The sequence below is a fragment of the Argopecten irradians genome, chromosome 8 (assembly GCF_041381155.1).
Source record: "Argopecten irradians isolate NY chromosome 8, Ai_NY, whole genome shotgun sequence".
NCBI lineage: Eukaryota > Metazoa > Mollusca > Bivalvia > Pectinida > Pectinidae > Argopecten > Argopecten irradians.
The window spans coordinates 10,494,084-10,638,262 of NC_091141.1; the positions used below are offsets into that span (position 1 = coordinate 10,494,084).

Sequence of the window (144,179 nt, forward strand, 5' to 3'; positions counted from 1 at the left end):
TGTGTCAAGTATATGTTTAAAGTTGTATGGTCTATCACTTTCGCTCTTTTTGTCGTAATGAAAACTGTTTAAGTGTTATACATATTTTTCGCCGTCTTTCTGAGTTTAAAACTTTCTAAATTTACCACTTTTTATAAAGTTACAGCACTGGAAGTATTTTTAATTATAAATGTAAAAAATCTTTTTAACGTGTACACGTGAAAAATAGGCTCGAAAGATGCCGAATCATTCCGAACTCTTCCGAACATCGTTGCGACAATCTCGAAGTAACACGAGAGTTGTAAAACCAAGAGAAAATGTCAACAATTTTTTCATAAACAAAACATGTGGTCGACCTCAGCAAACTGGATTTACAAAGAAATTAATTTTCGCTCATTACAACATTTGATACACACAATATTGAATTACGTCAATGCGTGAATTGGATGGTTCAAATACTCGCTCTGTGGACATATATATATACATGTACCAGCACGATTTGCTCATATTAGCCAGAAGGAAAACGTAAACAAACACATGTGCGCTTACGCTAGTTACCTTGATCACCACGTGCAGGACGTGTGGACGTCAGTCACGTGATACGATTCGGAATTCCGACAAAACCCGAAGGTACTGAACATGGCGGTGATTGAAGGCGTTTTATTCAAAACCAGGAATATATGGTTCCTAGATTTTGGCTCTCTTATAGTCAGACATATGGTTTTGGGGAGCTTAATCATTAAGTTACATGTCCTTGTTCAAATATCAAATATTAAAGCAACATATCGTTACAATGAAAATTACCAGAAATACAACTTTAATGAGATAGCGAATATATAATTGTATTTCAATCTTTTCATCATAAATTTTATTGATTAAGATGTCTGGTAGAGTCTGGTTTACCTTACAGTTTGGACGACAGTCATGATTGATAAAGCTAGCTGGACCAAGCCACAGCTGAGCACAGTTTTTACGACAAGAATACATGACACTAAAGTCATTGACGCCAGGTCGTAGAAACTGTTCTTCTTCTTCTTTAGTCAGCTCAGCAATACAGCCAACCAACATTGGGATCTTATCGTTCTTCTGCCTGTCAACACAGACCCACAAACTCAGGTCAAAAGGATTTTTAGCAAATGAAATAAACACTTATGTGATAATTCTGAATAAATGATTCTGTACTTCCATCTATTCTTTTTACAAGGCATATTTTTTGATAACGCAAAATATGTTCGGAGATTGATGAGCTCTTCAAGACTACAACCCAGAGCCATGCAATACATACCACTGTCGTATGGCACAGATCTTGGCCCCAACTTGGTCCTCCATCGTATATCTGTAACAGGGTAGCACCTCAAAACCTGACCCTCGGTGGAACATATGCAGGTAACGGAACACCTGTATCAAATGATCATAAATATGTCATGTAACTAAAGAGCAAGATAACAGATTCCAACTATATCAAAATGACAGCTACTCAAAATGATGATTTTTTTTCCCTTTTCAATTTTTAAAAATAAATTTTATTAAGTTTTTCATGGAATTATTGCTATGTATCTTAACCAACTATCTGACTTAAGAATACAACAGAGCTTCAGATGATTTTGCATAAGCATGGGTCATCGGGCCCACCCAAGCCAAAAAGAGGGGGCCATTTTTCGAAACCATGGGCCAGCTTTTTAGTGATTGTTTCCTCATGTTACTTTATATGTTAATGAATAAATAAACAAAAATTTGACTTTTTTTTTTATTCTTTATGTTTTAGAAGAGAAAATGACCCTTCCTTTTTTACATCTCCACACGTACAGCTTTTCAAAATCAAACTCAGTTACTATCTTAGCTCACATCCACTCACACACAAGCATCAACCTCTCATAGGTCTCTGCTGAAATGCTTGCTTTTTTTTTTTATTTGTAATGTAATTTTTGATGCTGAAATGAAAGATCTTTCACAATCTGCTGTATCTGTGTTGCACTAGCAAGAGCAGATAATTTGAAAAGGTTTGGAAATGTATCCATATTTTAATTTCGCATTTGCAGTTTGTTGTTTTATTTTCTGTAAAACTATTCAATTAACCCATAATTTATATCTTTTTTAATAACTTTTATTGTATACAGAACGTAAACATCATTAGATAGACCCCCAGGGCTCCCAGCCTTCAGAATTGATCTGATAAGACTTGCCATGTGCTGACTCCGGTTTTCATGATTTTACGGAATGGGCATAAACTTGCGAACTGCAGTTACTGTCATTTTAGCTAATATATGCATGGCGCCGAAATTAAACAGAAGCTCTGATACAATTGGCTATCTTTCTTAATGATCTATTTTTTTTTTAAAACATTAAAATTTGACATAAAATATATGTTGATATAATTTTTCAATCCTGTAATAAATTTTAAAGTTTTAAAAGCAAAGGTGATCAGAAAGCCAGTGTTACAAACATCTAATAAATCTAATAATTCAGTGATGCAGTACTTTGTCTACTTACATGTTGTTTGAAGACATTTTGTTGATGTTTTGTTTTGTTTTGTAGAAAACTTCGTACAATATCCCCAACACTTAGCTCCCTGTATGCCCGCTCTAAGTTCTGGTGATGCTTAAAACGCTCTATCACTGCTTTCAACTCCTCTTGGATTTTCCCTTTGAATGGACGGTATCTACAGATATGAAAAAAAATAATATGTAAATGAAAACAAAAGGCCCAGAGGGCCTGTATCGCTCACCTGGTTTGTTATGCCAAGTATGTTCTGAATACAGGTTCATTGTTTCTCCTTATATATAATTATCTGATAATTTTTCAACAAATTATGACATTTGACTTTTTAATACATGTACTTATTATGTATTTCATTATTCAATTTCAAAAATCATCAACTAATTTCAGTAGCTGGGATTCAGGGACAGAATATCTGTAGCAGGAAAGATGATTATAACGTTTGAAACAAACCTGGTATTCATCTTGTGAGTAGTAAGGCCCAGAAATGGATCCAGGGTCATGGCTGAGGCCAAGTCATCATTGTCACAGAGCTCCCTGGCCGTCATCCCCGTGGAGGGTACTCCCCTCCCACCGGTTTCCACTACCATCTCAGTCTACAACATAAAGTTAATGTATATTAATCATTGTTTTTTGAAAAATGTAAACAAAAGATAAGCTTGAACTATTTCATTTCAAACAGTCATATAGTATCAAATCACAATAAAGAGTAAATACATATATAATATGTATAACCAACGTCATAATAATTATATTATAATGACAGGGGCAAATGACTCTGTAATATGCTAATAGAGAATATATATACTCAGAGATTTAGATATTACATGATCTAATATTCTTAAATATATCATTGGATCTTTCTAATTCATATCAAATTACAATTAATTTAAATTATTAAAACATGAAACTTAGCCAGGTTTTATAAATTGAAATGACTGATTGGTGGGGCTTAACATCCTTGTTCCGGTTATAACCGAGCCTAGTACACTTGTAAATTGAAAGGCAATAAAAACCATGTTTCACTGCAGTTTCATGTCGTCAAGTTTTTCTCTGACATGGAAATAATGCATTTTTTTTATCAATACACATGGACAAGTGAGTTTAGATTTAGGAAATGTGGGCTTTCCTAAAGAGTTTTTAGGTTTTCTTTAATAGAGCGCCGAAGGCCCATTCGCGAAGCAATCTCTTGTGATAAAGGGGTCTCGCTAACGTTATTCTATATAAATCATTCAATATATATAGAGTTGGAAAACTTTCTCGTAAACCGGAAACTGGAAGTCAACACAAGATCCAGCGTTGCGCAAGACAGTAGCCAAAGTCACACTCTCGTGTTATTACAAAATCACAATCTCGCGTGATTACAAACAAGTTATACTTGGAAAACTTCAAAATGATAACATTAGTGAAAGATAAACCTCCCAATTTATTCTTGTTCGAATCTAACAATTACATTTTGTCCTGAATCTTAACTTAAAAGCCGTTTCATGTGAGCAGTTGCTACGGAATTTTCTGCCTGGCAACGGAGAATGACGCTGAGATATATTTTGTAGCCGCAGTCACATATTTTGCAGAAAGTGAAAGTAGAAGAATCCTTTGTCAATATTGTTTTTCTTGTTATAAACTCATTGCCAGTAATTCAGCAAAGCTATGATTCTAATAATTAATAATTCTATAAATGGTTTCTAGTAGTAAAGTTAGTCAGCGTACACAATAAGTAATAAAAAAAACACATGTCAACATAGATAAGACTGATGGGTCAGAGGAGATTACTCTTTCGTTGAAAATCATTTATTTACCTGGGCCGTTAGTTACACAGTTAAAAAAAAAACAACCAACCAAAGAATGGAATAACTGCTGCCCTCTCAGATAGACTTTGCCTAAAATTATATTAAAAGTCTATGATGATACAACTCAAGATCTAGGCCTAATGGATTTTGTAAATAAATATATACGAAGGGGGATAACTCTAACATAAATTTGTAAAATTGGTTGTCTTCACATTTTAAACTTGCTTCCATTAAACAATGTGGCTATGTCATAACTCGTTCTACACGCCACTTCATTGTAGAATGTTTCAAACATTAATGTTTGAAAGTTCAGTGTAGTGCACCATTGTCATAGGTACAAGTCAAAACTACTTGAGTAAATGAGTACAACAGCCAATCAAAGAACACTTCCAGGTTCAAATTTAGTCTGCAAAAAAAATTCGGGTTGAAATACTTAAAACTACCAAATGTTCGTGAAATTTTCTGAAAATAAGAAATAATTCACACTTTATTAACATACAAAGTTTCACAAAATTTCATGCACATGAAAATATGAACATTTCTTTTGTCGATCATCTGTTTGGGGTCAATACGCTCAGATATTTCAAATATAGGCCAAACCTAGGCTAATATCGAATGAAAACAAAGTGTGTTTAGGGAAAAATGCACCGACAAGCATGAATATTTTTCACATTTTTGTAAATATTAATATTCAGTTTTTCTGATTTTGACTCAATTCACAAGCGTACTTCGTTGTATATTGTGTAATCTTGATTCTAAACAGCCAGAATTACCTGATTCTTTTCAGATACCGATCCGTCCTCATCGATAAAAGGAACTGAGTGAAAAGGCACACAAAATATTTCACACAAAAAATAGTTCCTAACATAAACTATGTCATTGTTCTTAATAACACTCATCAGCTTCTTTATAACTACCAATTCATTGATAACAACATTATTTTTACAATTAAATAAAGAGAGATATATAATTTGCATGCAGTGAATGCATTATTTTTGTTTTGATGCGTAGTAATAATTTCTCGGTGGACTGGTAAAAAGTCTAGGAACTCTCCTCGAAGAAAGGAAGGAAACTTAGCAACAAGTTGGAGGGAAGTTTGAAGCGTGGAATAGCTGTAGATAATCTACTGATTGGTGGGGCTTAACGTCCTTGTTCCGGTTATAACCGAGCCTAGGACACTTGTAAATTGAAAGGCAATAAAAACCATGTTTCACTGCAGTTTCATGTCGTCAAGTTTTTCTCTGACATGGAAATAATGCATTTTTTTTTATCAATACACATGGACAAGTGAGTTTAGATTTAGGAAATGTGGGCTTTCCTAAAGAGTTTTTAGGTTTTCTTTAATAGAGCGCCGAAGGCCCATTCGCGAAGCAACTCTTGTGATAAAGGGGTCTCGCTAACGTTATTCTATATAAATCATTCAATATATATAGCGTTGGAAAACTTTCTCGTAAACCGGAAACTGGAAGTCAACACAAGATCCAGCGTTGCGCAAGACAGTAGCCAAAATCACACTCTCGTGTTATGACAAAATCACAATCTCGCGTGATTACAAACAAGTTATACTTGGAAAACTTCAAAATGATAACATTAGTGAAAGATAAACCTCCCAATTTATTCTTGTTCGAATCTAACAATTACATTTTGTCCTGAATCTTAACTTAAAAGCCGTTTCATGTGAGCAGTTGCTACGGAATTTTCTGCCTGGCAACGGAGAATGACGCTGAGATATATTTTGTAGCCGCAGTCACATATTTTGCAGAAAGTGAAAGTAGAAGAATCCTTTGTCAATATTGTTTTTCTTGTTATAAACTCATTGCCAGTAATTCAGCAAAGCTATGATTCTAATAATTAATAATTCTATAAATGGTTTCTAGTGGTAAAGTTAGTCAGCGTACACAATAAGTAATAAAAAAAACACATGTCAACATAGATAAGACTGATGGGTCAGAGGAGATTACTCTTTCGTTGAAAATCATTTATTTACCTGGGCCGTGGCATATTTTTATTTAGTTACACAAAAAAAACAACCAACCAAAGAATGGATTAACTGCTGCCCTCTCAGATAGACTTTGCCTAAAATTATATTAAAAGTCTATGATGATACAACTCAAGATCTAGGCCTAATGGATTTTGTAAATAAATATATACGAAGGGGGATAACTCTAACATAAATTTGTAAAATTGGTTGTTTTCACATTTTAAACTTGCTTCCATTAAACAATGTGGCTATGTCATAACTCGTTCTACACGCCACTTCATTGTAGAATGTTTCAAACATTAATGTTTGAAAGTTCAGTGTAGTGCACCATTGTCATAGGTACAAGTCAAAACTACTTGAGTAAAATGAGTACAACAGCCAATCAAAGAACACTTCCAGGTTCAAATTTAGTCTGCAAAAAAAATTCGGGTTGAAATACTTAAAACTGCCAAATGTTCGTGAAATTTTCTGAAAATAAGAAATAATTCACACTTTATTAACATACAAAGTTTCACAAAATTTCATGCACATGAAAATATGAACATTTCTTTTGTCGATCATCTGTTTGGGGTCAATACGCTCAGATATTTCAAATATAGGCCAAACCTAGGCTAATATCGAATGAAAACAAAGTGTGTTTAGGTAAAAATGCACCGACAGGCATGAATATTTTTCACATTTTTGTAAATATAAATATTCAGTTTTTCTGATTTTGACTCAATTCACAAGCGTACTTCGTTGTATATTGTGTAATCTTGATTCTAAACAGCCAGAATTACCTGATTCTTTTCAGATACCGATCCGTCCTCATCGATAAAAGGAACTGAGTGAAAAGGCACACAAAATATTTCACACACAAAATAGTTCCTAACATAAACTATGTCATTGTTCTTAATACTCATCAGCTTCTTTATAACTACCAATTCATTGATAACAACATTATTTTTACAATTAAATAAAGAGAGATATATAATTTGCATGCAGTGAATGCATAATTTTTGTTTTGATGCGTAGTAATAATTTCTCGGTGGACTGGTAAAAAGTCTAGGAACTCTCCTCGAAGAAAGGAAGGAAACTTAGCAACAAGTTGGAGGGAAGTTTGAAGCGTGGAATAGCTGTAGATAATCTCCTGCCGACAACTGAGTAATTAGTCACTAATTAACAATGCCTGCCATGATTGTCTTTGAATTTCTTAACCGTATTTCACCAATTAATAGTCATTTTATCATTTAATAAAACAATTTTTGTCAAATGTACGTGATTAATTTCACAGAGAGGCATGGGTAACTTGTCACGAGTGCTCTCCGACAACTCACGTAAACTGCTTATCGGGTTCTACAGTTATAAAACATATGGCAACGGTGAATTCAATTGAGTTAGTTCCCGTATTTTTTAAATAACAACTAACGTCTAATCTTGTCTTTTACAACTGGAATATTACATCAGAAACATTAGATGTATACGTATATGTTTCTGACTACATGAATTAAAAAATCTTAAAATGTAATTTTTAGCTTTTAATTATTAATTAGCCTATCTTTGACAGGAAATATGAATATAAAGAAATCGGGACTATAAATAATAAAAGTCCAGGATCGGATGGATAAACTTCAGAGTTTTTCAAATGTTTTTGGTGTAAATTGGGGCTTTTCGTTGTTCATTCTATTAATTATGGGTACTTAAATTGTCAACTTTCAATTACACAACGGCAGGGCATTATGACCTGTATTCCAAAGTCAAACAAATCAAATTACTATATTAAAAACCGGCGTCCAATTTCTTTAATAAACATTGTATATAAAATAGCTTCAGGGACAACAGCTACAGGATTAAAAATATTTTGGGTAAAATTTTAAATTCAGACCAGACAGGTTATATTTCTGGACGATATTTAGGAGAAGTTGTCTTATGATTAGAAGTATACTAATTAAATAAAGATGAGTGAATTGAAATATACAATCTACTATTTAAATCTCTGGTACAAAATGTATAATGTACGTATGGAGCATGGGAAAAAATATGGATAATGTTGAAAACTAATGATTTGGTTATAACCATTAAGTAAAGCATACATAGCACAACAATGATCTATTGGATGTGTAAGAAATTGTACCTATAGACACTGCATGTACGTGTGGATACAGAATTGTTGCATTATGCACATACTTCCAGTATATTCCTGATTATATAATGTTTCATCTATCTATTTTCTGTAATTTTCAGAACAATGCCTGGAAATGTAGAAATTAAGGCAAAATTACAAGATGTCAAAGGAGTACACAAAATTGCAGCTGAACTGAGCCATTCCTCCGGGGAAATTCTTGTCCAAGAAGATGTTTTCTTTTATTCACCAAATGGAAGGCTGAAGCTGAGGACAATTAAGGTAATAAGAATTACTTAAATGCCATTTTAGAAATATTTGTGCAAAAGGCAAATTGATTCCGTCTCATTTACATGTACCGCAATCTATGAAGAGATATTGAAATTTATTTGGACATTATTATATGGTTATTTTATAACTTTTAAAATTGAGACTTTATCTTGTTCCCATTTCCAATTAAGATAACTGAAATAATTTATGTCAGTATTTTATGTAATAATTCAATTCAAGGATGTGCGATCAGAGCTCATTTTTTATGACCGACCAGACAAACTTGGACCAAAGTTCAGTGACTACAGCAAAACAGATGTGACAAACCCTGAATCTCTTAAGGTATAGTATAAACCTTTAGGTATAGTAATATTCAAATTTAAGTGAATACAATTTACAAAACTTTGTCCCTTGATGACATCATACTGATACATATTTATAAATTTAAAGTTTTCTATATAAACATAAAAGTTGCCAAGTTGGTTAGCTGAATGGTAAGAATGATCATTTTGAATTATTATGAATAAAAGTTTATTTCAGTAAGTTATTAATGCAACCAAAGCTTATTTATTCATATTTTATGATTTTGAATATACTCTTACCAGGGTATAGAATAATTAACTTTATGTGTTACCATCTTCATTAGAATATAATTGAGTTATCTCCCTTCCACCCGGCATTTGTACAATATCCACTCAAAAAGAATGTGTGGGAAATATACTTTCATTTCATCATAGACAATGTATTCGGCACAATTTTTTTGTTCTTGAAAAGGAAATATGGTTTATTTGTAAAATTTCTTTCATTAGAAGGAGTTCACATTTAAGCTGATACCATACTTTCTTGTTATATATATAGTGCAATATAATACATGTAGTATTTATATAATATCAAAGAATTTTAGTCTGTAATTTGCAGCTTACCATTACAAATATAAATGTTGCTTTCTGATTTTATCTATAGGAAACATTACGTCAGGCCATGGGAATTAAAGGTATTGTGAAAAAAGTGCGTAAACTGTATATGGTCGGACAGACCAGAGTGCATGTGGACCAGGTGGAGGGGCTGGGAGATTTCATGGAGTTGGAGGTGAGACAATATTGTTATTCAAATATCAGTATATTCTTTTCATTTAAGTATTGAACTACATTCAGTTGTCAATTATGGGAGTATGAATGCAAAATGCCTGAAAAATGGGAGGAGCGCTTATTGGGTTGAATAATGTAATAAAATCAACATGGTTCTAGCTGTAAGTTCTGTGGTTGAAACTGTTGGGCAGACGATCAAGCAGCAACTTGTTCGTACCGACACTAAATTGGTGATGAGTGTCAACGAGGAGAGTGTATGCTGTGTCAGGGCAACCCTGGTTCTGGTGGTGGGTCATTACATTTCCGGTCCTGGTGCGCTGTACAAAGCCACATGCAAAATCTGTGCCAAGCACAACACAGTGTGGCTGAGTACATTGGTGAAACCGGCCGAAATGCCTATACCCGGTTCCAGGAACACAGGCGCCAAGTAGAGAGTGGTAATCTCTCTAATGCTCTGGCTAAGCACTTGCTCGAAGAACACCCAGGAGACGAAGGTGACATTAGAAACTTCAAGTGTGAAGTCCTCAAGACCTTCTCCAAGCCACTCGAACGACAAGTTTTCAGAGGCGTTCGCTATACACGGATCAGTTGCTGACAAGCTCCTCAATTCTAGGTCAGAATGGGAGCAACCTGCCGTAGAGAGATTGGTGGTCACTAGGGAACCACGACTGTGAACAGCAATATGTGATAGGGAATCTGATTAAAATACAGATCCTTATGACCACTCCGGTGATTAGAGGATCTGACAGCGTCCCATGGGGGGTCATGTCATGTTCAGGTGACCTTTTATACCACGTGTACTCACGACCACGTGTAGGTTCTGCACCTTGCTGCATCAAGTGTAAACAACATTTCGTCACAGTATACATATACGGTAAGCTATGTTGTTCTCTTGGGGCGTGATGACCTTAGGTGTGAAAGTTTTGGGGGCAGCAATTTGACTGGTCTTTATCAAGGATCACGTGGACGTGGCCCCTAGTGGGATTTTCTCTGATCCTTTTTATCAAACGTAATGATAATAGGAATCTGTGTTTTATTTTATTAGATTTGATGTAATAGGCACTATGTCTACAGAATAGTGTGAGGTACGAGTTGTCTCAAAACAATAACATACCCTTAGTCGATTGTCAAACTTTTCTTTCGATTGCCACCTCGAAAAGCTGGTATGTCTGACATTTCGACCGTGCATGTGATTGCATATAATATCCCCTTTTTGATACGTCAGTGTTATGTTTATGGCTACACGAGTCTATCTGATAAAGTATCTTGCGGTCATAACCATTGTTTAAACACTGGGGTTGATTTAGTGCACATAGCATGTTGGGTCGAAATAACCCGCCGTATACATCAAACGGGCCGAGACATTTCGTACCTGCACACAATAGATGTAAACAAACATGTAGACGAACACGTTGTGTTAGTGTTATTTCAGACTGAAGAAGGCCCTATAGTGGCTGAATATATATTCTATAGAAATGATTTTGATTTTACTTTGAATTTATTTTGGCCTTTAATTTCGTATTATTAATATACTAGCTTTATACCGTTTTTCCTCATTATAATATCTTACTTTTAAGTTGGTTATTTTTTTTTTCAATGAATGATTAGGCTGGAAAGATTAATATACCAGAAGACAGAGTTTTTGTTTTTGTTTTTGTTGTTTTCCTCGGTAGATGCTGTGTACAGTTGTTGTCTATGTGTAATGGAGGAAGGGGGCACTGAAGTAGTTTGAAAATTCACTATCATTATATGGCAAAAACAATCTTTGTTATTTCTTTTTGTTTAAGTCGCTAGTAGTCACAGAATGTACGCACATGTAAAAGTTAAACAGTAATCTATGATGAAGAATATTTGTTGAAGTGTGATCTTTTGTCAGATAATAAACTTCGCTAGGTTGTCTCCTGATGGTAGCATTACCCGACTGTACGTGTTGAAGGAGGTTATAAACATGTGCGGATGCTGCAACCTAGTAGCCTTGTGACCTGATCATTTGGAATGTTTAGGGCCATAAGCTCCTTGCTATGAACTGGATGCGGTCCTTTATATATCCACAAAGTTCATGGTTTAGAAGTAGTTAAGCCGCCTCTACTATTTTTGGGTGGTCACACTCATTCCTTATGGTCAGTAAAGCTGAAAATGTAAAGAAAAATAAAACCAATTCAATGGTCACATTTTAATGGGTATTCTTTAACAGTGTTTCAAAACACCTTAAACTATACACATTCCTCTGCATAGTGATTGCAACCTTTGATGTGCTGAAGTGGCTACAATTCTGAAAATATTGTGCTGCAATGAAATGATATTGACAGGAACCTTGATCTGAAAATGACCGGACCGAAATATATAGTGTTTGTTGTCATCGATCTTGAATGGATCAACGGTAGTGTATGTGGAGCAAAACTACAGAGGTCACTGTTACTAAAAAATATGCAAATGTTGCTTTCCAGATGATAATTATGACTTATAATTAAGAAGGGATGTATTGATTGTGATTATTTTATGAGGAAACATGAACAGCTTGGGATTTAATTTTGGGTCATTGGAAAAGGTTATAGATCAGTTTGTACTACTTTTGTATTCTAGATCATTGTTTTTCTCGAACCCTAAAACTACCATATGTAAATATGTACATTTTGACAGAAAGATGTCGGTCATCGGGATCAGATTAAACTGAAGTTATTTGTGTTAAAGAAGACAGATGAATGAAAAATAATTCATATATGTATGGTTTCTCTGATACTCAACAACCTCTTTGGCCAAAAGTAAAACACGAAATTTTTTAGAGTCTACAGGTGAATATTAAAAATATATATATATTATTCAACCATTGTCAAGGTATTGATACATGATGGAGAAGGTAAGTGTGCATGTATATCTGTTACAGGTGATGATGGAGGAAGGGCAGACAGCTGAGGAAGGACAGAAAATAGCAGAAGATCTGATGGAGAAACTCGGTATTAAACAGTCTGACCTGTTATCTGGTGCTTACATGGATATGATACTCAAGAAATCAGAGGCTGCTTGATGTGACTGAATGTTTTTACCTGGAGATATTGTTTTTACCTGGACATATTCTTTCACATTATTAAGTGTGTTTTGGTGATAAAAAGAATGAATCGCTGTATGCAGCAATGAGCATACACAGAAAAAGAGGCAAATTTATTAACTCTTTAGACTGGATGTCCTCATCCTGATTGAAACAACGTACATTGATGTTCTAGACATATGTTTAAACAGTATGGTCAAGACAATGCACAAGACAACTATCACACTTTGGTAAAGTTTCACACCTGTTATCCATATGTGGAGAGCTAGCTATATATATTGTTGGGACATCTTACCCATTTGGATATGTATTCTTCAGGCCCTTTACTTTTAAAATATCTTCCGAATTCCATATTATCTACTACGTAGGATGCCTCAGGCACACTATGGAATAATAGAATCTTACATGGGTCTGTGAAGTGGACAGGGATATCTCAACCCGAGTGAAAGATTTTGGCCGGTCAACCCGAGGCTTCATGTTTGATTCTTTTTCTCCCATACTTATTAGAAAAAAAATATGAGATTCCACTTGGTTTCCAGCTTTTTCATCGCGTCATTATCGCAGGAACGTCGTTATGCCTCAAAATTGATGACGTCATCTACAATGCGCGGCGCAGTTACGCCGCATGAATTGATGACGTCACGTCATTGTCAAGCGCGTGTGAGCTGTCTTACACCCCCCTGTGTAAGATAAAGTTATCTTTTCCCTACCAACCGCGGGATATCCCTGTGAAGTATGGGAGAAACAACGATCCTCTATTCTTAAATTAGCACATGATGACAATAATGAATCGACAGATTTAAAGTATGGTCTTTTAATCCTTACAGGTTATTTTGCTTCCTATTTAATTATGTCATGCAAATAATATGATAGGGTATAGATAAAGCATAGGAAGAGGGTATATAAATGACTTTAAAAGTGAACAGTCGGGCAAGGATGGCTAAAGTCGGTAAAAATGGTGTGAATGTATCCAGTATAATTTCTTATGAAATAGAAAAATAAAATCTCTCGCCAAAATCTGTCTCCGTACGAAGAAATTAATTTAAAGTATAGGAATCCTAAAATGTCCTCCCGACTGACTATGTCCGTGGTTACATTTCCACGCAGCCTCGCTTTCAACGCTTTCAACTTTCCTTTGCTTAAATGGTCAGAACTGGGAAACGTAAGCAGAACTTGGCCGTCGTATTAATATGTGAGAACTTTTGGAAGGCCAATGTACGCATTTAGACTGGTTTTTTTTGCCCGACTATTCACTTTATATAAGTGAGAACATTGATGAATTAGCGCAACATTTTAGCATAAAGCTAAAGATATTAGCTTTATAAAAGCTAATATGTTTACTTCTGTTATTACTGTATGTTTATTCAATCAATCAATAATATTTCATTTAAGTGGCACACGTTAATGTATACATTAAAACAATGGCATTCAACTAATATTAACAATTAGCTTTGTAAAGCTTCCGAGATATCACGATAAAAATGCTCGATGCTAAATACTCGTAATACATTGGCGAGAAAAGTATGGGACTTATCTTACCGACGATTTACACAATCCCAAATCTCGGAATGAATTCAAAATAGAAGACCAAGAGCTCGATTAGCAGATTTGGACAGTTCTTACATTGATCCATTAGCATACTCGTCCAGCTACAGGCCTAAATACTTATAACGGTCCGTGCGTTCGAGATATTGTCCATTTCATTGAGTGGATGGTACTGATATGTGTCTAAAATGAACCACTTTAGTCTTTTCAGTATTTATCGAGAGGCGTCAGTGGAACACATTTGTAAAGCGAATACACATGCTCTTGACAACTTCTCTTCTAAAACCGTCCTGTGCATACGATCATGTAGCATATATAGGATATCGTTTCTCAAGCCAAGTTGATAGACGGCGGTTAAATATATCACAAAAAATCTTGCATTGAACAGACAAAAGGGTACAGGTGAACTCATCGGGTCGATTCTGTTAAGTGTAATGGTAGGTATTATGGATCCTTGTTTCCATTTGTCAGGAACGACTTTTCTATTTTTGTGCGATTGATGGCGTCAAAGGCTTCTTGCCGTTGCATTGGCATATTAAGATTGGATATGTCATAATTTTGATTGAAAGATACTGTAATGTTTGCAACACGTTCTTTTCCTATCTCAAGGATCTCAACGTCCTTCTCTGATGGTCGACGTCGTTAGTCGCATAAAAACTCGTGCCGTCTGACCGTCATCGTTCGAGAACATGGCGTGTGGCGTTAATGATATCACTGGTGCTATCTTTGACTTGGAGCGGGATTTGTGGTGGCTTTTCGTTTGCGATCCCTATTTTACCCATGTACTTCCAGAATTCTATGAAATTAGGTTGTTCCACGTAACATATCTTGCCATTCGGTCGCTTGCAAATTGTTGAGCCTGGAACTGTCGCTTGACCTTACTGGGTAACTTATAGAATTCTTTTCGCTTTACACAATGTGATTGTTTCAGTTTACGTTTTACAACTTTGGCGGCTGATCCCCACATCTTAACCGTTTATTGTAGACAGATCTTGTAGAGATTTGAGTTAAGAAAAAAAGTGTTCTAAACAGTACTATTATTTTAGACAAGCTTATACCGCATTCGTTAGTTACTCCTACTGGTAGGCAAAAATGAAAACTTCATGAATCGTCTATATATCTGTATGTCGTAATCAGCCTTTGTATTTATCCATCTGATTGTAGACTAAAAGTTTGCAGCAGACAATGTGCTTGACTTTGTATCATTCTGATACACCTCGGGTTTTTTTTGTCAATAGTGCATAAACTGTAGTCATATATGGTCCTTGGTGACAGAAAAATGTCCTTTACTTCTCAGAACTTTTTCGATGTAAATCGCCTAAATAACAGACACCATTTGTAGATCTATACATACGTAAGTTTTCAGAGCGGCAAAAGTGGGTGGTTATAAATGAACAAAATATTAATACAATACAATACATTAATACATGTTGATTACTGACTTTATTGTGTAATTGTTGTCTATAAACCAATTAAAACTATGCATGTACGAGTTTGTATATGTACGTTATGTGTAACAATGGAGTGCTTCTTGATACCTCTTGGAAATATTCGAAAAATTTACAGACGTGTTCATGAAAATGATATTTAGTCATAAAGTGTTTGATTTTATGAAAAATACTTTTGTTGCATTGTTATATTTTCCATAATGCTTAATGAATCTTGAATATACTAAGATTTTGATGATATTTCAGTAATGTTTGTAATTTTGTTGACATTGTTGACAACAATACATTACAATTTATACATGTAGTTGTTATTTTAGCGTTTATGGATTGCAACATTTGCAAATCTTTCTGCATTCAGAAGATAATCTCAAACATACATGTACAGTCATATATTTCAAATATATGCAATAACACTGCTTATGTTTTATTTCCAATCATGTAAAGATAAATGTTTAAAAAAAGTTTTATACATCAATATTTTTTTATGATTTTGCCTTGTTACCATATGGTTGTTTTGTATTACGGAGAAATTAAATGAGAAGTCCCTCATTGCTTCCTTTTACAGATTGATTGCAAAACAATTGTTTCATTGTTGTGTGTTGGGTTGAAAACATATTGCTATTGAGAACTATGTGACTAACCTTTAGTAAGTTTATCTGGTACTAATCAATACCCAATGCCCAGTAGATATAAAGGAATTTGGAGATGTCTCCACGTGATTTATATTTGGTAGTACATGTATAGTTATCCAAAGGAATTCGTTGTCTTTGGCAGTCTTTCCAATACTGAATATGTTAGCACGTTTGGTCGTTGGTATAATAAATGTAAGCGTGTTAGTAGTACCTTTTACGCTGACTTGATACAAATTATAAATCTGCCAGTTATACGGATGCACAAATTCGTCCTTAAGCTTCCCTGTTGATGATTGTGTTTTGCTAAAAATTGATTACACCAAAATAAATAAGTTAACGTAATGTTAATGTGTATGCATGCCGAAAATTCGTGCCGATACGATCGACATTATGCTCATGGTTACAACATGAATTATGTTTGTTTTTAGCATAGTATGTTTTCTCTTCCAACCGGGGAAGGGGGGGGGGGGGTGTTATGTGTTAAGATCAGATGGAAGGTTGAGAAGGGTACACAAGTATCACTGACAAAACGGAAACTCTCAAATCGATTAAAACTACGGAAATGTAAGGTAAAATCTAGAGGCTCTGCAAACAGAAAGCGTTCCAGAATAGAACATTATAACCAGGGGCTTTGGAAGAGTAGCGTTCTATGCTTTTATCGAAGATATCAACTAGCTGTTAGGTCAATTCTAGGTAAAGGTCTGATGTGATGATTATTTTGTACTGTGTTTTTGAAAAATCGCCATTTAGGCCTTTTTAGGTGGACAGTACAAAATACCCAGCATGTGCCATATTTCTTCTTGAGTGGGGAAAAGAAGAGATCGTCATCCAGCTGTCTATATCCTCGTCCCTAGTCCATTTCGGTTACAAAATTACAAAGAGAAAGATGTTGTAAGATGCAAAGGAAAGCATAGTTCAAATACTTGAAAGCTTCGAATTCCATTAAACGTTCTATTAACATGTTGCTATTTGGTAGGTATCATAATATTATGTGTTTGACACTTGCCCAAAAGATATACAAGATGATACTGAATATATTTTGGAATGCTTACATGATCAGCCACTTTATCAATGGTTTCTTTCAAATCATGTTATATAACTATACACGGTTTTATGTAGACGTTGAAGGAAATGACCAGTTATTGAACATGATCATAATTTGCAGTATGGCCAGACAATGATAAAAAAAACAGATGTTGATGATTTTGATAAATATTCAAATATTGCATTATTTTATTAACCTTTTCACCAAGTTTATTTAGTTACGACGTTGGATAGTGTTATGTCAGCATCAAGTAACATTTTCTTATCAAATCTTCATGCATTATAGAATTATAATGATAAAAAACATGAGTTCCTATGGAAATACGCACCAAGCACATTCGTTCCCATTCCTGGTAAGGTAATTCGCAGAGCAACGCTTGTGAAGGTGTCTGCGGGTCATTTATGAGTGGATATTCCCCAAAATGTTTTGTACAAAGACAAAATAATGTATTTTCAATTTTTGATAATTAGGAAATGAGTTGGTGGTCCATTGTTTCTATCACTCTATTAACCTAAATCAGTAGGGTCCTTTTGTAGATAGTATGTGGGTTACACGATTCGGCTTGAACATTCTTACTAAAACATATACTAGTATGATAGGTAAAGTTAGTGGTATCATACAAAAAACATTGTGCAAAAATTTAAAAGAATGTATTTATTTGATGATTGGAATGATTGAGCTGATGTATGAAACTTTTTTTCGGGATAGTGAAGTACAAAGTTTGAGTCCGAAATACATATGTATATAATTTATGGTTTGTGCATTATGCATTACACACATGATGCAGTGTTTTGCACTTGACGAGCTGGAAAATGTATGTATCAGTATGCGATCAGTCGTGAAGTAGGTGGGTAATAAACTAAATGTTAATGTATTCACAGGGCTCCCTCATACTTCAAAGGCAATTATTCAAAGACATTTATAACCGCGTGTGTAATTACTTAAAATGCTAAAATATATAAGTGTTTTGGAGCACATCGTATCTTAAAGTGAACAGTCGGGCAAGGATGGCTAAAGTCGGTAAAAATGGTGTGAATGTATCCAGTATAATTTCTTATGAAATGGAAAAATAAAATCTCTCGTCAAAATCTGTCTGCGTACGAAGAAATTGATTTAAAGTTTGGGAATTCTAAAACGTCCTCCCGGCTCACTATGTCCGTGGTTACATTTCCACGCAGCCTCGCTTTCAATGCTTTCAACTTTTCTTTACTTTAATGGTCAGAACTGGGAAACTAAGCAGAACTTGACCGTCGTATTAATATGTGAGAACTTTTGGAAGGCCAATGAACGCATTTAGACTGGTTTTCTTTGCCCGACTATTCACTTTAAATAATAGACTAGTTGTATGCACAATTCTATTTATTTCAATTTTTTTTATTTCCATCTCTCCGACTTGGGTTAGATTTTTGTGTCTCCTGACATTAATGAAAAGGTTATATAAAACTATTCGTATTTATCAAATTTAGAAACAGTTTCAACGTTACTACATTTTAATGTTTGTGTATTGGTAATGTAATTTATATTATTCATTGATTGGCGGAAAAGCTATTATCAAAGTGAGACATTCTTCTAAATCTACATCAGATTTATTCATAGGAGATATTCACCAATATTCATATAACACCAATGATAGATTCCAAAGAGACCAGCCCAAGTGTGCTTAATACGATAGGCATGGCGTTAATGTCTTCACAAAGTTAATGCAATGTTTGTCTCGGTATCAATGGTATATTAAGAATATGAAAAATCATTATAACATGATATTATGACAGTTTTTAAGATAATACGGGTGTTCCGAGATCCAAAATCGATACGAGTTAAGAATTTAAGGTTAATTGTACTTTATCCACGTCGTTTTTGGGATATATACTAATATACCTAGTTAATGTGTCTGCATATGTAATTTATTATCATTCCACGAAATTGTACAGTGATGCAAATCGCGCTCAACGTATATAGAAGTTTTTAGATGACATCGAAGTGCTGCGATATAACTTTCATTAAATATAAAAAAGAGGTTTTTTTCAACTAATTTTCAAGGTTACAAATACGTCACATGAAAAAGATTTAAAATTTAATTGAGACTGATGCATGTTTTTAAAAGATAGTTAATCTTTCTTTAAATATAGATATTCTATTGATAATATAGTTGTATCTTTTTAGGGCATCATCTCGTTTAAGTGAAGTTAGGGCGATGCGAAAAAGGAAAGGTAAAAGCGTTTCAAGTGATAATTGCCTCTGTCAAAGTCTAATAACGAGTGGCTGTCATGTGGGTGAAAATCGTGTTTTATGGGAAATTATGACGTTTATAAAGGTATTAATGATGCTTGTTGCACTGAATATAGAATATTTTGACATCAATTTACACAGTGTATCCAACGAAAAGAATGCAAATCTTTGATTTTTCTGGGGATTTCAATTTCATTATGATCTATTGACATTAGATTACATATACAATGTATGTAATGAAGTTGGACATTAGGAAATAATATCAACATCTAGATGTTATTGTTATTATGGTGATAGTACCAATATATCATCATAAGTATACAACACGAATATACGCTGCCGACAAAGTATACAAGCATCCACAATGCAACACATTGCATACAGGATAGACCGTCACAATGACCTTGGCTGTTAATAGGACTTTAAACCATCCGACAACAATCTGACTGAAATGCAGATCTTTATTATCACTACGTTTGATAAGAAAATCTGACAACATCCCATTTAGGGTCATGTCCAGGTGACCTTTTGAAATGGTCCAATCAAATTGCTGCCTGCAAAATCTTGAAGGTGAATTTCAGGGGACGAAATTGTTAAAAAATGCCAGTTTTGTTTTCGTGTACGTAGTCATCTCGCCCAATGAACACAACAAAGCTAATTGTATATGTATGTTTGGGCGAAATGGCGTTGTTAATTGATGTGGCAATGTGCAGTTGCATTTGATCTGAAGTACAGGTGGTATAAAGGTCATCCGATCATGACCACTTACGGGATGTTGTCAGATCCTTTATTGAATAGATTGGTTGTAAAGATCTGTATTTCAATCAGATTGATCCAACAATCGACTGACCTACATAAACATCGTGAGTAATGAAACTAATCTTAACCAATTCTGAAAACCACATGTTGCACACAAAAAAATGTATATATATATATACTGATATACTTGGGTAATGTGTCTGCATATCTAATTTACTACCATTCCACGAAATGTCGTGATGGAAATCGCGCTCAATATAAATAGAGATGCGTATTAGATGAAATCTCAGTGCTGCGATAAATTGCATAAAGGTTTTGAAGGTTGCAAATATGTCACATGAATAATATTTAAATTTTGATTGAGACTGATGCATGTTTTTAAAAGATAGTAATCTTTCTTTAGAGATAGAGAAATGCATATCGGATTGCGCATTTTGAGAAATACATATTTTCAAGTCATCTGTATGTCAATACCGATATGTTTTGGTAGTGTTTCATTGAGATCTATGGAATCATAATGTAGATTTAACTTTCCTTTTTGGCACATTCGCGTGTTTTTCTATTTTGAATATAACTGTTTGCCAAAATCGTGATTGAATGTAAATAATCTGAGTGGATGGTCCCTTTACATCAAAGCTGATTTACCGTGCAGTGCAACATCAGCTCAAATTTGATTTTCTGAAAGCTTTTAGTATATTCAACCGAGTTATGGATATGGGACAGGTTCTACCCTTGACATATATGAATGCATTTTACTATACATTACATATGACTTGTCATTGGTTTATTTAGCATTTTTCAAATGTCTATTTGTCTATCACAATTTCATAGATTCATTACAAACTTTATATTTTCAGTCCTATTTCTTTTTGCGATGCAAATGATTGAATCAAAAAGTACATCGTGAAGCACATTCGTTTTGGAGTAGAATTCTGTAGTCTATTCGTGAAATTCTTTTAAGGGTTTTACTATACAAGTCGGGTGTGGAAGTAAAAAATGTATACATTACAGTTTTATCAGCCGAATGGTGGTTTTTGTTTTCATCTGTTTACGATTAGAGTGTATCCTGTATTTGTTCAATGAAAAAACAATATTTGCTACATAGTAGCTGTCGGTTATAATTGTATCTCTGTAGTTAATTCATGTGGTCAATTCAATGAATATAGATGTTTGGGAGGGCTTCGGAAGTGAAAAGGAAACATTTTTGGTCAGAAAAAGGAAAACGCGTTCAATAAAGTGATGTTTTCGTAGAATAATTGGTACATATGGCATAACTGTAAAATTAACATTAGTCTTGCTTTGTTCTTTTCTATTTAATGCTTTCGAAATTTCTTAAGTGTCTTTTTTATTTCAACTTTCTTTTGCCTTTAAGGTTCTAAAGTAATGCTTTTAACATTTGGCAAGTGTCTGTCAGAGAATGACAAATGTATATTTTGCTGCAATCGAAATTCTCTATAATTTTATTGTTGGCAAAAAACTCTTTAACATTTAGAAAGGAAAAACTTCAATTCATTCATTTTTCTGACAGCAGGTCACTATCAGCATTCTATCATGTTTCTACTCGGTGTCATCATACGTTTTATATATTCAAAGCTCGATGTCGTACCATGCCATCTGTGTTATTGAAAATACAATAAGCTATTATTTAATTGTTAAGTTTAATATGACGAAAATAGCGAATGGATTACTTCTTTCAGCATTATTCTCTAGCATAGAAGCACTTGATGTAAACTGATATGTGTTTGTAAATATAGAAATATTTCGAGATCATTTGAATAAATTATTTTGGCACACCCAGAGCGTACAACCATTATCGAGAAATTGGTCTTATATAGACTTTAGGTAACTTACCGATCCCGTGACTTCCTAAATCATGAGACATTTCTCGTAATTTAATTTCTCCTCAAAACCATTCAAGTAGAACCAACATCCTATTATTCAAACCGGATGACAATAATCATTTCACGGATGATTGAAGACTCGGGTTGAAACGGTGACAGATAAATCGAATTATTATTCGTTGGATCAGTGGATTATGTTTGGAAATCACTTAAATTGTACTTATGGGATTGGAAATTGAACTTTTACCGGATCAATATAAGGTTAGATTTTCTACAGTACACGTTGTTAGTCGGACAATGACACATGGGTTAGGAAGATGACCCATTCGCCCTCATTTCACGGTATGCTTGTGCACTCCTATTGCGCGTTCTCAAGGACCCTTCCCACGACATTCATGACCTATCAAATAAATGTGTTTTTTTTATCTATATATATCATCATTGTATTGTAAGCCATGAAAGTGAATTTCGTAATCATGCTTTAATATACGTTTACTGCTCCACAATCCATAGCTGATAACGTTTGACTTCTAAAATAAACCACACAACATTTGTTTGATTGCTGAATATTCTGTCTACGCATGCAACAGGATAATCTCCCTTGCCTGTAGGTATACATTATTGTGACGTCATTATTTTGTTAACGAAACTGAAAATAATGACGTAACGCTCGCAAACACATTATGTTTATATGATCAATACCTTCCCACAAGGGCAAATGACTATGGAATATTCAAATACAGAATAACTACAAGTGTGTATTTTTATCACAAAACATGCCGCGACACAGATACCATTCCACATTAAGACATTTAAAGATGTCATGCCACTAATCTAGAATCAATGTACATATAGCTTTGTAATACCCGGATTTATCACTGTCCATAACTCTCGCTGTGACGCGGGTACATTATCCTAACGAGGAAACCATCAGTTGTAACGAGTTATGCCTCTTTTATGGCCCCTCCTTTACATCAGAACGATTTCTATGATTTCTTTAAATACAAAAACCCACTGACTATCATTTTCTATATCATTCCTTGCTCTTATTTTCAGTTTGAATACTAACTGTTGTGTATGTGTGGATGAAAAGGAACGAAAAGTAAGATTTAAATAGTCTTTAAAAGTTTCCGCTGAATATAGTTGGAGTGTACACAAGTGGTTGTTTTCTAATAGATATCCAATGAGTTAACCACTAAATATACCGATACCTTCGTGTGCCCATTTTACGTCTGAAATGTGAATCACATAATTACACGATATCGTCCATTCTTGTTGATATGGTTTATTTTTGTGCAAAACAACTTTTTACTTTTCAATAATGTTTTGGTACTTCTATAAGTTTACGTCTGTAGATTGTACTGTTTGTATTATTGTTTTTGCTCTAAAAATGAAAAGTTAAAAGAATTTGATGAAGCTAAAAATCAAATAAGAATTTAAATTAGAATCCATATTCATTTTAGTGTGAGGACAAAATTGACCACACAAACTTTTTTTAACATAAGCAGTAGAAGAAGAAGATGCTATGAAACCCTTGTTCATCTTGGCATTGCTGCTGGTCATCTTCCTCTCTTCTTCAATTTAATTCAACACAGAAATTATCCGAAGCGAACAAAAGTTCACAGTAGTCACTGCCAAGCTGTGTGCTTATTATAAAGCATTTAACAAACATCTGTAGATTATATTTGTAACATTTGTGCTTCTGCTATTCGACGCAGATTATTGATGAGTGTTTGTTTTAAAAAGGACAGAAACAAAAAGCCTATGTGTGAATCGGAGTAAAATAAATATCATCGATCAATCTCAAATTCATTTCCATTCAGTAACACATTTATATATATAATGTATATTTTACTTTTATTTTGTTTACACTTTAAGTTTTCGTAGTTTTCTTGTATAAACGTGTATTTATGTACTTCCATTGTACTTGTGATCATAAGAATAACATGTTATGGGTTCTTATTAAAAGATGCATTTTTACATACTGTATTTACCTAGTTTGTAGCTCACAGGGAACCCTGCCAATGATTATGCTATATATTTGGCATTAAAGTTGAAAGGAGAAGGCGTAAAGTTCAGACAGACAGACGAATACCAACAGCTTTACTGTGAACAAATGGTCACAGGATCTCAGAGATTTGTGATGTAGTCGTAAACCCAAGCTCTAATCGGTCACCCAGTTCTATATTCTCCATATACACAATCGTTTTAGATATAAACCTAACCAAATCACAAACGTTAAGTGTGGATAGTCCACGTAGTGGAAGGTTATTGATTCCCTGACCCTGAGATATAGCTGTTCCTTCCGGTTTGGAATGATTTGTTCGATGTGTTTTATTGTACCTCTGTTTATACTGATATTCTGAGAAGAAAAACTAACGAAATTTATACAAATAAAACATATTTTAAACTCGGCCTATAATGGTCACCATAAGCCTTCGTACTTACTAGAATATCATTCTGTTGGTGTGAAATTCATTGAGAGTGCAAACAGTGTAAATGTTCTTGTGTAATCTGATAAAAATCAGATCTTCAATACGCTTAATAACATGTAAGCCATGATAAAGCGTATTGAAGATGTGATTTAAATCTGATTTGTTCTTTTAAAACTCCAGTCCTACACTTCCCATTACTAGTAAGATAATGTTTCATGGTTTTGGTAGCGCAACCTTCTCAAAAAAATGAATACATTTTGGTAGCATATTCCTGATCTCTAATGCCATCGATTTCAGAAAACAAAATGCGATAAATATAACTTCAGAATGAAATAAAATCGGCAAAATTATAATAGTGGCTATCTCGCATATTGTGTTCTTAAAGATGCACCACCGCTGACAAATGGTATTTTTTCACTATCAAAAACAGGAGCAGATGATTTAGTATTTTTCTTCAGTTACAAAAGTTACTTACTTTACACCATTACCACCATTGAAAACATTTAGCTTTTCATTTTACTTCGTAGTTAAAAATATTAAAAAAAATGATTAGTTGCATCCCGAAAAAATTCCGTGGCACTATATCCTATATGAAATGTACTACTGATTGCGCATGCACCAAAAGCAAAATAAATTAATTCATATTATTTTTGTGTTAATTAGACATATATATACACGATTAAACACCGATTATTGTTCAAAAGATGAATATCATTTTTGCTCTGTCGGCGGTGGAGCACCTTTAACATTGCTATTTCTTTACCAAATTATCTAATGTTATAAAAATGATACCGAATTCGTAAAATAATGTCCGTTTTTTTTCGTCTGCAAAATGTGTATCATATTTGAATATTTGCTTCCAAAGAATTTGCTGACATGACTAAATGAGACATGAAAGCACATTACATTTCAGTTTACGTAGATACTCGTTTGAGATTACATTGAAAGTCAAATCAGAGCTGATATACTTATTATGATAATTATATTCTCATGATTGCAATTCATTCATTCATTATTATAGCTTTGAATCATTTCGATCCAGTTGATTAAATAAATAAGATTAGGTACTTTTAATTATATGCTTCACTGCTTACCTTTCTTTTTCTTTTTAACATCTTAAATACATCTTTTCTACATCATCAAAGCAGTTTTTTTATATTCACAACCGTCTCTCTGCTATTATTTCACAATAAGATTATATAGTATATCTCTGGCAAAACTAAATAATCCTCAACTGTTTTAGGTGGCCTATAAAGAATCCTTGATGTCTGTGCTAGAACTTTGATTGTTGTTCTTTGTCGAATATTTTACTAAGTTGTTAAACTATTTTTCATATTTCGCTGTTGGAAGTTCGATTATCGGTTAAAAAGTTGGGAAATAAATATCTGTCGCATAAATGATAAATTATGAAGTCGTAAGATAATGAACTTAATAACGTTTAATATAGGCATTGTTTATGGAATTGTTTACTGAAATTTAACGGAATGTCAAAGAGTCGATAGTCGAGCGATTGTTCGGTATTATTTTTACACCTTCGTTAGTATCTGCCAAGTATTCTTTACATGGAGAAGATAGGAGTACCCGAGTAAAACTACTCGTCTCCATGCATGGCAACAATTTGCTAGTAACCTCCAACTCATGAATTGGAGGCGACAGGCTAGTTACATTATCAGAGTTACTCCCCTTTGTTTTACTCCGTCATTAATTTTTAATCCGTCATTTATGACAGGTAGATCAGAAGGACTAGGTGTAGAATACACTCAAACTGCTTGGCTACTGAGGCCCGGATATGACAATAGGATCTCCGGTATCTAATCTCATTGTCAGCATCCTACCGCACCCAACATTCATAGAATCAAACGTCTTAATGACGTGGCGGCGGTCTACTTAACGCCCTAACATTGGGACAGTTAATACACCAAAATGGCTTTTGGGCATAATATTTACCTGTGTATTGTTACTATGTGTTTAAATCAATGAGAAGAAACATCAAATTATGATAAGAATAATAAAGATCATCAATGTTTTATTGAATGTTAAAAGACGTGTCCTTTTGAAAGCAATTTTTTCGTCGAACGTTTTGATCAGATTATTATGAAAAACAATTTCGTGATAAAGTTTACACACAAGAACATTATATTGAGTAAATGTTAATTCGTCTAATTTTAACAATAAATAAATAATAGTAAAACAATTTAAGGAAAACTACAAACAATAGTGAATTATACAATTACATCCATTAAACCCATTATCAATAAAAATGACAAAAACGTCTGAAGTTTGGCTGCTGCATATAACAAGAATGTTTTATTTACTCACCTGTTCAATATTTGTAAGTATTCTTCGGGTTGGAAAGTATGGCTTTTGTAATGCTATTGTTATTGTGATTTCTTTTGTCTGATGAAGATGACAGGGTACACATCATACTGGTCATGTAAACGTCTCACATAAAACTCTCATAAGTTGTGTAACAATAACATTATAAGAACCTGTTCCATATTCTTTATTGATATAATAGATAAATTCACTTGAATAACCTTGCGCATGTTTGCAACTGAAAACAGCAATAGTAAGTTTTAAAATGGAGTTCATTATTCATTACACATTTAAGTTGATATTCAAAATAAAATTTACTTGTTCATTTCTGCCATGGAAATGATTGGAGGAAAACATTATATCAATTAAATGGAAACGAGTTCAATTTATAACTTCACTAAAACACCTGTTATGATTGGTAACTTTGTCATCTATAAGGTCTACAATAACAGTGTAGTACTACAAGAATCTCATCTAGACACATCAATAATAGTAAGATTTTTTACGTGCACTTTTTTTGTATTTTCCCATGAATCGAATGACTAACAATATAAAAACACATTCTTGTTTGTTTTTCACGAATAGGGAAGTTTAGGGCTAATTACCAACCAAGTCAAACTGCGACCAAAAGATGTTGCGGAGAATAAATTTTTCGTTGACTTGATCCCCTCCAGCAGCTACACATTTGTCAGTGACAGCCGTATGGTCTATGAGTATCGTGATGAATGTAAGCTGACTGAGCAGGCCAACCTGTTCTTACCTGGACTTAACTTGTATATTTACCTGCACTAGAGATAGGTATGATACAGTGCAAGTGTTGACGATTCTCACACACACGGGGATAACACCAGGCTCTGTATTACAATAGGAAACGTTCACATGTTAACATCAAATAAAATGTCAGCGTGGGCAGGAACATAACTTATCTAACTTTAGGAATAATATCTTGGTATTATTTAACGAAGTGTTTTAGGAAGAAAAAGAAATTTTCCGCCAGGAATATAAGATATTCTGAAGCTGAATCCGGAGTTGTCATAGTGCTGCTGAAACAATCCGGGATTATACAGATCAAGGTAAGATACTTCACACTTGTTTCATCATGTAAGGTGAGAAATTTTGTCTTCACATGTGCTAATTGATGGCTCGTGAGCTATAGACGTCACTAACTTGTATTCTAATTTTTAAACGAAATTAAAATGGTAATGCAATATGGAAATATACATGTCATTGCTCTTATTCATATAGTAGTAATTAAAACAATATTCCAATTATGTTCATAATTTGAATATAATGTAAGGACACTAAAGATAACGTTATATAGTGTTCACAAAGTAGTATATCATTAATTGTTTGTTTCTTGGTATTAGAATACGTATATTGTATGCTGCGGTGAACGTACTATTTTTAAGTCGTTAGAGATTAAAGAAAGTAACACTCCATAGATGAGAAAAAGGCCGAAATTGTTTATGCCTCTGTCATCCAAAATGGTTAATGTAATGGGAATCCTGGATCAGCGCTTGGAAAGGTTATATGTTTGAACGTGACGAACACAAACCCTACCGGTAAATGATTTTGATTTCTTCAATGCATAATACAATAAATAATAAGTATAATCAGTACAATGTTTTATCATTACATGAAACACACATGCAGAGTATGTCATATTGTCGGCAATAGATTATTTATGTGAGTTTTGTTGAGTTCATATTAGATAATATTGTATTTATCATCTGGATTCATATGGGTTTTAGCGATACTACTCTGACATATAAGAAAAATGAAATAAAATGATTTCTAGTGTATAACTATTAGATACAACTAGAATAAAATATATCAGTCTACCAGTAAGGGGTTGGATATTATTACCTTGACATCAAAACAAACTATGGGTCGCTCTAGTTGGAATTGATTGTCTTACACGCGGACCGAAACATCCACGGCAAAATGTAAAATGAATTAGTACATCAAGTCATTGCATTTTTTTTCGCAATGGTTCAAGTAATTTTTAAAATACAACTGTGATATATGGTTGGTACAGATTTAGCAGAAAAGTATAAAAGTCCTATTATTTAACCGTAATGCTTTAAACAGCACATGACATGTAATTTTTTTCTGGTGCAAGACAAAAAGTCTGTAAATTTTAATGAAGATATACATCACTGACTGTGTTATGCATCTACTATGTTGTCTGGCTTTGTGGTATCCGATTATTTTACGTTGAATTGTACAAATATTATATAGATATCCATTGGCTGGAAATTCATTGTGACGTCATGACAAAAACAATAAAATGACGTGACGTCAGGATTTCGAGGACGGAGGGACAAAATGGCGGCATCTGCTGGAGTTTTGCAATATAATTTGACGTGAGATTCTTGGAAATGTACATTGTTGTAGTTATGTTTGCCGTTTGTCAAAGTGTTTTTTTCCCATTTTCTCTCTTTTGTTCGGTTCATGATCATACAAGGAGTCTGTAAAAGAATATTTCTTAAATGTACAGTAACTTTTCTATCAATAATTTTAAATCGACATTAAAAGTCATTTCTGGGTAGGAAAAAGTGTGTTCCAATATATCACAAACGATTTTAGCGAAACGCTACACAAATAGCGACTAGTGTTGAACTACCACTAAAATGTTTTTCATAGAATTATTCAACGAATCTTGGATACAATGAAACGATGACCATCATCTAAATAAAATTTCGATTCAAATTAATACTTTTTTTTATTATTATCATGTAATTATATAACATATAGTCTGAAACACTATTTTTAATTTAGGAATACCATAGGATGGGCAATATTCCCAATCCCACTGTACCAGTTATGCAGTTTTATGGGTTAAATATTTTTGTTTTAGAGCTTAAAGACGATTTAATAATAATACGAACGTACTCCATACACTTTCAATAGACATACTGTGAACAGACTTTTATTGATCTTACGCGCCCCTGTGATAGCAAAATCAACATTTTTACGTAACATTTATCTTACGATCCCCTGTGACATAGAAGGATAAAAGAATGTATATGATCAAATGAAAATTGTTCTATTGCATTTAATTTATATAAATGTATTGTTAAATACTGTATCATTATAAGAAGAATCTACATATCGAAATTTAAGAGAGTAAATATCTTGGTCACATCTGTCGCTGAACATGTTCCGCGTATGTAGCGAGGTCACTGTAAAATATAGGGCGTGGCGTACTCTGGCTTTACTTATTTATGTTAACCAATTTACTTTCGCGCATGTAATACTTCGCATTGTTTGTTATTTTCTCCGATATACTATCGAATACACAAATGCGTGATTAAGACTCTTATTTATAATTGTGCGTTCATATGTTTGAAAGTTTTTAATTCATTTTTGAGATCTCCTACGGAAAACAATAAAAAAAACACCCCAGCATATTCGATGGTAACGAATGGAATCCCACTGCAAGATCATTTTTATGTTCTTGTTAGGAGGTTAACGAAAATATCTATTACCGATATATCATTTCTACTTATAGCCATGACTTTCCTGTTGTGTGGCCTTCAAGATTGGATTCAGTCCAAGAATGGAAAAACGGGTTATACCGTCGAATAAAAGCAATATGCTTAACGCTTTGCAGCCTTCAATGAATAACTAATCTTGGTACTTTTGAAATGCCATGGTTAATACAAAGTGTGATCATGACGTCCATGTTATATCATTTCACTAAGATGATAGTTCACAATTATCCAATGAAATACCCACATAACATCTGAATATTACATTGATCCTATGGGCATACTGATAGGACAGTGACTGTTCTCAAGATAGGAAAATGTGTGCAATGATGCTCTCACGGTCATTAACCTTACCACATCGCCTAACCACAATCAATCTGATTAAAGTTACATATAATTATTCTCACTCCGTTTGATTCGGACAACATCCCGTTAGGGGTCATGTTTTGATGACCTTTATACGCCCTGTACGTAGTTAATCTGTATTTTCTCCATCTGGCTAAATAAACTGAAAACGACATTTCGTCACAGAATTAATATACATATATTGTTATAGTATGATCTTAGGTCGAAATAACTACATAAAATTGTCTTGACAGCTCTACAAACCATTCCTATCTTGTCAGAAAGGAAGTGGCAGTTTGATAGGGTAATCCAAAGGTCTACAGAACGTGTCCTCTAATGCGATGTTTTCAGATCCTTTATAGAACGAAATAAGAATAAGAATCTGTACTTTAATCAGATTGAGTCAATATTGCCATGAAAAGAGTCAAAAAAGTATAACAATTGAAGCAAAGTCACTCACAAGTAAATAAACCGACCTACCAAATGCTATATCTGTGATATCAACCTGGTACTCCTCGCCAACGTAAACTAACCACATCAAAGTACGTGGGCGTGGTTTCTCACGTGATAAACATGCATTAATTGCACATCAGCTAGCGAGCAACACGCCCATTATTATAATCACGTATCATCTGGGTGGGAAAGATTATTAATTCCTCCTTCCAATTCAAATATATCTCAATTTTACTGTGGAAGTATCAGGTCAAACATTCCGGGTCCTATACTTTGGGATCAATAAGATACATGTAGATAGATGCTATGAACAATCGCAATTATGTAATAGTAACCAATGCAGAATAGGGGCCAGTTTGATCTTTTAACGTATACCCGGTAGATTTGCACTTGGTGCACGCGTCTGAATCAAGGAGTGATGTAATAAGTATATTGCCGGTTGAAGAAGATTGCACAAAAGACACATAAACTCAATCAAACCACCTCTTCTTCCTTCAAGGACTCGTCAATGAAGGTAAGGTAATCATACATACAGCTGTCCTGTTCGGCTAGGACTTGTCAGTGATGGTCACTATACAGCTGTCCTGTTCGGCTAGAACTTGTCAGTGTTGGTCACCATACAGCTGTCCTGTTCGGCTAGGACTTGTCAGTGATGGTCACCATACAGCTGTCCTGTTCGCCTAGAACTTGTCAGTGATGGTCACCATACAGCTGTCCTGTTCGGCTAGGACTTGTCAGTGATGGTCACCATACAGCTGTCCTGTTCGGCTAGGACTTGACAGTGATGGTCACCATACAGCTGTCCTGTTCGGCTAGGACTTGTCAGTGATGGTCACCATACAGCTGTCCTGTTCGGCTAGGACTTAACAGTGATGGTCACCATACAGCTGTCCTGTTCGGCTAGGACTTGTCAGTGATGGTCACCATACAGCTGTCCTGTTCGGCTAGAACTTGTCAGTGATGGTCACCATACAGCTGTCCTGTTCGGCTAGGACTTGTCAGTGATGGTCACCATACAGCTGTCCTGTTCGGCTAGGACTTGACAGTGATGGTCACCATACAGCTGTCCTGTTCGGCTAGGACTTGTCAGTGATGGTCACCATACAGCTGTCCTGTTCGGCTAGGACTTGACAGTGATGGTCACCATACAGCTGTCCTGTTCGGCTAGGACTTGACAGTGATGGTCACCTTACAGCTGTCCTGTTCGGCTAGGACTTGACAGTGATGGTCACCATACAGCTGTCCTGTTCGGCTAGGACTTGTCAGTGATGGTCACCATACAGCTGTCCTGTTCGGCTAGGACTTGTCAGTGATGGTCACCATACAGCTGTCCTGTTCGGCTAGGACTTGTAACAGTGATGGTCACCATACAGCTGTCCTGTTCGGCTAGGACTTGTCAGTGATGGTCACCATACAGCTGTCCTGTTCGGCTAGGACTTGTCAGTGATGGTCACCATACAGCTGTCCTGTTCGGCTAGGACTTGACAGTGATGGTCACCATACAGCTGTCCTGTTCGGCTAGGACTTGTCAGTGATGGTCACCATACAGCTGTCCTGTTCGGCTAGGACTTGTCAGTGATGGTCACCATACAGCTGTCCTGTTCGGCTAGGACTTGTCAGTGATGGTCACCATACAGCTGTCCTGTTCGGCTAGGACTTGTCAGTGATGGTCACCATACAGCTGTCCTGTTCGGCTAGGACTGTCAGTGATGGTCACCATACACTGTCCTGTTCGGCTAACTGTCAGTGATGGTCACCATACAGCTGTCCTGTTCGGCTAGGACTTGTCAGTGATGGTCACCATACAGCTGTCCTGTTCGGCTAGGACTTACAGTGATGGTCACCATACAGCTGTCCTGTTCGGCTAGGACTTACAGTGATGGTCACCATACAGCTGTCCTGTTCGGCTAGGACTGTCAGTGATGGTCACCATACAGCTGTCCTGTTCGGCTAGGACTTGTCAGTGATGGTCACCATACAGCTGTCCTGTTCGGCTAGGACTCAGTGATGGTCACCATACAGCTGTCCTGTTCGGCTAGGACTTGTCAGTGATGGTCACCATACAGCTGTCCTGTTCGGCTAGGACTTGTCAGTGATGGTCACCATACAGCTGTCCTGTTCGGCTAGACTTGTCAGTGATGGTCACCATACAGCTGTCCTGTTCGGCTAGGACTTGTCAGTGATGGTCACCATACAGCTGTCCTGTTCGGCTAGGACTTGACAGTGATGGTCACCATACAGCTGTCTTGTTCGGCTAGGACTTGTTAGTGATGGTCACCTTACAGCTGTCCTGTTCGGCTAGGACTTGACAGTGATGGTCACCATACAGCTGTCCTGTTCGGCTAGGACTTGTCAGTGATGGTCACCATACAGCTGTCCTGTTCGGCTAGGACTTGTCAGTGATGGTCACCATACAGCTGTCCTGTTCGGCTAGGACTTGTCAGTGATGGTCACCATACAGCTGTCCTGTTCGGCTAGGACTTGTCAGTGATGGTCACCATACAGCTGTCCTGTTCGGCTAGGACTTGTCAGTGATGGTCACCATACAGCTGTCCTGTTCGGCTAGGACTTGTCAGTGATGGTCACTATACAGCTGTCCTGTTCGGCTAGGACTTGACAGTGATGGTCACCATACAGCTGTCCTGTTCGGCTAGGACTTGTCAGTGATGGTCACCATACAGCTGTCCTGTTCGGCTAGGACTTGTTAGTGATGGTCACCATACAGCTGTCCTGTTCGGCTAGGACTTGTCAGTGATGGTCGCCATACAGCTGTCCTGTTCGGCTAGGACTTGTCAGTGATGGTCACTATACAGCTGTCCTGTTCGGCTAGGACTTGTCAGTGATGGTCACCAGAGAGCTGTCCTGTTCGGCTAGGACTTGTCAGTGATGGTCACTATACAGCTGTCCTGTTCGGCTAGGACTTGGTAGTGATGGTCACCAGACAGCTGCTTTGTTTTTCTAGGACTCGTCTCTGATGTAAGGGGTCTATAATCTGTTTCGTCCTCTGGCTCGTCTCTTATGTTAGAAATACCGCTTAAAACCGTGATTTCATTCTCGATCTCGTCAGTGATGTTAGGGACGCTATTTAGCTTTCTCATCATCTTGAACTCGGCTGCTATTTTATGGAAACCATGCATGCACCTGTTTTGTACTTCTAGGACTCTTTTCTGATGTTAGTGACGACATATAATTTTTTTTTGTTCCTTCTTCTTTTGTGTCAGAGAATTGAATGAAGTTGATTCTGGAAGGTTACATCAAATTAAATACTTTTTAAATATCATAAAAATAGGGTTCATGCATGTGAGTCGTATTAAAAGGCTAGCGCAGACCTAAACAGAACAGGTTTAGGTGTGACTCACACATGTTAGGATTACTACTGATGATAGTAAAGAGTTCCAGTCAGTGATAGATCTGATGATGATAAAGAGTTCCAGTGAGTGATAGTTCTGATGATGATAAAGAGTTCCAGTCAGTGATAGGTCTGATGATGATAAAGAGTTCCAGTCAGTGATAGTTCTGATGATGATAAAGAGTTCCAGTCAGTGATAGTTCTGATGATAGTAAAGAGTTCCAGTCAGTGATAGGTCTGATGATGATAAAGAGTTCCAGTCAGTGATAGTTCTGATGATGATAAAGAGTTCCAGTCAGTGATAGTTCTGATGATAGTAAAGAGTTCCAGTCAGTGATAGGTCTGATGATGATAAAGAGTTCCAGTGAGTGATAGTTCTGATGATGATAAAGAGTTCCAGTCAGTAATAGTTCTGATGATGATAAAGAGTTCCAGTCAGTGATAGTTCTGATGATGATAAAGAGTTCCAGTCAGTGATAGGTCTGATGATGATAAAGAGTTCCAGTCAGTAATAGTTCTGATGATGATAAAGAGTTCCAGTCAGTGATAGGTCTGATGATGATAAAGAGTTCCAGTCAGTGATAGTTCTGATGATGATAAAGAGTTCCAGTCAGTGATAGTTCTGATGATGATAAAGAGTTCCAGTCAGTGATAGTTCTGATGATGATAAAGAGTTCCAGTCAGTGATAGTTCTGATGATGATAAAGAGTTCCAGTCAGTGATAGTTCTGATGATGATAAAGAGTTCCAGTCAGTGATAGGTCTGATGATGATAAAGAGTTCCAGTCAGTGATAGTTCTGATGATGATAAAGAGTTCCAGTCAGTGATAGTTCTGATGATAGAAAAGAGTTCCAGTCAGTGATAGTTCTGATGATAGAAAAGAGTTCCAGTCAGTGATAGTTCTGATGATGATAAAGAGTTCCAGTCAGTGATAGTTCTGATGATGATAAAGAGTTCCAGTCAGTGATAGTTCTGATGATAGAAAAGAGTTCCAGTCAGTGATAGTTCTGATGATGATAAAGAGTTCCAGTCAGTGATAGTTCTGATGATGATAAAGAGTTCCAGTCAGTGATAGGTCTGATGATGATAAAGAGTTCCAGTCAGTGATAGTCTGATGATGATAAAGAGTTCCAGTCTGATAGTTCTGATGATGATAAAGAGTTCCAGTCAGTGATAGTTCTGATGATGATAAAGAGTTCCAGTCATGATAGTTCTGATGATGATAAAGAGTTCCAGTCAGTGATAGTTCTGATGATGAAAAGAGTTCCAGTCATGATAGTTCTGATGATGATAAGAGTTCCAGTCAGTGATAGTTCTGATGATAGTAAAGAGTTCCAGTGAGTGATAGTTCTGATGATGATAAAGAGTTCCAGTCAGTGATAGTTCTGATGATGATAAAGAGTTCCAGTCAGTGATAGGTCTGATGATGATAAAGAGTTCCAGTCAGTGATAGTTCTGATGATGATAAAGAGTTCCAGTCAGTGATAGTTCTGATGATGATAAAGAGTTCCAGTCAGTGATAGTTCTGATGATGATAAAGAGTTCCAGTCAATGATAGGTCTGATGATGATAAAGAGTTCCAGTCAGTGATAGTTCTGATGATGATAAAGAGTTCCAGTCAGTGATAGTTCTGATGATGATAAAGAGTTCCAGTCAGTGATAGTTCTGATGATGATAAAGAGTTCCAGTCAGTGATAGTTCTGATGATGATAAAGAGTTCCAGTCAGTGATAGTTCTGATGATGATAAAGAGTTCCAGTCAGTGATAGTTCTGATGATGATAAAGAGTTCCAGTCAGTGATAGTTCTGATGATGATAAAGAGTTCCAGTCAGTGATAGTTCTGATGATGATAAAGAGTTCCAGTCAGTGATAGTTCTGATGATGATAAAGAGTTCCAGTCAGTGATAGGTCTGATGATGATAAAGAGTTCCAGTCAGTGATAGTTCTGATGATGATAAAGAGTTCCAGTCAGTGATAGTTCTGATGATGATAAAGAGTTCCAGTCAGTGATAGTTCTGATGATGATAAAGAGTTCCAGTCAGTGATAGTTCTGATGATGATAAAGAGTTCCAGTCAGTGATAGTTCTGATGATGATAAAGAGTTCCAGTCAGTGATAGTTCTGATGATGATAAAGAGTTCCAGTCAGTGATAGTTCTGATGATGATAAAGAGTTCCAGTCAGTGATAGTTCTGATGATGATAAAGAGTTCCAGTCAGTGATAGTTCTGATGATGATAAAGAGTTCCAGTCAGTGATAGTTCTGATGATGATAAAGAGTTCCAGTCAGTGATAGTTCTGATGATGATAAAGAGTTCCAGTCAGTGATAGTTCTGATGATGATAAAGAGTTCCAGTCAGTGATAGTTCTGATGATGATAAAGAGTTCCAGTCAGTGATAGTTCTGATGATGATAAAGAGTTCCAGTCAGTGATAGTTCTGATGATGATAAAGAGTTCCAAGTTCCAGTCAGTGATAGTTCTGATGATAGTAAAGAGTTCCAGTCTGTGATAGTTCGGGGAAAGATTGATTTTTTATAAACAGTTTTGTTGGGTGTAGAGTTTGTGGTATTTGTGTGTTCCTGGAGTTTCAACTTCGTAGGTTTAATGTAATTAATAATCTTGTGCCACAGATGATTTTATTATAGTGTGGGATGTAACCAGTCTGGCTGTTGGTAGTCTGGGCTAGGGGCTCTAGTGATCTTATGTTTGTGACACGGCCAGGATCTCCTGGTATATGACCGTCCTTCTAGAACTCGCCAATGATGTTAGGGTCACAAGGTCTTTCTAGGAAATAGATGTTATTATACGACTAAAACCACAACTGCCAAGTCACTAACGGATTCCATAAACAGGGGTTCATCTAACCCGTTCTACAAAATGACTCGAAATCTCCATCTCAGTCGAATGATAAAAATAATTGTGGTGTAAACAATGACAATAAGACGTTATCGGTTAGAGTTATTTACGCTGATTCAAATAAAAAAACAATCATATAGTCAATAGGTTCCTTTGTCAATTTTGACAAATCTGTTAAAATGTTTACCCATTCACTACTTTTTTTAGAGTTGGAAGTCATATAAGCTTTTAGGCTAACATGAGATGGGGAATTCTTTTTGTCGAGTCTCGAGTTTAGATTCAACGTTTTCGAGTATCGAGTTAATTTTTCCGGATTTCGAGTAACATGGAACATGAGGTAGGGGGGGGGCTTTTTTTATTGGAGCGGTCATTTTGAGTTGTTCTGTGGTGGACATCCGTTGTAATATACGGTCCCTTTCTATCAGTATTGACTTTACACATCGTTTAAAAGGACCAAATAAATAAAATCATACATTAGGTCCCTTTGTCATTTTCGACAAATCTGTAAAAATGTTTTACCCCTTCACTACTTGTTTTAGAGTTTGAAGTCCTTAGAAGCTTTGTGTCTAACATGTGAAGAGGATGTGTACTTTTATTGGATCCGTCATTTCGAATGGTATTGTCCCTTTCTGGTAGGTATTGTCTGCACCTGGTAGACAGAAAGTAGGGGTACACAGTATAAGATATACAGTAGAACCTGTTTTGATTTAATGATCAACTAAATGACGATGTACGCTCTCATATGTGACATTCCTCCTTCATTTTAGAAGATAGACGTCCAACTGTTTCATAATTGATCCTTTTTTTCTTTATTGGAGGGTCGCAAATGGTTTTCCATGCAGAACCAAGTAAACAACTAGAAAAGTTGCAATTTGTGAAACGTGCGTTTTCTTGTGAGACGTAAATAAACCTAGATCTATACCGTTTTGGGGTCCATTACCGTGATGATAATCAAAATGCATTATGCATTAAAATCTGGATTTTGGAAGGGGCTGCTTGAACGATATGACTGATTAATTCCTCTTTAGTGGCTCTTCAAACTGATCCATATTCCCTGACAAGGCTTATCCCTGACAAGCCTACTTTTATTGATAACAATTTTACGACAAAATACTAGATCCGACTTATACATGTCGCATTAATCAGTGCGGGGGACAAATTATGCATGCTTTCCAAAATGATGAATTATTACATTTTTGTTTCGAATAGTGAAATTTCAGTAAGTCGTTATGCAAACATTCCCGGATTTCTCTATCTAAATACGTTTTGTATACTTATCTCACAAAAAAGACATATAGAGGTGTCTAATTTAGGATACTGTATGTTCCTATTGTGTGTACGGCACCTAGTACCAAACTGCCACGGGTAAGGCAGAGGTATTGAACTTTAATTGTTTATTGCATTTTAGACTGCACAGAACAATGCAAATTCACATATTGTTATGCAGCATCATGTTTGTATAAGGCGTCATGCAGTTCTTACCTTGTTATAATAAAGTACAAGTGTGTTTGTTTGGAAATAAGTTATAACATTTAGGTAAATAAATACAGGTTGATTTAAAGTGTAGATGTACTTTTAGGATAACCATACTAAACATAAACAATGCATGTAAAACATAAACAGCCATCCTGTACAGGTGAAATTTAAAGTTTAATTCACATCGTCATATGTTAAAATAAATGTGAGCGATTTTTTAATGTACATCAAACTTTACCTCGCGACATCTATACTGAACGTTTGAGTACATACAATTTGTACATTTAGTGATCGTCACATGAAATGCCTTTCTATTTCTATGTTTAATTAAGGATATAATCGGTTAAAACTCCGTGTAAATTGATTCTTTATTCTCTGCAAAGGTTATAATGGCATATCCGCTGTGTTATAACGGGGAGAAGCCTAGGTTATAAATGGCTAAAGGTAATTAACTTGTCTGGCAATGTGCACACTTGTATGCATATACATTTCCATACATGCAAATTCAAATGTTTATGTGGGTTCATACAGTATATACGCACATATTCCAAATGTGATTTATCAACTTTTACTTTTATAGGTATAAGTTAATGTACTATATGTTTCAAGAATATGTGTAATCGATCCTATCAAACTCAATTTTATCATTTTAGTTACAAAATAACTAAAGGAAATGCATTTTGTAATTTAATTAACTTTGTACTGTAATGAAAACAAACGAATTGCTATAATTTAGGTGAAAATGAAGACCCATTGTTGCCACAGGATTATATATCACCTGTTGTTCAAATATGATTTATGATTCGTGAAATTTTCATATCCTATTTGAAATTTGATACTTTGTAAATTCAGTGGAATTATAACCCACTTTATTGAAATATTGTACATTGTAGATTGTAATACTGCTTAATTTGAAATGAAATAAACTTGTTCACACATTATCCATTGGCTGTGTACTTGGAATCTGGATTTCAATTCGCCATGGGCTTCAAAGCACTTCTATTTGTAGCATGTTGATAATATTAATTTCGGAGTACACACATTGTGTAGTATATATTGGCCAATATTTCTTCTGTAGTATATAGTAGCCAGTAGTTCCGAGGTCCATCTGTGACCCTGCTATAAATCAGAGCAATCCATACATGTAGAGACAGTATAAGCTGGTGTAAGCTGGGAGTTGACATCTCATGGATGTAGACAAAACACATTTAGCTACTGCCCTGTATTCCTACGTGACAGTTGATCCGTAAACAAATATCCGTCTTCTGGCATCGCATACATTGTCTTAAAGATGATGCCGAGGAGAGAACATTCCTCCTGTACCATTAGGAGAGAGATATGTGTATTTATTGTTTATATAATCTCATAAATCAAAGAAACGTCCATTCTAGATAGCGTATAGCTAAAAGCAGTTGGTATATGTCAGCGTTGTTTGAATGAAAAATTATTATTTATTATCATTCTTAAATGGTATGTTATAAACAAAATACATTTTGAACCACGTATTCTCGATGGTTTTATATTGCCATACCCAAACAATCCTTGTTTCAGGGACATTATACATAATCCCTATAAACCTATATAGTCATGGTCATCTACAGTCAGTCAATAGTAAATCTAAAAAGAGTTGCATACTGTAGAAGGCCTCGTTCACCGCATTGTCTCCAGAACACATAACCTATAACAAGCTATTTATGTCTAAAAAGAGGTTAATATTACTTTACTAGATTCCAAGGACATGATTTTACAACATGATCTTTGTTTTTGCCGCTGTAGACATATAACTCATGTATACACATATATCTGTGAATGCATCATACATTTTTAAAGATGAAGAAGGTTGGAATTTCCTGAAAAACGTAATCATAACTGAATTTATTAAGTTTTCTTTCTTGAGTTTTTGAAAACACACGATACCTCATATCACAACAATTAAATGTTACAAGATCATGGCCCGAAGTAATCGAGCTATTATTGAAAAACGACCATACAGTTTCTCTCAGAAGGTGTAAAATTCTATTGATCTCAGCGTTTTTTCTAAGTGCTATTTCCGTCACTAAGCCTCGTCCCTCCCGACACCGTATCCCTGTGTCTCGATCCCCAATAGACCTCACACAGGTTTAATTTGATATTAAACTTTGATGAATGTAAGCAATAACATTAACATTTGAGTTTTGTTAACCACTAAAATGTCATATAGTTTGGCTAGTAGAAATGAACCATTTTGATCTCTTTCAGAGTCACTTCCCTCTTATAGGTCAGAATGAGGTGGATGGACACTGGGGTAGTTGTCAACCACTCAGCCACCGCTGCCCTAGTTATGGTAGTGTCCTATGGAGAGAGATGTAGGGTCATGCACGGAATTTAAGAATACTTTTAATTTGTAAGACATGTAACTTGGGATATTTTAGATGCGCGTCCACTCGGAAGGACCATACATTATCTCATCATTCGTTGTTTGTCACAATGAGACCGTTTATTTAGCTAGTAAACAATATTATATTTCTATGTTTATATAAATCTCAGCCTTGTGAAATATACCAAGGCAGTATGGGACTTGGTATATGATACATTTAAAGATGCTGCAACAGTGACAAATGGTATTTTATTTCAATTGGAAACGGGAGTAGACAAAGAAGTACTTTTCTTCAGTTACAACTTAAAAGTTTGAGCTTTTTATTAATTATTTAAAAAGTCCACGGCACTATGCCGTACATGGAATATGCGCATCCACCAAAAGCAATATTTATTTTCTATTACTTTTTATGTTAATTAGACATACAGATAACAATTACACCAATTATTGTTCAAATGATTAGTATCGCTCATGATCTGTCGACGATAGAGTTCGTACGCTGTAACTTAGACTGGCCAACATTTCTTTTTATAAAAATACATTATCAAGTGACAAGAGTACTTTGTAAATAATCCAATCTGAAAATGATAGATTGCGAACACGTTAAAACGTGCTAATATTTGCGCACTTTCAAAGAACTGCCTAAAGCGGTCAGTTTCTTAGTACAGCGCTGGTCTCACGTGCCTGTGGCCGGGTCACGTGCATTAAGATGAATCTATTTGATGTGGCTCCCTATTTAAACCATCACTGACAAGTTGCTTGTGTCGTGCCAAGAAACTCTTTTGCACTTAGGGCGTTCAGTTGTCTTAAAGGATCATGTAGTACATTGTAAACTGTATTCTGAAATGTGTGATGACAATGATTATAACAAAGCCTGCACTGTGAATATAGTATTATAATCTGCTATCCCACTTTCCTCCGTCCTTATAAATGATTTTTAGGTACAGAACGAAGCTTTGTTTTGATGATATGGTGATAAGCCCTATAATGAACCAACCAACCTCCTGCTTTTCCATGCGCCTTTCATAAGCCCGTATAATGAACCAACATATCCCATACAATCAACTGAGTGAATGAATATTCTCCCAACAATGTTCGATTGAAACATTTTTTCACTATTGATTTTAATATTTCATTGCATGAATTATTTTCTTTCCATTCACACAAGACCTAATCTTTACATTTTCGTTGCAGTCCCACTATGTAACCTTACCAAGCACAGTTGGCATTCATCTGTCTTTAAACTGCCATCCGCTTATAATGACGTCATTATCATCGATCACAAATGTTGTGCCAGCGATCTCCGTCTTTGACGATAATGAGTTATTTATTCATTATAGACGCAAAATTTCTTGGGATTTCATCATAAAATTGTTATCAAATGTAAATTACATAAGCATTGGACGCTAGCGCTTCATGGAATTTGCCTCTGTCCAGTTGGCATTTATTTGGTTATGAATGCCAAATGAAAGACGTTCAATGCTTAAATGTTGAATTTGCAATTTGAATGTCAAGTTGGCATTAGCATTGGCTATGAATGCCAACTGAAAGACGCTCAATGCATAAATGAAATAAAATATGAAAACAAGGGAGACAAATTCCCGCGACATTTTACTGTAACAGTGCAAGATTTTAAGAAGTAATAAAATACTTCAAATGTCATTGCGTCTTCCGGTCATATATACTCCCCATTCATTGTGTCCCGTCACAGATTGTTTACCTGTGTGTCTATTTACACCACGTGTGTCCCACAGATCCCACGTCCTCAGTTGTTACACTAGTTTTTTTTTTTTTTTTTTGTTATTCAAATCGATACCGATTTTAGCAGGTGTGTCTAAAGAAACATGAAGTGAAGATAAAACGGATTAACTTTAAAATCTGTTATTTATTACAATTTTACAATAAAGTGGTGTAACATCTGAGGTAGGGCAATCCATGGTGGTCTGTCTCAATCTGAATCACGAAACTTCGCTCTCGGCGTTCACCGACCGGACATACTACATTAAATGTTATCAACAGTATAAAGTGTAAACTGTATATTAAGCTTGTGAGACTTTTAAACAAAATATAGAAAGACGGATTTAACGAATGAGCAATATCAATGACGCGCAGATGTAATATATTGTTCTAGGGTTTAGATTATTGTGGAGCTTGTTAATCACAAGTATAGTCTTAGAATTCTAAAGGAGTCCATTTTGATCTTCAGCCTAGTACACATTATCGTTGTTTAATTCTTTCTATATTTTCTCCTGTGTCATTATCTGCGTCTCCGATTTTCTCAAACTGTACCTAGTACAAAATTGATTTTTTATGTACAAATACTCGTGTCTAACAGATATTTGATGAGCATTTTCTTTATTTGAAATTAATTGAAATTATTTGTTCGAGTGATAAAATTCCTAATTTAAATCATATAGTTGTATCTTACTGTAACTTGAAATTTGTGCAAGCGATAAACGGGATTTGGCGAAATTAATCTGATCTTAATAAATAATAATAATGGTTTGTATTTGTGCCATTAGGAATTATACATTTTTCTATTTAAAAAAAAAATCAGTATAAAACACGAAACCTTTCAAAGTGCGACCGCAGACTATATACAAATGTAGCATATACATTGTATATTCGGACGACATACATATACAAATGTAACTTCCAGGTGAAATTAGAAATAATGACTACCAAAGGAAGTGTAGAGGAAAACATTGACACATTACTTGATAATAATTTAACGATAAAACATGTATACAGTAATGTAACGAACAATAAGCAACTTCGTGGTACAAAAAAGTACCAAGATTAAGTCAAAATGCGCAAAATGTTGAACCTGCGTGAATTTTAACTTGAGGCATGTGAATGCAAACCCGTTTTTATCAATGAAACAAGTGCCTGTTTGACGTCATCGAAACATGACGTCACCGTGACGTCACACATGGTTACCAAAATGGCGATGCACTCAGTTTCCGGATATGCTTTTGATATGAAAATAATTAGTGACACATTTATGGCATTTGTTACAGAATGAACTCCACGGTAGAGCCAACGACAGTTAGTCATAGCAACGTCACAGATCATACAAGTCACCTCAAGAAGTACCATGTTGTTGAACATGAGTCCGCCATTATTTTCTTCATATTCAGCAGCTGTGCTTGCGGAGGTAGGACTTATGCTAATATAATGTTTTAATATGTTTTATCGTGATTTTTCTTCCAAATAGACCAATATTTAAAACACTTTCAGCATATTGAGCGATTTCTTGTATTGACCATATTTATACATGTATCATCAACACAACCGGTCAAATCAAGGAGGGGAGATAATATTTGATGGTCATGTGATTGTCTCCCCTTTAGTAACACCACTGATCTTACTCCTAATTTGCATATTACAGAGTTATCTGTTTGGTTTGATTAGTTTAACGTCCTATTAACAGCCAGAGTCATTTAAGGACGTGTCAGGTTTGTTGGTGGAGGAAAGCCGGAGTACCCGGAGAAAAACCACCGACCAGCGGTCAGTAGCTGACAACTGCCCCACATAGGATTCGAACTCGCGACCCAGAGGTGGAGGGCATGTGGTTATATGTTGGTACATCTTAAACAGTACCGACATATAACCAGAGTTATCTGAACTTGAGGGTAGGTATTGCTTGTGACGCCATGTGTTTGCGAGCATAACGTCATACGTTTCGGAGAAAACGACGTGAATTGCGCTCACTAAATAATGACGTAACAATCGATACCTACCTGCAAGGGAGCTAACTCTGTAATATGCAAAGACAGAATATGTAAAGAAGTCTTCATTCCTCTTTTTTTTTATTTTCCATTTTTCTTTGGTTTTTATTTTATATTTATAATATGCATCAATATGAATAAATCTTTATTATACTAATATTTGATTTATCAATTGCAAGTAGACCTAAGAAGGAGTGCTTCATGGATCATTGGTTATTTTAAATTAGATTAAACTACAGTGCATTGTTTATTTGTTTGATATATTGAGATTAATTTAGTAACAGTTTTATAGTTAAAACATATGTGTATTCTAAAAAATGTACATGAAGATTGTAAAGAATGTCATTATTAACTTTGGATGTCTCCCTTTACCCTCAGTGCTGGTGCGAAGAGTCATCCAGAGCCTCAACCTCAAAATGCCTTACACAGTGGTACTTCTGGTACTTGGAGTATTATTTGGACTCCTGTCTGGACAGAGTAATAGTATACACGAGTACGCCAGCGTAGTCAACATAGATCCTCATCTTTTACTCAACATATTTCTCCCTGTACTCATCTTTGAATCAGCCTTTGCAATGGAGGTGCACACTTTTTTGAAAACCTTTATTCAAGTTCTTTTACTAGCTATACCTGGCTTAGGTAAGTACATGTATTTAGTATCTATCAAGAATGAAAATTCCTTAATAATCAGTAAAAAATGGATAAAGAAATAAAAAATTTAAGCGATTAAAAAGAAGAATTGACGCTTGAATTAAAGATCCAATTTAGATATCACAAAATGTGAGACTCTTATCTAAAGAGATATTATGATTTGTAATGAAAAAAACCACTTTACCACCCCATCTGTATAGTAGGTACCTATTGTGATGTCTATGCTTGCGGAACATAAATGTCATTATTTTCTCTGAAAAATATGATATTACACTCCTAAATAGATGACTAACAATCAATAATTGATTGCATGGACAGATATTATTATAACTCTGTAATATGTTAATGGGGAATAATTTAGATAAGAAAATTACATAATTAAACTTTCTTTTTTATTTATTATCCGAAAACAATGCCTTTAATGATTAATGCTTTTGAAGTTTGGACATATATAATACATGTACATGTTTAAACTTAATATCTTACAGCCCTGGCATCACTCTTTACCTGTATCTTGGCTCGTTATCTCTTTACCTATAATTGGGATTGGAATACAGGGATGATGTTTGGGGCCATACTCAGTGCTACTGATCCTGTGGCAGTCGTGGCTTTACTTAGAGATTTAGGTATAAATAAAAATAGATAAACAAAAAAAATAAGCGAATAAATTAAATATGTTCATAAACAAACAAGAGATCCCAGAGGGATCTTGGTGGCCACCAAGAAAGACCTATGTCTGAAATTGGAAAAAGGCATCTTTTCTCTGCTTTTCAAACTTTTTTAAACATATTCTACATACAAAATTTGAGACAGATCACTTCAGTACTTTCTGAGAAATAGCGGTAACAAGAATTGTTAACGGATGGATGGAAGGACGGACAGATGAATGACCATGGACAAAAGGCAATTTGAATAGCTAATAAATAAATAAAACATAGTATTATCAAAATACATTTCTTTTAATTTTACTGGTATTTGCATTTCACAATTTTGCTTGGTTAATCTTCAATATGATATTTTGGTTGTTTTTTTTAAACAGATGGAAGCATTTGAAAAATATTATTGTGTATATATTGAAAATGTTCTTTTTCTTTTAACAGGAGCCTCCAGAAAACTTGCGATGGTGATTGAAGGGGAATCTTTGTTGAATGATGGAGCAGCCATTGTATTTTTCCAGATATTTTTGAAGCTTTCAGTTTCGGGGGCAGATATAGATGGTAATATTAATGATCAGTATAAATAGATATTACATAGCATTGATTTATCAACAGCACTGTATTTATAGAACAATATTGCACACAATTCTGTTTTATCTTTAAGCTTAAATAACACTTTGTAATAATATTTACATTGTAGTTCAACATCTTACCAAATACCTATGTTATGTAGATTTTTTTTGTATGTTATTTTCTCTTTTATTGCAATCTCATCATTAATGATATGTGACCATGAAGGCATGCATACAAATTACAATTATATAGCACCAGTTATTGGCTTTTACAATGCCCAATATATTTATTTTGCTTTATTTCCACACTTTACTAATGTCATTTTTATCAATACTGTCTCTTGTTCTTGTTCTTACATTTCTTGATTGGTCTAATTAAAATACATTTTCCTAAATATTGCCTCATTGCCTCCAATGCAATCTTGGTAAGGTGAGACAGAAAAAAAGACTGTCATTTTAATTTTAAGATAGGTTGGGTTAATAGCAAATTGAGATTTTTGTAGTAGCTATCCAGTTTGAACGCAGCAGAAATGATGGACCAACCATTGCATATTCATATAGAATTCAGGGACTGTACAATATAAGTTACACTGTAATGCTGTGCTAAACGTTATTCTGAATAGTCAGGAAACTTAATTACTATTAAATAATAGTGTAAGTTAATTCATAAGAATTATGATTTTTAATTAAGTTTTGATTAACATATTATCATTTAATTTATATATATTGAGATGAAATTCTTTATTATCATTTATGTCTTATTTCCACACAGTGTCAGTCGGTAAGGATATAAATTTAGAACAAAATCTTGTAGCACCTTACTAATTATCTCCCTTTAATACCTGAACCCAGAACCTTGATTTAAGTATTATTGACATCCTACAATAAGACAAAATGTTCTTTTTGGTCCCTTTTTCTTTCCACAAATAGGGAAATGTGAAGTGAGATGGAACATTAAGTAACAAATTGACCTTTTGTCTTATTTTCTTAAAGACTGTTTGTTTTTATTATTAAAGAAATGTCCATTTAGTATTTCATTCATCTCATCCCATTCTCATAAGTCATCTGCTTGACCATGTGATTTGCATCCTAGCTTTTATTCTATATGCCACAAACTTTATCTTTCCTTTGCTTATTGACACACATTCTTATAAAATCTTGCTGCCTTTCCTTCTGTACATAACCAATGTGGTAGATTATTTTGTGTAATTTATTTCCATTTGAAAAACTCATTACCTCATACCATTGGTACCCCTTAACCATAACCTTTAATGACTAAGTACTGACTTTGTCCCTCCTTATTTCTTTAACTTTGAATCAGTCTATTATTTATGTATAATTATGATACATGTACTGTGTATCATTTAAAATGTTACATTTTTAAACAAACTTATTTCTTCTGCAAATCAGTAACAAAAAAGATAATGTTTATTGTTTCAGTTTTATTTTAGATAAATCATTTTCTTTACTACTCTTTCTCATTCTTTCTTAAAATCTATCAACAATTCATTAATGAGTAATTTATGAAATCTGTTACTTATTTCATTTGGATTATTTATGAAATAGCTGGAAGATATTCATTGTACTTACAAAGTAGCTTTTGATCACATAATTTCATAATTTGAAAAAGAAAAAAAAGATGTGTTCCCTGTTTAAGATATTTATTAAAATATCTAATTGATTTTTTTGTTCTCTTTTCCTGTGAAAATCAAAAGTATTCTACATAGTTTTTTTTTATAAATTAAAAGTAATTTACATGATTTGATGATAACCTAAATTTTGCTATTTAAAAAAATAAAACAACTAAAAACATTTTTAGCAGGAATTCTCTGATACCACAACTTTTGATAATCATATTTACATGTATTGCTTTATATATTTCAGCTGGAGAAATCGTGTGGGAGTTTGTTCGTGTGGCAGTGGGTGGTCCTCTATGGGGATTCTTGATGGCTAAAATAACTTTGTATTGTTTGTCTCACATATTCAATGATGCTCTGACAGAAATCACCATCACACTGGCTTCTACATATATCACCTTCTACATGGGTAAGTGTAATGTTCTACATATATCACCTTCTACATGGGTAAGTGTAATGTTCTACCTATATCACCTTCTACATGGGTAAGTGTAATGTTCTACATATATCACCTTCTTCATGGGTAAGTGTAATGTTCTACCTATATCACCTTCTACATGGGTAAGTGTAATGTTCTACATATATCACCCTCTTCATGGGTAAGTGTAATGTTCTACCTATATCACCTTCTACATGGGTAAGTGTAATGTTCTACATATATCACCTTCTACATGGGTAAGTGTAATGTTCTACCTATATCACCTTCTACATGGGTAAGTGTAATGTTCTACATATATCACCTTCTACATGGGTAAGTGTAATGTTCTACATATATCACCTTCTACATGGGTAAGTGTAATGTTCTACATATATCCCCTTCTACATGGGTAAGTGTAATGTTCTACATATATCACCCTCTTCATGGTTAAGTGTAATGTTCTACATATATAACCCTCTTCATGGGTAAGTGTAATGTTCTACCTATATCACCTTCTACATGGGTAAGTGTAATGTTCTACCTATATCACCTTCTACATGGGTAAGTGTAATGTTCTCTTTATCACCTTCTACATGGGTAAGTGTAATGTTCTACATATATCACCTTCTACATGGGTAAGTGTAATGTTCTACCTATATCACCTTCTACATGGGTAAGTGTAATGTTCTACATATATCACCCTCTTCATGGGTAAGTGTAATGTTCTACCTATATCACCTTCTTTACATGGGTAAGTGTAATGTTTCTACATATATCACCTTCTACATGGGTAAGTGTAATGTTCTACATTTATCACCTTCTACATGGGTAAGTGTAATGTTCTACATATATCACCCTCTTCATGGGTAAGTGTAATGTTCTACATATATCACCCTCTTCATGGGTAAGTGTAATGTTCTACATATATCACCCTCTTCATGGGTAAGTGTAATGTTCTACCTATATCACCTTCTACATGGGTAAGTGTAATGTTCTACATATATCACCCTCTTTATGGGTAAGTGTAATGTTCTACATATATCACCTTCTACATGGGTAAGTGTAATGTTCTACATATATCACCTTCTTAATGTACATGGGTAAGTGTAATGTTCTGCATATATCATCTACATGGGTAAATGTAATGTTCATTGTGTAAGATGTATGGGACCACAGTGGCCGAGTCGTTAAGTGTCCCAACATATTACCTCAAGCCCTCCACCTCTAGGTTACAAGATTGAATCCTATGTGGAGCAGTTGCCAGAAACACTGCTGATAGGTGATTATTCTCCAAGTACTCAGGCTTTCCTCCACCAACAACTCTGGCACGCTTTTAAATGATCATAGCTGTTAATAGGATGTTTAAACTAATAAACCGAGTGTTTAAACTAATATGTTAATAACCCAGCATTTATAAGCCGATTCTTTATTGTAGCTAATGATTGGTGCATGTTGTTCAAATTCAGAAAAATGCTATTATGTTTTGTTATTTCTTAGCTAGCCTTCATTGAGTTGAAATGCAATCAAGAGTCATATATCTTTGTTTGTTTGTTTATTTATGTTTTGTTAATTATTTTACAGGATCTTATGAAAAAAAATACAATAATTTAACAGAAACATAGAATTTTGAATTAGTCAAGAAATGTTGATTTGTGTTATATATATTCATTAGAACTACAATTCCATAGGACGTACATATACATTATTATTCACTACTTATTAAAGGGGAGATAACTCATTTTCTGTAGTTATTATTTCTCCAGGTGAAGTATTTCTTGGAGTGTCTGGAGTACTTTCCGTCGTTGTACTGGGGGTTGCTATGAATGCTCAGAGAACCATGATTAGTCCAGAGGTGGAAAAATTCTTACACAGGTATTTGAAATAGCTTATCACAAATCAATAGAACTTTGATAAAAGAAATCCAAAGATTCATTGTGTAATATCATTACCAATTGTTTTAGATAAATGTTTGAACAGAAAGATTTAGTCATGTAGTATATAAAGAAAATTTCTCTTTGCACTTTTTTTATCAAAGATATATTCTGCGTACGGTTGATTTAAAGTTGTCCTTTTAATGAGATAAGACAGGCATTTGCTTACAGTAAAATGGACTGATCAGAAACTCAATTATAAAAGAAAATACAGATGAATGAGTTTTGGAGCATTTGATGGAATATTTGTTAAATTTTTCAATGTAAGATCTTATATACATTATGTACAGAGTTATCTGCCCTTTTGAGTAGGTATTAATTGTGACGTCATGTGTTTATGAGCATAATATCATACAATTTTAATTTCTCTCAAAAAATAATGATGTCATAATAGATACCTACCTGGAAGGGAGGTAACTCTATATTATGCATAGACAAAATAATAAAAAAATAATGTTGTTTTGTGTTGATTATTTTTAGGTTCTGGGAAACCATGGCTTATATAGCCAACACATTGATCTTTATAATTGTTGGCATGGTGATCTCAGAAACAGCCATTTTTGAGATTCATGGAAAAGACTGGTTCTTCATGTTTTCTCTCTACTTTGGAATATTTGTGATCAGGTCAGTTAATAACCTCAGATTCTCATGATGATGCATTGATTCAATTACAAAAAGAAACACCCAGCATTGAATGAATAGATCTAAATAAGTATACCAGGAATGGCAATAAATTATAGTACTGTGGTACACAAAAATGTTTCAATATGTTCTAAAATTCACGTCATAGTGAAAGATTTCAAAAGATTAAGAATTACATAAATTTTCTCCAATTTGTTCATTATTTTTAGAGGGTTAGTGATTGCCATCTTCAGTCCGATACTGCGACACACTGGGTACGGTATGTCATGGCAAGAGGGAATCATTATGACCTGGGGTGGCCTCCGAGGGGCCGTGGGACTAGCTCTGGCCTTACAAGTGGCTCACCACGATGAAATAGACCAGGAGAGTGTTAGTATCAGGGTAAGTTATAGGGAATCATTTTGACCTGGGATGGCCTAAGAGGGGCCGTTGGACTAGCTCTGGCCTTACATGTGGCTCACCAGATGAAATAGATCAGGAGAGTGTTAGTAACAGGGTAAGTTATAGAGGATCATTATGACCTGGGGAGGCTTCAGGGTTTAAGCAACAGAAAAAAGATAACAACAGATACAGATGAAATAGACACTGAGGTGTTGGGGTCAAGTTAATTAACAGAAATAGACAAGTTATACTAAGTTATACATTCAAGTTAATCTGACTTTTATTTCTTATTTTAATGCAAATTCTTCTCTACCATTTTCATAGTTTCAACAACATGAATATTAATAATCAATAACTAATTCCATAATTTTTACATGATGTTCATTAAATTTACAGGTTCTGATTCATGTTTCGGGAATAGTGTTTTTAACACTGCTGGTAAATGCCTCTACTACTGGCGCTCTTCTACAAATTCTGGGTAAGTAGTGATGAAAAAATTAACCTTTAAGCTTTCTATAGGTTTATTTGACAGCATTATAGCATTTCAAGATAGACTACTCTTAATCAATACATCTTAACATTATATCTATAAACTGGTGTATCACATATATATACAAGTATGTATTAAATATACAGAACTGGGATATGACTAAATAAGTATGTTTGGTGCTTTCATTCATGATTTACATGCAGCAATACCACAACAATGGTGTATATTATTCTTTTAGCAATTAAAAAGATTAAAAGATGGGAAGTATTAATTTGTCAGTTTTATTTTTAATATCATGATTTATTTCCTAATGAACAAATTACAATGAGTCTTAAAAAATCTTGATATCTTTTATTGATTTTACATGCAATATTACTATAGTTTGAAGTAATTTCTATAATTGTTTCAGGAATGAGTGATATTTCACCTGCTAAGAGAATGGCCATGGCAAATTCCCTCCGATACTTGCATGATATGAGGGAACGGACACTCAACATGCTCAAAACAGACCGGTATTTAGACATAAGATTGAATTATAGAATATTTCTCCTTCTTAGGCATGAGAGAGTAGAATCCTTGACCAGCTCTGGTATTTGATTTCAAATAGAGTTGTCAAACACAAGGCTGACAGCTGATGTATCTTGTCTTATTTGTACAATTGCATTCATGTCTCCTTGATCAATTTACTTGAACTCAAAGATGTCATTTAAAAAAAAACTCTTGCTCAGAGGGGTTCATGGTAGCCAATTGCTGGAAAATGTCCCATCATAGAGGGCAAAATAACCCTTGCTCAACACAGAAGAAAACTTTTAAATCAAAATTGAATTTAAATCAAAAATTGGTTTGTTTTTGGGAGTCAATTTATGCAGGAAATAAAAAATTTAATTAAAAAAATAAAGAAAAAAAAATATCCTGACAAAAAAGCATTGCCTGAAATGCTGATACTTATACAGCTTTAAACTAGTCATTGCTGTATGACAATTGTTATGGTTGACTTTTTGTTTGTTTTATTAGATTTCTGGCTGATGCTGACTGGGACACTGTAGAGAAATCTTGTGAGCTGGAGGATCCTTACAAGACTACAGAGGAGGAGGTGATTTAAATTGTTTATATTGGAGACTTATAAAAAGTTTCATGTGTCTGTCAAATAAATAGATAATCCTGGTCCAAAGGGAGATAATTTGGCTGCTGAGCATGAAGCTCGCTGAGTGCTGACCAATCAAAATATTGGATGAGGGTTATGATATCACTATCTATTTGAGCTATATATGATTATGGTTTTCCATTCTTGAAAGAAAAATTATGCAATTTGATGTTGAGAAGCATTGCATTGCCATTGCACCACCTCCATCATCACATGAACATTGCTATCAAACTTGATGACATTGTACTTTATGGTTACTTCCCATGTATTGATAACATCACATCTTACACACATCTGTGTAAGTTAGAGTCTGTAAAACTAGAGGATAACATTTAAAAGTATGAGAGGAATGAACTTATGACAGTAAAAAACTTCGTCTTTTTTTTGTTTCCATTAGGGAAATGGACGTGTACTCTTTCAGAATTTTTTTTATTGTAGACTGCAATTGATGCATTTTTTAAAAAGTTATTTTATTTACATTTATTCATCAACCTTATTGTGTTTTTGATCAGTACTTGTGTTATATTTAGGCCCTGGTGGATGAGTCACTAGACATGAGAGCAAACGCTGTGTGTCCCGACTGTGATTCACAACTACCTGCTACCTACACTCGTAAGGAGCTCCGCGATATGACCAACGAGGCTATACTGCGCATGCTTAAGGCAGAAAGAGTAAGAAATTTAACACTCTGTATAATGTTTCATGCATTCAATTTCAATTTCAATGAAAAGATAGTAGTCTAGTGCCACATTGACAATTTTCCTTTGAATTGCAAGTTAAAAATCTACATGGAGTCACTGCCTGATACTGGTTGAAGGTTCATGGTGATTCTTTGGATCCTCCCACTTTTTACCACTACACACCAAAACCTCCCGTGTCCCGACATGTTGGACATTTGAAATATAATACAAATTGACCATGGTTGTCCTTTATATTTGATATCCAGTAGACTTGATTTTGATATAATTATTTTACCTGTAGATGAGTTACTGGCGTCAGTTTGAACAAGGGATGCTGTCTCGGGAAGCTGTACGAAAACTCCAGGAGTGTACAGACATAGCTGCTGATAAGAAGGGGAAGTAAGTGTGTGGTTTAATTTGGTCACATATCTTATGAGTCAGTTTGGACAATATATATTTGTGTATGATGTTTTCCTGAAATGATGAGACAACAATCATATTTCACTTTATATGTGTATATTAATTGAGTAAAATTTAAAAAGGTTTGTATTTTTGCAATATATTGTTTACATCATATTTTTTACAACGCTGTGCAAATAATGTTTTCATCATCAAGAACTATTTAGGAACAAAACAAATTGATAGGAAAAGTGCTAAAATGAGGGAAAAAAAATTACAATTCATCGTTTATCAAATCTCTTACATTGTTATAATGCATCAAATTTAAAACTAAGTACAGAAAAGCTTTGTATTACAATGATTTTCACTGTATTGATATTTTGACCTTGTGAATTGCTTTTTCAAGGTCACTAGATGTGGAAGAAATCAAGAAGAGTTGGGAGGTTCCAGCTATCTACATGCGATTTGTAAGTCGGCAGTTGGTATTATTGTGACATTTAAATGACAAAGGACTGGTTTTAATGAAAAGAGCATGGCAAAAAAGACCAAATTGTACATAAGTCTATCAGCATAAAAGTTATAACAAATATCAGCGTCAAATTTTGGTCTCTTAGTTCAAACTAGGGAGAGATAATCCAGTAATGATAAAAGATTTTATCAGTCTTTTGGCCAGTCTACCGTGGCTGTAAGCTTAAGTTTTTGGCACACCTGCCCGAAGGGCAAGTGAGCTTATGCTATGGTGCAGTGTCTGTCGTCCGTCCATCCAGTGTCAACTTTTCCATTTAAACAACTTCTTCTACAAAACTTGGAGACCTAGAGTCCTTTAATTTGACTTATAGCATGCTGGAATGAAGGGCTACCAAGTTTGTTCAAATGAATGAACTTGACCTTCATTCAAGGTCACAGGGGACAAATAGGCTGAAATATCTTGTTACAACTTCTTTTTAATAACCAAGAGGCCTAGAGACCTGATATTTGGCATGCATGTAACATGCTGGGATGAAGGACTACCAAGCATGTTCAACAAGGGAATGACCTTGACCTTCATTCAAGGTCACAGCGGTCAAATAGGCTAAAATCATTAAAAGACTTTTTGAAAACCAAAAGGCATAGGGACCTGATATTGGGCCTGTGGTATGCTGGGATCAAGGGCTACCAAGTTTGTTCAAATGAATGACCTTGACCTTCATTCAAGGTCACAGGGGTCAAATAGGCTAAAATCTTTAAAACGACTTCTTTTTAATAACCAAGAGGCAAAGGGGCCTCTAATGTGCTTAGGGATGATATAAATTCTTATTTACTTTATTTGTTAAGTATGAACCATACATGATTACCAGATTGCAGATGAGCGATTCGGGCCCATTGGGCCCTTGTTATTTACATGGAAGAGGTAACAATACAGTGATTAACTATTGAATATAGCAGAGATTCACTGCTTTATTGAATTTATATGGATACATCTGATTTATATTTTCAGAGACAAATGATCAAGAGCTTTATAATAGAAGACAACACAGTATGTCCAAAACAGTCGGCCATGAAACTCCTGTACACGACGTCCACCCACAAGGCCTTCAATATTATCATGTACATACTTATCCTAACAGACATGGTCAATCTGTCCTTCGCCCTACTCAGTCAGTTCCACATCTACTGGACAGATAAGGCCTTCATCTTCCGTATCATCAATGTCATCTTCCTCTCTCTTTATATCGTTGAAGCCGTTATTGGTGTAAGTATAATTAAACATATATATGGTCGGGTAGTGCAGTTGTTAAGTCATGAAAAGGTTAGGGGTCACATGCCTGTCACATAGGTTTACTCCAGGCACTCCGGTTTCCTCCCACACTAAGACCCCTTGCGCCCTTATATCTGGGCTATCGAGAGTGATTTGCATAAGTTGTATAATTTGTTTTCTCAATCGATGTAAAATAAGTAGAGTTTATATTTTATATGATTATATTTTCTATATACCTTCAGTCACTTGAACCTTATTTCTGATGCAATCTAGAGCCCTGACCTAGTATCAGAACATCTCGAGATGTACTAGTAATTTTGTACTTCCGAAAGAATTAACCACACTGAAGATTTCAGTGAGGTGACACTCTGACTGTATAACCATAATGATAGGGGTCATGATGAGGTGACCCCAAACAGAGAGTTGTTAGATCTTGTATTAGAGCATATTGTAGAGAATCGTAGTGGAGGGGAATTGCAAGTCTAATCTTAATTAGATTGGTTGTGATATATCTAAAATAATGAGATACAATTTGTTTCTGCTCGTTTTTTTATCCATTACATTTAATACACATTATTTAGTGCTAATGGAATGTCATGAGGCTTTTCAAATGCTCTTTTTTATCATAAATATGATAAATTGATATAACAATGAATATATAATCAAAATAAAGTCCCTTATTATTTATAAATGTTTATTGTTAAAATTGCTGCATTCCTTTGTTTGTTGCATGCATGTTTTTACTTTTCCAATGTTGTAGGAAAAATTCTAACACATTTGTATTGATACTGTTTTGAATATGCATATATCTACTAATTATTATCCACAGCCTTTATTCTTTAAACATGCAGCTGTTTTCTTCTTCTATTGTCAAGATAAATGTTTAAATCTCTTTCTCAGATCCTGGTACAGAAGAAACAGTACCTGAGTAATTGTTGGCACAATTTCTGTCTGTCTATCATCTTTATCGGGATTATTGATGTTATACTCAGTTTTGCCCTGACATCTGTCTATGGAGAGAGTGATAATTTGTCCAATATTGTCCTCACCGTGTTTATCTGCCTACGTATCATCAGGATCTTCAGACTTCTTGAGGTAACCGACATATGTACTTACTACTGAATTATTCTTTGTATCAGAACTGTTGATTCCTGGACTCAATTTGCACCATCATGATTTCTCTGTTTTGCCCATCTTTTAAAAGAAATTATTATTTTTATTTTATCTGAACCTTTTTTATTATTTCACATTTCAATTAAAAAAAACAATCTTGTGTAGATAAAATTGCCTTGTTCCTATATACATCTTTTTTCTAAGTTTTTACTACAATTCCTAGATTGGAAGCCTCAAGTTAAGAAAAGTCTTTTTGTTTTATAAAGAGTAGGAAAATGAATTTAAAAAACAAAAAACAAAACAAAAACAACAACAATTAAAAAAAAACTGTGTTAGAACTAAAGTTCCTCATCTAGAATAACCAAATTACATGTTTGATTTGTTCAGCCAATAATGCCATTGATCATGACCCTGGTAAAGAATGTGATAAGCCAGCACCTTAGTTATGGATATGACGTGGGTAGGGGTTACGTGGCCGGGGAGGAGGAGGTCCGTAAACTGGTCGACCATATGGTGGATCAAAAAGAAATCTCTAAAACTCTGAAACAGGTCAGCGACAATGGAAGGCTGGATGTCATTAGGTGTCTGGGTAAGTCAGTATCCCTACATGTATCAAAAAGATATCTTCTTTTTTCTGTGGTTTGAAAATTCTTTCACTACTAACCTACAAGAGTCATTGGATAAATATCATTGTTGTCTTCAATTTCTACATGATATAAAGATACTCCAATATTTATACACAAAGATTATAAAATGAAAATTTGGATTGGGGAAAGAAAATATTAAAAGGTTTTTTTTCATGTTTTTGTAAGGAGACTTAGTAAAACTACAGAGAATGTATAGAACCAGATGCTTCAGAGCCAAAGCTTTTTATATCTCGTTAAGGAAGTCAGTGGATTACTGTTCAGAATGTTGAAAACAAAAACAACTACAATTATATATATAATCTACATATCTACATGTATATGATTAAAATTAAAAAAAATTAGTGACAAAAACTGTTTTTCATTGGCAGGTATGCTACAAAAACAACACCCTGATATTGCCTTGTCCATTAAAACTAGACAAGCAGTGCGTAGTGTTCTCAACAATCTCAGAGATGGTATACATGAACTGCTCAGTGATGGAATCATTGAGGAAACCGAAGGAATCAAGCTAGAAAAGGTGAAATGTTCACACCTATACAGCTACTTATTAACTTTTTGGATGATTTTACATTTTTCAGCCAATCAAGGCTGGTTTCAAGTTCAACATGATCTATATCAATTAAATTGTTTTTAATCACAAATTGACATTTTAAATTAATTAATTTTATCAAAAATGAACATTTTCAAATGTTATATTCCTCAAAAGCATCTGATACATATGTACTTCTCCATAACTTTTGAAATGCTTTCCCATTGAGAATTTTAAGTTAAGTGATTCCTTAAAGTTAAGGAATGTTGATGAAAATGGGCCCTGGTGTAGATTTTACACGTTACTGTAATTTTGTTGTTTCAGATTGTGGAAGAAAAAATGAAGAGATTACAGAATGCACCACCAAGTCTCCCACTTCCACCTCCAGACAGGATGCTGAATAATGTGTTCTGGCTCCGTAACGATCATAAATTGATAACCTACATCAAGGTAAAGAACTAATACATTTGTACTTAACTGTACAAACAACTTCATCATATAGCTCAAACATCATGTTTTATTTATGCTTAATATGCTTAATTTCTGATAAATGTTTATTTACAGGAAAAAGCTAAACTGCTGACGTATAACTATGAGGATATCATTATATCGGAGGGTGACCCACCAGGAGGAATCTATATCATTGTATCCGGAATGGTTAGGGTATGTAATTTAAGTTTTAAATTAAAGTTTATACTGTTAAATGATATGGGAGTGTAACATTTTAGGTCATCTGACCTGAAGGGTCAAGATGACCTTTTGTCATCATGCATCATCTGTTGTCATGCACCATCCGCTGTGCGCAGTGTGCCTTCCGCCTTACGTGAACTTTCATTCAAACGACTACCAATAACTGAAAGGCCCAAGGTACTGATATTTGGCCTGTAGCACGCTGGGATGAAGGGCTACTAAGTTTGTTCAAATGAATTATCTTGGCCTTCATTCGAGGTTACAGGGGTCAAAAAGGCTAAAACATTTTAAACGACTTCTCAAGAACCAGAAGTCCCAGGGTACTGATATTGGGCATGTAGCATAATGGGATGAAATGCTACCAAGTTTGTTTATATAAATGACCTTGGCCTTCATTCAAGGTCACAGAGGTCAAATAGGCTAAAATCTTCTTGTAAATAACCAAGAGGCATAGGGACTGGATATTGGATTTGTAGCATGGTGGAGATCAAGGGACCTTCATTCATGGTCTAATTCATCAAATATATCAGAACCTGAACTTCTTATAAAAGAGTTCTTTTGTATTGCCTTAATTGTTTGCCACTACTATATTCTTTTGTTTGCCACTAATATGTTCTTTGAGTTATTGTATTGTGCCAATAGTCAGATGACCATTAAGGCCTATGGGCCTCTTGTTTATTATTTTGATTGAAGAACAGTTTAGAATAGAAGCGCAGCTCTGTTTTTGTCAGTGTTTTCATCTTATTTTGTATGATTAGTTAGATAAGCATGGCGGATGAATTAGTAATTTAGTGTTTGGTTTCATTCAATCATATTTTCTCATTTCTTATTTTCTTTTCTTTATCAATTAACGTAATTTTTGTAGCATGTGAACAGGCTTCTTAAAACATTGAAAGACTAATTAATTGTTAATGCCTTTTGACTGAAGAATGCTATTAAAGAAGTGTAGCTCTGTTTTTGTAAGGTAAAAATAAAAACATTTCTTTTCATTTTATTATGTGAAAAGGGCAGAATATTGTTCTCTATTTAGAATTCAAAATTGATGGATGATATGTAAAAAGTTAAAGGTGAAATCGGTTAGCAAGTAATGTTTTTTAACATGTTTCTCTTTCTGCTGATGCTTACCATTGATAATGTGATACAAAATGTCAGAGGAATTGAAGATGATCGTTTATCAGATTCTAAAATCAGTAGCCTCCATTTTCATTGCAATAAGAACATGTTTTGGAAAAAAAAATACCCATAATTGATTTAGAGACCCTTCAAAGACTTCACACAAACATGAAAATTATTCAAAACATTGTTTTAAATCATTTCAACCAATTTATCAACAACCTCTCTTCATTTACGTAACACAGCACATACACATAACAACATTGTGAAACGGTTTTTGGAAAAATCAGACAAAATTGAAAGTATCTAATGAAAGTCTTGATTTTGTAAAAAAAAACATGACTGCAGAGCTTTTGAAAAATCCATTTTTGTTTACCATTAAGAGAAGCAGAAACACCCAAAATCTTAGCAAATCAGATAGAAACTACTATTGTATTAGAACTGAAGTTGATCACTCTATATCTACAATGGTGTATTCCCTATTTAGAAGTATTTACCAATTATTAGTTTGAGATGAAGATCAGCCCTGACCGTCATCACTCAAACCACGGACATTTCCATCATTATTATCCAACTGCTCATGTAAGGTGGTATATTGTTTTGTTGTTTGTATATTTGTTTACAGATTTTGTTTAGTTGTTGATTGGTTGACCTAACATTCAGTTTTTTACCAAGTGTTTGGTGTTTAACAATATAATTTGATTATATTTCCCCATGAAATGATTTCTTTAATTGAGGATAACAAATAATACCTGTTTCATTATATATTTCCATAATTTTTCAGAAGAATAATGTGCTGAAGATATCTGTTATTTCCCCCCTTAAAAATGAAATTGGTATTAAAATGGCAGCATTGTAGAAAATCTAAATTGAACGAACAGAAATTCATGTTTATGACTTAGTTAGAATACTGATGTATTAAGTGATCTCATTGGACAGTCTTTGGCACATGTATTATAAAGCATGGTTTTATTTCATTAACGAAAGTGACAAAAAAAAAAAAACTGAAATGAAATTTCCCTTAGAATTACACGATGTAAATTAAAGCTACCATTTTTAACCTAAATCTTTTCAATATCGATATTCTTGAGATATGCACCGAGCAGAAATGTTGTTAAAGTGATTACGTTTTCTGTGATTTAGAATGAGTCTGTATCAATTTTATTTATGAATAACCCAAGGAGTTGAAAGACAAACAGGTGATGTTTTATCATTAACGTTGGCTTGCATTGCTACCTCAAACCATTGTTATTCAGCATCACAGTTGTTATATTAAACCTTGCCCACAATATTACGTCGACACCCGTTCGACAGTGCTTCAATCCACACGGAATACTTTGCTCTCCAGACCTTAATTGTCAAAGCTCTTGGTTATAGAGGATTTCAGTATTGTAAACCATGCCATTTGCTGTTATGAAGTAGTTCTGTTTTTTGTCTTCCTTTGTATACTTTTTTACTCTTAGTTTGGTGTTTTGATATTTTAATCATGTTACTGTTAGCTTTTCATGCCTTTAGCTTCAAACACGTGGAGTTTGCCAAACAGATATCATTTATGCCGGGAGGGAAATGGACGGTTTTTGTTTTGTTTTACAAAAACAAAATTTGTTTTTTTTTTCTTGATAAGTGCATCATCATCAGTGTTTTGTTTTCAGGGTATATTTAATTATTTATGTGACTTTCCTATCATATTTACTATATTTTTATTTAGCTGGAGAAGTTAATGTCCACCCAAGACCAGGTGAGATCACAGACCTCCATCCTAGAGCTTCTAAAACACTGTATACTGTTCATATTCGTAATGCAGTACTTAACCTCTAGTGAACAGACAATGATGCTGCGCCATTATTTTGTTCTAAATTAAATTTTGTTTTCGAAAGTACCTCTCGTAAACTTATGGCACAATAGTCAATGTTTGCTCATCGGAATTCGATTAGATAACTGCATAACGAACAAAACATCTTAATACTGATGTTATTGTATCCAAAGTGTCACAATCAGTATATCACACTAACTCAGTACACGTGTACTATACTACCCATGACACTCTGTCCTAGGGTTGCGCTTGTATTTATTGAAAATTATGCCTTATAATTAGTCTTATCTGAAATATACCGTATAGCTGATTTTGTTAATTTCATGTCAAACAGCAATAACTACCAGTTAATCATCAATCTTTTCCATAGTTTTGACCTTGTCTGTTTTGCCAAACCTTTTTACCAATTACGGTTACAATTGTGCAACATTAGTCTCTTCAGATCAAAGGGTTACTCTGCATTAATTCAATGCATTTTACAATTGACTGTTGTTTTTTTCTGTAATAATCGTGGTTTAATTTATTACACATACCCGGTATGTAAAACAATTCTGTCAATGTTACATTGTTAGATTTTTTTGAGCGCGCATTGTAACTGAAAGACCTCGAACACAGTTTTTTTCCATTAAAATGAGGGCTTTAATTCCGTATATTGCATCCGACATGAATTCAAGTGATTAATTCCATACCAAATAATAGGAATTTACATGTATTGGTTAACAGTTGAGCCTCTCATGTCTGTTAAAAACGTAAATGAAAACGTTTTTTCTAGCCTGAGCAATTCGTGTTTATATGATTCGGGTATATCGGGATTAATATTTGACTGTTTTGCACATAGCCACGAAAACATTATATTGGAACATCATGGAATTTATCTTATTGTCACTCATCGACAAAACATTTTCTCACACGGTTTTGAAATCATAATTTTTGACCTCTTTCTGTTGAAATATACGTAGATATTATTTAGACAGCTATTATCAGTAACTAGTAACATTATTTGATCGGTATGAAACCCGGCTGAAGAACCAAACCTGATGACTTGATATCATTCTTTAAGGGCTATGTTAAGCTTTCTATAAATTCTAACATCAATTTACCTTTAATTACGTTGCTGTATCTACATGTATACTGAACACTCCTTTACTATTACGATTGAGTGATCCTGCTAAGCCCTAAATGTTCATTTTACTTCATAAATATATAACACTCACGTTTCGCCTCATCGTATCATGTAAGCTAACAGCTAACTTGTTCCCATCTTCCAATGCACAAACTATAAAAAAATACTCCCACCCCCTCCTGCATCCTCTTTTGTACATCTCGTCTCTGTCCTGCTTCTATCGTGAAACTCCATTTCTCTTCCCTATTCTTTACCATTATCCTTTCCATATGAAATGATCAACGATATCTTTAAAGCTAACATTATTTTTCTTGCTTCACACTCAAACGCAGTATATGTATGTATTACACTAACAAAAAAAACCTTGCTGAGCTTGTGTTTCAAGTATCTTGTACATTATATCACTCTAATGTCTTGTTTTAGTAGCACTTGTATAATCATTACAGTCAAATATTGTGATGTTATCTAAGAGAAAATCAATGTTTTGTTCTTAATTTGCAATGAAAATTAAGAGACCTTTATAGATTACGTAGTTTCTTATCCTTTACCTGACGATAGGTTCTGTAACCGGTGTCCACATTTGTTACTAAATGTCTTCACTCTTAACAATATCAGAGTTTGTTCTATATGATATTTTTGTCATAGACGTTTATGTTTGTCATCTACGATAAGACAGGACTATTTATGGTTTGGGTCATTTTTGGCCCCAAAAATGACTAAGTGTTAAGAAATTAAGTTGTTGTATTTTAAATATTTAATGCATCTCTGATTCAACTGCAATAAGTGTTTTCTGACTTTGCAGCTTTAATTGGAATGGTAACCAAACAAAATATGCATTAACTATGCGAATTTTCAACTTTTGACAGATTTGTGAGCGACAAAGATTGCGAACCATACATAGTCCTTTTCAATGACAAAAAAATGCATTTGGAATGGAAGCTTTTTACTACTACATTTCTGAAAAGGTTTCTTAGACATTTTTTAATGCATCTGGTCCACAAGTATTTATACTGAATTTTGAACTGTGTGATTTGAACCTTACACCTAGGCACTTGTGTACCGTCCACCACAACCAACTGGTAACATCCTGCGTAAGAAACGTAACAATCGTCACTCCAGGGTAATATATTGTCAGTTACATGTATGAATGGGGCAATGCTGGACGCCTGCCTTAGCTGTAACCATGCTTGCAGACTCCTTAGAGGATGCCTTGATATAAAAATCAATTTATCTTACATATGCATTATATTGATTATGAATTCATAACATCACCAAAACCGATATATTCACACGGAAGCACTTGATTTAAAAACAAATGCTTACTGATTGAAACAAAATCAAATATTTCTATGTATCCTTTTAATTTGGAGGCATTGCCGTTCTAGGATTTACTAAAAGTGTAATCTGTGATAACGGTAATGGATTACTTTATGGATGATGTAATACGAAATATACTGCATTGTACTATAAAGTGTTTTGTTGCAGCTTCCAAATAGAACATAAAGAAATTGACAATTGCACCAGGCATGATTATATTAATACTAATTTCAATATACCAAAATGCATGTACAGTTTCACGTTAGCATGCATTCACAGAGGTGACCGTGATCGAATATTAGTCTCGACTGATGCTGGAAAGTTCATAAATATTACATAGGAACAGGTTGTCATCAGCGCCCATGCGATAATAACAGCCTTCGCAATTACTAGGCTACATATACATTTATTTTGATGTCTACATTATCAACAGTCGTCCATGTTTTGATCTCAATTACTTGCAACGTTGATGGATTTAAAACATTCATTGCAATTATCAGCGAATATCAATAAACAGGCAAAATAGTATAATTCAAAAAATGTTTCTATATGTAAATATATGTAAACAATATATCTAATCTCGATTATTAATGATGAAACGGAGAAACAAAATCTTGTATAGAAATGAACAATGTATTCTACAGATAAAATGAAATACCGGGGGTAAAATTGGATGCTATTTAATATGTAAACAATACACCGGGTATTAACATTGTATCGATCGATATTTGTCTTAAACATGTATAAAGGTAAACAAATAACAAATACATTTATGAATCATGCTGAATAATGTATGATATACGAGCAAATTATGTGTTAATATATGTATTTTGATTTTATAAGCAAGGTTATTTTATCTTCGTAGTGATAAAGCATTCAATAAACAGTAGTAAGTAATTAGTGCTGAGCTTAATTAAATAATAAACTTTCAATCTCTAATTATAGCAAGTGATGCGGAAAGTAGTTATCGATTGTATTCTAAAGCTGTTAATATATTTCAAATATATTTACCACATAAAAAGGTCTACCAACTTAGTGAGCCATTTTTCTGGGTAACCAATCATATCCCAAACACTTAATGAATATTTCAAAAATCCTCGTTGGGCCCCTGTTAGTTTTATAATGACATCAATTAGAATAATATTGGTGGAGTAGTAACTTGTTGCTTTGTAAAATTATTCAATTATGCCGAAAGTTACAAATTGCATTTTCCATTTTGCAACTGATGACAGTTCTTTAATTTCTAAGAGCGCTTTTCCGTTTCTCAAGGTGTTACTGTTCAGGGTTAGTAGTAACTTAACGCACATACGTTATTTTTATTTCCAGATATATGCCATCACCGATGTTTAATATATTTCATCTTGTTGTTATTTTTCTAAACGAATGTCTTACTTAGGCTTGGTAAATTTACATTACACACTGCTGGTGTACTCATGTAAAATGAATTATATTTTTCTCTAGAAAAAAAGAGCTAATTTAGCATTACCATTATTCTTTTACTGTTTTTATTCATCTGAAACATCCTATTATCACCATTTGCGTATTCCCATGCTCGGAAAATCATGGCCATATCTGTAATCTACGAATCAGCGAGTCATTATAAGTAATGTAATAAGAGATATGGAAATTAAACATCAGTGTTTTGTCATTTTTTAAGATCATCTGTCACCTGTTTCCGTATAATATTGACTAAGTCGTTGTCAGTGCTACATATGTGTATGCAGCTTTTCGGATAATGATATTCAGTGCTTATCAATACATCATATAGCAGTGCAGGTGCCAATCACTTTAAAATACATGCTTATTTGCATAATGGGAAAGCATGAAATAAGACTTAATTTGTAATTTCAAAAATAGTTGATTTAGGTACGATTGATATCATATCTACAAGATATACTGTATATATAAGTATAAGATTAAAAGAATTATCTGGATGTACTTATTTATACGTTCTATGACTTTAAAAGTAATATTTTAGCATTTTGTACGCAGAAATGGTGAATAATGTCTCAAAAATATACAATGAAATGCAAGCAATATACTGTATAGTTGTAATTGAATTATGTTATTATGTTATTTTTTCCAATGTATTTAAGTAATTGTTTTAGATGGTTAAACCATAGTCACCTGTATATTTCTGTAGCTTGAGTCAACGTCCCAGCCTGGTAAACCCATTATGGAAGACCACCCGTCAGGGTCACAACTGGAGTTCAAATCCAACCTGATTGACTTCCTCACAGCTGGTAACATTATTGGGGAAATGGGATTCCTCACGAAGAAACCTCGATCAGCTACTGTTATTTGTGAAACGGCTGTACAGGTAGGATGAACTGTTAACATACATTTTAAGATCTCAAATGTGTCGGATATTTCTATATTTTGGACTGAAGGAGGCCCAATAGTGGCTGAATATACATTCCATAGAAATGATTTTTGATTTTACTTTATATTTAATATGTCATTTTAATATTTATTTTTGTATTATCAATATACTAGCTTTATACCGTGTCTATCTAATTAGGATATTTATATAGAACTGAGAATATCAAGCACACATGCAGTATTTAGTGAACTTCTATAAAAAAAAAATTCTGTCACAGCTAAATACAAAATATGCTTGGGAGTTGAAATCAAATTCTTCTTTCCTGGTTATTATGAAATCACCTCTAAACTTCAAAGGTAAAGGCTATCTTCTTTTGGCTTTATTATGAGAAGGTAATTTTCACATATGACAGAAATGTTGTCTTAATTTGAATATATTCAGTTTGAATATTAATAAGAAATATTGAAATAATATATCTCTGCTGCAGCTCCTGTTCATCAGCCTGGACGATATGGAGTACGCCTTGACCCACTTTAACGACAGCGATCCGTCCTTGGAATACCGCCTCTGGCATGTGTGTGCCAACCGTATTGCCACCAATGTGTTGTTGAAACAGATGTCCTATCAGGGATGGACTAAGGAGAAAATCAAACTCCGTCTGGAGAACTCGTACCTCCTTGATTCTGATGATATCGAAATTTTCACGGTTGATTCATCAATGTCAGATGTTGTTCTTGTAAATGGTAAGCGTTTAAATGCAATAATACTTACTTGTTAGATTAAAGAATTTGCCAGGAAAAGATAACAGATTGATACAATGATACGGAAATTTAAATATATGTTTGATAATTTTTAATCCATGATTCTGAAATATTTCATAAATAAACAACAAAAAATATGGAGGGGGGAGTTCACACAAAAAGTATTTAAAATAAATGGACTAGACGTTTTCACAACATTTTTGCAGGCTTTGCACAAAATGCGTTTACACAAGAGGAAATAGTTGGGCCAGCATACATCCCGTGGACCATCCTTAAGCTTGAGTTGCTGGTGAGTATGTAATTGTGGCATAGCAGGTTACAGCTTTGTTATTATTGTATCTGTAGCGATACTATGCAATTTGACGTTTTTGTCAAGAGTAAGATGCTTTTCGTCTGATGAGATGTATATCTCGTAATTTTCTTGATGCAAGAACATTATTTATCACCTAAATGGCCCTTTTAGTCATGCCATACGACCATGTCATAAATATCGTTAGACACGCAAGTAATAACACTATTGTGACCTCACAGGTTATAATGACGTCATAACCAAAATTTTACTAGCTCTATTGTCTTCGTAATCGGAAAAGCCAAATACGAGAGTCTGATTTCGTCACTCTAATATAGGAAAGAAATAAAAGGTTTTCTCTATATATCTAAATATATTTTTACAATCATTGCTACACAATATGAAATTTAACTCCTTCAATAATTTGATATGCCACTCATAGACTTCGTAGTACAGACTCGTAACATATCAAATTATTGAACTGGTTTAATAATTTTCACATTACATATCCTCTCATGTAAGATCATCTATACATATAATACTATTTTGGTTCATGTTAACACCTTTTATTTGTATGTCCAGCCTGACAAGGGACCAAAGCCAGTGTTACTGATAGTACCAACAGAGGTTGGACAGCCGCATCACACCAATCACAAGTCCAGCCACGATGTACGACATGGCCACGGTGCTTTTATCTCGTCCATCTCACAGCTCTGTCTCAATCATGCCTCAAAACATCGCAAGCACGCAGAGTCCAAATGGAAGGTAAATTCACACTTACATTGTACTAGTTTGGATATGCATAATAAACCGTTTTCTGGAAACCTTTAGAGTTAATATTACCTACTTGTACAAAGCAAATAAATTTATGTAAGTGCGTATGCTGGATGCTGCAGATATCATGAAATTATGTTGACTTCACTTAGGTAACAGAAACATCGAAAAAAATGCAATATAGTCAAACGATTGGAACAGAAATATAGTCAAACGATTGGAAGAAATGCTCGATACCCACTTACATTGTAATAAAATTGCAATATTCTGAAATCTGTTTTAACAATTCATGTAGCCTTTTAATGCATTTTTAAATTGATTAAATGTACGTTTTACGCTTATTCTATTTACACATACGACACGCTTACAACAATACCAACACTCACTTTACTTTTACAGCAGGATCTCGCACGCAAACGTTCAATACAGGTATGAACATGTACAATGTCACCTGTCTTTGTGTTTGTTTTGCACCTGTGTGTGTTTGCACAACAACATGTCAAATGTCTAACTGTCTTTGTGTCCTTTAATATACACCTTACTTACAGTAGCTATAAAACATCAGATTGGTCCCGTTACACTAGTGACAAACTTACATAATCACACTCTATTTTTATTTAGTTTACAACTGAAACATTTTCAAGAAAAATATTGATAACTGTGTTCAATACTAAAAAAAATTGCCAAATCAATATACCATGCCTCTAAAATACGAGATATGACAAACGTGTGACTTTAGATGGAATGGTTTTGACAGGACTAGGGTTTTTTTCTGCAAATCGTTTTAAATATATGAGTTTTATATAAAATATCCTTACTGACTGATATTGTTAAGAGCATGCCCAAATGTGTCACCATTTTACAACAGAAAATGGAATATTTGTAGCATATTGATATTAGGAACTGGTAAAAGTACAGTTTAATATTGAAAAGAGGCAATCACATTTGCTTGAAAGATAATTATATTTCACAATATAAGAGTGCAGCGCAATCAGTATTCATTTAGATTAACATAGCAGTATGCCATCTTTATATTTATGTCTACAATTACTTATAGTCAGGATTAGCATTATTATATAAAACGCTGCTTTCTAAATTAACAAAAATTAAAGGGATATTAAAATTTACCGACTAAACACATAAATAATTTTATGCATTTGTAATAAGTAGATTTGTTGAAGATCACAAGGAAAACACACACAAAATAAAAAAAATGAAAAACCCAAAACAATCAAGCACCATATATAGGTATTTGGCCATTATTTAACTAGATTTATCCATTGACATATAACTTAACTTTTAATCCCTTGAAAGAACTGTTAAATTTGTATGTTAATCATTTAAATCTATTAGTTTGACGTTTGTGTTTGTATAATCGTTTGTGCTTTTTTCTTTCTTTCTTTCTTCTTTCTATCCTTTTGCCCAAGCGATAGCAATGTCTCAAATATAAGGAAACTTCTAAATACGTCGGTTTCTCTAATTAGCTATTGTGTCATGTCTAGCTATTTTGTAAATATATGTACAGGTTATGTGTATTATACAATACAATACGTATAATAATGTTTGTCTGGATCTGGTTGATATCATATGATATTGCCTTATTACTAATTATAAACAACAAAATAGAGATTTGGTGAATGCGGTTCTGATACTAATGGTTCTGTCAATTGTTCTGTTCTCAAAGTGTATGATTTGTATTGTTATACTGTTTTCAATAAGAGGAGTTGGTGCTTCGGTAATACGTGTGAATAAAGATGGGTTTATTCTAACACTTTAATTGTTGTTCCTAACATTTCTATGTGTAATATCCGGAGAAAGACAGTATTACTGACATGCATGCATTGTTTATGTTTTTGATTTGCAGAAAGTTCAACAAGCGAAAAGTCTTGGAGTATTATTTAGCAAGGGTCGGATAAACGATGGAGACAAACGAGAAACTGTAGTATCAAATGGGAGCATCAACAGGCAAGTCAGTCCTGATGGCGACGTGGAGGACGACAAACTTTAGATCAATTATTTGCGTGTCTAATTCACAGCTGCAAAACGTGTAGCGTCTTGTAAAGCCAGCACGTGCAGCATGCTTTGATTGACGTGACCTTTAGAGAAGCCATGTGCTTCCTGTGATATTTAATGCAGTTTTAATTATTTCTATGTCCATAGGGAACTTTAAGTAGCAATTCCTTTTTGTAGTTCTTATGTTGCAAATACGGGTAGATAGAGGTAGAATCGAAATAGCTTGTACCCATCCATCAGTGAAGACAAATTATCTACAAGCATAGCGACATTGACTGTCTTTTTGTTACGTTAGAAGTGTCCAATGTAAACAACATAGTTTTAAAGGTAGGTTTCGCCTAATGAAATATAAAGACTAAGAAATTGAAATTTATCCTGTACATAGATATAATCTTCAGATCATTTTCAATGCATACAGCGAACAATATGGGTGGTCAGTTGCCTAGCTTGAACAGGGAAATAGAGCAAAGTCAAACTTTACATAGAGCGTGACGTATTTTTTTCCAGAACGAGGCCGCATCAACAAACGGAAGCGTGCAACAAAAAGTCAGATAACAGTGACAGTTTGCCACGGCATGTTTAGTTTTAAAAAAAACCAGCAACAACAAATCGAAGTGCGATGGACTGTTTATACATATCATATAATCATATAAAACACTTCATGTTACTTACATACGCTCGCTAGCTTAGTACACCAAATTATATGTAGTAAGTTAGTCTGCGGCTGTATGTGCGATGGCATATGTGTTTACGAAAATTTAACTCACAACGTGAGTCCAAACAGATCCGGGCAAGTTCCACTTGAGATGTGGCTTTTGTTCTTCTATTGCTACAGGCCATCTCTGAATTTCATTCCCTAGAGATATCCTAGGGTGCTACCGATTCCATTCTAATTTTCTTATCTTTGTTGCCGATTCAGATATGTATTTTTTTATCTCACATGCTTTCATTCAGCCATTTTGTTTGCTTTTAGTGCGTAACAATGCGCATACGCGAAACTTCGACAACACAATCCATCGCATCTTCATTTGCATACTATTTCATCAGGCTGACATCGTAATAAATCAAGAATTTCCTTCAATTTTTTTTTCACGACACGTTTGTTCAATCTCATACGCATAAAGAAATCAAATTGAGGTATTTTTAATATGTTTTTTTTATCTTTTCTTCTGTTTATCGGATTTTACAAAAAAAATATTTATTTGGTTTGGCGAAACCTACCTTCAAACAACCGAATGACAATATCTTGTATATAACAGTTATTGTGGCACTAGAAATGTCCGAATTGTCTAATAATGATACAGACAACTGACATCTATTAAACGTGTAAAGACTTAATAAGAATAATTTTATATTTTAACTGTTTTATGTTTCCACCATGATATGGAGACATTCAGTATGTCTGATGTCCATTCCATCCCGTCTTGTTCCGTTTTAATATGTGGAGGTGAGGGCAATTATATCTTAAGACTTTTAATACTTATTTAATCTTAAATCCTCTAGTTAATACAACACTTACCAATTTTATTTTCAAATTAGAAAACACATTTCTTACAATTTTCAATGCAGCTATGTTGTGATTTTATAACATTTCCTAAACTTTGATTGATATTTTCATGCATGTACTGTAACTAACATATTTGGTTGTTGACAATTTGCACTGAAGCATGCCTATTGGTTGAAACGTTTTACACCTTGGCGCTAGATAACTTGTGTGTTACTCTGCTTCACTACTCTTGCGTGCTATGTGCTCCATGTGTGTATCATCCTCTGTTCTATCTGATCTCATGTCGTGATGTCATTCTATTGTGATGTGATTAAATTGTTGTTGTTGTTGCTACTGCTGGCTATTTAATGTTACTGATTAGGAATTCTTATAACCCATATAAAATGAAATAAAGCTAGAATTAAGTAAATATGGAAACAAAACTTTTCTTTTGTTCCAGACATTTCTGTTTTTAAAATATCGTTCAGATTGATTGTAATCCTTTCTTCCACGAAAATATTTACCAGTGTCTGTTTTACGAAAAACATATAATTTCGATCATGATATAGTTTTGTCGTATATATAAACGATTGATTTTAAATTACTGTCAACTTTCCTTTTTTCATGGTTTTGATGTTGTATAACTTGTATTCAATTTATTTGTTTGTATTTCTTAATCGTTTATTGAGGCAAACGTTATAAGTTCCCCTTTGTTTAATATTATTGTTCAATTCCCATTTCATTTTTTCTTTGTTGTTTCGGTGTATGCGATAGATAAATGTAATTAGTGATTTACTGTCCTTACAGATGTTTTTGCAAAAAACTGCTTGAAGCATAAAAGCAACCCACTAATGTGTTTTATATAACTATTTTCGTTTTTTATTGATTATATAATAATACCGACAATAATATACGTACCAAGGTTTCAATACTTTTGTACTGAAGAGTAATGCAGCAATTTCTGCAGTGTGATAGTTTTCATTTATATAAAATGAAGGCATAGGGACATTTAGCTAAGGTAATCGAATATTAAACTGTTATTGTTAACAAATAACCAAAAAATGTGGACGGAAACTAATATTTTCATTTAGCGCTGTTTTCGTAAATTTACGCCAATTACGACACTTTTTGCTTTGTTTGCTATTAACAAGATACACTTCTTTGTGATACATACTCTAAATGTTCAAAATTGTCAGTTGTATTTATTTCGTAAAGTTGAAAACTTGACTAGTATTATTGCGATGAAAGTGAAAAATATATTTATTTTGAAAATCGAAACAACTTTCTTACTGAAATACGTTAAATGTAGTTCTTGTAACATTTTCATGTTTTTCGGTAATCAATCTTAAAACAGCCAGGGTATAATTATATGTAAATGTAATGCAAAAATATAAACTTATTTTATAGTTATGAATTTGTGATGTCGTATACCATATAGTTAATGTATACTTAGTATGTTATAGGTTTGAGGGACATGCTTTATGTAAACATGATGTCAAAATAATAGAAACATTTTTAAAAATATAGAAGATCATACTTATTTTTATCTTTTGGACGAATACCGATTGTAAACATATAAACATGATAATTGAGATAAATTGTCGAGGACTTTAGTCGCTGAAACGGTATGAATTGCTCTGCTATAATCATATATAGCATCTGAATAATTGACTTTGTTTAAACTTATTTGCTTCGTAAATTGATAAGCAATGAATGGAATAATGCTTTTAATTCCAGTCATCGGTATTCTTGAACACATTCGTACGATTTTTGCCTAATGCACACATAAATTGTTTTGTGCCATTTTATGACATGTTTTGTCTGTATAATGTTTGTTTAATGTGCTTGTCCTGTACTTTGTCAAATGTTATGTACATTCATGTTTGTGTTTCTGTTTATTAAATTTTCTAGTTTATACAATTGATATTTTAGTTATATATTTATGTTAACTGCTATATCATAAAAAATTACAGTGAAATACAAACAGTACAAACAATTTAGATACAAACGAAAAGTCTATCACACCCGGACATCATACCGGAAAAAATAATTTATATTTTAAAATAAGTAGTTGCTTACTTGACAATTCATTTCATAGAATTATTCTGTTTGTCTGTTTTGAAATACTGAGTAATAAATTTAAGCCTACCACAAGTATCTTCGGGGGACACCAAATTGGATTGGACATTTACCACTAAGCATTATTATGTTCGGGAGATTTCAACGTGAAAAACAGTAATGATAGTAAATTTAATACTTTCGATTGTTACAAAATGGCCAATTGTTTTATCAGATGCATCATCTAGTTTGCATTATATATTCTGTTTCATCTGCGTCAATAAATACGGCATGGGGTTTTTTACGTAATGGCAGAGTTGCATGAACATTTTTTTATTTGTATTTTTCATTCAAACTGTCAAGCTAATTTGCAGGTAAGTACTAGACTAAGTGTTTTTATTGATTGTTCAGTTGGCATGCTTTGTATTTGAATAATATACTAAACCGGGTGTCTGTTTTTGTTGTAGTTTATCGTTGATATAAACATTTGTAGGAAAAACTGAGAGGTATTTTACATAAACCTAGTTTAAATGCTTATCTTTTCCTTATCCCACAGGGATTCCTTCCCTCTCGGAGCAAGAGCCTCTACGCCCGGCCGCCTACAGACCAAATCATTAAAGAGACTCGAGCTGGCGACATATCAGAATGAGGCCATGGAACATGACGATGACGATGAGGACGGAGCTCTGAGTGAAGAACATGTGTACCCCGTTTGGGTGCGGAGTTCAGATAATGTTGCTGAGACTTGTGAAGTATGTGGAGCAATCCAAGAACAATGTCGATGCTATGGAGCTAAAACTGCACGTGTGACCGATATACTGAAGCAAAGACGTGTCTCCTATCACGGACCGTCTTTGGAATATAGACCAGACAATGAAGCTGACGATACGACCTACGACAAACCTCCTAAACCTCGTAGGCACAGTTTGATACCATCAAATACATACAAATCGAATATCACACCTTCTGAACTTACTTATGGTAAACCTGAAATATCGCCGATTCGCCAGATTCCCTCTGAATTTACAGATACTTCCAGTAGGCGATTGCCAAACCACAGACCAGATGGCAAGCCATCTGCAGCAACTGAGTCCATTATACCCGTACCCACTACAAATGCTGTAAACAAAACTAAAGAACTGCCAGAAGGCTCTGATTTCAGGAAAAAGAACAGTCCTTTGCCTAGAGACAGAAGCAAAAATATATGGAATAATCGCAGCACCGGAAAGCCTATCTACGCTGGTAGTAGTCAGTTATCACAAATCACTTCACAAGGAAATACTTCCCAAAGCCCAACCACATACTTCCACAATGACCGTTTCGATAGAGGCAGTCAAGGTAGTTTCTCAGTAACAGAAGGATCAGGGGCATATCCTTTACAGTTTTCTTCAGGATCCCAAACTACCGACTCCTACGATACAAGTGCGTCAAGTGACAGCAGAGTAGGAAGCGAGTCCTCCAGGAGCATGCAGGATTCAAACAGTCTGTCCCCTTCCACGCGAGGGACAGCGTCATCAAGATCAATAAATACTGAAAGCGAATCGGAATTTGTGCGAGGATCTTATACTGGAACATCCGGGTCTTATTGTTCCAGTTCCTATTCCGGATCACTTTCTCATCCGTCGTCATGCTCCATAGTTCTTCCTGAATCAAATACATCACTCTCCTCAAAGAGTTCAAATTGGGAGAGTGAGGAGGAATTGAAGCAAGCAGAGGAGCAGTTTCTGCGCACTACCGATGGAACGCGTATTGAGGAGGGAAATGAATCTGTGTATGATGTAAATTCAGCTTATCCAATAGACAATTCAGCGCCAGAAAATGTTTCAACATTGCATGAAGATTCGATGTCCAAAACAAGTTCAAGAGGTAGGCATGAGTTTGCGACCAGGGGTCTATCACCTTTGCCTACGTCATCATATGTTCCTGTCATGGAAGGAATTCCTGAAGTTAGTGGAACCGACAGTCTTTCGACCAACATGTCCAATACTTCATTGAATGAAAATATCGATAACGTAACGGCCGGCCGTGACCCTGTTCCAATGGAGAAAATTCCTGAAGTCAGCGGTACAGAAAGTGCATTAAGCATCCCCGTAAATGATACAGCTAATGAATCCAGTTTAACTTTTGATACAAAATTATGAAAAGCGCGGGATTTGTACTTAAAGTAGGCTGAAGACATTCTGATTTTGATCTACGTAATGAAATTTATTTCCAGTTTTTGTTGAATCAGTTATTGCCTCTTCCGTGTCAGGAGACATCACGTGTGTCCTAAACTAATTGTATACTATAAGACAACTTTCTTTCGCGTGCGATCTTATTATAATCGCGAAGATTTATCTTCTTGACTTTATATCTGCATCATTCATATTGGAAGATAATTTATAACGATATACAATTCGCGAAATTTAGTCTACTTAGTCTGTTTTGAAACGGAATACCAAGAAATGCAATAACCGCGAAAGAGAGTTGGTTAACAGTAAAGCCCTCTTTTCCTCCACGCCCACTTTCTTTTTAGTTAAGTGATCACTGTAAAAAAGAAATATCGAAGTTACCAGGTGTCTTTGTCTGCTTTGTATAATTTTGTTTTATGTCTGTTTTTTGAGGCCTTTCAGGTTTTGTATGTAAACCATTTGAATATGTGTCAATGTCAATCATGTGATATTTTGATATTTTTATTGCACTGCCTGTATGCATTTTTTAACAAGTTTATCTTTAGTATCAATTAGGCTTTGAATGTCATTTAAACTATTTCTTTCTCACTACCAAATGTTCATAACCTGAAAGAATTATCCCCCAAAAATAATTATGAAGAGAAAAGAAAACATTGTTTCTTGAATAAAAAAAAAAACATAAACATGTGTTATAAATGTTAGACAATGCATTTACTATAAAATAGTTCGCTTAAGAGTTAAATTTATGAGGCTGATTTACCTAAGACGAAAATTGATTTTTATTTGCAAAAAAAATGTTAAAAATACTTCCACTTTGAATGATAGTTTTATTTTCCTAATTTAATGGTAACACGAACAAACTTTCCAGGATTTTTTTTTAAAGTTGCTTACGATATCTAATATCCATCAGTGCTGATTAGATATATATTCAACTGTCCTCAGTGTGTATAAAGTGACTTGAATATCAGGAAAGTTGTTATATCCACTCACAATCGATCGAGATTCAAATTGTTTAGCTATGATATATTGATAGATTTTTATTACGCCTAGTTGGTAAATCTTGCATCAAAATATTGTCAATTTCAAATGAATATATGTTTCCACACTTTTCGCACCATCGAATTATGAGGAGTTCTGTGTGATAAGATGCAATTTTTACCTGTGGTTTTGTTATCGTCTATAAACTGTTTTCTTTTAAAGAGCTGCATTAACTAACAATGCTGTTATATACTGTGATACTTGTGTATTCGCTTTGTTTTCTATAGTAACCGTAGCTGGCTATACCATCAGTGATATATATTACGTATTTTTAATTTTCATTTATTCTCAATTAATTACTGTTTTAATGTCATGATTTATGACTGAGTAGATACGCTCAATGTACGTGTCTGTTATTTTTATTATGTTATTTAAATGACATTTTTAGTTAATTACCAATGCCCAATTTGACAATTAGACATGGATAATGGCTTTTTATCAATATTAGTTTAAAGATGTTAAAACCAGTTTGGTGTTGAATTTAATTAAGGCTATTGATAATTTGATGTTTGTTTAGCGTTTCCACATTTTATATTTGAATTTTAATAAATAATGAAAAACGGTCTAGTCTTTTGTTACTATTCAAATGTGAAAGACTGGAACATGTCAAAATATACACCATTTAATTTCCGTGGCGGCAATTTCATTTCTGTTAATTCCTAACTATATTTATTCGTCGTGGTTATCGTGGCTAGGGATATAAATTCACAAATTACATTTATCATTTATCAGGGGTATCAATCTACGCCATCAATCAGTTGAATTTAGGTGGAAAGTCCGCCTTTTTCAATCGTTCCGCCATCACATGTAAGTGTAGCAGCAAATAGTGTAAAATAAACATCGACCTTGACCCTTGTTCAACTGTGTCGGTTTCTAAACCCAAGACAACTATACTTTTGACTGAACCATCGGTCTTCTCTTCATCAAACCATTGCATAGCTAGACTACACTGGTATGGTTGGTATCGGATTCACCTCCAAGCAGAAAATCGTCGACAAAATGTTCAATAGATTGACTCTGACACTTCTCCCTAACCAACCACTCTAAAAATGATGTTTTTTTTTTCAAAAGCTGCACAGGAAATGCTACAACCCATGGGTAAACACTTGCCACCTAAGTTAATTCCCAATAAGTCAAAATCCCCTGGAAAAATAGGAAGTAAGAGAAAGGCTGATGTGATATATTTCTTTCCTTTCCCCACAAAGCCACCTTACCAAGTTTCTGTACCATACACTTTGCGGTAACAAATGATGTACATGTGTAAATGCCTCATCTATAAAATCTTTAACACTGTCGTTTTGGGGGTAAGATAAAATTTGAATTAATCTCCAACCAACAGTTTTTTTGGGAACAATACAAACGGGTGAAACAAATTGGCTTAAATAAATAGGGACCTATCATCCTTCCCGCATCAACCTCCTGCTGTAGTTTAGATAATATAATATAAGGATTTGAAGTAGCGGAATACAAATTTCTAGACTCTTGGATATCTAGGACCTGAATAATGGAGTTTAAAACCATTCTCGAACCCTTCCTTCGAAGACTCTGCTGTTGCCCTAAGTGGAAAGTTTTTCAAGGTAGCCACGAAGCACTACTTTGTTGACGGGTGTTTTTCCTATGCTCATATCCTTGTGGCAGTAATATCAGTTGTATTGCTGGAATTGGGGACGAACATTATGTTGTCCTGTCTGAGTTTGGTTAGGCAGATCATTTGATAAACCATGCACTGATTGTTCATGTTACATTGATCTCTTACACACTGACCTTGACCTCTAAAACCAGACATATTGGGGTAAGTACCATTACATTGCATACATTTAAGGAGGTAACCACAATTTGACCTTTGAAATTGAATTCATAACAACCGCCCGTTATTGTACCAATACTTTTTGTTATTTGACATTTAGGTTGTGAGACATGTTAACCATAATTCCCCGCCAACAACAGCCCATGACTAATCAGGCTGTCGTGTCTGGCGAAGGCAAAATCGGTCGTCATAAGTTTTCCAGTCTAAACCTCTAAAATATTTTGCGGCCTGTCTAATGAAAGACATATATTTAAGCAACTCCCGACCTTTATCGTGTTTTTGTGTATACATGACCGATAATACAATAAAAGAATCGGTCCATGCATCCATTGTGTCTATTGTATAATTGGGCCTTTTGGCCTCAACACCGAGTTCCAATCGAGGAAGGACACGGTCTTAGTCGTCAATAATTCCTGATTAACTTCTAAATATTTACCCAGGTCTACATACTCTGACCCTGACCCCCAAATTTTGGTTCGAATTGGTTGAATTGGTCCCACACTGGTTTTAGGGGAAGGGGTAGTACCCGAAGCTTCAGATGTCAGATTGACCATGAAAGGTCTCTCTATAAGCTTGGCTGTAGCATCGGTGACAATGTCCCTTGGGTTCTGGGTAGCTGTGTGCTCAAGATGCTGGCTAGCTGGAGTCTCCTCCACGACAGGCTCCACGACGGACTGACTCGAACTCCTGCCCTGGGATCCCGCCTCACTGCTCGGTAATAGGGCTGTTAGACTTTCTTTTCAAAATAGGCATCACTGCATTAGGTTCTCAAAAAAATACCTTACCAAATATTTTACGCAACGGAAACGGAAGTCTCAAAGTGAAGCAACTCTGTTACTCTGTTAGATATTAACCCCACACAGAGGATATAAAGGTAGATAAATCTAGACAATAACGAAACCATAACGTACCCAAGCAAACACAGGGTTGTTTCTTAAATAAATCAAGTTATTCTATATTTATGAATAACTTTAAATATTTCATACTCGTGTTTTTTTCATTTGTTAAATCCTTATCTCGTCCATATTTCGTAATCGTGTCTTTTTGATTTGTTAAATCATTATCTTGTCCATATTTCATATCCTTGTCCGCTTTAAGTCTTGTGCGCCTGTGCGATATGAACGAGGTAATCTAAACACATTACAATGCCCGATGATTCATCTAATACACAGACCTTTGAGGCGACTTTCCACCCAAAATGCATCGATCAGTGATATTTACAGTGATATCTCTGTACCATACTTGCGTAACAAACAAAACTACACAATATTTTCGTACACGAACATAAGTTGGTGTACAGTGAGAAATCGATATGAGCAATGATTTGATTTGAATAATTTTCCTATCCATATTGAAAGATAAACATTTTTCTTAAGATATATTTCTCAAATAGTTGTTTTGTTGGTTTTTCTCTTGAATATTTCAATAACACTCATAGTCATATGGTAATTATAACACCGTTATATGAATGGAATTTAAAATTAAATGAAATCTTCTTCAGTCCAAAATAACGCTAACACAACATGTTCATCTACAGGTTTGTTTGTTTACATCTATTATGTGCGCAGGTACGAAAAATCTTTGTTTTTTTTGTGTGCTTTTTTTATTAGAAATTAATTTTAGACATTTAAGACCATGTCTATTTTTCTTTGTTGTTTTTGTGTGCAATATCTAAATACTTTTCAGAATAACGTGACAGACCTCGCCAGAGATAAGCGACCTTGGCAACTGCTCCACACGGGTCTGTTATCTTGTTACCCAGTGATAGGTGGCCTGTTTTGGTGCTCATTAAGCTTTCGTCTCCAGAATTTATTTGGCTTGATTAGAGTTAGGTCTGTACATTGGCATAACTAAGACAATCTGAATCAAAATGAAACGTAAATTAAATTAATAACGTAAATGAAATTTCTTTAATGAAGAGGTAATGTGTAATTAAAAAAAAAACAAGTTTAATTTTCTATTTTAGCTATCTTTTGTTTCACCTGTAAGTTAATTTCACGATGGATTATATCCCTAGAGCATATTTTTTATTAACTATAAGTTGGAAATGAACTCAAGATAGTCAATTTATAATGTATTATGCATATAGTACCATCGATGCACGTCGAAATTGGCTGGGGATAAATATATGTGTATGAGGTCTTGTCTTGTATATATAACAACTAGGAAAAGTCGTCAGTCCATAAAGCTAAAACATTCTTGGATTCAATTGGCTTACTGTATAAGGCGAAGAAAGTATGTTGCCTTGTCATCAATAGTTTAAGTAGGGAGAGTATATACATATGATATTTTGTCAACATGGAACTACCTATTCTGAAAGGGAATGTTGGATGCTTACCAGAGCATTAATGACTAATGACTGAGCGTATCTAGTACAAAGAATTCGTATCATTGCTAGTCAATGCTAGTTTTGATTTAAGATTTAATTGGCAAAGTAAAATGATGAATTAAGAAATTTCAGTATTCACAGTCAAATGATGAAATAACATCAAGTGAACATTAGTTACAAGTGAAAAGTTTTCTGGATGTCATCTACGGGACAATACGTAGTTGCAGAATGTGAAGGAAACAATTTAGTCCGTTTAAAGGCTCCCTATCACCTACATAAGAAAATGGCGATCTTTGACACCATCACTATGTCATTACGATTATTACCTATGCTACTATCGGTATGGTTCACCATGGGTAAGTATCATTTGGCAATATATGAAATAGCATAGCATAGCACATTTCACTCGATGAAATGAAAATTTGCGATGTTTTTCTCACTTTCTTTACTATTCCGCCTCTCACTAAATAAGCAAAGAAAGAACAACTAACCCTTTTTAGCCACCTGAGACGAAGTCTCAAGTGACCTATTCTAATTGCCTTTTATCCGTCGTCGTGCGTCGTCCATGGTATGTCCGTAAATAATTCACATTTTCGACTTCTCCAAAACCGCTGAAGCAATTTAAATGAAATTTTGCACAAACCTTCTAAGCCATAAGGCCAATATTCAAGGTGTGAATTATATGGCCACACTCCCTGGGGGCTGTGGGAGGGGCCAAAAAGGGGTTCATTTACAAAAATTTAAAAAAAAATCTTCTTCTTTACTCGCAGTAATAGTAGAATCAAATACTCTTCATAGATAAAAAGATATTAAGGTCCTTTACAAAATTGTGAATTATACGACCCTGAGGTCTCACGTTACCTCCTGGGGATGGGGTCAAGTTTACTAAAGTTTATGTAGGGAAAATATATTTTGAGCATTATTTGGTCATTTGTAGTAGGAAATAAGTCGAATGTTGTCAGAATCACCAGTATGAGATGGCCATTGAATCCTATTAACAAATTTTCAATGACTAACCCCAAGGGGCGGGGCCAAAAGGGGTCAAATAGGCTAAAACTTTAAAAATCTTCTTCTGAAATTCTGGAAATGGTAGACGGAAAGGTCTTAAGGTCCTTTACAAAAATTGTAAATTATATGACCATATGGTCTCTCGTTTCCCCCTGGTGATTGGGTAAAGTTTGCTATAATTTTATAGGGAAAACCCATTTTGGATCATTATTTGGTCCTTTCTAAGACGAAAGGAGTCAAATGTTGTGAGAATTATAAGCATGAGATTATCAACATTAACATGCAATACTTATCATGAAATTAGAGAATATCCAGTATGTTTGTTTACAAATGCAGACATCATGATGTAGCCGGTTGGTAGACTTAATGTATAATAAACAACGTAATGTATAATAAAAAGTAAACTAATAGTTTTTTACGTGAACGATGACGATGTTACTTAGTACACACTTCAAATAAATTCCCTTGGTACATGTAAATATTCAAGATGAAATATTACAGAATTGCAATTTGATAACAAAATTCTATTGTTGTGATATTGCCAATATTTGTAATATCTTTTTTTCGCTAAAAAATTTCCTAGTAAACACCGATGGAAATTCTTTTATAAACAACTGTCATCGTCTCTGGTCGCAATTAGTCCTAAATGCGGAAGACCTTGAATTTTAATTGTGAATGGCCGCATATGGCGAAGCTATAAACAATACATTGTGACATGGCCTGTTTTTTATTATGGGACGATTGCTTTGCTGCTTTGCCGTGAAAAAAAAGAGTAACCGAAACCTTTTACAGTGTCCCAAAATATGCACGTATTTCACACATGCTTTGCATGACCCTTTCTGTAAGTATCACGTTAAAATTTCCTACCAGAACCTGTTAGACGTTGCCTACGGCAACAATGACATGTGTCTTTTTCAGCTTTGCGGGGAAGCATTAACCACTAAATGTTTGGTAAGACTTACATTTGTGTATATGAATAGCTGTCCGCGACTTTTTTTCTGCGTTATTCTTAATACTTTTATCAGTTTTCCAAGAATAAAATGCAAAAATAGAGGCGAGTGGAGAGAGTAATGGAGTTCAAAAGTTTTTATTTGAAAGGTAATTAACCTCGAAAAACTAATTTTGATACCTTATGTCATTATAATTCATGGTTGGTACCTTAGGTGTACTATAATCATATGGTTTACGGGTTAACTCATTCAAAAATAGCAGGTAATCCAATTAATAATTAATAAACAGATACATGTTTTCAATTACATTTTTTAAAATTAGTTATTTAGTAAGAATATTTTCATGACCTAAATAATTAACGATGTCTCCAATCATGTGAATATATATTACACGACCATTTGCAACGTTGATTTCTATTAGTTGCAATAACGCTGATATGCTTTGTCAAATAAAAAAATCGGATACAAACGAATAAACAATTAGGATTTAGATGTTCGACGAAACTTAAATATAGTTTCTCAGCAACAAATCCACTCACGATTAACTTTAGATTACCATCTGGGTGGTTACCTCAGCCCTAATTTGAGTTCAGTTAGAAGTTACAGAATAATCATCCTCGATTCTCCAGGAGTTAGTATCACTGACGTGGTATCTACTTCTGGACTGGACTATCTCATATTAAAATAGGGGGCAACAGAAGACACTTAAGTTGATTATTTGATATACATCAAATGAATTGTTGTATGTTCTTATAATTTGACATATAAGAAAGAAAACGCCCTCAGTCCTTAAGAAACATTCTTGTTTCTTGTTATCCCAGAGGTTCTATTGGAGATTTATCTGAAGTATATTGTTCTTCATGTATTTAAACTTAAGTTTGAATACGCTTTTGACATCACTGCTATATTCATCTTTGTTTTAGTTAACTAATCAATGTCGTTCTCTGTAAATGACAGGTTACCCAGATACCACAGGAACAGACTTCATGGTGGGATTTATGTCGACAGTATCACATACAGATAGTTCAGACTCAGTGGAATTGTTCATCAGCAATCCGCATGCCGACGATGTAACTATCAATATTACGAGTCCTAAACTGACAGACATCATTGGCATCACAGTCGCTTGCGGAACAGTGAGGCGATTTAGCTGGGCAGGTTATATGCGGTCAGAATCTAATTCACGCAAAGAATACAGGGGCATCCGAATAACATCTTCCCGAGAGGTGGTTGTAAGCGGTTCGAGTGTTGAATACAGCTCATACGACTCTTTCCTGATTTTACCAACTGACGTTCTTGGTACGAATTATTACGGCGTTGCGTTTTCTCCGACCGCTACAGTCGGTCAGCTACTTGTCGTAGGTGTACAGGACGATACCACCGTGACTGTCACGCTAGATAAAAATGCCTTTATATATGGATATATCAAATACAATCCGGGAGTCGAACTCCGTCTGTCTCTCAACCAATACGAGATGTTCCAAATCCATGGTTTGGATGATATAAGCGGAACCCACATAATCTCGGACAAAAGAATTGCGGTTTTCAGCGGGAATAAACACACACATATCGGGCGTGAAACTCAGTTAACCACACATCTTGTAGAACAGCTTATTCCTGTTCACACATGGGGAAACACATTTGTGTTAGCCCCTATACCCAATAACTATATCGACGTATACTTTCATGTCGTAGCAAGTCAAGATCGAACTCAGATACGTGTAACGGGTGATTTTGACACATATGGCTACGAAGAAATTGCAGCAGGGCAAGCAATTTCGTTTCTCTTTGCATACAATCATCTAGGTCTCCTAATAGCAAATAAACCTATATCTGTTATGGAGTTTTCTCAAGGCTATGCTGGATTTCTTTCGAGTGTAAACCCAACAATGATTCTTATTCCCCCAGTGGAACAGTACTCAACCACGTATACGTTCGGAACTCCTTCAGGTAGTTTATCTAACTACTTTGTTTTCTTCATAAGAAAAGCAGATTTTGACGGACTACTATTTGACGGTAGAGATTTCCCACTTTCTTCATATTCCCTTAAGACTATGACTGGCAGTGATTTTGTGACGGGAAAAATCTCTGTATCATCTGGTCCCCATTCGGTGCGTCATCGCTCGCCATATGTGACGTTCGGAGCATATCTCTATGGTGACCTATCAGGGGATAAAACATACGGATTTCCCGTTGGAATGAGGATGGTTGACATTAATAGTGTAAGTACATTTCTTCACTATATTTTATTGTCGGTTGTTCCGATAACAGTCCTATTCTGTATTTGCATATTACAAAGGTAAACCACGATCTCTTTATTGTTTTTTCATTAAAGATGCTCCATCGCCGACAGATAATCAACGTTTCTGATCATTTGAACAATAAATGGTGTTAACTCATATAAATGTACGTCAAATTAACTCAAAATCTAAAGTAAAATTACTGCTTTTCCCTTTGATGGATGCGCAATCAGTACTTAACTAAAGTAACTTTTGTAACCGATGAAAAATGCTAACTTGTCTGCACCTATTTTTGACAAAGAAAAATACCATTCGTCAGCGATGTATCATCTTAAATTAGTTGATTTGGCAAAGTTATATATGTACTTTAACCTACGACATGATCTTCTCAAAGATATAAGCATTCATATAACCCAATTTTTTTAAAAAGCAATCATGATATCATAATTCGTCACAATATCTTTTATTTCAGTCGTGCACCAAATCGGATTCTATAGTCGGAGATGGTAAAGACAATGACTGTGATGGCCGTATAGACGAAGAACTCTGTAATGGTAACACAACCGGTAAAGTTTTTTTTTTTTTTTTTTTTTTTTTTTTTCTTAATTCGAACTTTTCTCTCGAAATGTAGATATAAGAAAGGCACAATTTCGTAAATACCGTTAAAGGAATAAAACAGTATCTGTAAAACTTAAGAAAAAAATGTGCACTTTTGTATTATATACTTTTGTGATAGTAAAATCTATTGTATTCGTTTATAATGTAAATGGTTTAACAGCTTACAGTTTTAAAAGTTCACATAAATGCAGTATATTGTTTCTGGTTCAAAGCGGTTTTTTTACCGTTTTCCATCAATAATTTTGGAAAACATTTATATCACAACCTTTTCAAATTTTGTTAGTTTCAGCATTTATGACATAACCGGCGTAACCGAAATTCTGGAAATCAAATTTAATCTTGATTGCTACCATAATTACCAACAAAATCAAAACCCCGATTATTTTTCTAATAAATTATTATGAAGGATTTTCATGTCGCGTTTTCTGATTTTTCTCAGACACCGATGGTGATGGACAGTTTAACGAGGACTGTGTTGAAATTCCTGATGGTATGGTGCAGTATATTGTTGAAAGTTTTAACCTATAGCAAAAAGGATTAACCATGTCAAATGCAATTTTTATACTATTAATAATCTCAAGACATATACACTCCAAAAGAGGAATTGACAATGTATATTGCTACAGAGAGTCGTTATATATTAAAATGTAAAGTAACCATAACCAACTACGAAAGACAAATATGATTACAAAGAGAGAAAAAAAATCCAGGTGTTTCGTAATAGTAAGCATTCTCTACTTCAATGTTGGTCAAGTTTGATTTCTAATGAAATATTATCTGCCGCCAATAGAACCATATAATGTATATTAAGAAGATCTGAATAACACATAATTATAAATGATAAATCGGCAGACTTTTTCATGATAGGTCGTTCTGGTTAATTGCAACTTTGACAATGTAATTTTTTTCAACAATTTGTACACTGATAAATTATTTCGTAATATCAACTATTAAATGGCGGGGCTGGACGAAATGTGTAGTGAATTCGTCATAGCTCTGGGACTGACAATAGAAGGATGATAAAACCATGCACAAGATATCCCTTTCATTACAGTGCAAGGAGGATGGAGCCCCTGGTCAGAGTACTACACGTGTTCTATTTCATGTTACGACGGGACTACTTACGGATCACAGATGAGACTTCGGCGGTGTACGAATCCCTATCCGGACACATGTGACGCAAACTATTGTCCTGGAAGCTCTTTAGAAACAAGAGAATGTCCAACGAACTTACGGTGCCCCAGTATGTAAATTTTGTAAATGCATCTTGATAATGTAAAATCGTTTTTAATTTGAAGGTGACCATGGCTATGAAACTTCTACTCATCCAAAGTTACCTTATAGATTGAACAGAATTTTTGTAGTCTTATTGTTAAAATTATGTAAGTATATAATAATAATAATATAAAATTCTTTCATTTAAGCATTGGACATCTCTCAGTTGGCATTCATAGCCAGTAAAAAGTTTGTAAACAGAATTTCTTTCATACCTCGATGAAGTTAAAAAATAGTTACATTTATGCTTATAATTAATTTTTCTGACTACTTGATAACAAAAAATGCGATTAAGCGTACAATTCCATTGATTTTCCAAAGGGTTATTCTTTCTAATTAATGCACAACGTCGACGTCTCCTTTGTGACGTCATGTTATCGTCGGGTTTTCGCGCCATTCTCGGATTTTTTCTTCACAGTATGTAAAGAAAAATAATCTGCCAGTCAGAAAGGAGGATTTAGTATAAAATCAATTAAAAATCAATTATATGAGTATGACGGACAGGATTTACCTAATATAGTGACTCCAATAATGGAATATTCCTCTCTTTCATACCCAGCATATGAAAGGTTATTTTTCTCTCATATCGCTCTCATTAATAATGATAGCATATTGCTAACAATAGTATTCTTTCTGCGCTCCTGAGTTCTTTCTTTGTACTCGCCACTTTAATGATCTCGCAATGCACGAAACATAATGTAACTATTGTGACGTCAAGGCTTCATAACCCAGGCGCTTATGTAGAACTATGCACATGTTTATTACTCTGGATAGGCCTATCTGTAATAGGAAGATACCAAACAACAACGATTGACCATCATAGATACATCAATTCTTTTAAATATGTAACTACTAAGTATCGCAGTCAGTCTACTCTTCCATACTTCACGTACCATTGACAATAATATACTGTATAATATAAACTTGTCGATGTGTAGACGTTTTTATTATTTTCGATGTTGCTGTATTATGCAGTAGTAAGTCGATAAACAGGCTTTCGTGAAAGTCTTCCGTTTTATATTTTATCATTGAACATGCCAACATACCTTCATTATTTGACCTAATTCCCATCTTATTTCATAATATCAGTACTTGCTTTAGCCTTTAAATCTAATAATTATTTTTTCTTAGTTTTCATACTAAATTCTACTTTCTGATTGGCCGATTCTTTCCCTTGATATCTCTATGAAGAGAAAAAACGAGATAAGTGTGAAAACCCGATGTCATTGTGACGTCACAAAAGAGACGTCGACGTTATGTATTCATCTGGAAAATAATCCCTTGAAAAATCAATGGAATAGGACGTTTAAGTGTACTTTATTTTCTAAAGTAGTCTGATAAATGATTGTAAGCATTGAACAAGAATTCATACAATGTGCAATTAATATTTCATTTATACGCAATGAAATAAACAGTGACATCAGTGCTTAATAATTTTGACTTCTATATTTATAGTTGATGGAGAATGGTCAGCTTGGTCCGCGTGGGGCGCATGCTCAATCACATGCGCAGTGGCTGAGGGTGGCACTAAAAGCCGATCACGTAGATGCACGAACCCTGTCCCCCAATTTGATGGGGACTCCTGTTACGGTCAGGCCACAGAATCCCTGCAGTGTTACCTGAATGAACCATGCCCCGGTAAGTGTCCACTTCGATGTCGTGATGTTGTTGTTGGAGGCATAGTATACATGATGCATTGTTGTGAAAAATGCATGAAATACGTAACATTCGCATGAGAACTATTTTCACTTAGGAAAAATCGTTGCGGTTTTGTTTGCATGACTATGTACAGATATCATGCATGGATTGCTGCTTTCATGCAAATAAAATATCAAACACGTGGATATAAAGATAACCTTGTAGGCATGTTGTTTTCTGATGTAAAAAAAACGTCTCGTCTCGTCTCGAAAAATTATCACGTGCACCGGCCGTGTGTGACTTATTATTTTCAAGTGTTCACACAAAAATAAATTACGTGCTAATTTGACTTCTTAAACATGTATTTTTGATAATTACTAATTAACAACAGGAACATATTTACCCTTTTTCAGGTTTAAAACACCCGAGTGTTTAAGTTGTCCCGACAAATTACCGGTTACTTATGGGTTGCGAGTAAAAATCCCATGTTAGACATTTGATATGTACTGACTGCTGGTCGGTGTTTTTTCTCCTGGTTCTGGGGTCTTCCTCCAACCTCGCGCGTTCTTGATTGTTAGTGATTATTAATAAAACGTTTAACCAACTATTTTGTTGGGATCAGAATCATTAAACTAGATCATAACCGTATCAGATGTTAAATTACAATCAACTACATGTAAATTGACGTTTCCACTAAAACTCCTTGTCAATTACAATTTCTGCTGTTACAATTACAGATGCTGGCATAACAACCTCCACTGAAGTGGTAAGTGTCGTACCTACTTCTACGTTATCTTCTGCTGACGTACCTACCATATCAGTTGATAATGATGACATCACTACCACCACAGATGTTTCTAGTGATGTAGCTGCCAACAGACTTACTTCAAGTGACGTAACCACCACTACAGCTGATGTTGATGACATCATTTCTACTTCTACAACTGCAGCTGCCACGTCCACAGTACCAGCTAGCAGCGTTACCTTCTCTGGAACACCTGGCATTGACATATCGACTTCGTTAATGATTAGTGCTGACTTTGGAACTACAGCCACGTTTGATTTGTCCCTAACACAGGTTATCACCTCCCCACAAGATTTTGACTTCACTACTGCGTCTTTAGGTACATCCCTCTTTACCCATAATACTGATTCTTTATCAGGCTCCACACCTATTCTCACAAACACTGATGTCCAACAACTACAGACAACAATTGATTCGGCGTCACCATATTGGGTGATGAGTACACAGCAATATACACCAACCTTATCATCAGACTACACCCCATTTTCGGTGACTAATGTTTCGGCCACAGCGGAGTGCTCCTGTAATTGGTTTCCCTGTGAAACGCCAGGGATAGAAGAACTCCGTAAAATGCTAGAAGAGTTAAATGCTGAATTGAAGATTTCCCGAAACCAGACAAGTCGTTACAAACGCAGTTTGAGCTCAGCCAATGACCATCGAACTTCAGCACAAGCAACTGGCTATGTAGGTTCACTCGTTCTTTTGGGCCTCGGAATATTGATAATAATTGCTGATAGACGAAATCTTCAAGATATGATCGGCAAAATGAAGAGAAATCTGTGCAGGAAATGAGATTACCGCATAGCATATTGAAAAATGAAATAAGACGTCTTTCGTTCATAGTACATTAAACTTATTTCTGGATTTGATAAACATTGTAACCCTAAAAAGTGAACTTTATTGAATGCTATGTTCGTATAGTTTTGTGCTGATTGCTTCTGGTGTCATTGTGGCGGAATTGAAATTAAAACCCCACCACCACCACTACTACAATTATTTCCAATAGCAGTATCACTACAACTCCTACTATAAACCATATCACTATCACTCCCATTATAACCAGTATCACTACCACCCCTACTATAACCAGTATCACTATCACCCATTATAACCAGTATCACTACCACTCTCACTATAACACTCACTATCACTCCACTATACCACTATACACCACCACTATAACCACTATCACCCCCCACTATGACCACTATCACCACACACTCCCACTATAACCACTATCACCACCACTCCCACTATAACCACTATACCACCACTCCCACTATACTACTATCACCACTATACACCACTCACTACCACATAACCACTCACCACTCCACTCACATAACCACTATCACCACCACTCCCACTATAACCACTATCACCACCACTCCCACTATAACCACTATCACTACCACTCCCACTATAACCACTATCACTACCACTCCCACTATAACCACTATCACTACCACTCCCACTATAACCACTATCACTACCACTCCCACTATAACCACTATCACACCACTCCCACTATAACTATCACCTCCACTATACCACTATCACTACCACTCCCACTATACCACTATCACTACCACTCCACTATAACCACTATCACACCACTCCACTATCACTACACACTATAACCACTATCACCACTCCCACTATAACCACTATCACCACCACTCCCACTATAACCACTATCACTACCACTCCCACTATAACCACTATCACCACCACTCCCACTATAACCACTATCACTACCACTCCCACTATAACCACTATCTCTACCACTCCCACTATAACCACTATCACTACCACTCCCACTATAACCACTATCACTACCACTGCCACCCACTATAACCACTATCACTACCACTACCACTATAACCACTATCACTACCACTACCTCTTTAACCACTATCACTACCACCATGACCACCACCATCACCACCTTCATCATCTGATATTAATAGATATTGTGATTTTCTACAATTAATTGAATTTATATTTGATTGATATAGTTTTCCGCATTATCAAATGGTGTATGAAATAGTCATTTTTAGGTATTTTTATATTTTATTGGCGTAACTTGAAGGATGGAAATCTTGATATAAATGCAATTGTTAAAAGCATTATGGCGAATCTAATTTAATGAAGTGATACATATTCGATGCTGCAACTTTATGTAAGGAGTAAACTGAATACCGCGCTGGCCAACGATATTGAATTACATAAAGACTGATCCCTTAATAAAGCTTCAGCATGTAAGTTACTGTCGAAGTTGATATCTTTATGTCTCAGTATTTCTACTTAGGATCTACTTTGTTCACTTAATATCCACATCAAAGTGAATTAACACACGCTTGATTTATCCCAAATGGTTTATTCTCAATATGTCTGGGATTTACTTTGTTATAGTAACATAATTTTGACAAACATTTCATACATTTGAACATTTTCTTATAAGCCGCACAACAGACCATTACTTCAAAACGTAAGATCATTATATTTGGTATTTGTTTTCATTATAAACATTATATTTGATCACAATATGTACAGTCTGGACCAGAGCGCCTATCCTTGTGAAACGCATTGAACAGCAAAATTATTCTTCACAAAATATATTTTACCTGAAGACACACCAGTGGGTGTAGATATTATTGTAGTAGTGATTATTTCTAGTAATTTCTTTATAAGTTTAGATGATTATTGTGAAGCTTCTTGCTTAGGTTGCACCAAAAGACATTTAATCAACTAATGAAGCTGATTGTTCTGTATACAGTTACGTCAATAAGGACCAGAATTGTTTGGTAAAAGCTGGGGAGATTGTTAGGTAGGCGCTAGGTTGTTGTTTATAGCAGTAGACTTCCGCATAGTGTGGTCAACAAATGCGAAGTAAAAGGGAGTAAAAACAGAAGGGACATGTTAAAAAAAAAAAGTCGTTATAGTAATTTGTGTTATGATGGTATTTGTTAAATCCGTAGCGATTATGTAGTTAATGCTGATGACGGCATACACTAATTCAGAGGGTTGTCGTACATGTTGAAATTAAGTTTGCTGTTTGTCGTACATGTTGAAATTAAGTTTGCTGTTTGTCGTAAATGTTGAAATTAAGTTTGCTGTTTGTCGTACATGTTGAAATTAAGTTTGCTGTTTGTCGTACATGTTGAAACTAAGTTTGCTGTTTGTCGTACATGTTGAAATTAAGTTTGCTGTTTGTCGTACATGTTGAAATTAAGTTTGCTGTTTGTCGTACATGTTGAAATTAAGTTTGCTGTTTGTCGTACATGTTGAAATTAAAGTTGTATTGCTGCTAATTTCACTGTAATGATATGTAACTTAAACATTTGATATTTAAACATTGACATGTAACTTGATGATTTAGCTCCCCAAAAGCATATGTCGGCCTATAAGAGAGCCGAAATCTAGGAATCATATATTCCTGGTTTTGAATAAAGCGCCTTCAATCACCGCCATGTTCAGTGACTTCGGGTTTTGTCGGATTCCTAATCGTATCACGTGACTGACGTTCGACACGACCTGCACGTGGTGACCCAGGTAACTAGCGTAAGCACACATGTGTTTGTTTACGTTTTCCTTCTGGCCTATATGAGCAAATCATGCTGGTATATGTCCACAGATTGAGTATTTGAAACATCCAATTTACACATTACCGTAAAATGTTGTGTGTATCAAATATTGTAATGTGTGAGCATTATTTTCTTTGTAGATAGAGTCTGATGAGGTCGACCACATGTTTTGTTTATGAAAAATTGTTGATATTTTCTCTTGGTTTCACAACTCTCGTTTTACTTCGAGATTGTCGCGACGATGTTCGGAAGAGTTCGGAATGATTCGGCATCTTTCGAGCCTATTTTTCACGTGTACACGTTAAAAAGATTTTTTACTTTTATAATTAAAGATACTCCCAGTGCTGCAACTTTATAAAAAGTGGTAAAATTAGAAAGTTTAAACCTCAGGCAGACGGAGAAAAATATGTATAACACTTAAACAGTTTTCACTATGACCAAAAGAGCGAAAGTTATAGACCATGCAACTTTAAGTTTGCTGTTTGTCGTACATGTTGAAATTAAGTTTGCTGTTTGTCGTACATGCTGGAATTAAGTTTGCTGTTTGTCATACATATTTGGTAGATCATTGGTGATTTGTTACATCCATATCTACTTTTAGTACAATAAATAAGATATATTCTGATATCTTACAATAATGTCTTCTTTTATTTTGTGTCGTAAAATACTCACGATTGATGTGCCTTATAATAAAGCATAGAAGTAAAGATTGATAAAAAGAGAAACATTCGATACGAGAGCAAATCTATAATTTTGATATGAATATAAGATTTTGATAAGAAAAATTATATTCTATCGAAAACAGTAAATAATGCTCAACGCGAATTCCACTTGAGTTTTTCTCAGTCACGTGAAATTCACGAGATAGCGAAATGGACTATGTGGAAATAAGACCATCTACAATATATAAGAGTATTTCTTAACGATCAAACTCGCTCGCTGTCCGCCATTACACATTGTGGTCGAATATCTTGTATGCCGAACCCTGTCCCTTGCTCGTAGAGTAATGCAACTTTTGTCTCGAACTGCTCAAATCGCTCTGACAGTTGTGTGTTTAGCTTATTAGGTGAATTATCTTGCCTCAAAATCATTTTATCACCTCCTCAGTGGTTATGCAGTTCATTTAACTTGCGTGACTTTGGCTCGGGTATGAGTACAGCGTACATATTATAACTGCGTAATCGTATTGATCAACGATTTGTAATTACAACGGTATCAATTAAAATACTAAACGTTAACGTGTGTTTCATAGGAAATGTCGAACAATACATTTATGCCAAAGTTTGCTTCCTGGTTATGTAAAAGAATTAACCTGAGTGAATTGTCTCTCTAACAGTAACACATATGCCAATTAGAAAATGGTAGATATTGACAAATGCATTATTTGACAAACCAGTTTGAAAATATGTAAAGACGGTGTCAACATACTTTCCCTAGTGTATATTTCTGGTAGCATATATTTTCAGGTGGCGACATAACTAACCCAAATAGTTCATCGATTTAAGTTTATTGAAGTTTCCGAGTCCTTTTGTTCAATTGTTAGCAATTTCCCCACACATTTAAGGTATAGAGAAACAACATTGATTGTCCAGTGATGTTTTTATTACATGTAGTTCAATAATAGAAAGGATAAACTTCCAAAATACATTGAGTGGAACGAAGGGAAGTAACTCTGAGAGATCAATATGCGAACTGGCGATGAAATCTTTTGTATACGTTTCTCTCATTTAGATAATGATGATGATGATGCAAGGAGGCAATTGAAAAATCATCTTGATGAGAGGAAGCGATTGAAAAAAATAACAATGACATACGATTTGAAGTGAAAAACAGTAACAGTAAGATCCTACCATCTTGGTTGATTGATTATCCATGTATATAATAAGTTGGAAATGTTTGAAAAATATTTATTAAAACAAATACATGCATATTTACTCGCATATAAGTCTATAATTTATATTGCATAACGATACCATTTCTCATAACAAATCAATGTAACAATAAATTTGATAAGTTCTTTACATCTTATCACATTTACATTATTTGAATTTCCAATGGAACATGAAGAAGTTACTTGTAACATATCCGATATATCATCATTATCAACAACTTCTCAACTCTAGGTCGAAAGTTTGAACCTTTCGTCAAATACATACATCCATTATCAAATTCATGAACGCTATTAAACGTCATTAATGAAAGGGCCTTCAAATCAAAGTCGTTAGCTCCTAAATTTCTCCGGCTTGAACATCTTACAGATTTCTTGATCGATATGCCAATAATGAGCACATCAAAAAAAGTACAACCAAAACAATTTTTGTTTTAAAATTTCTTAAATATTTATTATGAATAATTGGTTTCGTACTGAAAAATAAGGTCTAGTGTTAACCAACAAGATTTTTGCGTAATTAAAATTGAATTGAAATATTAATTTACCTTTATCGCTTATTTTTTTTAATTCACGAATAAAATGCGCGCGAAGGGAAGTTGGTTAATAAGTTTTCATATTTCGAAATGTTCAAAGGATTTGGCATTTCAAATTGGCACCACATCTCAGGTCTCTGCGATCCAAACATGTTTTATTTCATTGAGATTTCCCCCAGGGGTTTTCTTCAGCCAATGACCTAAGACTAAACACGTTTTCTCCTCCATAGACCTGGGTTTCGTGTTATTAATGTACTCCAGTTTTTGTTGTGATAATCCTATAGTTTTCCCGATCTGCCTCCAGTGTTTGGTAGCTATATTTCCTTTGTATATATCCATCAGCGTCTTCCGTTCGTGTTCTGTTAATTGAAACCAGTAACCTTAATATTATTATATTGCCATAAGATATAGCACAGAAACCTGGCATAAATGTTTTGTTTGATTAACGTGTGAACAACGTATTTGATTCATTATAATTCATATTACACTGATATCCATATTGGCATTCTTGTTTCAATAACACCTCACCATTTAAGGAGAAAAAATAGAGAGAAAAGCATCTTACCTAGATGTCTGTTGGAACTCTCTGCAAATGCCTAAAACAAACAATAATAACAAAATAACGAAGTTGCAGTGCTTCAAAGCTAATTGTTTTGAGTTACAGAAGATCATTCGAAGTCGGTATTGTGCGCTCACATTCTCAAAATAGATATATCTCAATAAATTAATGAAATATTTGGTGAAAAAACCTTTAAAGCCAATTCTGAGAAAACCGTAGTTATGTTTTATGATATATCGGTAAGTACCAGTCAACTGATATTGATGCAACCGCCATCTTTGTTAAAGCTTGACAGGCGTAGCAACAGTTGATAGGGAAGAAGGGGCGTGGCTATAGGGACCTCTAGCGATCGGCCAATCATTATGTTCTGTTATATCCCCTTATATTGTAGATAATTATAGAGTTATATGTCAAAAGCGAAAGTTCAAATCATTTCCTATTGTTGAATTCAATCTTAAGCATTGGTACAATAACAAAATATACAAAAACTTAAATATATATAAACACATAACGGAATGTTAATCACATGCAGTTGGTACGGAATGGAAATAGCATAAAAAAATACATGTTTTCTGCTTCATTACATATATCTGCTATTCTCAAAATATAGTTTATATACAGCCGCTACATCGTTAATTAATTAGATATATTTCTTGCATTTTATTTTTATATTTTTAAGCTGGGAAGCAGATGTCGTGCTTCAAATTTTTGACAGAAAAAAACCCGTGTATTTTCTGCTTTATTGTCATGACATTAAGATAACTATTAAGACAATACTTGTTCAATGAACATGTATCAGCAGATCAACAGAATGATGAGCAAACAGAGAATTTCCTGATGAGAGGATACTGGATATAGAAGACAATGAACTGAGAAGACAAAGGTTCCATACTTACTAATTTATAGTCGGATAGACAAACGGTCACAGCTACTTTAACTCTAAACAAAGATAAAAATAACAATAGAAAACATACCTGTCTTGAAATTAGAAATCAGAAAAAAAAAGTCAAGATATAGTCAACACATACATAACATTACGGTATTTTTCACGGGCGTGATATTTTTGCGTTTTGCAGAATTCTATATAGAGGTCTTGGAATTCGTAAAAAAATAAGTAGTTAGTAAAGTCTATTTTCTGTTAAAGCCAGGTCGCGAAAGTTTAATTTGTAACATTTTAGTTTTTACACAATTCTATGTTGAGGTCTCATAAAAAACGATAAGTAGTTAGTAATGTCTATTTTCTGTTAAAGCCAGGACGCGAAAGTTTAATTTGTAACATTTTAGTTTTTACACAATTCTATGTTGAGGTCTCATAAAAAACGATAAGTAGTTAGTAATGTCTATTTTCTGTTAAAGCCAGGACGCGAAAGTTTAATTTGTAACATTTTAGTTTTCACATAATTCTATATTGAGGTCAACAAAAAGGTTGACAAAATTTTAACTCTCCAAAATTGAGAGCTATGTGGTATATTAGTACTAGTTTTTAGTATTTTATACTATGTACTACAATATCTGGCAATATAAATACCACATTTGGAATAATTTATCATTGCATAACTTTTTAATGACATTATGATGTATGCCAAATCCAAAGCTGAAGATAAAAAGATCAATTCAATACAAAACATCACAATATACTCACCCTGCCTCAAGAGAAACCAATTCAACATGGTCGCCTTTAGTATCCCTTCTCCATTCTAAATCTCCTGTTTTTGTTAGCATTTGTGAATCCATGAATGTTTCTGTGAAAACAACAAATGACATAAGTACACGAAGGTGATATCTAGCGTTAACAATGAGAACAAACTTGTATCTTAAATACAAACTATTGAGAATTCCTCGTGTGCTATTAACCCTACTGATAACATACGAGTAATGTAATAGATTTCCAAAGTAATATAATAGTATAGCTTTCACGCTAAAAGTTCCAGGTTAAAATGTTTCTAGCGATGACCAGTTCTATGTTTGTCGTATTTACACATTTTCATTTACGCGATCAAAACAAGAAAACTACACTTTCGTGTGGCATAATTGTTCCAAATTTAAAGAGAACACAATTTACAATTTGTGTAGTATAAACTGTCTCTGCTACACATTTTCGGCTACATACCCTTTGTCAAGGAAACACTCTACAGCTTTCAAATGTCAGATTTGCAGTAGAGGAGGTTTACACAACATAACGTTTAGAGGTTTTAAATTTTCGCCATCTGCTTTTCAAGGTCTGTATGACTTCGTCATATCTCAATATTTTGCTGAACAAATTATTTTCGCGATCATAGTAAATGCCTACGAAATTATCATCCTCCCAAAATTCCCCGCTATACGGTAAATAGACACATGTGTATTAACGCTACTAGATCAAAAACAAAATTTGTGCTGAAATGTTTTTGTGCACAATTAATTTCGGCGACAGTGCTGTATTGTATATATTTCTAACGGTTCTTACCTTGTGAAAACTGATCGGAGTCTCTTTTCCTGACATAATCAATAAGAATGGGCCCAGAAACGTTCTCACTAGCGAGGATATGGACGGTAGGCAGCCCATCACTTTCTTCCATCTGAAATTAGAATAAACATTTTGTATTCATCTTTCGATAAATGTATACGCACAACATTAAATATATGGGGTTGGAAAAAAAGCTTCTTTTCCAGAATATTACATCAATGTTAAAGAAGTACTAGAGAAAATCATTCAATGAAAGCTGTTTTTCCGTATTTACTTTTGTTAATTGATATTGGAAAAAAAACCACTACAGTGTATATATTTACGCGATAAAAAGGAGGAAAGAAAACTGATATTTTCGAAGTAATACATGAACAATTAAAAAAGCGTTCAGAAAGAGTCGGCAATATCAGACTTTTCATGCAATTAGAGTTCCAATCTTGGAAATGTCGTAATCCTAATGCTGGCTTCACACTATCCTGAAGTTGACACAAAAAAAGGACACACGAAAAGGGAAATTTTAAACTTGGGCATTGATGAAACTTGTGTTAATATTTATATCATATAACTAGCGCAGAAAAGTTGAATTTTGAATGTTTAAAGCAAATTTATATTCATGGTTTCTACAAATAGTACAATATGTCTGAACGCCTACCAAAAGAAATTTCGGAAATACCAAATACAATACAATACCATTGTTTTGATGACGGTTTCCGCCATAACAGAATTATCTGGAAAGCTGATGAATATGTTTTTATGGCATCCGGGTTGGAGGATTGATTTCTTCTTTGATAGAACATACTGGTTCAAACGATTCCGCTGCATTCCATGCTGAACTCCGCACCATGTTTCTGAATTTACTACAATGAGGAATCTAGGGAGCGTTTGTAGGGTAGCTGACACGTACATCTGAAAAATAGTAGAACACGGTAATAACCCAGTAAATTACTTAGATATAAGTACAGTTAGAGAAAATTTGATGGCAGGTGAACAGTACTGTACTATAACCATACATTTGTTTCAAGGATGTCCCTTATACACAGGATTTACATTTCTTTTCATTTTACAGGTAACTATTTTCAAAAACAAAATTAAATAATCTTAAATCATTAATTGACATCATGTGATTATTTAAATTATTTACCTTTTTCGCGGAAAGAACACATTATATTCAGTTTGTTATTTTGAGAAAAATTTTGAGAAAAAACATGGAATTTCAATATGTTCATAAACTATGTAACGAATTCCCAAACTGTAACTGAATGTTACTAGCTTTGTACAGCCACATGACTTGGTGTTGATCAAATTAATTATCAAGATATGCAAAAGGACAGTAAAGTTGAATATTACATTCATTGGTCATTATTGGTTATTGGTAAAATTATTACTCCTGGCAGGTAATTTGATACATTTAATTATTTATCTTCATTTTGACTGCGTATACGGTAGTATGAGCGCAGTTGACAACAACATATTCCATGGATTGCGCCATAAATGAATATGTTAGTTTATTCAATCGTATACGTAGTCAAAATGTTGATCAATCCTTATACATACATTCCTGTTTTAGTTTTAAACAGAAAAAAATGGTTATTACGGTCGTCTTACTGGACCGTGGTTACCAGACTAAATATAATTAAAAAAATATATATATATATATTTGTACTGTGTAAAGCTATTGTATAGGCAATTACACATTACAAAGCTGAAGAAGAGAGAAAGAAAAAGAGAAAGATGAAACCATTTACATTTGTTTCTCCTGTTGATGCGTCCTGTTGTGTAGCATGTTGTTCCCAACGTGTGACATCACCTGTCGCCGTAACCATGAATACAGGCTTTGAGGATAGTTGGGAAGAGTTCAATTTGAACTTGACTTTACACTACAGCATGGCAAAAAGACACAGGTGTGAACAATCATCTACATTTGTATGTACTCTAAATCATATAAACCAATGTCATAAATCGATTACATGATATATTGCTTTTATTTCAGAAACAGTATTACCTGTGTATAAATTAAGCAGTTTCGTTTTCTATGAAGTAGTTCACAACTGTATATTATTACTAAACTTAAATAAATATATCAATATTCGCTATAATTGTACAGGAACGATAAAACAAGTACATAACAAGTATTAATGGATGACCACTACAAAGGTCCACTCCCTCCCAACCCCTTCCCCAAAAATCATATGAATTTTAAATCACCGCGAAATAAACTAGTTCGTTGTGTTGGTGGTGATATTATAACAATTACAGGTATTAGATTGATACTTTCCTCCTTACCATTTAACCATAAAACATTAAAGTAAATGGAGATTACTGTCGTTTATTTTCATTAAGACTACCTACCTGCCCTATTTCATAGTTTTGTGTGTATAGGATAAAGAATGGACTAAGCGGTTGTGTTGATTGTCCGTAAGTAATAAGGCCTCTTTGGTCGGCAGTCTTCTCCTGAATACATTCTACATCGATTTTGCAGTCAATTTCCTCAGATATAAACTCTAATACTAATGAATTATCTCCCTCTATCCAGTCATTAGAATACCTGAAAATAATTTTACAATTCGTTACGTTCCCTTTTTGAGCATAAAAAGATAATATTGGTTTAAAAATCGATCCAACTCTAGTCATGTTTTCGTCATATATATAATTATATACATGCAAATAACAATGATATTACACATTTATGTTATTAAGGCATGTAAACAAAACAATAAAAGACTGAGTGACCAAGTGTCCTTAAATTTGACCAGTAGTTCTCTGTCACGTGGTGGCAGTTACCCAGCAATGACCGATGCTGGTACTATATGCTATAGTTTAATAAGGTGACCTTTGGGGACGAGAGACGGATGGGTCTTTAGAACTACATTACCTGTATTGGACCCCATTGAGAATATTTCGTCTACTACTCCACATGAAATTTTGTCCTGCATAATGCCGTGAAGGTAATAACGCTGCCTTTAAGAATTCTTTCTCCTGTTTGGCATCATGCTTCAATTGTCCAACCAAATTCGACAGGAATTTATCGACGCTGTGTTCACTCTTTTGAAGGGACAAATCGGAAATTAAACCATTGAAAATAAAATATAAAAAAAACTATGTATTAAATGTAAGAAATGAATGCGTAGTCGTTTTTGTAATATGATGATGCTTTGTGCGACATTTTAGAAAATCAGTCAGCGTTCTATAGCACAAACGATGTCGAAATGCTATTGCATCAATGTATTTAAAGGGACTGAATCGTTAAAAAATTATGTAACAAAAGATAAAAAGAATTATAGAGATAAAAATAACTGTAAAAGTGGTGTATTTTGTGGTAATAACAAAATTGAAAAGTTTGCATAACTATTTTTTAAAATGGAGAAAAACTGAAAATAAATAGAAACGACCTAGTCACTATTTCATATTATTATCTTTCGGGGAGCGTAAACAATCCCTAAGCGTATGCGCGATGCGGGAACATTCAAAACATCAGATCGCAGGAAAATCTCATCGGTCTATTGGACATATCTGCTATCGACTGAAAACACCAATTTATATAATTATCGACTACAAGTTCCTGATTACTGTGTTAAATCTAATAAACGTTGAAACGTAGGTATAAGTTTTGTGAAGAGTTTCTAAGTGTAAATAATCATATATTGTACAGTTTTTGCAGGTTTATAGAAGAGTTTTCATTATATTATATGGTTTTATGCCTGCTTCTACCATTATTTAATTTTCATTTGTCATGATATTAGATACTAGTCCGCTAAACCTGCCTATAATATCAGGCTTTTGTAAAAAAAATGGCCAATAGTCTATATATAAGATGATAAATGGAGATAAAACCTAATAATATAGGCAGGTTTGATGGATTAATTAGGTACATGTATTTCTTTTATCATTATATCAATATTTGACATTCCCTATATATCCTTAGTTATAATGTCTATCCGTCTAATGGTCATTGCCTTTATATCCCTAGTTATAATATTGCCCGTCTTATGGACATTCTCTGTATATCCATAGTTATAGTCTCTATCCGTCTAATGGACATCCCCTATATATCCTTAGTTATAATGTCTATCCGTCAAATGGACATTCCCTATATGTCACTAGTTATATAACCTTTTCCAATCTTACTTTCTTCAAAATATCAGACTTTTAATTAATTATCTAAATTTTATGTGTACTTTTTATGTATTCAAAGAGAAAATATACATTGTAAGCCTATGTATTTATGTACATGTACACCTGCAACCTGCAATCGAAGGAAATCTCATCGGTCTGATGGACATAATCTGTTATCGAATGAAAACACGAATTTATCGACTAAACGTTCCCGATTACTGTGTTAAATCTAATAAACGCTGAAACTAATGCAGTGGTTTTGTGAAGAGTTTCTAAGCGTAAATAATCATATATTGTACAGGTTGCAGCTGTAAAGAAATGTTTTCATTATATTACAGTCGAATCAGCCTACTAACGACCATCTGTATTAAGCGACCCTCTGCACTAAACGACCACTTCAATTCCCCCCAAGCATTTATACTACAATATGTATATATTTTAACTTCATTAAATGACCACCATTCTAACGCGACCAGCGACCACAAAATTTCCTTCCCATGGTCGCAAAAATTCTCTATACAGCGACCAGAAAACGAATGTCATTTCATTCTTTCCAAAACGCCCATCATCCGGTCGCCGGATTTGACACGGCTTGGGCAGAGCAATTAAGTCTATAGCTTATTAATGTTAACAAAAGAGGTGTGAAACAATTAGCCTGTAACTGAAGCCCTGTATAAGTAATGTCACACTGGGGTAATTGTATTTGACTGGTCTTTTCACACCTTTATTACTGTCAGACCTGGGGCCCCTTAGACGGAATGTGTCAAGTTCAATGGCCGTCTCTATCCATTTGAATGAGTATTACGGTTAAATAATAAAGTGTTTGATACAACATGATAAACATTATTTAAAACAAACACTAGTAGTGACTGACAATACTTTACTTACATGAAAATGAAATATGAAAGCAGTCGAACAGACAACACATGCAGCGTTTGTTTAGTCTGCTATCTTGGATGGGTCATAGTAATAGACAGAACCGGAAACAGGTATGAAAAATTCGGATTTTATAATAAAAATAAATCCTAAGAATCATACAGTATACATTCTAATTTATTGTGAAGCATGAAATGAAAAAAAAAATATTTTAAGACCATGAATAATTAAATAAACAAAAATAATACACAACAATTAAAATAAATAGAAAATAAATATTTGCAATAAATGAAATGGTGCTTTATTCATGAAAAGTGAATGACAAATCATATTTTAAATCATCAAACTATATACCCTCCTTAACCTGAGCTATTCTATTAAGAGACCACTCTCTATTAAGAGACCATTTTTCAATTTGCCTTGAGTGGTCGCTTAAGACAGATTCGACTGTATATGGTTTTGTAGTTGCTTCTGCCATTATTTTATTTTCTTTTGTCATGATATAAGGTGCTAGTCCGCTAAACTTGCCAATATTATAAGACTTTTTTTTTAAATTGGACCTACTATATAGACTTTATAATAAGGGAAATAAATGGGGGGCTAATAATATAGGTATGTTTAGCGGATTAATGAGGTACATGTATTTCTTTTATCATTATAACAATATTTGACATTCCTTATATATCCTTAGTTATAATGTATATCCGTCTATTGGACATTCCCCTACATATCACTAGTAATATAATCTTTTTCAATCTGATTTTTGGCCTAACTATATATCTAAATTTTATGAGCATGTTTATGTATTCAAAGCAAAAATATACCTTACACATACATTGTAGACCTATATATATGTTTGCTTAATAATGTACACATGTACACCTGTATTCATGTATACATAATTAACGAGTGAAAATACCTCTCACCTCTTGTCATATTTCCGTCAAATACTCTAAAGCTTCATGGAACGTTTGCTGATGGCAATGTAGATACATGGGCGTAGGAAGCGGGGGTGGGGGGGGGGAGGGCGTGCGAGGGCAAACATGTCTTTTTTACATGTCAAACATGCCCCCTCCCCAATTTTCGACGACTGAAATGTCCTAAAATTGCACATTTGAAAGAAAAAAGGGTCCTACTGCACATTTTTCGTACTTTATTTAAGAAAATTTCGCGCTGCGCGGCGCATTTCTTAAAACATTCATTTCTGCACATAATGTTGAAAATTTTAACAAATTTGATACACATGAACTAGACTAAAAATATCTATCAACGAATTCTACGTACTATTTAAAAAAATGGCTCTTAAAAGATTCATTTGTTCATATGACTTAGCAAAACAATTAATTCATTATTATTTTGTGTTACACAACAATGTGTCGATGGTGTGAAACCGTTATGTTCAGATCGAGCAGAGATGCATAATGATATGACGACATTCACAATTAACATTTCTAAATGCAGGTAACTTTAAATATAAAAGTATCATGTTAAGTACGCGTTATAATCATTCCCCTATCCCCCCTAGGCTTCCAATTACGTTTCATCTTCCTACGCCACTGAGACACCTAATCAGGCCAATATAACCGATAAAATGAAAGTGGCCTCTTATAGGTGTTATTACATCTATATATCCCGATTTCGAAGTCAAAAATGCACTCGGCTCTTTCCGTTATAAACAGCCATTGCCGACAGATACAGTTTCTTGTTGTGTTTGGCGATATTTTGACGCTGATAAACATTGCCAATATTTCAAATAAAATGTTGTTATTTTCAAATTCCAGGTAAAAGAACGTTTGTAAGAATTCAAAAACCCTAGGAAATCTATGTAAATCTAATGATTTAGTACTTTTAATTGAATACTATATCTTAACGTTGAAAATGATGACTTTAAGAAAAGAGATGTTCTTACCTGCCATTTATAATTATCCGTTCGTGACTCTGAAAATAACAAGAACGACAACTACATTGCAACAGTTATTCAACAAAAAGAAAACAATGACAACGCATCAATATTCATGTCAAAAGAATGGACAAAACGATATGAGAAAATGAACTTTAGTATCAGCTGCTTTTCATGACATCTCTACCATAAGTATAGGGATTACATAAAAGAAAGTGACAAAATATGTTGATAAGGAACAATGCGCTTGCAACCCATTCTTCTTTCACAGGACCGCGGTGGCCGAGTGTTTTAGATATCCCAACATATTGCCATAAATCCTCCATCTCTGAGTCGCGAGCATGAATACCATATAGAGCAGTCACCGGGTACTGACCACTGGCACTCCGGCTTAACTCCACATCTCATCTAAACACTGGACGCCATTTAATGGCCCTAACTGTTCATAGAACGTGAAAACAAATCAAAACAAAGCTTTCGTAGGAAGTGAATTAGGTTTTAAACAAAGACTTTTACAATGCATTGACTTACATGGCAACAAATGTCACAAAGGAACACTAACCTTGTATTTGTTGCGGCTCATCTGATGCCTCGACATGACTACTGTGTAGTCGATTCGATCTACAAAATAATAAACCTCTAAGTCGATCCCAAAAGTGTCGACTTAGATCCCAATCAAACGACGTCTTTCCTTGCGCAATTAGACTCTTTAGGTTCGATATTCCGAAGTTCAAAGCACTTGTGAACATGTTGATATACACCATAGTCACAGCAAATGCATACAGTGACAGGATAGCGGTAATACCGAGCGCTTCAAGTTCCAAATCATTACGGAACTTAATCATACCGATAGTCATCCTAAATAAGGTCAGGATTCCTACCGGAACCGTTTTGAAGCCTCCTTCCACATTACCATACATGAGATATATAAAACAGGAAAATCCAATCATTAGTAGGGTCAGTAGTGTCGAGAACTGGAATAGATCTGGACGGAATGCCATGATTGTTCTGTACATCAGGTAGAAATGGTAATTAAATGACAAATGTTGTAGAAGGTTCAAGATGGCGATGCCGGTTATGATACCCAAGCATATAGAATAATAGTCATTCCATTGGAAAATGTATCCAAAGGTTGAATAGAAACCTGTAAAAGGCAAAATAAATATGAAAAAAAATAGATATTTGTTATGCAAAATATGGGTCAATACATTAAGACGCGAAACATTCAAAATGGCGATCTATAGTAACCTAATGTTATTTTCCAAATTAACACGCGACGCCAAGGTCTCTATTGTTGCGCCACATGATAAGTCGCGTTTTATTTTTTTTTTTCATTTATTTTTTAATTATTATTTTTATTACACTGCCATCTGGCAAGTTGTGAATCTTTCAATGTCTACTAACTCAAGAATAAAAACCACTTGCTATTGTAATTAAAGATGCTCCACCGCTGACAAATGGTATTTTTTCACTATCAAAAACAGGAGCAGACGATTTAGTATTTTTCTTCAGTTACAAAAGTTACTGACTTTACACCATTACCACCATTGAAAAGTTTAAGCTTCTCATTTTACATCAAGTTAAAATTACAAAAAATAATTAATTGCATCCCGAAAAAATTCCTTGGCACTATATCCTATATGAAATGAAGTGCTGATTGAGCATGCACCAAAGGCAAAATAAATTATTTTATATTTTTTTTGTGTTAATTAGACATATATATACACGATTAAACACCAATTATTGTCCAAGTGATGGATATTATTTATGCTCTGTCGGCGGTGGAGCATCTTTAAGGTTTAAGACCCTGTTTAAACATGTGATACTGAAATGTACGAATTTTCGCATATTTTGCCAAAATTTACACAACCCAGCAATCTACGACTCGACAGTAATACCTCAGATTATGCCTGATACATACACACTTTTTATCATCTATATGTTTGTCCAGGTACACCTAAGAAGTGATATATAGGCATACAAAATATTGCTAGTTTAAACATAGTCTAGGACCTTAATTGTATTTCTTTACGTGATTATAACACTTACCGATCTCCTGACGAAGTGTATTGAGGATATCAACCGTGCTGGTGACCCTCATCACAAGACAAACAATAGCAGTCATTGAAACTGATAGGTCAAAAAGATCAACCCACTGTCTGAAGGTTACCAGGGACCGACACCGAGTTCGCATAATTTTGACAAAGAACAATACAATCCTCACCAGAATTGTCATAGAAAATATCAATTGTACTGCGAGTACAACAAAGTCTGATGCCTCTCTGTACGGGTAGAGATTAGCCGATGAAACTCCATATTCCGTATGTGTCCCGCCAACGCTGGGAAATTCAAACACAATTTGAATTTGAGTAAAAAGCATGTTGTTTCTGTTTACAACGCATGCTTCAATGAACAATGCTCGGGTTCTCTCGTCTAGCCAGGATTTTTCTTGGAGAGAGTTTAAGACTTTTATTGCTGTAGTAGGTTCAAAATCTAGGTCAACAATATACCCGCCGCCTCCATATAAGCCGAAATGACCAAAGTGTGACGGCGTTTCCATGGCGCTGCCATGGTGATATCTATACGGCGATGTGATGTCCTCGGAGGAGATATTGGTAGATATCCACCCTGTGGTATATAAATAATTGCTCAGTGATACCATTTAAAAATAGTAAAGCAGAATATTTTGGCGATGGCATTGTTTTCGCGATTTCGTGGTACTTTGCTAAGATAGCTAAAATATCACACGCAAAATATTGAGAAATGACGGAGTCATACAGGTCAGGGAAGTCAGATCGCTTTTTAATCAGTTATTTAACTTTCGAGAATTTTGACTCGCGAAAATAATCGGCCATACGATAGGTCTGATGTCTGTCTATGTGTACTCCATAAAGAAATTAAGTGTACTACACAATGTGGGTACAATTTACATAGTTTACCGAACAAATATATATATATTACCTTCGACATAGTCATCCGTGTCTTCTGTGCATTTGTCGAAATCAGGAATGCACGGTATATCGGCTGCTTTCATCACAAAGGGAACATTGCAGTTACCTTAAAAACAAACATTGTTCTCAATATGTTATAGTATCTGTATAAATTTTGTTTAATATACATAATGAATTCACTTTCCGTTGACTATTGACGTTTTGCAAGCTAAACGAGGCATCGACCCTCAAAATTGACCCAACTTCTATAACACTCCCATTTTTTAATTTTTTGAAGTCTTAATACTTGTATAACAGAGGGTTTGAAGGATTTATAACAGAACCACAGAGATTCAATCCACCAAAAGTTTCACGCAATGGTGACAGTAACCGGTTGGATACGCTAGAATTAAAGTCTATATCATTATTACGCCTCTTTCATTTCATGTACAAAAACTAAATTTCACTACAAATAAATACAGTTTGGAAGACAGCAAGTCTCACTTTAAATATATACAGACTATTTCTCCTCAGTAAGCCTTTTAACAGAATTCACATGTAAAGTTCGGAAATGATATCAATTCAGTAATATATCTTTTCAGATTGAGAACGATTTTGGCATGTGGCCATACTTGTTAACTCTAAACGGGTCTACAATATATTCACTTTCTGATAATCCTGAAAAAATATTTCAAAAGAACTCCAAGAGCTAGGATTATATTTACAAATTAATTACATGTTAATTGTACAAACGGATTCACTCAGCATATTAATAAGGTTAGTCAAGTGGTCTGATTTATCTCAATTCGGAAGCAATTTTAATAGGTTTCAAAAATATATAACATGAAATATTCGTGGGTGCTTCCTTTTGTGGTATGAAATTTTCATTTTATTTCTTGGGATTAACTACTGTGTGGTTCTATTGTAGTTATTGTAGATTTGGCATTATGGCAATCACGTAAAATGTAAAGTTAGTTGTAGAGTGAAACAGTAGCCATTAAAATTTTAAACCCTAATACCGATCTGACTTACTAAATTTATACCGAAGTTACTTGATATATTTGTGTAAATTTCATGTAAAATATATGTATAATTTTAATAAACATATTACAATTCATCATTGATATGATTAGCCGTGGAAAAATATTTTTGGTACCTGACCACCGCAGACTACAGATAGCGGGACAAGGTCAGAACGCTCGGAACGCTTTATCACTCGACCGGTGTAACGTTGAAAATGGACCCCCATTGAAAACTGACCTCGGGTCATTTTTCAACGTTGAAAAATGACCCCGAAAACCGTTGAAAACTGAACTTCAATCGGACTTTTTACACCGACCCGTTGAAAAGTGACCCCATAAGAACTCGTTTTTACACAACAACACAACACGACACCAAAACACCACGAAACCACACAGCATCACACAGCACATCAACACACCAACAACACATCAACACTACACAGCACAACACCACACAACAACACAACACAACAAAACACAACAAAATAACACAACATCACACAACACAACATAACACAAAATAACATCAAGCAACACAACAACGCATCACACTAAACACAACATCACAAACCAAACAACACAAGACAACATAACAAAACAAAGCGACACAGCATCACAACAAAACATCACACAACACAACAACACACAACCACGCAACAACAATACAACAGCTTCCAACAACAACACAACAACACTCAACAACATCACACAACAGCACATCACACAACATAACACAAATAAACAACACACAAACACGCAACAACAACACAACACCACCCAACAACAACACACGTCACCACAGAAACACAACACACCTCACAACACAACACAACATAACAACAAAACATCACACAACAACACATAACACAATACACAACACAACCTCAACACACATCCACGTAACAACAATACAACGCCTCCCCAAAACAACACAATAACATACAACAACACACGACAACATCACACAACATAACACAACACAAAATCACACAACAAAACATCACATAACAACACAACACAACAACACACAACAAAACCACACCACAACACAACAACAATACAACAACACCTAACAACACAACACCCGACAACAACACAACATCACACAACATAACGCAACAACACATTACAAAAACATCACGTAACAACACATTGCACAAACACGAAACAACAACACAACACACAACAACACAACATAACACAAAACACAGCCACACAGCACACAAAAACACACAACACAACAACACACCAATGACACACAACACAATAACATGACACAACCACACATAAATACACAACACAACACACAAAAACACAACACCACACAACATAACAACACAACAACAAAACAACACCACACAACAAACAACACACAACACAAAAACACACAACCACAAAACAACAACACCACATCACAACCATACGCATAACACAACATAACTGATACATACGCAGATATATAATACATGTATTCTTGTATTGCAGGGAATAAATAAATATTAATAATTACTGAATATCTGACAAACGTTAAATCGTCGAAAATGTTATTATAAAAAATCATGAAGAAACAAATTAATAATATCCCATAATTATAGTTTTGTAACACTATCCACTGGTACTCGGAAGTGAACACCACACAGTACAAACTTTGCATGCAGTTGATAACAACAATTCCTTTTTAGCTCGCCTATTCGAAGAATAGGGGGAGCTAATGTTGTCACCCCGGCGTCGGCGTCGGCGTCAGCGTTGGCGTCCCATTTCACGTTAAAGTTTTTGAGCAAGTTTCTGTTTCGCCAATTGGATAAGCTTAAGTCATCATAAATGTTTTTAATTTTATTTTCCTAATGTGTATGGATGCTGAACGTGATAATACAACCAATTTGGGGCCCTTAAGTTTTTTTTTGAGTCTGTTAATTTGTCATATTTCCATGTTGAAATAGTAAATACTTGAACATCAACTTCTTCTGAATAGGCGAGCTTTGCTGTTCTCCAACAGCTCTTGTTATTTCCTACGTTACTTCAGTGTTATATAGCTTTTATATAAGTTTTTGAGCAAGTTTCTATTTTGTCTATTGTTTAAGCTTAAGTCATCATAAATGTTTATGATTTTATTTTCCTAATGTGTATGGATGCTGAACGTGATAATACAACCGATTTGGGGCCCTTTAGGGGGTTTTTGAGTCTGTTAATTTGTCATATTTCCATATTAAAGTTTTTGAGCAAGTTTCTATTTTGTCTATTGTTTAAGCTTAAGTCATAATAAATTATGGATGCTGAACGTGATAATACAACCATTTGGGCCATTTAGGTTTTTTGTCTTTAATTTGTATTTTCCTAATGAGAAAGTTTTATTTGTGATTGCTTAAGCGTCATCATAAATGTTTATGACAATTTTCCGATTTGGGGAACGTGATAATAAAACCAATTTAGGTTTTTTTTGAGTCTGTTAATTTGTCATATTTCCATATTAAAGTTTTTGAGCAAGTTTCTATTTTGTCTATTGTTTAAGCTTAAGTCATCATAAATGTTTATGATTTTATTTTCCTAATGTGTATGGATGCTGAACGTGATAATAAAAACCAATTTTAGGCCTTTAAGGGGGTTTTTGAGTCTGTTAATTTGTCATATTTCTATATTAAAGTTTTTGAGCAAGTTTCTATTTTGTCTATTGTTTAAGCTTAAGTCATTATAAATGTTTATGATTTTTTTTCCTAATGTGTATGGATGCTGAACGTGATAATACAACCAATTTGGGGCCCTTTAGGGTTTTTTGAGTCTGTTAATTTGTCATATTTCCATATTAAAGTTTTTGAGCAAGTTTCTATTTTGTCTATTGTTTAAGCTAAGTTGATTTTATAATGTGTGAACGTGATAATTCAACCAATTTCCAGTCTGTTAATTTGTCATATTTCCATGTTTTTGAGCAAGTTTCTATTTTGTCTATTGTTTAGCTTAAGTCATTAAATGTTTATGATTTTATTTTCCTATTGTGTATGGATGCTGAACGTGATAATAAAAACCAATTTGGGCCTTTTAGGGGTTTTTGAGTCTGTTAATTTATCATATTTCCATGTTAAAGTTTTTGAGCAAGTTTCTATTTTGTCAATTGTTTAAGCATAAGTCATCATAAATGTTTATGATTTTATTTTCCTAATGTGTGTATGGATGCTGAACGTGATAATACAACCAACTTGGGGCCCTTTAGGTGGTTTTTGAGTCTGTTAATTTGTCATATTTCCATGTTGAAATAGTAAATACTTGAACATCAACTTCTTCTGAATAGGCGAGCTTTGCTGTTCTCCAACAGCTCTTGTTATTTACTACGTTACCTCAGTGTTATATAGCAATTCCTCAATTTGAGAACAATTAAATTAACACGGACGAACAAAATGACTGTAAAAAATGAAAGTTTTGTAGTGCCGTATTCTCCATAATAAACATACAAGCACCTAAAATATTTAAATGGGGTATTTGTTACGATGATAACGATACCAAATTTCAATTCAAATCGAGGAGATTACGTAATTTAATACAATTGCGATAACAGAAGTCGAGAATTTTGTTTGTGCAACAGTTTTATATGTGAATGTACTAGGGTCATTTTTCAACAGACCATCCGTTGATAGTTTGCCAAGGTCATTTTTCAACGGTCATTTTTTCAACAGAACTGCCGTTGAAAATTGACCCTAGACACTGTCAATTTTCAACGGCATGTTCAATTTTCAACGGCATTCGGGGTCCGTTTTCAACGTTGAAAACTGACCCGAGGTCAATTTTCAACGGAGGTCCATTTTCAACGTTACACCGGCGTAATCTTTTATACACAGAGACTATTTCGAAAATAATCTGTTTTTCACTTAGTGAAAGGTTACTTAAGATTTATTTTAGCTGACATCTATGTATGTCAGTGTGTATCTTACTTAACCCCATGTTAGTCCAATTTATACAATCTTAAAATAGCTACTTTTACTAGCTAACCAATTGGGTTAGCCTTATGGGAATCTGTCGAGATTTAAAAGGAAGGCGATTGAAAGTACACAATAATTATACTTCACTGCAAGGCTAGTAAATATCCAAATCCGGCCAATAGCGTGGGAAATGTATTCATCGTTATTTAGTCCAAATAAAAACTTTTAAAGTCTCTACATACTGCACTTTCTCCGAATTATTAACTAAACGTTATTTCACAACATTGTTACGTCGTTGTGATATATATTTCGTTTAAAATTAAAAAATCCAAAGATGTTAAATAATGTTCAAAATATGAATTTATTGAATATAACTATTCCTAGAATTCGGTAGTTGATTTTAGGAGTATCTGAAAATTGACCCGTGCGTCCCACCTATAAACCCTAATTACTGCTTACAAAACACACCACACATATGATTATACTAGAAATTGACACAAAAGATTAACAGATGACATTAAGAACTGGTCAGTGGTCTTGCAGGTGAACTTATTAGCGTGTTCATTGTCCTGGGTATAGGTGTAATACCTTGTTAGACCAGTGCTCTTATTACCAGTCAATTAACACCATACGGTAAATAGATATAATTACTACCTAGTTTAGCCGACAACAATAGATTAAATAATTACAAATAGCAATACAATGTGTTAGTTATATAACAAAAGTATATCGTATTTTATATACATTTAATCTTTTTCGAATCAAGAAGACATTTTGTAAAATTGTAAAAGAAAAGGCGACTTTATTTCCATAAATTCCAATCGCTACAAACGCTAATATAAACATATTAATATACAAAGACGAGGCAATGATAGTATTATTTTTGGACTAACAGTCAACATTATTGATGTTTTCTACGCTTTTCATGTCATTGTGCATGTCATTTTCGCATATAAACCTACATCTATAGTGTCAACTTTCAATAACTTTTGAGTACATTGCTACTTTAACACTATTAGTCGTGTTTAAAAGTAAACGTACATTTGTATGCGCAATTCCGTTATAAATTTTTAGCATGTTATTCTGCATTTTTGCATATTCGATATAAAATTGAAGTCACAAATTGCAATATAATTTCTGATGATAAATATTAAAAGAAAACAAGGAATGTTTAACATTCAAGTTTGAAAAAGTGCAATACAGGACACGGGAAAAATATGATTAAATGAGGAAAAAAAGATCGAGTGTAAAAATCGTTGCTGTCATGAAAGTAACTATGTGTTCACATTGTGTTATTGTTTCGTATAACTATTTTAACATTGTCAACATTGTGGTGTTTAAATGAAAAGCTATATTACCTAGAGGGTATGCTTTCTAAGTGACACACGCATTGAGAAAATGTTTTCGGACGGAAACGCTAACTTGTAGTAACCCAAGTATATATGTACCTAATTACTGTATACACTAGCATAACCGGGTCACAATACAGGTATTCTAACTAGCGTAGTGACCATTCAAAAGTTGGCAAGTAAATATCGAGACGTCCACTTGTGCAAAACCATCAGAGCGTGACGAAACTTCACAGACATCTGAATGTACTCGGTTATTTCTGTTGTAATTGGGGATTAGTTGTCACAAAAACACTCGCAGTTCATAAATGTATAGAACGATTTGGCTGTTTTAAAGCTCGACGTCTGTAAACCTTACAACAAATACCTGTGGGATTTGGGAGAGGTAAGATGGACTGCCGACTAGTGTTACTCTTATTGACTGCTTTCTATGGGGCTATAGTTGGACAACGTACTGATGACTTACATAGACTGTACACAAATCTAACGACGAACTATAACAAAGATGTACGTCCATTTGTAAATCTCCAAGAACCGACGATAGTGAACGTATCCTTCATGCTGCTATCCATCAAAGAGTATGAGGAAAAATCGGGACTGCTTGCAGTTGTTGGAATCTTCACATTTTTATGGCAAGACGTTAACATGAGATGGGATCGTAATGCTTTCGGAGGAATACCTTCAATTCTAGTGCCTCAAGACAAGTTATGGCTACCGCAGATAATAAATGGTAAACCGTACGAGGAAATCGAACCCTTGGGACATGACGCACTAAATGTCCGGATATTTGAGTACGGGACTATGCTCTGGATGCCCGGAAATGTTTACAGAACCAAGTGTGCCGCTGACGTCACATACTTCCCTTTTGATTTACATGAGTGTGAGTACATTTTTTCACCGTGGATGTATGCAACCAATGAAGTTTATCTTATATCAACTTATGAGGAGATGGAAATTTATTCGTTTACCCCAAGCAGTCTTTGGGAACTAAAGAGTACCGAAGTATACGTTGAAGATGACGCTTTCGATGCCCAGCTGTTAATGCTTAAAATCAAATTTAAACGCCTTCCGATTTTCCATATAGTGAATATCCTGGTGCCTATCAGCGTTATGGGGATTTTAAATGTTTTGGTTTTTCTGCTCCCGGCAGATTCGGGCGAGCGAGTCGGATTCTCAATAACTGTTTTACTTGCAATGTCCGTGTTTCTTACCATAATTTCGGACATACTTCCAAATACGAGTCAGCCAAGCATTCCAAGGATGTCTTATCTCCTGGTGGCAGATTTGGTTATAAGTTCCTTGATAACAATATGTACTATCCTCGTTTTACGTTTGCACCATAAAAGTGATGACGACGATGTTCCAAGATGGCTGTGGTGTCTATCGTGCAAAAAGTGTTGCTCAGAAAATGAGAGAAAGAGGAAGCCAGTTGTTGACGATTCAGACACATTCTCGAATATCTACAATGATGGAATGATTCAACGACCTGTACATTATACTTCAACGATACAGGAAAACCGAAATTTTTATTACGGAGGGGTGAAAAGTTTTGGAAATATTCGGAGACCAAGGCATTACCATGAGAACCGGGAGCAACCATACAAACACGAAAGTAACACATCTCGATCTGATAACACGAGTGCTGCTTATCTTGCGGATGAGAATAACAAACGTGACCAGCTAAACTCTTCGTCTTCCGACAAACCACATGTCGTCAAATGGAAGGAAATCGGTGACTTTTTCGACGGTTTCTTTTTCATTGTATTTCTTTTGTTAAACATCGGAAAAATCTTAGCTTCAGTTCTTCTGTTTACTGGTGATACGTAGTCGAGTTCAAAGTATGTATTGTTTTGTTTGATGAAGATTTTTATTAAATCTTAATATGAGAGACCTACAAAGATACGCACTGGACATGTGGGTCTTGTGAGCTCGACTTAACAGTACACTTATCCAACTATGCTTCATCAGTATTAATTGTCAAATTTCAAGACATTATACAGTTCAATAACCTTTCATTATCTCGTCACAAGAGACAACTATCTTGGTAAATTTTGCTTCTCTCAGTAAAACCAATCGGATGTATATGTACTGTGCTTGTATACTTACTCATGTTCTTACTTGATTTTTGACACTGAAGCATGGGCGGTTCGTATATTTTTATATACTGCTTACCAATAAATTACCATGTAGAAATATGATCTGATCTATTCATTTTGAATATATCACAACAAATCAATAGGTATGTTGTGATTATATTTCACGCAAACGCAGCATAATTAATCATTAATTACTCATTTTTATTTATTCAACAATTATGACCTATTTGTGAATGCCTGATCACGATTCCTGATCTCAAAGTAACTTTTGTTTCGTAAATGATATCGTTATTAATTTAAAATTATCTACGATTAGATATTTGAAAACAAATATGCAAACATGTCTGGAAGTTGCAGGTATTCAATAGCTTGTGTTTCTCTGTGCTGTAAAGCTTATAAGGACGCTCGATTACATGTGTGTTGTGTGAAACGTAATTACCCGTGTACATGTAGTACGTAAGGTTATAAAAACACGTATTCGAGTAAAAGGCGAAGCGAGGGTATAATAACTCCACAGTGACGAAAACTGCTTGTTAACTTCAAACAAAAAGGCAGGTTTAGTGAAAAATACAAAAAAAAACAGCAGTAACAATAGCTAACAATCACAACAAATGAAACATGCGAGGCATTCAACTGACAATGGGATAATGTGGTATCTCAATACAAAAGGTATTTTCGTATTCATTCAGCGTTTTTCTTGACAAATTCAAGTTTTAACTTTTGTAAGTGTTTTTATCTCACCTCTGACTCTGGTTTGGCGCAGGCGTATTGGTCCCATTCTATAATTAGCACCAACATATCTCAGTTCACTATAAGGTTTGACGTCTGCGTTGTAGAACTCCGTGGGTGAGAGACGGGGCAACACTACAGTTACTATATATTGCCAGGCATCATCCTTTGTTCTTATCTGGATCAAACATCAAAAACTTATATTTTTGTCCATGAACGCTTAAATAGAAGGAACTTTTTAGATGAATGACAGTCATTCTAGGCAAATTTGACTGTAGTAATATAATTATAATCTCAACTGATATTGACGAAAGTAGCGCAAATGTGTATTTACGAGAAAACTCGACGACTGATTCAGATACACTGGATGGGAGGGCGATACATTTCTTGAATCGGCTCGAATCTAGTTCAGTCAGAATAAAAGTAGCGAATGAGATAAGAGCGACAAAAAGCGTAACAGAAAAGTACACTTTGTTCACAAGTATCTTGACCTGAAAAGCCTGTCTTTTATTACTATGTTATTTGCAATTTTTTCTGTAGTTATGATTTTAAGATGTTGAATATCCTAAAGATGGAACGCATTGAATAAAACGTTGGAAGTGTACTGATAATATTATGTTTATTTCTATGGACTATTTTTTACCGCATATGACGTCGGGGGTTCTAATGACGTCGGAGGAACTTATGTCGTCACAAGAAAAGGCTCAACTGACGGGGGCAGCGGGGAATTTGATTTGGTAATAGCGATAATAGTGTATATTACAGGTTGGCTTGAAAATAGTCAGAAAATAACGGAAATATAAGCATTAAATTGCCTTCTTGGTGGATTAATGGTCCAAGTTAACTAACGCGCTAACGCGCGTTATTGAATTTTTCTACAATCCAGGGAGAATTATAGGACCATGAATCCCACAAGAAGGCAATTTAATGCTTAAATATAACCTTGTCTTTGCGTATTTATTTCTTTTGAAACTCTAGTATTGTAGTCTTTTTATCTCTTTATCGCTGAAATCGTTAACTTTGCCGAGTGGGAAAAAATACAAATAACGGCCATTTCAGTCCAATTGATTACCTTATTTAAAAGAAAAGGGGCGATCATTTATGCTTTTAAGAGTCAAAACATTGTTTTGTTAACATTTTACAGCACTGCAATCTGACTAAAAGCAAATCTTTAATGCCACTCCGATACTCAATGTTCCAGGTCGTACAGTAATCAAATATCTGGTTTCAATCAGGTTGACAAAACAGAGAAATATCTTACCTCTGTAGTGGATTGGAGGGTATTTTTCAGATAAACATTCTGTCCAAATACGTCAGTAACTTTCTGATGCGAACAGATCACTAGAAGCATCGCCACGTACATTAATCCCATGGTCAACCTTCTCATAAAGCTGTTTAACTTTCTGTCCATCCGCAAGAGATGGCGACGTCGCTTCTCTACTGCGGTTTCAAGGCCATCACAGGGGCACTCCGGATAAGTAATTTCGGAGTGATCTACAACACATTCAACATAGTGTTATGGTTGATTCTTAAATTACATAAATTATTACAAGTGGTTAGATCTAACACTCTTTCAACCATTTGGTTTTTGGTTTTCAGGTGAATTCTAGCTACATGTTCTTTTAATAATTTTTCATATTAATTTACTCTTATTAAAAAGAAATAATTAATTAGTCCCCAGAACGATGTTCGTAGATGTTGTCCGATTAAAGCAACAATTTAAAAAAATAAAACAACTCATAGATAGATCACCCATAAAACAATGTATAATGTTGTTTAAGGCACAGCACTTCACTGCTTGTCAAAACATACCTCAACCAAACGTGGACTGACCACCATAATAACGTTAACAAACCAGTTAAAACTATTTCACAATAATATATTAACAAAAATGACTAGGACACACTAACCGGCATACGCCCTGTCCGCCTGGTGTAGTTTTAATGATGTAGGAGGAATGATATAGTCCCTCCGGTGTGCTCTTGATGAACAAATAAACACCAGGATAACAGCAAGAACCACAGCCTGTAATGTTGAGTGAAAATCACTATCTACTTGACGCTTCATAATGAATAGTTACTGAATATAAATCATTTTCTCATTCTAATATTTATATTTTAGTTATGGGCTGTTCGAAAACGTTGAATTAATGATATTGGTTTGTTTTTAAATTCATTGCTTAGATCAATGCCATCTTGGTATATTGTGGAAAATGTCTTTTTTTATTATTATTTTATTCATTTGTATCTATATTATTTACAACACAACATGTACAGAAGATACATGAGAGAGAAATAGAAGGATATTAACAACACGTATGATTACTTGGAAACAGCTATTGCATTGTATTCCTTAGTATCTTATTAACGTAACACAATGCACACATATATTGACCACTCACATAATATAATGACGTATATATTTGTTGTTGGTTTTTAAGAATATTTCCGATTTATCAACAGTTATTTCCCTTCATTGTTTGGTCAGCGTAGTGCCAAAGTGAATAGGGGAGGTAACTCTTGGAAAGTCAAAATATTGTGCTACGTGGCGGCCGTTGTCAACTTTGGTGATTGATACTGAGTCCGAAGCGCTTAAACAAACGCAACTTATAACTTACATGTGCCAACCATTTCATATTTACCGCTTAGAAGTGCAGAAAAAAATGTCAACATCGACAACTATTGCAACTTTTAACAAATAAATAAATAAACTAATGTTAAAAAAACCTTTTAGATTATCACTGAGACCAGCACGTTAAGCTGTATTTTCCGAATTATACTAATGTTAAAAACTTTTAATTATAAATTAAAATTAAGAAGGAATATGTCGAATATGGTAACGCTGGGTTACACAGGGAACCGGATTAGACAAATGACATTTTCGACAAGTACAATCATTAACTTAGGAAATGTTCATACCTTTGCTGGTTCTATACCGATAACACTTTCTGTAATTCCAAGAAAAAACGAAGCCATCCATTTTAGCGTGAGGTTAGGTCCCCATTCTAATGAATATAAGAAGGTGAAGAAAGAACCACAGCTTATACACGTAATTAAAACAAAGTATGCAATGAATATTGTCCACCAAGGGAGAACACCCGACGGTCGAAGAGTACTGCCATCAAAAAAGATCACAATTTCTTCTTCTCCACGCTTTTTTCGATTTTTAAAAATCTGAGTCATTATTAGGCAAGGTACGACAGTTATAGCACTTGACATCAACCCCGTGTATATTTCCTTGAACCCGATTTCAAATCCAGCAATACTTATTAGAGGATTTGTGTCGTCACCCGGAGTATTATAGAACATTGCTGAGGCAACCATTGACAGGAATAACAAGGATACGATGCTCCAAAGTCTCTGGACTCTTGTAAAGCGGCTGTACCTCGGGCGGAAGATTAGCGAAAACCACAGATGATCGTCAAAGATATTGTTGGAGCTAACTTCGCTAAGACTGTGGATTTGGTCCTTGCTTCTACTAACACGTAGTGTACGCCAGGTTTGACCAGTGTCTTTTTCTTTTGATAACCAATTGTCGCATTTCAGTTGAACTCTAAATATATTACAAAACAAAAATCCTTCTCAGATTTGTTCATATATGGATTTAATGCTTTTTTCTAATTTTCATTGCGGCTTTGAATAGCAGAAGCTATCTACATATCCTACTTATCCCGTGGAGCGCGTTAGCGCTCCTCGGAAGTTATGTAAAAACAAGCAATAAAAAAAGCAAGTTAAAATAAGATTTGATTGGCTTATTACAGTAAACCTCAATTGATTCTACATCAAGAAACAACACATTAAAGATTATACATTAAAATATTGTGGGAGACTATTTTTTATTGATATGAAACTGGCGTAATGTTTGAAATCGTTTGAATTGTTGTATTCCTAGTGTATTCATAGTGTTTTCATTGGCAAATTTTTGTTTTCTTTAGTTGGTTGATTCATATAATGACGATTAACTCAGAATGTAAATATAGCAAAATGATATTTGCGATATGCATGAGTAGAGAAGAAGCAATACCAAATGATTTTATTTACCAAATAAATAAATATCACGTTAATATATTGATATTGTGGAATATTATAAATTTGGCATGTTAGAGTTTAACGCAAAATCGTTTTGATAAGATTAGTGCAGTACTGGATTCGTAACGGGTAGATTATCGACGGACACAAAATACCAGTTGCACAATGCTGTTTTGGTGCAAAACACAGTTAAATATGTATGTTCATTAAATAAGAAAACCCTGCTTGCATGCAATTCATTGATTATGGTTATGATCTGTATACCTACACATTACATGTCTGTCCATCTAAAATAAGGAGGCTCTTTAAGTACCACGATGGTGATTGGTCAATTTCACCTAACCAAATTTTAGCAATAAGAATGTTTCCAAGGCAGGCGTCGGTGGTCAAACAGAAGTGCGAGGAGGTTCCATTGGTAAAATTCTGCAACAAGATAGATATAAAAAAAACATGTCCATACTGCTGGAAACAGGATTCAATTTTTCAAGTGGCATGCTTATTTGTCAGTCATACATGTATTGCTTTTATTACACCATTTTAACATTTATTTAACCAAACATAAAAAAAATAAAAGAATGCGCAATCAAAGTAGGAAAAGCAATATCTTCTAATCTTATTTTCAATTGAATTGAAAAAAGGATAACTAAGTTTATGCAAGTTAGATAATAACTAAACAAATATATTTTCATAATGTCAGCAGCTGAAAATATATTATTTGAAAACAATTAACAAAAACATTACACTTGACACAAACATATTTACAATATTCTTATTAGGTCTAAGATTAAGTTTCACATATACCTGTCTGGAACTTCCAGTCAATATTCGAGGACCAGTTTCAGCTGATGTACCGATAATGTTGATAAATACAGGACATTTCATTTGTCTTTGTGATCTCACTCCAGTCGACACACAGATATAGTAGCAAAAGCGGGAGTCGGTCTTATTGTCGGCTAAACTCTGGTACGACCACTTGAATTTGTATAAATTTTACATGAAATTATTATTAATACAAAGATGCTTTTGTGTATTTACAAGTGCAAAATATTCCATAATCCATCTTTGCTTATTACAGAGTGACCTCCCTTACGGGCAGCTATCCATTGTGACGTGATTATTTTGTGAGCAAAACTCCCGTTGTTTCTCTGAAAGATATGAGGTTACGCTCGCAAACAGATGACGTCACAATCAATACCACAAGAGCAAATAACTCTGAAATTTGCAAATGCAGAATATTTTGACTGAAATAAAAAAAAATATTTAATTTAAAAAATATATATATCAAGATTTATGATAGCACATTCGAAAATAGAATTGATTTGCGCCAGCATACACCGTTATCATTTAGCCTAGCTAGATCAGACCTATGAATAATGACCACATGAGAGACAAAGAAAAATCTCCGTAGTCATAAACAAACCAATTTGTGCTGGAAGCACAAAAGCATGGCCTTTCAGAGACATAGCAATTATGCAGGGGTGGTCGCTAAGACGGTTTTACTACATTCTAAAGCTTAATTATATAGACAAATATATACTAGGCCTATTTTACGTACCAAGGCCGAGTCGTTGATATCTTTTCTGTAGAGTATAGGTGTAACGAGGAGCAGGACACCCACTACTGTTAATATCGTGGCTAGGACATACGGCGTGTCGGCAAGTTTGTCGGAGAAATTCAGGAATACTGTACTGAAATCTATCAGATCTGGCGCTAGCAGCTCTATGTTCGCCGAGAACGTCCCGAAAAAGTAAGACTCCAGTGTAATTTCGGAGAGTTTTCCCACAGCCAGCTGTAAAGGATAATGTGATGGTGTCGTCAACTACATAACATTAGAGGTAAAAAGTCATGGTGTTTGGTAGATAATGGGTTTGATATTCATGTACTACCATTTTTTCTCTATCTTTGCGAAGGTAACTGGGGTTATTGCACTGAAATATCCGTATCCTAGAGGTTTTACGTTTCAAACTCAAGCTTTATATGTCACTAATACCCTGCACGTTCTTAATCAACTTCAAACGTATAAGCCATAAGGTAACAAAATATTGCCAATATGAAATACAGATCAAAATAATATACAATAAGAACTAAAATAATAAAGTAGTACCATGTAGGCCTTTCATCTTTTTAAGGTAAGAGTTCGCTAATGAACCAAATGAACCGTATTAATTTCACACTGTATTCATTTCCATTTAAAAAAAACGTTATCTAAAGTGACACAAAGGTTACCAAAGCACAACTTCAAACGAGACTATAATAATTCCATGTCTTCAGTCTCCCAACATGCATAGACATATTTCATAGCAGAAAGTACTTTTATAGACTTTCCCGGCTTGTTGGTAGGTTGGTTGTTACCTTAGCGTTACTCCATTCATCTGTCGCTCTATCTATCACCTGAGCGTCCACTTGCACGACTCCTATTGATGGACCTCCATTTGTACCTAATTACACAATTAAATGTAAGTATTCAATTTTGCTTTCAACTAGCATTTTCATTGGCTAAACACTTTCTTTATCAGTTCATAAATGAAAAAAATGACGATGCAGTTTGAAACGTTGATTCAGATTGTCTGAAACAATGACGCAATGATTATAATGGGAAATTTGGTTTGGTTTGTTTAGTTTTACGTCCTATTAACAGCCAGGGTCATGTAAGGACGTGCCAGGTTTGTTGGTGGAGGAAAGCCGGAGTACCCGGAGAAAAACCACCGGCCAGCGGTCAGTACCTGGCAACTGCCCCACATGGGATTCGAACCCGCATCCCAGAGGTGAAGGGCTTGTGGTAATATGTCGGGACATCTTAACCACTCGGCCACCGCGGCCCCATAATGGGGGAAAAAAAGGGTCACTCAATGAACTTGGATGTTTTCAAAACATCCAAGTTCATAATGGGAAAAAGGGTCACTCAATGAACTTGGATGTTTTCAAGAGCTTTTCTATAGTAGAGTGAATTAAATTTAATATTATGAATAGAGCGCAAGGCGTTGTACGATGGAAATCCACTAAGATTTCTGTGGATATTTGTTATGTATTTCAATAAGATAAAAAACAATCCTAGTTAATATTCAACATTTCTATATCGATCGATCGAATTATGTTCAATTCATCATAATGCCATTTGGTCCATTCTTAATCAAGATACTCATTTTGCTCAAATTTAATGTTATTATTCCATATTATAGAGTTATCTGGGTTTTTTTGTTTTTTTGTTGTTTTTTTGGGGGGTGGGGTGGGCGAGAGAGGGGTATAAGTCATTAGTGACTGTGTAAACAATAGTCCGTTCTCATTTAAAATATTACGATATACTCAGAAACACATAGCGTTAGCATCATTGTAAAGAAATGTCATGTTCAAATGAGGATTTCAACAAATTAATCATTGTAAATATCTCAGTTATTATGTAAGATTTATGAATCAATTAAAGCCACAGTTTGAGGCTATTAATTATAACTACCGTTATTCGTAGGTACCGAGGCTCGTTTTCGTCGTTTATGACTCATTTCTGAAAAATGAGGAATATTTAATTAAACAAATAAAAACAATTAATAAAAAATAAGAAATGATTTATCTCATCCGATGGACAAGCACCATTTTATTATATACAGATGTTGTGGTGCGTCTGAGTTAAAATTAAAATATTTTCAAACCATTTTTGTCAACCAGTAAACTTACATAACGTGAAGTGATGACTGTTTTATGTATATTAAGATTGTGCATAGTGACCTAGTCGACCACATATATCATCGAATTTCGAAATAAATCACTCACCCTGACATTCAGTGATAAAAACCACAGGCGTTTGGACTATCGGTGTTTGTAATATTCCATCAGAATAGGAATATGAAAGTCCAAAAGGTCGGTACTCTGAAACCAAAGATAGTCCATATGTGTATAGATAAATATCAAAGTCTTTGCTTGTAGGAGAAGATGTTCCATATTTCACATAGATACGACACGATTCCATCATGGACATATCTATGTAGACGATCAAAGAGGAGCTATTGAAAAACCCTCCTGGAAATGCCGCCATATATTGTGTACCATTTGGTATCATAGCCATCATACTGTTCGTGACATCATCCCCTGATAAGGCGGGAATTCCTATGATGAACGGATAATTTTGGACCGCCATTCCATCATCGGTGAACAGCCCGGTGGTGACGACAGGTAGATTTACAGGGTCAGAGTTCATGGTGAAGAACGGGCTCTCCTTGTAAGATATAACCTGTTATATAATAAATAGTACAAAAGTGTGAAGATTTGTATAAATAATTTAAAAAACGATAAAATGTTATTGGTTTAGGTATGATGTTGCCCTCTATTTCATTTTCCTTTATTTCAGTTTAAACACGTCCATTTGTCAAGTGCCTATCATATGTCGATGATCATCCTCGATACTCCAGGAGTTACTATCATTGCCGTTACATCGACTCCTGGAATTTCATAGCAAAATTGAAAGCAACAGACAGAAAGCACAGGTAATTTGGTCATTTGGTCATTTGATGTACATCAAAAGAATCGAACAACGGTATAATTTGGTTGCAATAAAGACACATATCCTACCGTAGATAGTACTTTCTGGTTGGTCAGTTCTCTTCTTACTGCTTCCGGATGCTGCGCAATGACACGGCCATATGGTGTTGTGTACTGACTCTGTAGTTCACTTCCGTTTTGGATAGTAAGCAACACAGATATCGAGCTGGTATTGAAGGTTGTGTTAGCGTACTCCAAACGAAGAAAAAGTTTGGCCGTGTTAATTACTGCATCTTCTAGATCTACGAGCTTTGTCTGTAATAAATTAGTATCAATACGAATATAAAATGTTTGTGATAAGCTTAAGAACATTTGTTTAAGCAATAAGGTTGTATCAAAGTGTATACTTTTGACTGCTATGCTCATTAATCATGTTATATCAAATGGTTTATTAAAAAGTATGAACTTTTTAACCAAAATTTACCAGATTTGTGAAATGATGAATAGGATCACAGAATAAATAAAATATACTGTAACAATGGAGTTTTCCATCACATGTTACTCCTATTACAATACACATATAAACAGATATACTTATTATACAACTTACAAGTGATTTGTTTTGTTGGCAACCAGTGTGCCCTTGAAAACCGAACAGTTGGTCCATGATGAGCAGATGTGCTGTATGAATATACAAAATTTAAATCATTTTTATATTTAAATATTTATTTTTTTCTGTAAAGATATGATATTACACGTACAGTTCACCATCGTCACATATAACGTGTAGTCGGTTATTTTAGTGATTTCCTAGGGCATTATTTTGGTTGTGAACTTATGATCCGCTTTCAATTATATATACTCTAAACGCAAAATTGCGACAATTTAAAGCAGTTAAAAACTTCCTTCTTCTTACTCCAAGTCACACTATACGTAACTATCAACAAAAAGTCAAGTAAGATTCGACCCCGATATTGTTAGTATTTGTAGATGCAGTTGGAATTAAATTATATCAAAGAAGATTGCTTATTGGACTAGTAACCATTATTTAGTTGACAGAAAATAGGTCAACAAGACTGTTTATACTTACATTTAAATGTTGTCATTGTGGCCAGTTCTTCTCCCGAGGAATCGGCAAGTTTATCTGTGATTGTATTTTCTATCTGTATAACAGTTTCCTGAAAAACGACATAAATGTAACAAAATTGATTTACAAAAACATTGATTCATGTAACAATACATGAGGGTATATAGATTAGATTTATTTCTAAATGATATGTATTTTCATACATACTCTATTCACTTTTAACACCCATACATGATGTACATTTATTATAGATGAAGCGCTAACATTATATTATAGATATACTATTTACTTTCTGTTTTTCTTTCATTTATATTTTGTATTTAAAGGACCACAAATTGCAAGAAAAAATATCCATTTTAGTATGGTAATAGTGTATATTCTCCTGCTAATAATTAAAACAAATGTCCGCTACACTATTCATTTTGCCAAAGTCAATTATGCTTCATTTTCGATACTGCATGGATTACTATCACTGCCGTTATCTCCATTTCAGGAGAGAGAAAAAAGATCAATCACAGTCCAACAGAAGACGTCATTTGAAGGTCGCTGGAAGCGAAGCCCAATTTCAAAGTCATACAGTGTACGTGTGTTGTTATTTTAATCTTCATGTGTACAACGAAGGACTAAACTACCTGTTTTATCTGTTATGGCACACAGAATATTCAATTTTGCTATGACATAGTTCGAGGGATGGATAACACAACAGAGAAAGTAACTGGAATATCGAGGATGAGTCCATAGTTCGATGTTACGAAAGTAGTAGTAACCTCTTGAATGTCGGGATAATCATGTATTTGTGTATTTTCGCTCAATATTGATTCCCTTTAAATAGTTTTTTTTTATTTTCCTTGGTTTTCCACAAGTAATATAGCATAACAAAATATCCTATTCTTTCTCACTCCCCTAAACTCTTCGCACAGGAAATAACTTCTCCAAGAGGAAAGCACCGTCTCGCTCCCTCGTATCACTTCCGCTGTGTGTCTCTCTTTTTCCTATCCGTAGTAGTACTTAGATGTAGTTTCCTTCTACACAGCCCCTTATTCGTTAAAATAATACATCGGAATAGGTGTACCACTTATCACCTCCCCATCCATCATTTACCGGTATCTTATCTATTGTGTCTTATGGTATTGATGATTGTATCTGCAAGGCATGGAGGAGTGAACCATCCTGTCTTCCCGTAGGTGATCCTGCTGACGTATAGCTTAACCGGTAACGGTTCGAGGTTATCTCCCCTACCATAAACCTTAGCAGCTAATCTGTCCATCAACCTGTGCTGTTGAGATGACTTTTGTCCATAACATCCAACACAGTGCAGTTCTAGTAGAATGGCGTATGATTTGTTTTAAACCAGATAATATTATAATTATTTATCAATTATATTAAACTCATTTTCCTTCATAATGATTTAAAGGAAGATTACACTGAGAAAATCTAGTCCATATCGCGATCGATATTTTGCTGTTTGGTATTGAGCGTTATATCATCTGTTCCATGAGATTGATTACGTCATTATATCACGTGAGTGGCGAGTATATACATGACAAATGACCTACCAGATATTCACAAATTCCATCCGGATTATCCTGGACAATTTGTTGTAGTGCTTCCGAAGACCCTGTCAATCGCGACCTTTCGGTACCGTCTATCCCAGCAACACTGTTATATAGATCTTGTAATGCAGTTCTCAGCGAGGATTCTATTGACGAATCGTACAAAAATACGAAAGATAATGAAATCCCATAAAATAAATTGAACCATGCAGCTAAAGCTTACGAAATAAGAGAACATTTTTTTTAAATCTTCTATTTTTTCTTCAAAAGTAAATATTGTTTTAGCCAGTGAGATGTCAAATCGGGAAATGTTATCCAAAACATACTATAAAGATTAAGTAGTAACTGACGATTACCTTCTGATGAAGTAGGAACGTTGTGTTTCGGTGTAGTAGCTACCAACAAAAATCAAAATTGAAATAAATACATAGATTCATAAACAAAGTCATGACAGAGGTAAAAGGTGATAGTGTTGTCACCAAACAAGGTCAAGGTAACAACAAGGTCAAGGTTGGAACAAAAGTAAGGAAAGTAAGGTAGTTTCCTGTCACGATTCATGCAATAAAATTACGCTTATTTCCTGTCATGAAGTACTTTCTCTTACTCAGTTTGCTGCAAAGCACACGCATGTTAACTATTTGAAGCAGGTGTCAAACTGAGGCACAGTGACCTCAGTTATCAACAAAGAAAACAGTTTTCGTGACAACAAAATAACTTTGCATAATTTTCTGATTACAACACTATATTTATTATGATTATTTTACAATAAAAATTAGAAAATAAAATGTACAATAGAATTCTGTGAGATATGTTGAATGGCAATCTACTGATTTGTGCAACAACCATGTATATTGACGAAAATCGATTCTATCCACACATGGGGTATGTAAGTTGGATAAGTTAATTGCGTTATTTAACAATCGACGTAAATAATTTCACGAAATTGAAAAATATCGCCCATTTAACCATGACATAATGCGAATTTAAAAATGATATTGATAAAGTTAATATCCTTAGAAGTAAAAGAAAACCCGTTAAATGATTTATGTGGATTGCCAGTTAGCTCAAATGGCTTATCCAAATTCATAATCCCCAGATGTTTGTCAATATACAGGACTGTTTCGAACAAAGTGGTCATTTCATTCTTTCAATGTAGGAGAATTCAATACATATACATATATCGTGATATAATACACTATCGGAAACCCAGTATCTAAACTCCACTACGCTCCGCAACGCAGTGTAGGCTGATTACGTTACGCAACCAGGAAAAATACAAAAAATCAAACTTTTTATTACCAAAACTATGTGCTAGGAAGATTTTGTTTTATAATCTGCTTTATTTGTTAACTTATTTCCCGATATAAAGTAATAATTAACTTACTCGTTGGAAGAGATGGTGTCGAAACTGCCTCCGATGGAATAAATTCTACCTCAGTAGATGGCATCAACCCTTGAGTAGTTGCTGAACTTAAGGCGGTACTTGAGGAAGTGATGGGATTCGGAAGAACTGTAGTCGATATTTCAGGTTTAGGTATGGAGGTAAAGGGGCATATATCGGACATCAACTCCACGGTCGAAAGTACATCTTCTATATTGCTTCTTTCCAGTAAGACTGCAAAACAAGGATTGCAATTAAAGATTGGTTGTCAATTTTGTTGCTTGTATTAACTGATGAAGAAAGTTAATCTCGTGCAAATGAAGTGAACTGCAACTACCAAAACATTTGAACGATATTAACTTTCTTCATCAGTAAATGCAAAGCAAAAAAAATGCATCTACATATAATCAAACCTTTGAAAGATGCTCCACCGCTGACAAATAGTATTTTTTCACTATTAAAAATAGGAGCAGACAATTTAGTATTTCTCTTCAGTTACAAAAGTTACTTACTTCACACCATTACCACCATTGAAAAGTTTGAGCTTCTAATTTTACTTCAAGTTAAAAATATAAAAAATAATTAATTGCATCCCGAAAAAATTCCGGGGCACTATATCCTATATGGAATGAAGTACTGATTGCGCGAGCACCAAAGGCAAAATAAATTATTTATATTATTTTTTTGTGTTAATTAGACATATATATATATACACGATTAAACACCAATTATTGTTCAAATGATGTACATTATTCATACTCTGTCGGCGGTGGAGCATCTTTAAAACTCAATTGTAATTATTATGAAATGTAACTGAAAGTTGTATTTCCGTCTGGTAATTATTTATAGCCAACATTTAAATACTTATTAACTAAACCTGTTGTGAAATTCAACCCATGTGTCTATTGTGTCAGCGATGCAGTCCAATAACTATCGCAGCTCATTAAATCGTGTTTACAAAGACTTTTGTGTTATTCTTGAAATGTGATAGTTTCTCTCTCAACTGGAGATTTGGGATTAAAATTATATATAAAGTAAGTAGAGAACCAAGGACTCTTCAATGTCGTGGGTTTTGACACTCACAGAATCGTTTCATGGCCTAATGGACGTTAGGCCTAATGTCACTGAAATCAGTCTGTTTGCTATTTGAGCGTATTTTCATGGAATCTATTGTTTCTGAGCTTACATATATGTCACCATTACACATATACATGTATTGTTCACACTATCGTAACGATACTTACGATGAGCGATGAACATCATTACGTTCGGTAGCCTATACGTTCAGCATTTTTCCTGGGGCTTGAGCCTAAGTCAGCGTCTCATCAAAGTACGTGTAAAATATCTGATAATATTATATTACTGCTAACATCACTTTATCAAGCATTTCTGTCTGTGTTTCTAAATACATTATACAACGATAAGCCACATCGCAGAAAGTTCATTCAAAACTTAAGCGGCGTAAAACTAGGCAACAATGTAAACAATGTCAAAATGTATTCTCCTGTGGGTCAGAGGTCAGCGCGTGACCAAGCATCTTCAATGGGAAATGAAGTGATCGGAGTTAACTTGTTTCATTGAGTCGAAGCGAAGTGAAAATGTAAATATCAATATATAAAATATCGTTGCAGTATCCATGAGAAATGTTTGCTTCTTTGATAGTAATGATGCCATAATCCATACCAACAACTGACATTGTTTACCAGACGCCCTAAATAACTCTGAGATGCACATATGATGCTAAAATGTTTCCCAAACATCAAAGACAACTCCGTGACGCACACATGATGCTATCATAATACCAAACCATTCTAGGTACAATCTATTCCAAAAAAAAATCCCCTAGACAACTGCAAAACGCATAATTGATGCTACAATGTCTCGAAAATATTAAAGACAACTCCGAGATGCAGACGGTGATGCTACAATGTTTCTGAAAAAGCCTACTAGATAACTCATAGACGCCAACGATGATACCATAATGTTTCCAAAGCATCCTAGACAACTCCGAAATGCAGACGGAGATGCTACTATATTTCCAAAAACATCCTAGACAACTCCGAAACGCACGTTATGCCACAATGCTGTTCGTAACTTATCTCTGTTTCTGATATAGTAAACCTGATAGTAAAACACAAGATGTTGTTTGAGTCGGTGACATTTAGTTTCTGTTCTGTTATCATTACATATATACGTATATAAATACTAAATTAAAATAAAAATCCTGCAAAAGGTGTATTTTGAGGCTTATCTATAAAATATTTTCTAATTCTTCGATAGCGAAAAAAGAATAAAGATTTACAAACATAGAATGAATGTAAATTTTTCGTATTTCACTTTGAACCTACCTTTTGTGTAGATTGGATCATCGGCAGTTAAATCCTTAGTCACAGTTGGACCATATCTCAGCAAGCTGCATCTATTTTTGTAGTCGTATAGGAATCCAATACAACAACATTCATCACAGTGGGAGTAACAATCGGCGGGAACAGGGGTCGCAGGGTACACAGGGGACATCTGCACAACTACATTGGATATCGTTGAAGATGTATGCAGACCGTAACAGGTGTTGATATCTGAAGGTGCAGCACGTGTTTTAAATATCTGCTATTTATCAGTTCTATACTTTAATTTCATGTGTTACACTCATTTCTATTGGTTACATCTTTGATATTATATTTTTCCATGAACCGAAAGAATAGTACGTCAAGTATTATAACGTCATTAATACAGAACGTTTTCGCGGGATATCTCAAATATGACACAGTCTGGACTAATGCGTAATATATCTATGCGCCACAACTCAATTTGTTTTATTGTGAAGACAGCTAAAGGACGGAAGTTCCATTTCCGATTGAGTTCTGTATACTATTGTTCTATAGATTCTACACAAGTGTTCCATTCGGTATGAGATGTAAGAAATGCTTTACATCGATACCGTTCTGAAGTTGTCATTTTTGTACACATGACATGGTTGATTCATCCTTAAATGTTATTATTATTATAGAAGAAACAAGAGGTCCCATATACTTATGGTCGGTTATTTCTTTTTCAAACGTTTCAAAATGTTCACTACAGCTATTGTTTTTATGTCCAATCCTATTCATATTAAACATATTTTTAACAATGAAATATTTGAAATTGAAATATCACTTTCTACGTAATCTCATTTTGACCAGTGAGCGATGTGAGATGTTTTGTATATAAGCACATAATCGCCATACATAGTAGAATTATGCATTGATATTATAAAAAATATAAACAAAATCTTGCTTGATATGGAATTTATTTCACATGAGTTATTTTTCCGAACGACACCAGCTTTGTCACTTTTTCCTCTTATGAATAGCTTTTCTATTTAGATTCCTTGAACAATAAACTACTCGTTGTTAAACTGTATGCCTTCTTCACGACAAATATTCATCAAAACTTTGTTACCAAGTAGATATATGTGCCGTTATGTTAATAACGAATGTCACGAATCAAGAAGAGCTTTTTATGTATTATTCACCACAAAAATTTACCAACATTTTGAAAATTACAATACTCAAAGTGCATATTTTTTTTAATTTTATAAATACGAATTAGAATAATTTCGTATACAATCCAGTATATAGGTTACACACAGTCAAACCTAAACGTCAAGTTATCGTCTACCATTTCATTTCACATTTTCACGGTGATATTAGTAATTACAAGATGACTTCTTCAGATATGTTTTCATCTAAATCATACAAAACACGAACTCTTCCGCTGAATAAAGCCTGAGTTGATGCAAATGCGTATAAAACGTCTTATATATGTTTGTTAATTCCTTTAAATGGTTTTCACATCTAAATTCACAAAAACTGAAGACAAAAAAAGGATGTTGAAGTTTTCGCCCAGTTTTGGCACATATAACTTTAAAGCCCAACCTACAGTGTTCGTGTGATTTTTTTCCCTCAAAAATCAACACAAGGGTCATCGTTCGGCACGACATTACATATTAAAGGACATGTAACGGATGGGAATGTGTAATGGATCTGACTCCGTCACATTTCTGGTTGTAACATCGGCTTACTCTGCGAGCAGCAATCGGAGTACTGCACAATGACGTGATTCGATTATTGATGACGATAACAATTCGTTATGCTAGGTTTACACTATGTTCCCGGCGACCACGGTAGCCCCGTTTGACCGAAACGTGGTGTGCTGTGGAATTTTGGCTATTTTTGTCTCTGTATACAAGTTGAGCTAGGTCTTGTAAAGTTTTGCCTCGGTCTTTTAAGGATTACGTGGTGGACCGTGGATATAGGGGAAAGTGCTGTTCTGGGTGATTAAAGGTACACTATGGCTTTAGCACGGTATATCAAGGATACCACTACGTTCTCTCTAGGCCTGTTACGATCTGATGAGGTCTGCTACGTTTTACACGTTTTGATCAAGCTCCTATACGTTTTTCACGGTCCGCCAAGGCTTACCAGGGATAAAAGTTTTATGCCGGGCTTTTTTGGAGCAAATGACACAATATTTATTACCGAAGTGTCATTTCAATCACGTTTTAATAACAAAATGTGTTAAAAGAAAATAAAATCTTAACTATATTTGGTATAAATATATAATTATTATAACCAAGTGTTTCTACACAAACATTTTTTTTCTGTGATGGTTCTCACTTAATCTGCCTTTTGCAATGATAGCTTTGGTATGATTTGATAGTTTCAATGTGTTTGGTAATTACTATTTCTATTTATTAATACAAATAATTCCATGAAGTAGCAAATATGTACCAGGCTAGGCAATGATACTCCATTACATATTGCTTGCAACGTAAGACCTTAATAAAACGTAACACGCCGTATCGCGTCGGGCTTTAAACCGCTACAAGTCGTGATGTGCGTTGACAGAACGCATCGAAACGTCTTTCACCCACCTTTGCTTGCCGTCAAAACCTTGACAAACCTGGAAAAACGGTACAAAACGTGCAGCCAATCTGTATCAACCGTGATAAAACGTGGAAAAACGCAACAGAACGTCACAAAACTTGAAATCACCATGGGATTCCGGGGAACGTGCTTGCTGCCCGTTCCACCACGGACCGTCTGGAAGTTTTGTTACGTCCTCGTACGCACTGTTACGTTTTGTTACGTCAATCCCGTTTTATTACGTCTTGTGGCGTTCACCGTCTGTACCGTGACTGCCGTGGCAATTTTTTTTGACAGTTTAAAAATCTGTCGCGGCACCAACGGTAATCACGACCGCTAACGTTTGTCTATCACGTCCTTTTGCGTTGCCTCACGTTGTCTCGCGGTCACCACGTTTTATCCACGGTGGCCTGAAACGGTGCTGCCGTGGGCGCCGGGAACATAGTGTAAACCTAGCACAACGTTACACTGAGAGAAAAGGTCAAAGTTTAAAATCTCGACCAATCAAAAGCCCGAAATGTATTAATCCACAAGTGGAATATCAATATATTTATCGATTTATACAATTGCCTGAGAGTTGAATAACACGAAATGATAGAAAACATTTTAGAACAATACACTTACCAACTGATTGTGCCTCACACACAAATGGCTTGCTCCTGACACACTGAGCAGCTTCAATCAGAGTTTCATGGAAATTTAGCGCGTAGCACATTTCCCGATCGAAAGGTCCCCCTATGCCCAAATCATACGTTGAATCTAAATGACTGCAGTCGTCCTGCCAGATTGGACTCGCATTTGGGAGATTATAGAGTCCAATCCACATGGGCGCGCTGCCAAAAACAGAAATTTGTACAATGTGTTGATATTACGTCTTTCCATAATAATGTGACGTCATATGTTTGCGAGCGTAACGTCATATTTTTCAGTGAGAACGATGTAAATTTTGCTCATAAATAATTATTACGAATCAATGTCTCCCCGCATGGGAGATCGCTCTGTAATATACAAATACTGTTATATTAATATGCAACACTACCCAGAAAATTAATTTTAGTCCATTTGAGATGTTATGTAATTCTTTACGATCAACATAAGAGAGTCTTTACACATTTTGACAATGCAATATTTTCAAATCTAATATGACAGTTTACATATAAACAAATTAGACTATTTATCTTCCCATCACCAGGGGTGCTATACGGAACAGTCGTCCGGTTATATTGTGTAAGGTAGCGTTTTGTTTTCATTGACTCTTAGTTTTAGAAATCTAGCCTAATGGCATTTTTTTAATACCCGTAGTTGTAAATTTGATGTAAACCACATCAAAACAACTAAGAAATCATACAAAAGGAAGAAAAATGTCACCTTACCTTGGTGGAAAATTATACATAGAAGTAATTTGAGTTTCCAGGAGAGTCATCAGAAAATCGTATTGCACTTGATCAGTTATGTGAACAAGCGTCTTATTGTCAAGTTCACATATCGCTTTTGCGTCTCGCCAAGTTCGCACATGGTCATACAGCTTGTACCGACACCATTCTTTATAATAAAGCAAAATGCAGTGATATATTTCTACCACAGTTTTATTAGGATCGGATAGTTTTTTAAACGTTAAACAAGGTATGAAAGTGATGGAATAAAAACATTTTCTTTATGTAAAATATGTCTATTTCATTGCGTTCATACCACCGCAAACGCAATACATACATTAAAATACATTGTGCAATGTATATAGATCTATTTACAAAATTTGTCTACTTTTCTATGGTCGCGATCAAATCTAAAACTGTGTCAGTGACTAACTTGGTTACATCCTCGATACTCCAAGGGTTGCGGTCACTTCACCTACGATATCTACACCCCTGAACTATCTCATAGTAAGACTGGAAACAACAGAAAAGGTAATTTAGTCCTTTGTACATCAAAAATCCGTATAACGGTAAACTGTGGTTGACTGTGTGGCTTTGAAGTTGAGCGTCGTTTTCTCTGTTGTCTTCTAAGGAGAAGTCTTTGAAGGCCTGTGCTTGGTTCAGATGTTTCCCCTGGGCTTTTTTCCAGTTTTATTAGTCTAGATAGTCCAGGGGTGTAGAAATCGTAAGTGATCGGGACCCCTGGAGTATTTAGGATGATTTGGTTAACGACCGGATCGTCTCTAGAAATATTAACAACTCTCAGAAGTTTTGGAAATAAATTTTGTGAATTTTAAGATTAAATAGGGATTGAAAAGTGTTTTGATTACATTATACGTCATCAAATTATACCTTGTGATCCAAAACTAAGCGCTATAGGAAAGAGACAAGAGACCGCAGCTAACTGTAGAAGAGTTGAGACCCAGAGATCTACAGCCATCATCTAAAAAGTAAAATAATTAAATATATCAAATATCAAAATAATCAAATAAAACAAAAATCAAAATAATCAAAATATAGCAAAAAGTAAAATAATCAAATATAACAAAAAGTAAAATAATCAAGTACATTGTGCAACAAAAGCTATTATGAGCAATGTAAAGTTGGACAGTTCGAATAACGAATAACTGTCTAACTTTACTTCTGGCCGGGTAAAGCACGAGCACGTCTTCCCACTGCCTGGGACCGTAAACGAGTGATAATGTATACAAGATGGGGTTTTGGGTCGGGGTATCCACTCTCCCACCCAGTGCTGAAGGTTCGTTCCTCTTTCAATCCTAATTAGATTGCTATGGAATGTTCCATGGGAACCACTGAGATGGTAGCCACCTTCAAAAGTCGTGCACGAACACGTCTTCCCACTGCCTGGGACCGTATACGGCTGATAATGTATATAGGATGTGATATTTGACCCAGAGATCCAGTTTCCGACCCGAAGCTCAGGGCGCGTTCCGCTTGTTAGTATTATGATCCAAATCAATTATACAACTGTCTAACTGTTATCTTTCTTCTTATACATTTGAGTTCAAAAGTAAATAAATGTGAACGCAACTGAAGATTTGGTATCAGAAAAAAATAATTTATTATCGACAATAAAACTCTCAAATGATTTAGAAAGGTCTGTGCTCTAAATATTTACTGGAAAATATAGTTATTCGTAGGAATTAAACAAAAAAATGACTTTATTTAATTTCGCTTCATCCGTCAAAACAGGTGACGCTTGAATAACGAATAACTGTCTAACTTTACTTTAACCGGCCAGAAGTAAAGTTAGACAGTTTTTCGTTATTCGAATAACGAATAACTGTCGAACATTACCTTGGTCTATTATGTGCTTAAATTATCTCAATATATCAACAAAACATCAACCATTTTAATTGATATGAAGAATTGCTTTTGACAATATTCAATCTCTCATTTATATGCTGTTACAATGAATATATTATCCATTACAACTCGATGAAATTTAGAAAAAAATATTGTCATCAATGATTATGACTTATTTTTGCGATTACTTTCAAAACAATAATGCACGTTTTAACGTAGATTTAATTGATTTATCTCTGTTTTTTTTAACCAAACAATACACAACGGCAATGTTCCTATTGTCACAATGACGACGTTTTATCGCGCCTTTTATTTCTTATTTATTTATACATCTAAGCATTGATGTCACTTTTTTTATTTAATTTCATCGGGATTTGTTTTGAAATTGTGCTAATTTGCGTGGAGGGTTCTTTCAAATGATTGGACACAACAATTGTTAAAAAATAGCGACATCAATGCTTGTAGTTAATTTTTTTCAGACTACTTGATAAAATGAAATACGTTTAAACGTATGATTTCGTTGATTTTCCAAATTATTCTTTTACCAAATAAATACACAGCATTTGATGTTCTCATGATTATTGTTGATTTTTGTTATCATTGTTGTCGATGTGAAATTGCACTGTAGTTACACATAAAAGCATTCTCACAAAACATTTTTTTCCATTTAGAAATACTTGAACGTGGTTTTTTCATTATTCAGTATTTTGCCTATAGCCTTTTTATGATTGCTTAGTCTCTCTGAACGGCACCAGTGTGTTACTCGGTATGCTATGTTCTGCTAGTGGCATTTATAAATGCGTCACATTAGATGCATTACGGAGTGTAAAGCGAGTAACAAGAGCAACTCTATAACACATGGGACAGTGATCTTTTGTCCAAACATATTTCATAAGCATGATGATAGTCATTAGGCGGGACATCATCTCCATGATTAGCCAATAAACGTGTTAAATTCCATTAATCATATTTAATTTTTTGATGTGCTCTCACGATAACTGTGACAAAGATAGCTCAATCTCATTGTCGAGACCCTTCGGGAATGCTAGATATGTTGTGAAGCATAACTATTGCTTATAAGTATGCCTGATTATTGGACTAGGTACACATTTTAATTAAGGATATTATCAGTATTCATTGTACACAGTTTACGACAAAAAGGGTAGGTAAAAATCTATTATAGATTGAAAATTAATTAATATCTTAATAACAACATCAAGGTACTAATATTCCATTAACCGTGAAGTAAGGTAAATATTGCTTGTGACTAGAAACCGTGGCTAATTGATGTCGATATTGTGTCTCCGTCATATATAAAAGAAAAAAAATGAAAAAAGTATGATTTCATTAATATTTAAACTAATTCACTGAAGCAGTATCAAATTAACAAGATCAGAGCTTGAAATATATTCACTTCGATAACTGTATAACGAGCAACAGATTGTTTGAGCAATTATTCAAGCATTTTATATACATTTGTACTGTTACGCTAGATATTAGTAATTTTATGGTTGATACCACTTAAGAAAATGATCATGAGGAAACCTACATGATTAATTCATCAAATTGAAACCGTTTCAAGTTTGTAAAACCTTTTTGTATGTGTTGCGAAAACCCAGTCATCAAACGATGATAAAAAAGATAATGACAATTATATACTTACATACAGACAGACATTAATATAAACAGCAAAGTTAGAATTAGTATAAAAAGGTGGTTTTGTTTCATGTCTTAATGTCATATAGACCTTCATGACCACTTAATTTACGAAAAGAAGAACTACTGGTGTTTTCGGAGGCAAAACCTTGTCCAATAAGTGCCCACGTGGGTTTTGAAACCACTCAAACTTCAGCAATTTTCACACATCGAATGTCATTGCACATGTTTGTAAACTATTCGTTTAGATAGTGATCGGATGTTTTGTTTCCACCTCGATGGGTGTCGTCTGCATGAGTATCTCATTGACCGCCATTTTGTTGTTTATGATGCTAGAGGAACAAAATAAATGTATATGTTAACCTGGTCGATACAGCTGCCGTTTTATTTAAAATGTAACAATGTAACTCTTAGGGGTTCCATTTAAAAAAACCTGTACATTTGTATACCAATAATGCCCATTTTATTTCGAAACATTTTGGAGGTAACCAAAGCGGAATGATACGGTCCGAAGTGAAACGAGCCGCCATATTTTATTTTCAACGGAGGAATGTTGGTATGACGTAAGTATTACACATATTTTGATGCCAAATGAGTATGCGTGTTAAACAATTTTTTATCGTTTTCTTCGGAATCCGTCTGTCTTTGATATGTTGATATCCCATTGTTGTTGTACACACATGAAAAGATTAATATATTAGAGTTGTCTGTTAAATTAGCATTTATTTTACTTAATTAGCTTTCATGCATTATGAATACAAAAATATAATGTCTTTAAGTCACACAACAGTACACATATTTGTAGTTTATTAAGTAAATCATCATCATATCAACATTATCACCATCATCATCAGCAGCAGCTGTTATGCACCAGTACTTATTAAAGTTATATGTACCGTAATTTTCATACTCACGAATTAAGAGCTTTAAATATGTTATTCACAACCAACAATTACTAACATTTGTAGAATTTTAACACTTGTAATGTATAGGTTTTCATTTTACATGCACAAATAAGAGCTGAAAATAATTTTAACAGAACTGCTCAAAATCATTATGAATAAATATTCGGTCGTACCATGAAACTAAGGTATGGTGTACAGATTCAGTTTAGATATTTACAATGTTATTTGTGACTGTAAAGTGATTTCTGCAGGTATAGTTCCATCTTAACATACAAAAGGCATCGTCGTCATCATCATTATCATCATCATCATTATTATTATCATCATCATGATCGTCATCATCATCGTTATTAGTTATTATCACACTTTTGTCTTTGATAATGAACGTTTTGCCCATGCGATACTGGTGCTGTCCGCGCCGTCATATCAGCGCCCGGGCTGATATCACATTATGACGTCATAATTTGGCTGATATCAGTTATCAGCCCGGGCTGATATCAGTTATCGGCCCGGGCTGATATCAGTTATCGGCCCGGGCTGATATCACGTCATCTGGAGTTTTCAGTCCGGATTTTAGAGTTGCCGCTTCGATTCAGTTTCCTACAGACGATAAGTTGAATAACGGATACAATTTTCAATATCAAAATAGCTCTCGGGTAAACGTATTGAGAAAGATATCAGAAATCAGAAATAGTCTGTTTCGTGATGATTTTACTGGAGATAAATGTCTTAACTAAGATCAGGTTGAAATGAGTTTTGTCCACAGTGCCGGAAACAAAGCATCGCAATTCACATAATTATAACACAAAAAGAATGTATTCGGTATAAATAAATCAACGACATGCGTTCGTCAACAAGAAGAGACACAGGAATAAATTAGACAGTTTAATACATGTACGTGCAGTTTTCCCGTCGAATTCATAATTCCTATTTCTTGTCCGTCGTAAAACCGATCATTCTGAAATAAACCAGCTTTGCTGGAATTTGTTGAACATTATCATTTTAAAGTGATAGTTAACATTCACTAGGATCTTGTTAATTTTCCTTAAAATGTATGTTTCAGCTCGTCCATTGAACCGGGGATTATGTATTTGTAAAAAAAAACCTATACTGTGTACATGTACATGTAATGAAGTTTTTCCACTGTTTCAACATTAAATTGGCCTACAATATGACCAGTGGAATATCGGTCATTGATCAATACGTTTTTATACATGTTTTTAAATTGTTAAAATTTCTTTCTCCTTTTTTTCAAAATGTGTGATAAAAAGGTTATGATATGTCAATTTTGATATCGCACCCTTTATCAGCCCTTGACCTGATATCAGCCCTCGGGCCTGCGGCCCTTGGGCTGATATGGCGGTCACGAGCTGATAAAGGGTGCGATATCAAAATTGACATATAATAACCTCTAATTATTATCATCATCGTCGTCATCATCATCGTCATCATCATCATCATCATCATCATCATCATCATCATCATCATCAACGTCGTCGTTGTCGTCGGCGTCGTCGTCGTCATCGTCATCATCATCATCATCACATCATCATCATTATTATCATCATCATTATCGTCATCGTCATCGTTATTTTTATCATAATCGTCGTAATAATTCTCATCGTTAATTTTCATCATCATCATCATCATCATCAGCAGCAGCAGCAGCAGCAGCATTATCATCATCATTATCAACCTTATTGCCATGAGAGCTGTCTGGAAATAATATGATTTATTTGTTTTTATCGTTAAGTGTTTCAATGTACGTGACAGGAGACACGGCTAATGGGTATAAACAGCCATGCGATCTGAGTGTCCCCAGAATGTTCACATTAGTGTCATACCATTACGGTATCTCATATCAATTAACGGGAATAGGATTATTTGATTATCCATGATTTATGAGTTTTCACAAAACAAGCTTTGTAACAACCCAGACTGTTCGATTTGTACCTTCGTTCGTAGGCGTAAATGTCAAATGTGTTACTAATTATAAATACATAGGACAAACATGCAAGAGCAAAGAGCAGGAGCAGAAGAGGAGAGGAAACAGGATTAGGAGAGGATAAACCAAGTTTTGAAAACATAGTATAAAAGTTCGGGAACAGGGATGAAGAATACGTAGCAAACAGTATTACACCTATTGTATAATTGTCATAATCTATCTTCCGTAGGACGATTTCTAGATGGAATAAGATTCAGGCACACATGATATCGTCCCGTTCAAACACCGAATAATTCAAGTCTACTATTCTGTCACTAAAAAACTAAATAAAATAAATATATATTATCATTACCATTTGGCTTTACTGGAATCTACTATATCCCTTATATCTCATATCACATTATGTTCACATTGTTGCCGTTTTATTATTTGTCACTACCGTTAAGAAGTAGAGAAATCCAATCCAGCTTAGACAGCCATTTTTGTCTGACGTCACGCTACCCAATGCAAGTTGGAACATTGATACAGAATTTTGATTTTTCAATACAAACCAACAACATCTCCCAAACAAAACATTTGGTGATAAACAGTAATTTAAATTTTAATTTGAAGTTTAAAGTCTGCATTAAGATGTGAATATACAACAATTGTAGTGAAATTCAAACAAAAATTAGGGAAAATTACATCTTGCTACAACCCGAAAAGCACGTCATTTTTCCAAAACGTAAAATCCGTTGCTGAATCTG

At 34.5% G+C, this 144,179-nt stretch overlaps 5 protein-coding genes and 1 pseudogene across 8 annotated transcripts in view; 4 read left to right on the top strand and 2 right to left on the bottom strand.

The window, feature by feature from the left end:
- LOC138329321 (uncharacterized) overlaps positions 1-5,078 on the bottom strand; it is a 10,745-nt gene extending 5,667 nt beyond the window's left edge. For both annotated transcript variants that reach the window (XM_069276227.1, XM_069276226.1), the window contains exons 1-5: positions 5,039-5,078; positions 2,929-3,071; positions 2,470-2,638; positions 1,265-1,377; positions 883-1,069 (exon numbers count right to left, since the gene is read on the bottom strand). In XM_069276227.1, coding sequence (XP_069132328.1) covers positions 883-1,069; positions 1,265-1,377; positions 2,470-2,638; positions 2,929-3,065 — 606 coding nt within the window. In that variant the 5' untranslated portion in view covers positions 3,066-3,071; positions 5,039-5,078. The remainder of the gene's footprint in view (positions 1-882; positions 1,070-1,264; positions 1,378-2,469; positions 2,639-2,928; positions 3,072-5,038) is intronic.
- A 2,201-nt stretch (positions 5,079-7,279) lies between these two features.
- LOC138329322 (adenylate cyclase CyaB-like) lies at positions 7,280-15,917 on the top strand. Its single transcript, XM_069276228.1, has 5 exons — positions 7,280-7,389; positions 8,470-8,629; positions 8,858-8,959; positions 9,581-9,706; positions 12,590-15,917. Exons 2-5 carry the CDS (start codon positions 8,474-8,476, stop codon positions 12,728-12,730), a joined length of 525 nt encoding a protein of 174 aa, XP_069132329.1. The 5' UTR covers positions 7,280-7,389; positions 8,470-8,473; the 3' UTR covers positions 12,731-15,917.
- Positions 15,918-27,809: 11,892 nt separating this feature from the next.
- LOC138329323 (sperm-specific sodium:proton exchanger-like) lies at positions 27,810-78,219 on the top strand. 3 transcript variants are annotated; one of them, XM_069276229.1, is made up of 30 exons: positions 27,810-28,074; positions 44,349-44,485; positions 45,438-45,698; positions 46,199-46,336; positions 46,811-46,927; positions 48,823-48,984; positions 50,757-50,865; positions 51,405-51,548; positions 51,776-51,947; positions 52,344-52,425; positions 52,847-52,949; positions 53,452-53,530; positions 54,112-54,252; positions 54,563-54,660; positions 55,067-55,127; positions 56,138-56,392; positions 57,299-57,493; positions 57,899-58,100; positions 58,527-58,675; positions 59,012-59,137; positions 59,252-59,350; positions 62,199-62,228; positions 64,475-64,546; positions 66,887-67,063; positions 67,554-67,809; positions 68,034-68,116; positions 68,699-68,881; positions 69,290-69,319; positions 70,755-70,855; positions 75,004-78,219. In XM_069276229.1, exons 2-30 carry the CDS (start codon positions 44,350-44,352, stop codon positions 76,586-76,588), a joined length of 5,346 nt encoding a protein of 1,781 aa, XP_069132330.1. In that variant the 5' UTR covers positions 27,810-28,074; position 44,349; the 3' UTR covers positions 76,589-78,219. The 3 variants fall into 3 exon arrangements, with proteins under 3 accessions (XP_069132330.1, XP_069132331.1, XP_069132332.1); XM_069276230.1 differs by lacking the exon at positions 69,290-69,319; XM_069276231.1 differs by lacking the exons at positions 27,810-28,074; positions 44,349-44,485; positions 45,438-45,698; ... (1 more) ...; positions 46,811-46,927; positions 48,823-48,984 and adding an exon at positions 50,030-50,049.
- Positions 78,220-84,460: 6,241 nt separating this feature from the next.
- LOC138328992 (uncharacterized) lies at positions 84,461-91,246 on the top strand. The gene is made up of 6 exons (XM_069275691.1): positions 84,461-85,972; positions 86,463-86,556; positions 87,048-87,098; positions 87,663-87,851; positions 89,339-89,521; positions 90,259-91,246. Exons 1-6 carry the CDS (start codon positions 84,701-84,703, stop codon positions 91,116-91,118), a joined length of 2,649 nt encoding a protein of 882 aa, XP_069131792.1. The 5' UTR covers positions 84,461-84,700; the 3' UTR covers positions 91,119-91,246.
- A 4,073-nt stretch (positions 91,247-95,319) lies between these two features.
- LOC138329326 (uncharacterized) lies at positions 95,320-107,333 on the bottom strand (annotated as a pseudogene).
- Positions 107,334-115,660: 8,327 nt separating this feature from the next.
- On the top strand, positions 115,661-118,869 carry LOC138329325 (acetylcholine receptor subunit alpha-1-A-like). The gene has a single exon (XM_069276232.1). The coding sequence runs from the start codon at positions 115,831-115,833 to the stop codon at positions 117,265-117,267; it is 1,437 nt and encodes a 478-aa protein (XP_069132333.1). The 5' UTR covers positions 115,661-115,830; the 3' UTR covers positions 117,268-118,869.
- The last annotated feature ends 25,310 nt before the right edge of the window (positions 118,870-144,179 follow it).

Coding starts and splice junctions, on each gene's coding strand:
- LOC138329322 (XM_069276228.1), top strand. CDS start 8,474: ATGCCTGGAAATGTAGAAATTAAGGCAAAATTACAAGATGTCAAAGGA. Junction 8,630..8,857: donor TGAAGCTGAGGACAATTAAG/GTAATAAGAATT, acceptor ATTCAATTCAAG/GATGTGCGATCAGAGCTCAT. Junction 9,707..12,589: donor GAGATTTCATGGAGTTGGAG/GTGAGACAATAT, acceptor TATCTGTTACAG/GTGATGATGGAGGAAGGGCA.
- LOC138329323 (XM_069276229.1), top strand. CDS start 44,350: ATGAACTCCACGGTAGAGCCAACGACAGTTAGTCATAGCAACGTCACA. Junction 46,928..48,822: donor TTCGGGGGCAGATATAGATG/GTAATATTAATG, acceptor TATATATTTCAG/CTGGAGAAATCGTGTGGGAG. Junction 64,547..66,886: donor GTAACAATCGTCACTCCAGG/GTAATATATTGT, acceptor ATATTTCTGTAG/CTTGAGTCAACGTCCCAGCC.
- LOC138328992 (XM_069275691.1), top strand. CDS start 84,701: ATGACAGGTTACCCAGATACCACAGGAACAGACTTCATGGTGGGATTT. Junction 87,099..87,662: donor CTGTGTTGAAATTCCTGATG/GTATGGTGCAGT, acceptor CTTTCATTACAG/TGCAAGGAGGATGGAGCCCC. Junction 89,522..90,258: donor CCTGAATGAACCATGCCCCG/GTAAGTGTCCAC, acceptor TTACAATTACAG/ATGCTGGCATAACAACCTCC.
- LOC138329325 (XM_069276232.1), top strand. CDS start 115,831: ATGGACTGCCGACTAGTGTTACTCTTATTGACTGCTTTCTATGGGGCT.